At 37.9% G+C, this 119,085-nt stretch overlaps 1 protein-coding gene across 4 annotated transcripts; it reads right to left on the bottom strand.

The window, feature by feature from the left end:
- Window positions 1-12,569: 12,569 nt before the first annotated feature.
- On the bottom strand, window positions 12,570-74,708 carry LOC131986195 (disks large homolog 4). 4 transcript variants are annotated; one of them, XM_059351040.1, is made up of 22 exons: window positions 74,565-74,708; window positions 59,325-59,486; window positions 46,836-46,892; window positions 36,023-36,076; window positions 34,594-34,644; window positions 34,348-34,472; window positions 30,340-30,509; window positions 30,044-30,180; window positions 27,867-28,011; window positions 27,259-27,394; window positions 26,991-27,183; window positions 26,775-26,877; window positions 24,544-24,658; window positions 20,716-20,907; window positions 20,561-20,603; window positions 20,435-20,465; window positions 19,295-19,342; window positions 19,093-19,194; window positions 18,725-18,897; window positions 17,544-17,656; window positions 17,004-17,095; window positions 12,570-15,938 (listed from the first exon to the last, which is right to left on the bottom strand). In XM_059351040.1, the coding sequence occupies exons 1-22, from the start codon at window positions 74,664-74,666 to the stop codon at window positions 15,832-15,834; spliced, it is 2,451 nt and encodes an 816-aa protein (XP_059207023.1). In that variant the 5' UTR covers window positions 74,667-74,708; the 3' UTR covers window positions 12,570-15,831. The 4 variants fall into 4 exon arrangements, with proteins under 4 accessions (XP_059207023.1, XP_059207024.1, XP_059207025.1 ...); XM_059351041.1 differs by having other exon boundaries at window positions 26,991-27,180; window positions 74,565-74,707; XM_059351042.1 differs by having other exon boundaries at window positions 26,991-27,147; window positions 74,565-74,707.
- Window positions 74,709-119,085: the final 44,377 nt, after the last annotated feature.

Genomic DNA, 119,085 nt, shown 5'->3' with positions numbered 1-119,085 from the left:
TGTTTTACTTATGTTCCTGTGCTCTGTTTATGCTGGTCTGTCTGTCTGTCTGTTGGTCTGCCTCTTGCACAAAAAAATAATAAACTTTATACATGCAGCACAATAAAATGTAAGTATTTATACAAGAACAACAAGCCAAATTAAAAGAAACACCCATCTGTACTATATTGATTACACATCGAAACACCCTTCATAGACACCATGCAAAATATCCCTAAGCTGGAGCTAAGCAATTAATCAGAATTGTATTGCAGTCACAATATGGACTTGTGCAATATCCAAATTGCAGGAGGAGCAGTATTTATTAAAGGCAAAATATGTATGAAAATACCATTCTGAATTAAATTATGTGATGATGCAGAGATGTCTGGGCCTGCAGAACGTATTCTACAGACCAAAGAAAAGGCCTTTGTTTATCATAGATCCTCTTTAAAAAAAATCACAACTTCAGAATTGTAAAGCGCTAGCCACAAGCGTGATTGTAACGATAGATATTATCTTAAAGATTAGGAGATGAGTGTGCATTATCCTCATCCGGATAAACCCTGTAGTCATATGACTTCAAGGTGGCTATTCATGCTAGCTCCACTGGTGTACATCTGCTTCTGATTCTTTCATGCATGCACTCATGCACACCACCATAGGAAAATCATTTATCCTGGAACCTGTTTTTATAAAACACCAGCAAGGTGTCTCTATATTTAGGTACTCTTCTGCAGTATGCTTTTGATACAGTTCCACTTTATTTTAGCCCAAGTGGGTTTCAAGTGGGTTATGCTCTTATTTTGACAACAGATTCACACAACTTCCGGTATTATTTAGACAATCACTGAGTGCCTTGACTCCAAAACAACCATTGGGTCTGTCTTATGCACAAGTACTGGCATGCTTTAAAGCTGTCTAGATGAAACCAGCAGGTGGGGGGTACAATCAGAACCAGCCACTCAGAGTTTGGTACATTATTTAGATGTTGACCCAATTCTAGCTCAAGCTTAGCCTGTTTCAAGACTAATTTGTATTAGATTGTGTACTAATTATTTGTGTTGACCAAGATCAAGTCCATCTTTACTAAAATATGTTTGGTAAAACATGCAATGAATCTCCAACTGGGAGCCACAGAGCAGTGAGGAATACAGGCCTTCAAGGACACCTCTGCAGGGCTGATAACTTCTGACACTGGGGGATTTCAACACATGTGGTCTACCGCTGAGGTGAAATAAGTTGAACTCTGCAAAATGCAGATAGACCAACTTAGTACATCATCGGACTCATGATGTAACCCTGCTGCCATAATGCCTTGAGCAGATAAGACTATCTGTTTTTTGCAGTCTAATGAAAAAATATAGATTTTGCATAATTACCTCGGCTAGCATTAGAAACAAGCTTTCATGTTAGTTCCACCTCACTGACCATTTTTCAAACTTGTATGTTTTATGACATCCCTCTTGAATGTGCATGTTTTCCTGCAACTAACCATCTGAACACGGCATATTTTAATGAGAGCCGTAACATTACAGATTCATTACATCAGTGTCACAGCGCAGCTCATTTTCTTATTTAATTAATGGCTGTTTTCCTCAAGGGGAACTCAATGGAATCACTTTTTGAAGACGATCTGGGAGAGACAGCAGCATAAATAAGAGGAAATGCTAATTTTAAGTCTAAATGACAAAATGTAAATAAGATATTAGCAATTCAAGCACACTAACAAGGCCGACCAATGTTTGATTTAGGCAATGCAAGGCCAGTATTTCTTCTTCTCTGGGTTCTGCTTGTGTTGTTTATTTTATTTTAATGTGTTTAAAGCAGAATAATACCCATTCAATTAACCTTTTGACATCACCACAGGCTAGCACATGGTGCAACACTGTATCTCACAGAAATTATGGAAAAAGGACTCTGAAAATGTCAGAATATGGTGAGATCTTGAGCTATATTGTGTTCTTGCAAGTAAAATACAGCTGCATCTCAATAAATTAGAATATCATAGACAGTTTATTTATGTCAGTAATTCAATTTTAAGAAAGTGGAAATAACACATTATATAGATCCATTACACACAGAATGACACATTTCATGTCTTAATTTATTTAAGTTCTCCTAATTATAATGAATATGGCTTACATTTAATGAAGACCTAAAATTCAAAAATGTAATATTACAGAAGATTAATTTTTAAAAGTATGTTTAAAATGGAAATGTTGGCCTTTGAAAAGTATGTCCATCTATATGCACTCAATACTTTGTTGGGGGTATTTGACTTGAACTACTGGAAACAGACTTTTCCATCATATTCTAATTTATTGAGATGCACCTGTAAGTAAGATCAGATTATAGAGTACTAATGCAGTGCCCGTAGGAAGTATGTGTTAATATAGTGGGAGATTAAGTAGATTTTTCAATTACGGCCAAATGAGGTTGTGTGTGAAAGTGATTGTATATTAACACTACGCAAGAGTATTCACTAAGTGTATATTGGGTAATACATGGATGTCCATTGAGATATAAAGAGACACAAATAGTTATTTTAAGAAAAATAAACTTAATTATTCAACATGGTTAGACATATATACAGACACAGATGTAGGAGGGAATAAGTTTACATGCAGCACAAACAGATGGATGTGAATAACAACTGTACTCAAGTGAGTTGAGATCTCTGCTTGCCTAAATACCAACAAAAGATGGTATGAGACTGAAAACACGAGGCTTTGGTTTAGCACTTTCCTAACATGATGTAGTACACAAATGCACTATGAAACTTGTTGATTCTGAGATGTTATGTGATGATCAAAATACATAAATGACTGTAATGACCAAAGTCAGTAATGATTTTTATTATGTGTAATGATATATTACGAAGTTGATGGGATTGAGTGATTTAACTGTTGAGTTAAACTACAATAATGATCAGTGGAAGAGTACGTGCGGTACGTGTGCTATGTGTGATAACTGAAGTGATCATTGTGGTCATGGTCATGTGATGACTATGATATTAATTCTGATAACTGTGTTGAACAGAAGGGAAGTCAGTTAGAAAAAAGGGGAATTAAAAGGAGAGCAGAGTTGAGCCGAGACATGTTGTAACTTGGTGTACGTTCCAAACTGAACGAAGTCGTGAAGTTGGGAGGAACGGACTAAAGGAAATCTGGCCAGCAACAGAAGAATCAGAGTTAGAAAGAGAATTAAACCAATGAGATGACTAGTCCAGAAGTCCCTATTTTCAGGGCATTCTCGGGGATCAAACACAACATTTGTACATTACATGCACACCACTACAACGTCTGCAACTCCATAAAACACTTACTTTTCATAAGGTACGCACACCATCCAGCACATAGACATTGAACAATGATATTCGCTGGAAACTATTTGAATATTGTTGGACAATCGAACCTTGTAGTGCACTTTAAAACTCCTAAAGATAGGTAGGCTAAATAGACTTCCAGATGAGATGAGTCAGGGTGGAAATCCAGAGTGAATTGTGTTACTGAGCAGGTGTAGGCTTATCACACAATGGGGCGGAGCTCCCCTAAAAGGGGGCGGAGCTCCCCTAAAAGGCGTCCAATCAGAAACAGTGCAATGCCGCAACACGTCCTACGTAAATAATGATATTTTGAAAAATGAGTTAAAAAATCTTCAAAATCGAGGATGCACACCTTCGTGCCATTTGCAAGCCACATACGAAATCTGAGGTCAGTCCGACTAACGGTCAGCAAGATATGCCCTAGACACACACACACACACACACACACGCTTCTTGCTTTTATAGATGGCACACATTTGTCTTTGACTTTTGTTTCTAAGATAACCTGTGTTTCTTTGGTTTTCCTATTGTATTTGGGTAATCAACAGCCCTGCAAATTGTAATGCGTTAAAGAAATCAGAATCAGAAATACTTTATTGATCCCTAGACGGAAACTTGGTAAGGTCTATGATTCATCCTGACTCTGTAACGATGCCGGTTGCTCACTCCTGCAACAGCTTCTATTCCTTTCTTTCCCTTTGTTAACACGTTTGTGCGTTATATAAGTGACTAGAAAGTAAAATCGGCAAGCATATTGCTGCTTAGAGGTGTTCAACTCACCAGAGCTGCCGCATTTACTATATGCAGTGCATAAAATTCTCCTTCATAAGCTTTAATCAGATTCTCACTTGCAGCACTGACGAGCTGCAGTGGGAGCTTCAGCAGGAAGTAATTGTGAAACAAACAAGACTGAGCAAAGTCCCCTGGAGGTTTCTTCTTCACACTAAGTCTATGATTTGTAGAATCTCTTGGGGTAAGAATTTGGGGATCAGAGTGACCTACCAAGGGGAGAAAACAAGTCTATTTGTCAGCCATGTGCAGAGCTTTTTGCAGAGGCTTTGTGATCAGAGATCTTCTAGTTTCTAGAACTGATATTAGATGAACTGACATGGCATGTGTTGACGAGTTGTGACTTTGGTGATGCCTCAGCATTTTCTCTGGCCCCATCATCAGGTCAAAATTTTAGTCTGTCCAGTACTTCAGTGTGTCCTTTATGATAATTTACAAAATGTGACATTGTAAAACAGTCACTCTGTCCCTAAATATGTGGCTAATGTTGTGAACTACTAGGCCTACAGGGCTTTGGTTGAAATAAAACTACTTCTGTACCTAACCACTTGACATAGATAGATATGTGACTTTACTTAAAGCGACAACCGTGACTTTTGGTTTCACAAGGGACATGAACAGCCTCCTGGGTGAAAGTTCACCCATCCCAACCTACTCTCTTCGTGGACTTTCTCACTCCTTATACTATGTCACCTGCCTTCCCTCTTTGCCTATTTTTCATAGGTTTAACCCCCTGAAACCTATGTTTTCATTGAACAATTGCCAAAAATACACCTTTTATTGTAGAAACAAACTGTAAAAGCAGGCATTATCGTCAGAATTTGATATTTCTCACAGTCCTTGAATGTACCATAGGCTTAAAAAAAGTTTCTGTTAGAAAAGTAACGAAACAAAAGCATAAGCAAAACAAATCTTAATATTGTGATTTTTCTTTAAAAATCACATGTCTCCTTTAAAATATTGCCAAAAAAATGTTTGGAATAACCAGATCCTGTTAAAAACATTAAATTCTGCAGACAGGAAATCAGAAGAGCCTGCAAAACTAATGACAATCCCCTCAACCTTAGTTGAGATCAAATTATTATATTTTAACACACTAAAATAAGATGGTGAACATGATTATGAAACATCAGCATGTTAGTAATGACATCCACATAGTACAGCCACACAGAGCTATTATCATAACCCTCACTATAGACATACTGTGAGTGTTTTCTTTTCATATTTTCACATGTGCACAGGATGAGGCAGGGATTGAACCACCAATGACCCTGCAAACAATGGCCCAGCCTTCCTGCCCGAGCTACAGCCATCCCAGGTTGAATAATGCTTTGTCCCTGCATTTTTTTACATATTGCGTAAAAAAGGTGTCTCTTTAAAAGTGGCAGGGCAATGAGAAACATGCTATGACCCACACAGCTAAAACATATTTGAAGGTATACGACTTGCAACTGGTAAAATTATATAAAATGTTCTTTTGCAGAATCTGGCATTTACACTGAGACAAAACAGAAGCACCGCCTCCAGCATCCTCCAACATCTCCATGTTTGCATTATTGGCCTTTCCAGCTGCACCTATATCAGGTCAGTATAATTTAATAATTTGAGTTTAATGCTTCTATAAAAGTGTATTTGGTGTATTATTTAAGTTGGTGCATGGATTTGTTAGCCAAAGCACTTTAAAAATACTCCCACTGGCATTTTCTCATGTGCCCTCATCCTAATTTTGGGATCATTTGCCACCATTGCTACTACAAAATGAAAGTGTGCGTTTTGCCCAGGTGACATTATAAGCCTTCAGGGGCTAAGCTGTGCCTTTGCAGATGCAGCTTATGAAATGAAACCAGGCTGTATTTTAAAGTCGCTGTCACTCTCCTGGTTGGAGAAACCTCACTGGGGAAAAAATAAATCTTTGTCACTTGTCATTTTCCATTAAATTCAAGGTTTGTGAATATTAACTGCGGAGGTAATTTCCCTTTGAAGCCAACATGCCATGTTTTAATTAGCAGAATGGGCATAGAGTTGACATTTTTCAGCAGAAGTAAACACGCCCAAACACTTTTCCCCAATTCATTTTATCGTCACATAATTCCAGCATAGAAATATCTTTTGGCTACAGTGTGGTGTTTTTTGAAAAGATTATCATAATAACCCTAATAAGCCTTTAAGAGTCAGGAAAAAAGGCCGGAGAAGCCATTAAGTTTAATCCAACATCAGTCTGAGAGCTCTGGCACACAACCACAGGAGTCAGTATTATCTTGGTCTACAAACTTAAGACGGCAGCTCTTTTCAAACAGCATAAAGCAGCATCTTAATGGCAAAACCTCGCACCACACCCTGCGCACACCAATCTGAGGATGAATCATCTGATCTTTATGCAGTCTGTCTGATACGTGGATGAAGAGCTGTGAAACAGCCAAAGTGACATCATCCGGAGAACATGATGTAAACAGAAATGTTGAACTCATGTTGTCCTACACAAACAGTTTGATGGGTGCCAGCTGGGACCTCATGGGTAGAGAAGGAAAAAAATAGATGGGCGAGTAGAAGACGCAGCAGACCGAAATGAATAATAAAATATGAACATGGAAAGGATCTGTGTTTGATCCCCTACTGCAGGCTGTAGCTGTCATGTTGTAATGAAGGTAACAAATGGTGATGACAACCTCCTGCGTGGAGCCAAAGTGTTTGGGAGACAGATTGAACATCTCGGTGAAGTCTGTGACTAACATCCTGTTGCAGTTTTTGAAACTCCTTTTATAAACACGCCTGATGTATAATCAGCTGGATCTAAGAGGATTACCTTGACCAAAGAATTATATCTGAACGGAAGAAAAAACAGGCACACCCATCTGAAACTGGAGAGATATGGAGACATTTTATAAATGTCTTGAACTAAAACATATGTGGACGTATTCACTAAAAGCTTTCCTCACTATTTATATATACAAGTTTTCATAAGACATTATTTTGATGATGTTGAAGTTTGGGCGTGTGTACGGCAAGTCAGGGCAAAAGATGCTCTCACTACAATGATATGCTGTGTGGACAAGTTGGCTCATTGAATCCACAAGAGTTTCGCCTTTCCAGTTGTGTCCAATTCATGCAATTCAAAGACCACAGTATGCAGAAAGTGGGTACCCCTAGAACCAATTTTCATTTAGATATCTTAAGGTCAGAGGTCAAGGGATGCCTTTGAAAATGGTCGCATCCGTTTTCTAATGGTACCAATGGATTCATTCCGTGAAACTGACACGGATTTCGCTACAATGCAAGTTAATGACATAGTCATATCCAGTGGCTATTCCAACATACAAAGTGATTATGTACATTCACTGAGTGAATATTTAGAAAATAAAACATATATTTCTCGCTACAAATGTGATCAAAATCCATTTTTATGCAGAAACTAAGTCAAAATATTGATTTTTCACTAAAAATGAGAGAACTGTCCGCCATGTTTTTTGTTCTGACCGCTGGGACCTTGAAAGTCACGTGACTTGGAACAAACCAATAGCCACGGGATATGACTGTCATTAACTTGCATTGTAGCGAAATCCGTGTCAGTTTCACGGAAATTTGAGCGATTCCGTGGCTATTCCACGGATTTTGAGTTAAGCGAAATCCGTGGCTATTTCACGGATTTCTGTGAGACCAGGTTGAATTGATTCCTTGGCTGTTTTTGTTTAATATGATATCAACATCTCTAGCATTGAGTCTGCTGCAGGCTCTGAAAGAAAATGTCAGCAGTCGCATCATTCACCTGCAGTCAAAGACTGTGATCAGGCTAATTGTTTGTTAATTTTCTTCTACAGTTTAAACCTGGGGCTGAAAATATATCTTATTTTTCTTATCTTATTTTATGATAAAATGACATATTAGATAAGAAAAATATAATGTCTAAAAGCATTTTGTTACAAATTACAATAACACTTTTCTATCAAGCAAAAAAAGTCATGCTATGGTGACTAACATAGTTGCATATAAATACAATTGGGCTCATTGAATTGAATTCAGATATCTTAAGGTCAAAGGACCCTTTGAAAATGGCCAACATGTTTGTTTGGAGCATTGTCCCGTTTTCTAATGGTACAAAATGGATTCTTTTGATGTTCTGGTTTAATATTATATCAACATCTTCTCTGTGGCATTGACTGCTGCAGCCTCTGGCTAAATGACAGTGAATGATGTGACTGCTGACTTTTTCTTTCAAAGGCTGTGATCAGGCTAATTGTTGTACAATTTTCTTCTACAGTTTAGACCTGGGGATAAAAATGTCTCTCATTGTATCACATAATGGTGTATTAAATAACATAACAAGTATTTTAGATACATAAATACAGTGTCAGCTACAGCTTAATTTTCCTATCAAGCAATAAAATGCTCTTGCTACAATGGGGACTAACACTAACATTGCACATGAATACAATTGGGCTCATTCAAAGACTTGTGGGTAGCCGTAGAACCCATTTTTATTCAGATATCTTCAGGTGAGGTCAAGGAATCCTTTGTAAATGGCTATGTCAGTTTTTCCCCCTCGCTGAAATATTTCCTTAATGTGGAGCGGTACCCCTCTTCATGACACAATGCCATGGTTGGATCTTCTAGTTTAATATATTAGCATCTTCTCTGTTGCATTAGGCCTGAGTCAGCTAATGTCGGCAGTCTCCTTTATACAGTTTATATCTGAGGATAAAAATGTCTCTTATTTTCGAATATAAAATGACATGTTAAATAACACATCTCAAGTATTTCAGATACACAAATACAGTGTCTTGTTACAAGTATTTTGTTACAAATTGCAGCTTATTTCTTTTGTTGAGCAGACAAAAAGTAATTGACTATATATTCTAAAGAAATTACAGTACAGGCCAAAAGTTTGGACACACCTTCTCATTCAATGTTTTTCCTTTATTTTCATGACTATTGACATTTTAAATTCATCAAAACTATTAATGAACACATGTGGAATTATGTACTTAACAAAAAATTGTGAAATAACTGAAAACATCTCTTATATTCTAGTAAGCAAAGGGTGGCTACTTTGAGGAATCTAAAATACAAGACATGTTTTCAGTTATTTCACACTTTTTTTGTTAAGTACATAATTCCATATGTGTTTATTCATAGTTTTGATGCCTTCAGTGAGAATCTATAATGTAAATAGTCATGAAAATAAAGAAAAACGCATTGAATGAGATGGGTGTGTCCAAACTTTTGGCCTGTACTGTATATTGAAATGCAATCTATAAGTGAACTATATGTAAAGGTTCTGGGATGCTTCAGCTGGTGATGCCTTTAAGCTGATATTATTGCCGTTTGAGTCGTGTGATGCTTTCCTGTGCAGATTTGAGGTTGCTACAAATGCTAGAGATATAATTCTGCAGTGACTCTTCTTTCAAACACGCATGTCGGCTGTTCTTTGCTCCAGATCCTGCCCTGTCCCTCCAGCTCTGGACAGGCACACAGAGGCATTGCTCCATTACCTGCCTATTGTGGAACAGACTGGGAATAACTGCAGGGGGTACAGTAATAGGACTGACTTGACATACTAATGAGCCTCACCTTGATCCCACTAAGAGTTGTGAGATCGAACCGTTTGACAGTATCCCGCTAATTTCCTCATTTCATCTCATTTGGAGGGAAGTTTGATTCTAATTACTGTCTTGATTTAATTATTCCATTTGGAAGCATTCATTCCTCCTCGGTTTTTAAATGACTGTCCGGCCTTGCAGTAAAACAGGATGCTGGCAATGGATGAAGCGTACATCTGTGACATACAGGCTTTCAAGATTTCCCAAAATATGAATCACTTTAATGATTACTAAGGACGGTTTTTCCAGTGAGTCAATTTCAAGTTCTTAATATGAAGTAATCACATTACGTAGGCGTTTTTTCTTTTCAATAATCCATCTGTTAGGCATCTGTCTTGCTCTAGGATCCAACTGTGCATTCTCCCAGCAGCTTGTGTGTAGATGTATTACATGCCCTGTACGGAGTGGACACCTGTTAGTGGCCGAAGGGAAGATAACAGAAACATGCGGATGACCCGATGGCTTTAAGGCCTTAGATTCATACCAGATTGCAGGTTTAAATCTTTTTTATGACCTCTGGTGGATGCTCCCCCCCTCTCTGTCAAATCCAGCAGAAAGCAGGCCATGGTCAATCAGGTGATTGATGTCTGAGTTTCAAAAGTGAAATACCTCAGCCTACCAAACCCCGAACAAGTGGTTGAGAAAATGGATAAAAAGATGAGTCATTTAAACCCCTTAACATACACATTTTTACCTCGCATGTGTGGGAAAATAATCACGTTCCACACTGTTTATACATCATATAGCTTCAATGCGGAGCCTAAATAAACTCAAGTTGAGGTTTTTTAAAGTTTCTTATGACCTCATTTTATACATATCCCCCCAAAATTCAGTCTTGACTGCCATATTAGGATTTACAGAGCCTTTTTAAATTAAGTTCTGTGGGTTTGAAAACTCTTTGGAGCTTGTAAAGACTGAACAACAGTCAAGTTTTACAGGTTTTAACAGCTTGTTTGGTTTTCTCAGTGGCATTTCTAGTGTTAAAGTAGGAGTGTTGTAATTCTATGACTCCGTTTGGTGTTTTTTTTCTGCTCCTTAACTAATCCAAGACTGCTCTACCCTGTTATATACAATACAAAAGATACAAAATATATATCAACCTGATAGATTATTGGCTGATAATGCATTCATTTACTTTCCCAGGGCAGCATCTACTTTATGCACCTTTAAAAGAGGCTAATCATGGGACTGAGAGCATATCAACTGCCTGCACAAAGTCCTGAACATGGTAGTGGCTGAGCCTGTGGCTAACGGTGCTAACAGTGCTAAAAATGGCAACAGTGGGGACAGCGCTAACAGTGTAACCTGAGGGGGAACCGGTGGGTAGCTTCTGTCACAACACCGTGGGTCAGGAAGGCATCACCAGCGATTACCACTGTGTGAGAGCAGTGGAGAGCTGCTGCAAGAGGAACACATAGGATGCACTAACATCTATGTGAAGCAATAATTCATTTTTATTTCTTGTAGAATGGACAATCTGGGATTAAAACACACTATCTGGTCAAGACACCATTACTATATCTATAGTAAATAATTGTTTACTGCTATACTAACCTTCTGCACGTTGTGTACAGCCCCGTTAACCTGTGAGCATTCAGCTGACCTGCTTCTTTTGCCATTTTTTCTTTTTCTTTCTAAGGCTGTAGTGGGCTCAATTTGAAGGCTGTAGAGGAACATACAGATATCATATAAAACAATGATCTGAGGAATTCATTGTCATGATATCTTGTCAGGCTGTCTGATTTTGGTGTGTAATTTTATCCACTTTCCTGTCAACAGGCCTACGGATTTTCTCCTTTAGAGGCTTGGATTTTTTTTTAAATGGCCTAATTCAGCATCAAATGTATGTAACAAATAGTATTAACCTGAGCATTGCTGCCAAACATTGATGTTCTGAACCCTTATACACCTTAATAGGTTTACTTAATTGATTAATTACATTTGTTTATTAGTGATTTATGTCCAGATCAACTTGACACACAGTGCTAATCTGCATTTCAAATGAATCAGATCTCCAGCTTACAAATTATGTCAACCACTTCTATGTGGCATTTATTGTTGACCTGCTATCTCCCCATAAAAAATCCCCAGCCCACAACCCCCAATTCTCAATAAAAGGGAGCTGAATTAAGTTAGTTTGTGTTCCAACAATGTACATATATTGAGCTTATTTTGACATGTCTGATTTGACATGTCAAAGCATTTTATTTGATTTATTGGACAAACTGCTCTGTAAAAGTATGTTTGAAGTTTTTTGATGAACATTTGAAGGGTCAGAACTGATGTCAATTAGATTTGGCAATATCAGAGCTATAAACATGAGCCATTGCTGCCTTTTTATCCTCAGGTGTGCATAAAGTACAAGCTAAGAACTTCTTAAAACACAAAAATATGAAATTATCAGTTCAGTGTGTGGGCAACAACAGGTCTAATCTTATATTTTGTGTTTTGAATCAAAAATTGTGCCATTTAAAAACTGTACAGATGACAGAAATACACTGCAAGCTGAGGCGAGCACAGGGACGAATATATGATCATGGCACCCACACACAGTGTGAATGTCTGCCTGTTCACACACGCACACTATAGCATTACGTGCAATCAAAGGGAAGGGTCCTCATTGTGCTTTTCTAAAGAGAAAATGGTTCCCCTGATGAGAGAGGGGGAGGTGGCAGAGCAACCATAAGAGCCCCAGCCAGTGTGTGCAAATGCAGCTGAGAGGAGCTTGTGTAAGCTGCAGAAAATGGAGAGTGAGTGCCCTCCCCTGGTCACACTGACTGCTGCTTTCCTGCAGCATCATGCAACCTGTTGAACTGAGACACCAAATCATTAACACAACACAGACAAGTCAACAAAAAAAAAAAAACAAGGTTGCTGAGTCCACTTTTCAGAAAGCATTTTTAAATTCATTTTATTATTTTATAGCTAATTTACAACAAGCGCTTCACTGAACTGGAACATTTTATTTTGCTTGATATTGTCATTGTTAAATATATTTTTCTGCATCAGTTGACTTTGTTGTAACTTTGTAATCAGTCTTTTCTGTAAAAATTCATATATTTTTATAAGGAATATCACACTATGATACGGATGGCTGAGAGAGATATTAAGAAATACATTGAACCCTCAAATAAAGAAATTGAAAACATATTATTCCATTCATGGATGTGTTGTCATGTGTTGTTTCTCTCGATGTATAAATGTAAATGAATGTGCTGATATATTTGTGTGTGTGTGTGTGTGTGTGTTTGTTGCCCACCCGGAGTGTGCAGATGTTGTTTCTGTGTTGGAGCAGTTTGAACTGGGCTGTGGCTCTGATGGATCCTGTACTCACATCATGTCTGCAGTGTGCACGGCTCAGTGTAAAGCCGCACAGCACTCCCAAAAACTCGATTTTATATATTTACAGCATTTCTGGCCGAGACCCAAACGCTCTCAATGTGGAAAAAAAAAAAGAAATTACAAAAATATACAGACTTGAGATGGAACCTGTGACAGTTCTAAATAAATAATAAACAAAAAAAATCATTCACAAGCTTCAGCTTTTCCACCTTTTGAGTCGAGAGAAGCAAGTGAGCAAAAATAAACAAACAATAAATATGAATGGTCACTTCCATCAATACTTCCACCTTCACTCTTATAATTCAAATTATAAGTAAATACAAACACATGCTCATAAAACCTGGGACTCCACCGCCGTTTTTCTCGCTGTAGCATATAATGCCGTCAGTGCAAACCTTATAAATACTGTTTTAATCATAGACACACGTAAAACCATCTTCATTGCATAACATCATAGCAGTATTGCACTACATCTTCTTGTGCGTGTCTCACTCTCTCGCTCTGGCACACACACATACGCACACCACCCATTAATGTATTATACATTATAACCATCATTGGATGTTATAAAGGATAGATATTCTCATATAGTATAATTTATATTTTTATACACAACTCTCCCACACACACACACACACGCACACACAAGCAGCAAACACACGAATGCACGCAGTCACACATACACACACAGCTGCATTGTACACGTGTTTAAATTAGTTGTTTTTTTTACACAAGAACATGTCAAATATGTCATTTCAAAGCTCTAGTGTGAGGTCTGCTTTACATTGAACGCTTCAGTTATTTCTGTGTAGCTTTTTGCTGCGTTTTACAACAATAAAATGGGAAATGTGAGTAAATTCAACAACCAAACTGCAATATTACCCAAAGGAACCAATGGAATATTGTTTGGAGATGTTGATCTTTACAGACTTAGTCCCGTTAGAAATTGTCATAAAAAAGATATATATATATATATTTATATTCATATTTATATTTATATATATATAGGCCATTTATTTGTTAAACATGACTTAGCTTTAATTTGTGTGGACACAAGAGGGAGAAAGAAGAAGCAGAGAAAAAGTGGAAGAGAGAGAATAAAAGAAGACCTATTCCTCCCACACAGGGGAGTTTCCACACACAGAGACCCACACGCACACACATGAACACACACAGACACACACACACGCCATGGCTTTTTACTGCGGCCACTGGAAACAGTGTGTACGTCTGCGGCTGAGGGGTTCTTTTTTGGAAGAGTGGTCAGTGAGTCGGCTGTGGTGCGATGAAGCTGCTGTTTGTGCCTAGAGAGATAACATTCATCCTGGATTCTGACTAGCAGGTCAGAACAGCCAGTCGCCCTGTAGAGGAGTGTGCTAGGTTACAGCTGAGGTTACAACTCTACGTGTGTGTGTATGTGTGTGTGTGTGTGTGTGGATGGGTGTGAGAGTGTGTGCGTGTTTGTGTGCGTGAATGTGTGTGCGTAAGAGAGCAGAGGCTAAACATAATGTCAGAGCATCTACTGCGCTCAGGTTCGGCCTCTCATGACCATATCTCATGACCGTGTCTCTCTTCTCGTCTTCCTTCATGAGACATGCTAAAAAACTCCCCCACAATAAGGAGGTGGAGAAGGAGAACACACCCTACTTTCTTACTTTCTTTTTATTATTTTTTTCTTGTTTTTTTTAGTCAGATTTTTCTGTTGTTTTTGTCTCCTCTCTCCATTGTCTTTGAGGATGCATGCACAAATTCAGCATATGAGTTTTTATCATTATAATTATTTGAACTGCCTTTAAATAATGCCTCGCAATATTCAACATGAGTGATTGAGCAAATGTCAGTCTTGGTCACTGAGGTGTTATTCTGAGTTCACGCTCAGAACCAAGAGGAGATTCACAAGAAAAAAGGGGACTCTTTTGCAGAGTGAAGACTCTTCGTCAAGAGGGACTCAGCAGGATCTGGGGCGCCCCCGTTCTCAGTCGTCCCCCTTTTCCTGTCCTGACACAAGGCAGAGCTGACAGGAGGAGGAGGAGAGAAAGCCAGGAGGTGATATAAAAAGAGTCTTTTCGCGCACCTCCATCTCAGACATAGGCGTGTGGAGATGCTCGATGGGGGGCGTGAGACTTACTACCTCGGGGTCCGTCCCTGCTGGGTCACCCTCTACTCTCTTTCAGACCTAATGTCCAGATACATCCAGACTGTGTTGAGATCCAGATGGACTGCGGTTCACACCTGGCATCAGAATGCATCTGAAATCAGGTTGTGATTGGATTTCGCTTCACATTTATCTGTTGGGGAAACTGCATCTAAACAGAGAAAACACACATTACACACTAAGTTGTTTGGCAGTGCTAAATCAACTGTGTTCAGGACATTTGCGTCCCCAGTTTTGGGTGCACTCACAGCTGTATTAAGAGCTGTCCACTTGTGGCCAAGATGCATTTTAATGCAGAGTGTGAACGGGGCCTCAAATCTCAATCCTGCCTTTTATTAAAGTGGAATACTGATTAAGTCTTTTCTCTCAGTCTCTTTTAGTCTAATTACACATCGCTGCGTTCACATCTTTCTCAGAGTCTCTTTTTTGGTATCGTTCTTTGCCTCGCTGTGTCACTTCCTGTGTTTGTCTCTGTGTTTGTCTTAGTATGCATTTGTCTCTCTGTGTCATTCTCAGTGATTGCCTAAGCACTGACTTTGCTGGAGGACAGGCAGGCAGGCGAGGCTGGCTTGGCCGTGAGGGTGAAGGGGATGTGTCGGTTGGTGGTTGTGAGAAAGGGCGGGGCGGTTTGGACGGGTGCAGCATCACAGCCTCTCCCGAGTGGGAATCCAGATGTAAGGCCCTGATTGCTCCTCGATCACTGTCTTTACTTTGTGATAGACCTCTTCAAAGCTGTCCCCTTCCACGACAGCTGCAGTGGCACACAGGATGTGTGAGGGGAAGAGAGAAAACAATGAGGGGTGGAGGAGAAAAAATGGCAACCAAAGAGAAAAGGGAGACAGTAAGGAAGCAGGAAAAATGGAGTCATTGGGGAGGAAAGAAAGAGAGGGACAAAGGAAAGGAAGGATGTTTATCATATATGTTTGACAAGACAGTTTATGAATACAACCTTCTGATCTGTGTACAATAAAAGCATTGTTAAAGATGTATTTCTCCCACATTTATTCAGTCTCCTACATATTCTTTCAGTGGCTGATAAAATGTCACACACCACAGCTGTTCATGATTTGTTATAAATTGGAGACGGCACCAGATTTGTCAGGAAACCTAACTTCCATATTCTGGCCACCGCTGTGATTTGCCCTAAATGTGTCTTTGAAATGTTAAAATGCTCTGAGTCCTCCCACAAGCAGTTCATTCTCTCATTTTACTCATTCGGCTCTGCCAGGGACATGTAAAAGTTCATCTCTGTGGAGGAGGCTTGTTTTTTATCATTGGCATTTATTGGCATTAAAAAATCTTAAAAAGTGGTAAAGTGAAATGTGTAGGGCTGTAACCAATGATTATTTTCATTGAAAAATGTGTATCCCAGTCTCTCAAAGTCCAGGGTAATGTCTTTAAATTTCTTGGGTTTTTTTTCAGCCCAAAACTGAAAAATTCTCAGTTTAATATGAAACAGAAAAACAGGAAATCTCCACATTCGAGAGGCTGAAAGGATGGCTTTTTCTGCCATTTTTTTATCATGTACAATTATGATTATCAAAATAGTTGGTGATTACTTTTCAGTCGATTGACTAATCGATTAGTTGACTCATCATCACAGCACTCTATGTGAGTGGCAGCAATACACAGTAAACCTGCTGTTTTAAATTGGAGGATTTGTTTTACCACCACTCAATAGCGCAAACACAGGTGTATTCGCTCACATTTACCATCTGCTGCTGCTATAATCCAAACTAAAATCCACTTGTAAGTAGACAGTACCTGGTATTAGATGTATTAGATGTGTGTTCACATTGTTCTGTATTGCTCTTACCTGAGAAACACTCTAGGAAGTCTTGTTCTAGTTTGAGGGCTCGGTCCATTCCTTTCCTGGCCTGCTCCTCTGTCAGGCGAGTGTTAATCTCTCTGTTAACACAAAACCTTCATTATAAAACATATTTTCATGATGTGCAGCACATTCAGCATCATTTTAAAATGCATTAAAGAGACAGAGTGTAGGCTTTAGTGTCATCTCGTGGTGAGGTTGCACATTGCACTGAATCACCCCTCCCTTTCCAAACATGTCTGAGAATTAAGCTGCCCTTCAGGTAATGTCAAAACATTAAAAGGCCCTCAATACAGCCAGTGCCTGCTTTGTCCATTATGGGCTACTGTAGAAAGATGGCAGTGCGACATGGCAGGGAAGAGGACCCACTCCTTGTGTAGATATAAATGTTTTTTTCTAAGCTAAAAAGACACAACAATTATTAGTTTGTGATTAAACAATGAAATCATAGTTATGAATATCATATCCTGTAAATAGATCCCCCTAAATCCTACACACTGCTCCTTTTAGAGCTTCCGAAGTACATACAGGACGTTCTCCAGTGACTTGGGCCGGACAAAGATGGCGATGGGATGAAGCTGAGCTGCTTGTAGTCTGCGCACAGCATTGGCCGACACATCCAGGATGCAGTGCTTCCCTTGCTGCTCGGGCACATGAGAGAAAGAACAAGGATGAATGAAGACATTGTTATTTTAGTAACGGCTTTTAAATTGCCAATTAAAGTCATGGGAAGAAAAGTCATGAGAGGCTATGGCACTGGTCACTGGTTTAAATCTTATCTGAGGGAGTAAAACATTCTGAATGGAATTAAAAATATTTAAATAACTGATATTCATTTTATTTGAGCAGTGTGGTATAATGTCTGGTATCATTTGTGCCATTTCAACGTTTTACTTACTTAACTGCATATCATAATTTTATCGATTTGTTATATTTATTTATGTCCTGTTGCTTATTGTTGCTCAAAATTGCTTTACTCTGTTTTGTTGTTTTGTGTTGCCTGGATTGCATGTACTTAGTCTTGATCATTGTTGATTGGTTTGTAAAACTGTTGCCAAAGATGTCAGATGAAAACTAGCCAGCTGGCAAACACTGCTGCATTAACAGAGGCGTTGATCAATGTGCAATGTCCTTATAAATAAATATATTGAAATAAATTAAATAGCCGTGCTTCATCTTATACTTCTTGTAAAAAATAATGCTAAAAAGCCTTTTTTTTTAAAAAAATGTCTTATATGTGTCTGCTTTTATTACATAGATGATGGCTGTTTTTTTTTAATTATTCATGTAACTTTTTTTATTTGATCCCTTGATTGTACTGTATTGTTGTTTTTTTTTGTTATTGCTGAGAATATAAGGGAACTTTATTGTTAAATGTTATTTGTAATGGTAAAAAACCCCAATAAAATCTATGTATTAAAAAAAATTTTTTTTCCCTTCTCTTTCTTTTCCTTAATGAAAGAATTCATTGAATAAGCAAACAATTAAAAATGAATATCTTATTTACTTATTTATTTATTCTTTTGGCATTGCCTCTTGTAAAAAATGCATAAATGTGGCAGGATGAATTGAATATGTGATGAAGCTGCTAATATTTGTAATTTCATAACCTGCAATAAAAAAATAAAAAAAATGTATATATTAAAAATTAAATAAAAATGTAATGATTGCTATTTTCTTATTTCCTGGTGCAATGTGTTACTGCCCACCTGCTCAGCCACCTCGCGGACACTCTGGACACTAGTGCCATACAGGTGACTGTTGTACTGGCCCGCCTCGATGAACCGATGGCTCTGGATGTCCTTCTCCATCTGCTCCCGTGAGGACACAAAGTGATAGTCCCGCCCATCCACCTCATACTCCCTCTTGGGCCGTGTGGTGTCTGTCAGGGGGAAAGAAGACAAACCAATGAAAAGCAGCACATCCACTTTGAATCTCAAAATGAAAAGCAATTTCTTCTCTACGAGGGATGCATTATGCAGACATCACCCTAAAATGGCTGCAGGTGGCAGCAGTGACACAAAAATAAAAACCAGAGAGCGAATCAGTCTCTATGACTGACAGCGTAATTACTTACGTGGGACACAAGATCCAAACTTATCAGGGAACTCAGACAACAGGTCATCATTTATCCTGTCTTTCACAGGACCCAGAATGATGATGGGCCTCGCATAATGAACTGAGCATGAGGAGAAAGAGAGAAGGGTTCAGAAAAAGGAAATGCAAACAAAAGTGTAACCTGAAAAAGCTTTAAATAATGAACTTCTGCATGATCTTACCTTCCACTTGGGTGACTGTCTCATAACTGTGTGAGGTTTTATCTCTCCCTGGTGACAGAACACAGACAAAGTATTTTCATAATTATAAATTGCAGTTAATTAATCAATTCTATCATTGACAAGAACAGTAAACATGTGCAATGGTGCTTTAATGTCCCAGGCATCAGAGAACCAGTGACCTCACAAGACTTATAAAGGATATATATAAAATAGAAAATGTTAAAAGATATACATTGTAAGCTCAGGGAAGTCACTAAGTAGTTATGATGATCATTCCCAGGAAAAGATAATGAAATAATGTGTTTATATATGGTATATTTTAATGCTTACACTTGTGCAGCACTGCAGTCGATATGAACTAATTGTGACCTGATATTGCAGCCTATTATTTGTAAGAATGGATGCTAAAGTATTCCTGTAGTCTCATTTTACACTTTTTACACCCACAATCCAAGGTTTTTGTCAGTTATTGTTGCAAATCAACCACCTAAATGCTGGAGGACAATCCAGGAAAAAAAACTTAAAAACTAAAAAAGATTTTGGCCTTCTTGAAGCACTTCTGCAGGTAAGACCATAGCTGGTTTTATACCACTTTTTATAGGATTTTAGTGAAAAAAACTTCTTCTCATGTTGCTGTGCACACAGGCCTTCTTGGCTGATAACCTTGAATTGTGCTGACTTACTGTTCACATGTTGCCTTATATTAATGAGTTAAGGAGGGGACTCCATTCACTATGACGGGGGAATCTGAATTATGATATGCATGATTGCATGGCTTCAAAAACATCTGTAATCTGGTCCAAAATGTGAGTAAAAACTGCTTGAGTCTGTACTTGGCAGTATGTCTGATGTTCACAAATGCCAAGGAGAAGGGCAAAGGGGAAGGGACTGCAGTTTACACATTTACAGGAGGCAATTCACATTCAATTGAGCTATTATCTTGCCCTGGGTATTACAGTGTTTCTGATTGCTATTTACAACTTATGTAAATGAGACAGGAGGATATTGTTTGTGTATGTGTCAGTAAATCTTGTTTCTGTGTTCCTACTCTTTCCTACAGTGTTAACTGTATTCAGTAGCATGTTTAAATGGTTGCTTGCAGGGTCAATACACATGACTTTTATGCTTTATACTAATTACCTTGAGTGCCCAAGCTGTCTCGACCATGGTCCTGCAACAGAAACCAGAGCAGAGATTTACATACTGGGAGGCAGTTTGAGATCACCAGTCACAATTTATTTAAAGAGCTCTGTTGAATGAACTTACCCTCTCTTTGGTGTTGACACGAGACCACTCTTTTCTCTCCACCCTGTAGAGACGGGGATTTTGTCACAGGTCAAAGTCTTTAACTTTAACTAAGGTGTGTAGTAATTTTTGAAGCACAATGAAAAAGATAAACCAGACCTCGCACACTCACTCACAGGGAAATGTCTGACCTGTGCTTGCTCGGGATGAAGCCGACCTCCTCGGCCTCATTCTGGGGGCTGACCTTACGGGCCTGCCACCACTCCTCATCCCCACAGTCCAACACATGCAGCACATCCCCAAACCTGAAGCCCAGTGCCTGACTGAGGAAGCCACAGTCCGCAGTCTTGTCATAGTCAAAAAGAGCCCTGAGTGATGGAAGAATTCAAATCAGTTACTTAATAAAAAATAATTTACATTACCTTTAATAATAATAATCTAAACAGCAGACTAGCTAACATCTTTATACTGCATATTCTGCACTGGAATTCTACTCCTTAATACATACTCCTTCTTTAGACACTTTATTTTTTATTGTATTTTAATATTTTATTGCTTGAAGTATGGGTTGTTCTTATTTAATTGTTATTAATTGTGTTGTGTTGTTATTGTCTCTGTGTGTAATGCTGCTGCTACACTGTAATTTCCCAGCTTGGGATAAATAAAGTCTATCTACCTACCTACCTACCTACCTACCTATCTATCTATCTATCTATCTATCTATCTATCTATCTATCTATCTATCTATCTATCTATCTCTCTCTCTCTCTCTCTCTCTCTCTCTCTCTCTCTCTCTCTCTCTCTCTCTCTCTCTCTCTCTCTCTCTCTCTCTCTCTCTCTCTCTCTCTCTCTCTCTCTCTCTCTCTCTCTCTCTATCTATCTATCTATCTAAAACTGAGAGAAACTACATTTCTCTTATTGCAATATCGTTTCCGTCCACCAGTGGCAGCACTGAGCGCTGTGCTTCTGCGGTAGATCAAAGAGGAAGACATTCTGCGCCATCTTGGTTTCATATCTGTTTAAAAAATTGGATTGACTGTGAATGCTCATGTTTTTAGTTGACAGAAGTCTTGTTGTGATCATTTTACCCGCCCCTAATATGCCGTAAATTCTGCTGAACTGTTGTTGAGAGGTGCCCCATCGCTCTGGTTGCTTCTATTCCAACCTTCAGCTGATTAGCATCGTATTATTAGCATGGAATACCTGCAATGGGTGTTTATGTTAATTAACCGATTCAGGAGCCGATTGGACGGTGACCCGCGAACGCAAGCGACAAATCCACTCACCCGAAGCCGAGCTAACACTTCTGTTCAGCGGAAGATGATTTAAATTAGCCTCGTTGCTTATAAAGTATAAGTGAGACGGAACTTGGCCAGAATGTGGGAGTACGGTGGAAACTGGATGGTTATGGCGCCGGTGTCGTGCCAAAAAGTGATTGCCTGCCAGAATCTGATTTCTGGCCGCGGGAGCGCACACGGCAGCCCGTTGAGCGGTCAGATCTTTACATTATGAAATTCATGAATGAGATCAAGTCATATTTAGGCTGAAATAACCTTTGAGTAACTGTATCTGGCCTTCAATCAATTTTTGGCAGGTGAAAATGCCTATTTTGTGTTGTAATGGTCCTTTAAAGGGATTCCAAGCTGTCCTGTGAGCTCTAGTGTTTACATTATGAAGCTCATGAATGAGATCAAGTCATATTTAGGCTGAAATAACCTCTCAGTAACTATACTATGCCTTCAATCAGTTTTTGCGAGGTGAAAACTAAAATAGACGTGTCTATCACGTAGTTGCCATGTCTGATTTCGCTACAAACTACACTTCTTTTGGCCACAGTTGTAATAATTACGCAACAACAAACGTTAAACTTTCGAAGCCACATGCCTTTGCTATAATTACATTATAATACAGTTGTGTGTATCTGCATATTAAGACCGTTTAATCCAGAGAAAAGCAGACGTGTTTACGCTACCGCTCAACGGGCTGCCGTGCGCGCTCCCGCGGCCAAAAATCAGATTCTGGCAGGCAATCACTTTTTGGCACGACACCGGTGTTACGGAGAAAAATAGTTATCTGGTGACTTGCCATAGTTAGGACAGCCCTTTTACACTTAAAATAAACCAAATGGCTCATTAACATCTTCACTCATCAGAGTTAGGAAAAAAATATTTTACTTTTTAACGTAAAACCAAACAAAGAGGGAGTATTCAACCGCAGCCGTAACTGCGACAATCACAGTCGGATTCGGCTGAAAGTCACCAGATAGCTCGGTCACTCGTTAATCCGTAACACCTCCGTGTCATCGCCACGAAGAAGGAGCGAATTTGGAGAGAAACTAAAATAAAGATGGGAACTAATCATAACAGGATTTTTAAAGGATATTTATTTACCTTCTGGACTGTGTGGATGCACTATGGGCTTTCTGTCGGTATCAAGTCCTACACAGAGCGAATATCGTGACCCAGACTGAACTTTTTTTAACTTTTTTCATCGCCATGGCACTGCTGGTTATGAGTCACCTGGATCTGGTGAGTACTTTTTCATTAGTTTACACAATCAAGCAAGAATTTGTTCTCAAGGTAAGACCAATTTTCCTTTTACCCTGTGCAGCGTGATATGTTTTGCCTTTGTTGGATGTTTGCTCATTGTGGCTATGAGTGCTGTTGATGTTTGAGTGGAGTGACGCTGTTCAGGGTGCTGAAACTGTGTTGAGCTGCACTTTACTGTATCTCACTGTATTTACACAGCTTTGCATGGGATGAAAACTGCAGCCTCCTCTGCATCACATTTGCTTATATAAAGTATAACTTGGCGCATGATGATGTCTTGTTTTGTATGTAAAGTGCAGAAGTTCTTAACTAGTATATACAACACACAAACTATGTGGCTTTATTGGCTGTACACAGGACATCTAAATGAGATGCAGATTGCTGTTATGTGCGGTAAATATTTACTTTAAACTAGCATTTGCAGTAAATCTATTATCGTCAGTACACGTCTTGCATCTGCAAGATACACATAAAGCCTCAGAGAGTGGTATTGTGGTAAATGGTGTCTTCAGTCTTTTTGCCAGACTGGGGAAGTTTAACTATATGCTGATATATCTTTCCTTTGCAGTTTGTACCCTTTTAACGCACACATTTCATAATCCTGTTTTGTGCAGGGCTTGCCCTACTTTGAGTTTTTTAAGCAAGATCTACCAAAGGGGGTTGATGGGGTCTGGTGTTTGGGCTGCAGCATGTGAATGATAAGTAAATGTTCCATTAATTTTCTCTATGGACATTAAAGAAAATCCCTATATTAAAAGCCATTAGCCGGCATTAGCGGAGACCTAAATCTTGACCTATTAAAGAAGCAAAAGAAAGGCCAAAACTGCTCTTATTGGCTTTTAGAGGAGAGTGAACTGCTTTGCTCATTAGTCTTTTTGAATGCCTCCCATTCTACTCACACAGCCAGCCTCAGACAGTATTTACTATCACATACTGTATTTTCAAATGTATTGTGGTTTCTTATACAGACGGTCCCTTGTATTGTGATTTCATCCCTCTGTTCTGGCTCACATTCACACAACTTTGGAGCCTCTCCGATTTATGCAATATAGGATTGGTCTGCATTGTCTACAATTAATAATTTCTTTCCAATAATCAAATTCTCCAGTGACAATGAGTCATATTCTCGCTTTCAAAAGTCAACATTTCATCTCTATAAAGGCCTGGCAGCAACTTCATACATTTAAAAACAACAGTTGGCACCATAACAGCAGCGCCTTGCTGGATTTGCTGAAATTATGACTCAATTTATGACGATGCCACAGAGGATTCAGTTAGAGCAATCCAGTTATGTCACAAGTCCTCTGGTGCTGAAACAGATGCTAGCTAATGAAAGGTTGCCGATTACTTTAACAAAGCATATCACTGACATTTGTCTTGGCTAAATATGCTTAACACACTGTAATGTTGGCTTGCGTGCAAATTTAGATGCATTTGTGTTAATCTGTGTGAGACCTGATGTAGAAGCCTCTCTTTGGGTTGCTCCTTAGCGTCGTGGTTCCAGAGCCCATACTGCTGTTCATCAGCTGTTCCCTCAGGTCATGGATCTTAGCCTCAAAACGGCTGTACTCTGAAACGGAGAAATACAAACTTTAATTTCCTTTTTCACTCCCACGACCAATTGTGATACCTCAATTTAGGCCTAGTCCACACGTGGGTGGGCAATTAGAAACCTGAAAAAAGAACTATTTCCGGAAGGGTACCAGTCTGCAATGGTGAGTGATCACTCTGTACATTTATGTGTACAGTAAACATGTAAAAAGTCTTGTTACCATGTTTAGAACAAGCATTTTGGAAATGTCTGCAATGCACAAAACGTTGCCTCATATGATGCCTCATAGAGGGGATAATGGCGCGCACTTTGACATTACTGTGGCATTATGTCAACACTGAAAGTAGAGTTTCTGAAAGTGGGTGGTTGACGTGAAAAGTGAAAAACAGAATAATTCAAAAAATATATGTCAAATGACATACAATTATATTCCCTTATATGTGAATAACTCAAAACTGAATGTGTCCATTTCTAATTCTTCATATATTTAGCACATTATTAACTTTTTGGTGTGGTAGTCCTAAAATGTGTCCACCGGTGCAACAAAATAAAGAATGTCATTATTTAATTAAGAGAATGTTGGACAGATAAGATAGATAAGCCCAAGGCATATTAGTTATGAATATTTTTATCAATTTACATTATTTTCAATGATCAATCAATGTAAATTGATAAAAATATTCAGATCAATACTTAAACTGCGTTGTACCAAAGGACTACCTTAAGACGACCAGTTCCAACACTGCACGGAAATAGTAATATTATGAAAATATTTGAGACAGAAGTGATCTTGTGTGCAGTCCACCTGCTCCAGAGATGTCTTCTGTCCTTCCTGATTCTGGAAGGACCCCTCTCAGTAATGGGGTGGTCACATTAACGCCTGTTTTATATCGACATCATGGCGTTGCTCCAGGAGGACACCAGTTTTGCGGAAAAAAATGTAATGTGTCATAATAACTCTACATAGGGACCTTAACACTTATATCCTCTAGATTCATTAAGTAAACACTCGTATGACATGCATTCAAGTATTTTAATGTATTTAGATACATTTTTCATTAAATTACAGTTGTTTTAAAATAAGTAATGCTACCTAGGACAGTTGCACCGGTGGACAAATGTCATGTTCAAAACAGAATATTTGCATAATTGAAGAACGATACTCATTGTTTGCAGATGGATTAGATGTAGAAGAATGAACTGCATATTAAAACATTAATTTTAATGAAATATTATCAAATTTTGGTAATATTTGTCACTGGGAACACAAAAGTTGAGCGTCACGTCAACCACCCAAGTGTTTTTACCTTCGACTAGGTTTTTACCAAAGGACGTTGTTTTACGAAAGATCTGCTTTCAGTGGCACAAAACACAGTTTACGTGTGGACGAAATGCTAAAATACATAGACAGTAATGCCAAAATTCATAGAGTGGACAGGGCCTTGGAGTACTGATCTAATACCAGTTGAAATGTTAACCATTTTAAGTTAAAAAATTGTTTTGTAATTTACTTTAAAATTTGTGAAATCTTCAAAATGAGATATCTCATGTCATGTAGGCAGTTGTGGCGTTACCATCAGGTAGGGCTGGGCGATATGGCCCTAAAAGAATATCACGATATTTCAGGCTATTTTTGCGATAACGATATTCTTGACGATATTACCAAATACTTAAAAATATATAGAAAATATGATTTTTTTTTCGTCTGTATAAATAAATAAAAATCTAAATTGTAGTGTGAAGTGCAAATCTCAACAGTTGCCAAATACAAAATAATTTACTCTTGACTCTTGAGTATGAGCAAATAATAAAGATAACCATTTAGGGGTTTCGGGGGCATATTTTAATGACATTTTGTAAAGGAGAATAAAGGTTCTTTTATGTTTTATTTAAGTCATCTGATTTTGACAGTCTTCTTGTAAGTTCTGTGGTGGATTCTGTTAACACACTGTGCTCTTATTTTGAAAGCTGCATGTGTTTAGCGACAGGGAGAAAGTATCTTTTTGTGATTAAAACAACTTTAACCACTACATCAAGAAGTAGGAATGTTACCAATATCATGATATGCATTTTTTTAACCATAAAAAAAATGTACCGGTATTATCGTGAACAATACAATATGGCACACCCCTACCATCAGGTCTGTACTGGGCGATGATGGTCACGGTCTGGCCGGCGTTCTTCAATGCTGCAGCTGCCTGTTCATGTGTGGCCATACGCAGGTCCACACCGTTCACCTGATGCACACACACACACACACACAGCATGACCGTTAACATCCACAGCTGAAAATCACTTAGTTCAAATGCATTTGTGTTTGACAACTTAACGGAGATAAAAGTGTCCTTACACTGAGGATCTGATCGCCCTTGTGCAGCTCTCCGCTGAGGTCAGCTGGCCCCCCTGCCAGGATGAAGGAGATAAAGATCCCCTCGCCGTCCTCTCCTCCGACAATGTTGAATCCCAAACCGGTGGAGCCTCGGTGGATCAAAACTCTGCGAGGCTCCCTGGTCGAGAGTTGGAGGAGGGAGGAAAGTAGACTGCTGTCATGTTATCAATATGCACACTGATACAGCTAATTCTACTGTTGGTGCTTATAATAAATCAGTACTTCTCACCTGGGGATGTCATCATCTCCCATCATCCCATGCAGAACAGGAGAAAACCGACTAGGAGAGGTGGGAGTGAGGGCTTGTGGGTAATCTGACCCGAGATAATTGGGGTGGCTGAGTTCAGTGTCCATATGGGAATATGCTGGGAAAAAGACACACAAAACCACACATAAGAGGTAAAATATATGGCTCTTCCACCAAACAATTCACTTGTGGAATGTGAAATTGTCTTTATGAAAAATTCTCTGTAATAATCTCACGAAAGCCGAGAGCATTACCACTCTTAGATTCTTTTATTACAAGGACTTTCATCAAGAGGCGGGTTCAAGTCAAGGACTTTTTTTGTGTTTTTGTGAGGGAAAAAAGATCGAAAACCCTGAACCTGTAAACCTCAGCTTTGAGTTTTTACAGAACTCCCACAGTCATCTCTGGTGATTTAGAAAGAACAAGTTATTCCCTCTATACTCTACTGCTGTTTCAAGTGTGAAGAAAAATCTCTCATTTTTTGTGGGTGTACATTCTTGGAAATGCATCAGCTCGAAGGCAGGACATTTGGTGATGACGTTTCTCCTGGCCACACTTCACAAGACACAGTTTAGATTATCACAGCTTACTGCTGGTGAGGTCCGGAGGGTTGTAGGAGTTGGTCAAGAACAGGTTGTTGGGCTTGGCCACCCTGAGGTACACCACCTCGGCTGTGTTCTTCAGAGCCCCCACTGCATCCTCATGCATCACGTCCTCAAGACACACGGTGTTTACCTGATTGTTTACAGGGAAACATAATCCATTTTAGATTTTATGGCATGTTGTGGTTAAAATGATCTTCATTTACGTGAATTGCAACCATGCAGTGCCTCATCAACACACTCTTCTATCACACGTAGACTACAGATACTTTGCCAGCATCCATTTTTAGCAGGAATTCAGTTAAATTACAACCCTCTGCACGCACAGGGCATTCTCCATCACATGTGCAGCCCACACTGCTGCCAACACTACTGTCTGAGCCAAAGAATTGCAGGCTTTCGTGTAAGCTATAATAATATTACTGGAGTGAATATGTCTTATTTTCGATGATATTTCAGTCAACCATTAGAGCACTGTGGTCGATGGTTCGATCCCTTGCCCTGGCAGAAGGTTGCAAGAAACTGAACCCTAAATTATTCCCAATGGCTGCATGAATGTGTTTACCTTACTGACAAGCAGCAGTGTATGAATGAATGGGTAAATGCTGGCTTGTAAGTGTAAAAGCGTGTGTTTGGTCATGATAGAAAATCTATAAATGCTGTTCATTTACACCTTCTGAGTTTATGCTACCCAGCTGTTACTGTGTGGGATGTAGGTTGATAGAGCATGCTAATTAAGGAGATGTAATTATCTTTCTATTATGGATCTCTATTATCTCTTTCCAATCATCCTTTATTGTAAAAAAAAAAATTTTGCACACATTTACAGCTCATATTTTCAAAAAATGTCTTTCCCCATGAGTTAACTCACCACATGGCACATTTCACATTGTATATTTTTGACAAATGAATGCATTTATTTGGAAAATTAATGGATTAAGCCTGCTTATATAATCCATTATGATGTGGTAAAAATTAAGATGCTATCTGCATATGACATGGTGATACTGCCTGAGCGAATACGCCCTATATTTCCTTTTTACTCCTGTTAATTTCCATAAATTTATGTTAATTTTCAAGTTTCATGTCGGCCAGTGACCAAACTACTTTTAGGCAATAGTTTTGTGATTTGGACGATGCTTTACATACTGATCTTTGCGTGTGTGTGAGAAATTAGCTTCAATCATGTGGTTATTTCATCACATTTATCCATTAAATTAGCATAAAACATGCTTTTGCGTGATATCGTCATCATGATGTGAAATTACCTATATTAGGGTAGAAGATTCCAGCCATAACCCTGATGGAGCCCCATCCTAAACTGTCATATTTATATTTACAACTTACGATGGTGCTCAAAATTTCTGATTAAACCTCACCAATAGATCAAATGAATTTGTCTAAATCTACATTTCATCATTTTACAGATGACAGTGAAATATATTTTATCATTCTAATGCCCAAACAATAACCTTAAAATGATTTGTTACATCACGGACGTTAAAATAAATCAAACACAAGGTTAAAAGTGCTAAAACTGCTAAATGATTTTGAAATCCCTTCCTTTAGAAGAAAGCCAAAGAAAAGCTAGTGGTCCCCTATAAATTGGGAGTCCTATAGGTAGGCTAATATGCAAATCCCGACGCTTAACTAGCTGGGTGTTAAGGTTTCCAAAAAAGCACATCATTACATTTGACTTAACATAACCACTGATGGTGATGTAATCATAATGAGAAGGAGCATGTTGCCGTGTCTCACTCTGAGGTAAAGCATTTGCTCAGACACCATTTAGTAGAAACCAAGCACCATTTTGAAGCTGCTGGTGCTGTTCTGGCCATCAGCTGCTGTGTCACAGCCTCTCCAGCAGATGGCAGCAATGCTGCTCAAGAGCCATCGTGGCAATACTCCAGTTAAACATTTATCCCATCCTACACAGCTATTAACATATTAATGAAAGTAATTTCAGGCCGTGAAAATTACAGCTGTAATTTATCTTGGCTCTTTATACATCAATGCTGCTTGTATACACAAATGTGTGAGTGTGCATGTGTGTGTGTGTGTGTGTCTGTTTGCTCAAAGGGTAAGACTCTGAGGCTATCAGTGACATGTATATATGTGGGCATATATCTCTCAGTGCTAGTAGGTATTTTATATGAATGACCAACCATTAAGATTTTGTCCCCGATCTGCAGACGGCCATCTTTATGAGCCGCTCCGCCTTCGATGATCTTGGTAACATAGATACTGTTATCTCCTGGTATATGCTGGTTTCCCACCCCTCCAGCAATGCTGAAACCTAATCCTGGGAAAAGGGAGAGAGGCAGAGAGTGAGCAAAGGAGGTATGGGTTAACACAGAGCAGATTTGCTAAATCCAGAGGGCACAGCTTAGCTGGGTATAAAGCATTCTTAAGCCCACACAAAAGCGTTGATGCTGTAACACCAGTCCACACTTCCACATACCTTTAGGCCCTTTGATGAGTTTGATTTCAGTGACTTTCTCTGCTGCTGGTTTCCTGCGGAGAACATAGAGGCGGACGATAGCACCTGCCTCCTTAAGGGCCTCCACAGCTTGGCTGTGTGTCACCTCCCTCACGTCAACATCATTCACAAATAGGATGCAGTCGTTCACACTAAGAAACAGAGAGCGAGGGAAAGGGAGAGAAGGGGAAAATAGTGAATGTTTTGATGAAGAAATGTGGTGTAATCCTCCACCAGACGAGGTCAGGAGCAGTCAATCTCCAGCTATAGCTGTGGAGATCCAGTTTCACCACATACATCTGGCCTTTTACCCCCAACTCTCAGTATCCAAACCCCTTCTGCTATTGATCCAGCACAAAGGTTAGCTGCAGTATAGCTCTCTGCATTCCTGAAAATGATGAGGAGTTAATATGTGAAGTGCGAGTGACAGCCTGTGTGCAGAGGAGAAGCCGACTTTCAAGCATTTTGATGAAATAGCTATTTTCAGGCACACACACATTCTTCCTCCCAGGGCCTAAAAACTCTACTTATCACTATTCCATTCATGTGTTTAAAATTGATTTTTACGGCCATGAAAATTATAGGGTGTAAAATTTTGTAAGACTGAAATAATTCTTGAGGGCTGCAAGAGGTTTAACAAATGAAGCTTAGCGAAAGTTCAATCAGGGAGACTATCTTCATGCCTGCTCTATTTATTTATATTCATTCTCTCTCCCTTTCTTCCTTCTCCCTCTTTACAACTCAAGCTGACTCTTCATGACCACTGTGAGCTGAACATCTTGTTGCTGTCAAACTTTCAAACTGCTCCTTTCGCTGCTGCTGTCAGCTGTCATTTCAGTGTTGAATCAATAAAACCCTCCTCCACCCTGTTCACCTCCAGTTTTCATCACAACCACCACATCCACTGAGCTCATTACAAGTCCCGCTGCACATCACATTCATCTACATTTTCAGACATTGTTCTCCACCATTACCACCGACTCCACCAGGGGAATATTCCTGTCCAGCTAACCTATTCCCGAAACTTCTTAGATTAATCTTTTGTTGCAAGTCTTCTTGTACGTCTAATGTACAATTGGTGGGGCGACCTCATAGTCTCAAGCACTGAAACTATAGTTGTTTGATTCCTTTTTCAGAAAAAGTATTGCATGACTACCCCCCGCCCCCAAATCCCCTCTGAACCCCAACAAGCTGTTTCAGGGCGTTTTTTGCTCTTTTTACATTTTACTCACTGTGTCCTTGTATTTCACTGCAGTATATAAGTCCTGTAGCTCTAAGGAACCAGCATAAACTTTGTTGTTCCCACTTCATGGCTAGAAGTGGGAACAACCCAAAAATGTATTTTGTACAGAATTATAATTAATGACATAAATAATTTCAAAAAAGAATAAAAAAACCGCAAGTTCAATTTTTCTGATAAATTATTTGTTCAAAAATTAAAATAAAATGGAATGTATATCTATATAACTCTTTTCCAAGCATCATGAATATTGGAGAAAAAAAATTGGATTTCAACATGCTATACATATTGAACTGTTTGCATTTTTACAACCCCTCCTTGCAGCCTCTCCTGTCCTCTCCTCTCTGCTCTGTGTAAACAGATTTTCAGTGAATATTTGTCACGTGACCGTTCGTCTCGGCAGCATCAGTCATGGCCTCACAGTGTCACTGAGGAGTTTTTTTTTTTAGCAGAATCTAGTTATTTTAAATGGTTAATTTTTTTTTGCAACTTTTTAAATGAGACATGTAGATTAGTGATTTTGGGTTTTTTGTGACAGAAATATCACAATGTTAATCCTTATTTTGGTTACTTTTTCTAACTATTGTAAGCAATGATCCGTTCAAGGACTCTCTCAAATTTTCGACTATAATGCCGATAAACTTTCCTAATGGTGCACACTCTGTCAAATAAGCCTCAATTTCAATAATGACTCTCCTGATTGAAGTGAGATACATCGCTAAACTCCAAATGGCTGCTGACATCTTCACACAAAGGATTTTACACTGAGCTGCATATTCTTTGTGAGGCTTTGATATACTTTTGCATGTAAAGAAGAGGACATTATTATCAGTTTTTAATGCTGGCAATTCTAGTGCAACTGCGCCATAGAGTATCAATGAATGCTCATAAATGTTTAAATACAACCCGATTGAAGATTTAAAGAAGACTTATGTAAAGACTGTATAATTTTCAATCAATCTCGCTTTCACAAACCTCGGAATGCTTTATACTGATTTTCAAAGATTGTTCAAATAAATCATAAAGCCACTGAGTCACTTATTGTGGAAGAAATAACAGTGTTTTGTGTGAATCATCAAACAGAGACTTCAAACCATCTGACAGCAACATCAATTTGAGACTCCCAAATAGCAGGTTTTGAAAGGTTTTCAAGGAATTTTCTTAAAGATAAGAAGAGCTGTGTTGCTCAGAGCAGACCGGAAAGGCCAAGAAAGAAAAAACTGCATTCAAGCAAATATAAGCGTTCTCTCCAGGCCTGCTTTCCACTCTGAAGTCATTCCAGATGAACGTTTATAGGTCAACTGTAAAGAGAAGGACGAGGACGATGCCTCTGTGCATGATTTGTTTATTGCAGTTGCTGTTTATTGTTATTCCCCTGCCATTCCATATCATGTCCTTAATATAGGATCTCTTTTCAAATATATATTGTTGTGCATGAATGACAAGACTCTTGAATCTCACAAAAAAAGTGGCATTACAATAAGGGATTCATGTGGGGCTGATAAATGATCAGCCAACGATGGCAAATTTTTCGTATTATTTACTGTTTTGCTAATTAAATTAAAGCCAATAAATAGAGCCAAATACCAAGCAAAATATTTTTCATCAGCTTAGCAAGCGCAGCATCTTCACACTCCGATACAGTAGGTGATGGTATTGGTTTGCAATCCGCCAATAAACATAGAGAAAAAGAAAAACAAGTGCAGAACACTGAGTAGAAAGCCAAACACAGTTTTAGAGGAAGACAAAAGCTTTCTATGTGAATTTTTCCTCTAAATTCTCCTTAAAAGCCAAAGTATGTTTGTGAAGTTTTTAATGTACTTTACTGGAAAACAATAAATAGAGACTTTAAGAGTCAGAAGTAGGGATGCACAAAATTTTTGCGAATTAATTAATTAAGTTTGTTATCTGTGTCAATTCTGGCTTTAAAATTAACTATTAGATATTGTCCAACACGCCGATATAATAAACCGATATAATAAACCGATAAAATAATAGGCTGCTGCTTCCTTGATTGGCAGACAACAAGATATATAAGAGTGTGCACCATAATACTGAATGGTAATTCCTCTATAGAGGAGACTCGATCTATTTAGTTCTATAGAATATTTAATCATCCATTGCTGCTCAATACATCTTAGACTTTTTATTCTCTGCTGTGTATAAACTACAAGTTATGAGCTTCTTTTTAAAACACTAGCGGCTATTGTATCAGCCATGAAAAGCAGGTAGTTATCGGTTAACAAATCAAGTGAAAAAACAACAACGACTAAGTCTTTATACTTTTTTAGGCCAAACAGATAAAGTTAAAGCAGGGAAAAGTTTTGAAAGACCTATAAAAGTAGGAGGGAATATTTGTTGGTTAGCGGCATTGAGATGTTGAATTAAAGAGGCAGGCAGGTCTTCTGTGATGTAACTTTGATGCTGAACGGACCCGACAGTCAATAGGCTGTAGTTCTGTGGAACAATACTTTGGACTTAAAACGAAGAGGTGAGCTCCGACTCTGGTTGTTTGTCTGCCCTAAGTGTGTTTGCTGGTAGAAAAGTAACTGGCTGTCTGAATCAGTGAATTCAAAAGAAAAGGTGCAGAGACGAGGCAGGGTAAATGGACGCAGCAGAGCAGCGTTTCTTTCATCTGAAGAGTCGGCACTAATGGGCCCGTGGGCTTTTTTGATTGTTGGATTCCTGTATTTGTGGAATGTGGGAACATGAATGCATTAAGGCTGGTTTTGTGTTTTCTGTGGTTTTACCTCAGCCGCCCGTCCATAGCTGCGGCTCCTCCAGGTATGATTTTGGTGATGAAGATGCTGGGGTCGTCGCCCACATGAGGGTTGTCTGTTCCTCCCGCTATGCTGAAGCCCAGGCCTGAGTTACCCTGCAGGAGCAAATCCAAACAAAAACATGTTATTATTCAAATCAGGGCTTTACAGACTGGAGACAGTCAAACTTTTCTTTTTCCATGTCTGCTGGTATACATGCAAAGTTTTTTGACTCACTCTCTCCAGTGTGATCTCCTCATATTCGATTTCCCCTTCTGTTCCATTCACCTGCAGAAAAGACATGTTAGTATAGTTTAATTTAACGAAAGTTCAAAATTAGCAAGGCTGCTTAATCATGGCATAAATCATTAAAATCTTAATTAATTAAAACGTGATTATTTTGGTCAATATTGAGATCTCAATTATTTTATAAAATAAAAAAGTAAAAAACATAGAAAAAAGATATATTTTCCCACAAAGTTCAACTGAAAGACAAAAATAAAAAGTAAAATAAATGAATATGCAAATATAGTAAAATATACATATATAAAGATGCATGTACATAATAGAAAAATAACTAAATAGAAATCAAAAAGAAAAAGAAATAACTCCTGAAATAATCATATATTCAGAATATAAAAATAATTAATATCAATACATTTTACCAAAATAAAATAGATCCAATATGATGTAGTGCACTAATACAGCCTACTCAAAAATACTGAATATACATACAAAATTTTGGTAAACTAAATTCAACATATTCTAGTCAGTATTCAATGAAAATGGGTGAAAAATTACTGCTGTAATCAATTAATTGTTTTTTTATCTCCATTACTTTGTTTTCATAATCACTGGAAGCCAAAAGCATTAACTGTTTAACTGTTTGTACAACTAAAATATAAGCAAAAATAACAGTTTGAATTCTAAAGTTGGCTTATGTTGATTCATCATTTCCCTCTGGGCTTGATCATCATTTGTTGTTATTCATCAAATGAGAGGGATTTCCCATCAGCATCATCAGCACCAAAATCTAATTATAGCACCTCTTAACTAGAAGTTCTGTCCAGTAATTTAAATCCAGTTTTGTTCCGCTCCTCTTTGACGTACTGTATGTGCACCGGTGCAGTACCTGCTTGAAAACAGCAACGCCATTCTTTTAGTCTAATTCGCCTTCTGGCTGAAAAACTCAGCTACACATCAGCTTTACCTCTGCAATTAAGCAAGTCCCTGAGGAAGAGGGAATTTAAAGAACTTCAGACTTCACTGTTTTTGTGTCTGACCTAGAAAACAACTTTTCTTAGTGCTGTAGTGGTGCAGGGAAAAAGAAAATACTGGTCTGTGTTGAAAGACTTTCCTCTGAAAAGCCTCGTTCTCTAATCCCTCACAATTCATGACAATATGTTCAAGGTGTTTCCACTACTTTCATTTAAGAAAAGACATCATTAAAGAACTTTGAATCACATTAAGTAATGTTTCTAATGTATATCAAACACAGCAACCTCATTTCAATTAAAAAAAGAAGTCAAATTAATTACTTTTATCATTCAGATTAAAACAAAGACCTCCCGAATTAAATGACTGATAATAGACAGTGAATGTGAAGGCAGTAAAGTTGAGCCTAACATAACAATACAATAAAGGGGAGATTAAACATAATCCTTACATATGGGGAGCCATCGAGTGTGTCAGTGTTCACCACCACTGGAGGAGTATTTCCCTGGAGGCAGAGAGAGAAGACACGTTATTAAGAAATAATGGCAGAAGCTCAAAGATGAGGCAGCTCCTGGATGGGCTCTCAGTATATCCCTGAAACCTTCAGCCGAGACTGATGGCCATTTTAGCTCTCAGTGATAACACTATTCTCATTTTGCTATACGGTGTCAGTCTAAAGGCGAGAGAGACATTTGTTACTACCCTCCCTGGATGGACATAGAAATAATTCATGCTAGACCCAATGGTTTTTACAAACTCTTGCTGTTTGGTTTACTTACACTGTTTATTTTACAAGAAATTTAGTGTTATTTCACATGTTTTTTCCCCCTTTTTCCATAAAACAATAAAAAAAAAGCCAAGAAAAAACAAGATATAAATATATATATTTGTTTTTAATGTGCTTTTACATAATATGTCTGTTTTTTCACTGTTACATGCCAATTTAACAACGATAATATACTGTAATTTAGTTATTTTTTTCTTGTAATAAACATAAAAAGACATACAGAACATGCAGAACATAAACCACCCCACCCTCAACAGAATAAGTAGATTTATGGATTAAAAAAATACAAACATTAAAATAAAAGTACAGCAAGAAAGGGCTAGATGCAGCAAATTCAGATAATGCAGTATACCTATCAATCAAGTATCAATAACATATATAGGAAAATATTTTTTTTTTAAAGTAAAAGCAAGAGAAAAAAGTCATATAATAAAATAATAACAGAATAAAACAATAAAAGTAATAATAGTAATAATAATTATTATTCACTAAAATAAAATAAATAATAATAGATTAAAACAATAATAGTAATAATAATAATAATAATAATTATAATTCAATAAAATAAAACAAATAATAATACAGTAAAATTAATTAAATAGAAATAGATGTATGTAATATATTTATTCATATTTACTAGAAACTGTCCTAGTTTAATTCATTAATCTGCTCTGTATTCTTATAATGGTTTATTCCATTTATTTCTGTAGTCTTTCACTGTCATTTGACGAAATGCAAAAATTTTCTGGCAGACTTTCTGCCTTTTTTTTTTTTTTTTTTTTTTTTTTTAACACTGTGCTGTATAGCTTGTGTAACTGATGCTATAACTGGCAAGTGAGTATACTGTGGACATCTGCCTCCCGCCCACCAGTCATTTCAAACAAACCTCTCAAGACAGCAAGTCAATGAGAGGACAGGATTTTTGGCACTGATGTGGTTTGGGTTTACCTGCTGGGACTCTTTCCCGTCAGCTCATCTAAAGTGCGACTGTTAACCTTAACACACTGTTCTCCACCGTCTCCCTTTTAATCTCTTTGTAATGTATTCTCATTTTTTCAAGCTCCTTTCAGGGATTCACTCTCATCATCATGTCGGAAGATGTAAATACACCGTTATGTACAGTACTCTTTGGTCTAAAGCCCCGTGTTTGTTTCTGTCGTTGCTCTGAGCCACGCTGATTAGCATGGAAGAGACGCTGCACATCTGAAGTGCTTACAGAACAGCAAACAGCAGCATAAAATCAGCCCGCTGACCTTCACAGACCTGACAGCTCTGACACACACAAAAGCAACAACACAACCAAACTGAACACTGATTCTCTGCTTTTAAGAACAACAATTTCACATTCGTACCCATTGATCTTTATGTGATGCAATGGGAAGATGTTTTGTTTTCACTGTCTTTTACTTTCTCTTAATGTAAATATCATGGGAGCTTACCACAGCACTGCTTACTGATTTTGCATAGATTATTATTAGTATCATTAGTTTACACACAGCTACCACTATTGCAGTCTAACAGTGCTCGGTCTTAAACTCAGTCTTAAATTAGTGCACTGCACTGTAGCTCTACTAATCAAATTCAAAATTCAAAATAAATGTCATCCGGTTATGAATGAAAATAAATGATATACAGTATATATATAGGTATTTGTGTAGATACTAATATACATATATATCTTCCATATAGTTCAACTGGTAGGCAAAAAGGAAAAAAAGAAAAAATAGATCAATTTATATCAATAATAAATGGCAATATATACATATATAAACATGTTCATAAATTATATAAAAAATAACTAAAACTAATTAAAATAAAATAATTAAATACTTAACATATATTCAGTATGTAAAAATAAAATATATTATTTTATATATATATAAATAACAAAAATATATCATGTTTGCTTTTTCATTTGAGAAATCCCAACAATTCATTCAAAAGCACTAACAAGGCACATTGCTGAAATGAATACATTTAATATGTGTTTTGTTTCTGCATTGATTAGTAGATCAGCTTATCACTAATAAGTCGACTAAACAAATGTCTTCAGGTTATGAATGAAAATTAAATGACTTTTATTGCACTTATTAACAGCATATGTTAATGTCGTGGCATTCCCTGGTGTCGTCTCAGTGAAATACCATAATAAATAAATAATCTGCATCGTCATATTTTAAAATGTCACTAATTGACCAACAGATGAATCGGATCATCACTACCTGCAATAATCCTTGCTGATTTCGGAAATTCTGTTCAATTGTATATTTGTGGTGCAGTTTAATAGTATTGCATTCAACAAACAGGTGTTTCCACCCCCCCCACCCCCCCCCCCCATCATTGTATGCCAAATAACATATACAGCCCTCTATTATTGTTATGTAATAACATCTCATAACTTGCAGTAAAAGCCTTTTTTCTCACAGCACCACTACCCCATACTCCAGCCCCTTTTCCTCATTATCAATCATTTTGAATGATACTAAATATAGCTGCCATTATAAAGAGAGAAACACTCATCCACATGAGGGAAAGACATAACCCGCCCCCCCACAACCCCCAAAATGCCACAGCTTGGCTTTTAACTGCACACTGTTCGATTATAACAGTGCCTGTGCAGAGCTTCCATGTAGCTGTGTCCAACGGGCCGTGCTGCTGAACATTACGTCAAATTCACCCTTATCTAGAGACAGAAATAATGAGTATAGCCAGCAGAAATCTAAGCCCAGTGCAGGCAGTTTCCCTGCAGGGATTTTGACAGAGCCCTCGCTCCCTCGCTCTGCTCTGTCAAGTCGTTCGACGTCGCGGTTGTTAGGATTTACAGTGTTTGGCTGCTCTTGCCCACCTATATTTTAGCAGCACCTATTCAGCTAACCCGTTCTCTGCCATGTCTGTACAGGCAGCACCACCATCCATCCACACTCAGACCTTCACCTCCTGACGGATTTATATGCAGCAGGCTAAGTGCCAGAATATGCATATGCAAAGACAAGTAAAAGTGATTCATTTAGATTTTTCTTGTTACACTGATTGCCAGATTTTTATAGTGTCTTGTGTGATTTAATAAAGGAATATATTTCAGCATTCTAGCATGCACTGTGCTGTGGAAAGAAACGGCAGGAAACGACTGAATCAATTTTCTTTTTCCATTAAGAGTTGAATTAATAGACTTTGTATTTTCAATTAAGCGCTGGAAACCGTAAGACTTTCAGGTGATGTGATCAATCTTTACGTGCACATGTTCCTCTGCAAAATAGTCTGAGGCTCATGACCCATTCTCTGCACGCTCACACCTCTAGTCGCTTTCAGTTTGATGGATATATTTAGTGGAAAGAGCTACAATAGCCAATAATGACAACATTCACCTCTTTAGCTAAGCCTAAGGATATTTAAAACACCAACTGCAGCCTTTCCTGTTGAGATTAAGTGTGCGTGGAATGCTTCAATATCATCAGAGGGGAGGATGTCACGTGTGAGCTGGCACTGGATACAAACCAAAGGTTGCATTATAGAGGCTTTAATGCTGCATGTCCTGCACACCTTGTAGCATTAAACCGGAAAGCCTTTAACACGTAAAAGCTGAACGGTCAATAAGCCAGATAATGACCTCTATTGGAATACGCAATGTCAGGCTATGAATTGGAATAATTAAGCAGGCAATTAAAGAGACTATTGGATGCATCTAAAGTGATGGTCTTCTGTTTAAGAGATACTCCAGACTGACCCTTACTTTAAGTCTGTTAAAGGCTGCTGAGGAAGATTTGTGTGAACTGTTTTGCAGCTGTGTGTCCCGTTGGATTGCTGGCGAATTAGCTGTCTCCGTGCTTGTTTTAGTGCAGGATGAGACAGAGGTTAATTTGGCCATCAAGTTATGCACATGCCGCACTTATTGGCTACTTATTAAATCCCACGTATATCAGAGGAGTGCAGGAAAAGCTGCTAGCAAAGGTGTATGTGGGTTATTGGCTTGTGGAGTTGGCGGTGACCTACAACTCCCTGTTTGTTGGAATATTGATGGAAAAAACTGCACCTTCACACCATTAAAGGACTCACAAACACACACACACACACACACACACACAACCTGAGCAGGATTTGATTACCAGGTTTGATTACCCAGGCTCACTGTGATTAAAATATCTATCATGGACCTTAAGTGCAGCCATAGCCTTGAGTTTTCTATCTGTGCAGATAAACAAAACAAAGCCTTGGTATCATAATAATAATATAATCAAACATACTCTTCAAGCACCACCTCTGAGCCACTTTGCAAAATGGCATTTTCATTAACATTTCCCAAGTATATTGAGGAACAGGCAAAGTATGGCTCATATTTCATATCTAAATAACAATACTTATCATGAGGTGGCATGTTTATAAAAAAATCGTAAAAATGTTGTAAAAAGTCTGTCACCAAAACTTACCAAACATGTACCATCAAATAATGGTAGACAACCGTAAGTTGTTTTACAAATTACTTTAAAACACAGATAATATACAGTAAATATCGGTATTTAAAAACATATATATATATATATATATATATCTGTAGAAAACTTTTTTTTTTTACTTTAATATAACCGTAATTGTTTGTCAACTTTTGTTGCCAGACTTTTTTCTTTACCATTACTTTTAGGTAATTTTTACTGTAAGAAAACAGAGAGTGGCCCTAATTTTACATTCAGCAATATCTGTATTTTTATTTTTTTATCTTTTACCTAGAATTTACTGTAGGTTTAAAAGAGCATTTTATAGACCATTAAGCAATTGAATAATACTATATAAAAAAGAAATCTAAAATGTCACATTATATTAATTTTCAGATTTCAACTTTTATTTTATGGTTAATACTTGTAATAAAAGTTATTTACCTGTTTTATGGCATTTGCACTTAATGTAGAAAAAACAAGGAAACCCCTGTAAAATAATACAGTACATTTCTGTAATATATATATATGTATATATATATATATATATATTTCTTATAGTGTAATTAAATAAATAAAAAGTCTCTATGAAACAGCCTCATAGTGAAGCCTATTTTTGTTACTTAAATATTCCATGTGAGTAAAACAGCGCTTCTATGGTTCACACTGATTTTATACAATATATAAAAATACATACAATGTTTTGGCAATATATATTGTCATATCGCCCAGCCCTTAAGCAGAGTAAAATACAGTAAACATGTTTAAAACATGCCTACCATTTTATGATGTCGATGTTTCTTGGCTTTCCGTACATTGTTGAGGAACCGGCAGCCCATCTTTTTGGCGTACCACACGGACATAAACATTCTGCTTCAGTCCCAAAATGTAAATCGCAGTTGATACTGTGAGCAGACCCTGCTCAACTCCCAAAACCACATACACACCCACCAAGTGTGTGGATGGAGGAGTTTGAGTGCTCTCTATAAGCTTTCAACAGTACCACAGAAGCATTATTGCAAAGCGAGCCATCAGCCACAGGCCCTGCCATTACAGTTGATTAAAAACCACGGAGCTTCCAGATTGCCTCAATTAAGAGATATCTATTTTAAAACACAATAGCAAAGATTGCATGCTTCAGACACAGGATACGCCTTTATACAGTCCCAAATCACATAAAAATCACAGCCAAATTAGTGTCTTCCTCTTGCTGAGACGATGCTGGAGAGTCGATTTGAAGAAGCCCAATAACATCCTCTGAGTTATAAAAATTACTCATCGCTGATAAGGCTCCTTATTATTTGAGTCACGGTTGTCCTGTCTTTAAAAAGTCACCCATCCAGAGTAAAAATGAGCATTAACGAACAGATCCTTCCAGTCTTCTTCCCTCATCCGTGGCAGTGGACTGCGATAGCGGAGCCTCCCTGCTCCTGGTCTGTGCTCAGTGAGAATGCAGTTCATATTTTCTGCTGCTACTGTACTGTACCCCTCCCATCCCCACTGCTCAGGGAAAGAGGAGCGAGCAGGAAAGTTTGATGGCAATTACTTAGCTGTCTCTCTGTATAATGTCGACGCTGGTGATGTGAGAGGGGGAGGAATTATACTTTGGCTGAACTTAGAAGGACAAGCAGCTCAAACTGGCCTGGCACGTCCAAGGGAGCACTTGGAAAAGAGGAGGCTGGAGGCCTGTAAGCCCCGGTTCTACAGCCAGCCAGCCAGTCAGTCAGTCCCAGTAGTGAACAGAGTGGTGGCAGCGAGGGTGGAAAAATGTAGCTTGACATCCCATCATTCTAGTCTGTCCCCTGTGTTTTTACTGTACAGTTCATATGTTTTGTTTTCAGGATCAGAAATAAAATATTTCCCACTGATTTGTCTAAAAAATATGTGTCTATAATGCATATTGCAACAATTTTACTTTGATTTGAACAGACATCATCAGCAATCATCAACTGGCAGAATAGCTGCCTAATGAATTCAGAAAAAAATGCATTTTTGTATTCAGCATATTTACAATGATGCTTCCCTAATCAGTTTTTAACCATCACTCCTCAGTGAAATGCCTCCTTGGCGGAAGTCTCAGAGCATTTTCTAGTCTCTAATTAACATTTTTTAGTCTGTTGACACTGATATAGGCAAATAAAATTGCATGAATTTAGTAAGAAAGTGAAAATATCAAACTATGATCAGGCTAACTAGGAATCGGTACATTGTATTTCATTATTTGAAAGTCCGGCCCCTACAGTGTCTTCGTCTGGCCCTTGAACAAATGTAGCTGATGACCCCTGCTTAAAAGTGTTTCACTGTCCATGGTGCTGAATTAATTGGCAGCGGAAAGGCAGCATGGACAGCGAAACACTTTAAGGAGGGTAAAGAATAGGACAGGATGTTTGAAAGGAAGGAACATGCATGCTTGCCATATTTTTTATTCCTCAAATAAATTATTAAATGGTGGATGTAGCCTTACAAAGGCAGTAAAATTCCCATTTAAACCCACATTCGCTCAAGCTCTCTCTTTCTGAAAGACAGATGAATTGACAGGCGTGTAATAAATATGCACACACACACTAAACAGACTTATGTAAGGACGTGCTGAAGGACAAGCTGTCAGCTGATGCTCTCATTTTGTTAAATAAAATTCCCTCCGTATACCTATCTAATTTTCTCACCCTTCCGATTGCAAGGACCTCTCTATCTGTCTTACTCCGCCATTCAGCGTGAACAGCTCTCTCCTCCTCTTTTTGCATGCATATTTCTTTTCCTCCCGTTCCCTTTCTCTTTCCCCCTCCACTTCCCAAAGGACCTGAGCTGCTGCTGCACTGTAATTACACCCAAGCTGCAGGGACATATTTAAACATTTATTAAAGAAAAGTAAGGAGGACGGAGAAAATGAAGATAGAAACGAGATACCAAGCAGACAAGAGTGCGGAGTAGAAAGGGGGAGGGTGTAATGGGGAGCTCTTGGGGAAACACTACAGAAAACAGTAATTGAATCCTTACATTAAAAACAATTGCCTTTAAGTGTGAAACACCTCTTCGGGGGATGACTGTGTTTGTATAAAGAGGATTTGTGTGAAATGTGTTGTGTATAGGAGCAGTTTTGTGGGAGAGAGGAAGTGGTATTCATCCTTTCTCATGAGAAGAGACAGAGTGTAACATAAACTGGGCAGTGGTGGACTTCACTAAGCATAAATGTGTTGTGGAATGTTTTCAGCTCAAGCAGACCAGTTTCCTTGAGATTATTTTTTGAGACAGATCTCTGTCAGTGAATAAAGCCAAAGGTAGAGTGTTATGAAAAGCGACGGAGAGGAGCTACATCGCTGCCTTCAGGGTAGTTAACGTGTGACTGAACCGCATCCAAAATACAGAGAATGAATGAATTCTAAAGACTGAGATTGGTTTTGGGGGTAATTGTGGTGTATTTTCCTGCTTCATCACACACACACACACACACACACACACACACACACACACAGGGATGCCTTCTTTTATGGGAAGTATCTTCAAAGCTCAGTTCCATAACTACATGCCTGTGGGATTCACTGCAAAGGGAAATACCCATCCTGCCACTTAATGCTCATCAACTTATTCTTAGTTTTTCGAAATAATCCTGATCCCAATTTGTGCCAAATAATCAAAATTTGGAGGCTTACTTCATAAATTTGACATCTAATATATATATATATATATATATATATATAATATATATATATATCTATGTATATATATATATATATATATATATATATTCATTCATTCATTACCATTAACCTCTTATTCGCAATCGGGTCGCGGGGGGCTGGAGCCGATCCCAGCTGTGTGTATATATACACACATGAAAATATTACACAACACATTACACATTTATGCACATTTATATATTAATAATTATCACCCTCTTTAAACCTGTTTAAACCTCTAATTTCTGCACAGTTGCAGATTAATGTTAGGCTACACATTTTGTATTATTATTATTATTTTTATTATTATTATTATTATTATTATTATTATACTATTTGCAGAATTATATTTCAGTGGTGGCTACATTAGATTGTTGTCAACTTGTGATCCAAACATTTTTAAACAGTGTTATCAGGAAAAATCATGTAATTATTTCCTAATCCATTACAGGTTTTCATCTAACAAAATATTCTGCTTTAATCCATTTTTGTTGCTGTTTAACCTTTGAAAAAGATTTTCACTATAGTTTCAGTTACATTTACATATTTGTATCCATTGAATAGGTCTATTCATATTTAGGATAGAAATCCATTATTAAATTTGATTTATAAAGGCATTTATTCTGGCCTTGTGTTGCTGTAAGACGGAACATGAACTTGCAATGTAATCACCGCAGTAAGAAAAACACCCTTCACAAGAATTTATGTGGCCCCATAATAAAACTGGGACACAGTACAGCAGACTTATAGAGTCATATAGAGCTGAAGTAGTAAGAACATCCATTAATATGAGCAGAAATCGATATCAAAAGTTCTGTGCAGGGTAAAAAAAAAATCATTTCTAATTACATTATGCCCCAAGTAAAGAAAAAAAAAAAGAGAAAAAAAGAGATGTCATTGGAAGCTAAAGCACCTCTCCGCTAAATCATGTACATAACCCAAAGACCTCCTCTTACTTTGCCAAACCATTGCAGTGCTTCCAGAGACAATCCTACCCATAAATCAATGGGGCCTGGAGTGGTACTGGCAAAGCCCACACCATTAAAGCAATAAAGAGACAGACTGACGACACCACCTACACATCAATGACAAGCACACGGACTACACCGGCTGCAAAGACACGGACACACACACATACACACACACACACACACACACACAGGCTGCTGCAATGCATCTCACAGACAGAACATAGTGTGGGAAATTGAATGCATGCATGTGCACAATGAAGTGTGTATATATGTTTGAGGGAATGTATACAAACACATTTTTCTTGCTGATTACTTTATGCTGAAGGGTGTGCACTATGCCCCATATGTTAAACAGTTTAATTATGAGAGGGCACTATTACACATAGTGTGCTCAAGGTCAGGGCAAGCAGACAAAGACGAGAAATGATGAATAGTTACAAGACTTGTTCAATGGAGAGAGAGAGACTGATAAGACCAGACTTTGTCCTTTCAAAGATCCCGTCTTTTCCCTTTAAAACTAATTCTATTCGCTTCTAACTAGCTTTGCATTCAGGCTTTCTATCTGGCTTAAATACTATAATATAATTTGCTTGTTGTTTCTTAAGGTGGGAGGGAATAACTAACGGCACTTAGTATGAATTCCTCAGTAATATTTTTCTGCCAGGCAAATTCTTTTGAGCAATTCATGGTGCATGAGGCTAATGCAACCTGTCTGATCATAAAACTGTTTTATTGAGAAAGCAGCATAGCCATGTCCTCAAGGTTATGGAAGTCACTGTGCACAGTCTAACACTGACACCTACAGGTTTCAGTCTGTCCTGCAAACAGATTGCATCTATCTGTCTATTAGACCCTCATGTTATCTGACACCTTCTACCTACCACTGAAGCTTTAACAGTGATACACATTATGATTAGCTTCATCTTTCCTTCTGTCTTGCAGGACTACATGTACTTTTTTTTAAATTCATTTTCATATTTCAGGGTAGGTTTTGTGTGTGCAAAACCCAGCCTGCGATTCTATAAAATATGCTGGAAAAAATGAATATGACAATATTATTACGTGATGGAGGCTCAGTTATGTGATTTCAGGCCCAAAAATAGTCATTGAGTGCAAGAGGAACAAATCTGTCAGACAAAAGAGATATGAATAACAATGAGTATGAACACACTGATATCATCAGAAAACAGATGACCTCATACTACTGGCAGTGCACATAAAATGGCGTTGAACCGGGGCAGCTGTCCGTCTGTCTATCAGACAGCCAAACTGTGAGTGACGGCAAATCCAGCAAAAGACGGGAAATGAGGGCACAAATCAGACTGATGATGACGATGACTGATGGTGATACTGATGGGTAATTTTCATGGTGACGGAGCGGCTCAGGTCGCTGTGCTCTTACCAGTGTGGAAACAGCGGAGGTGTACATTGGAGTGTGTCCTGAAGACATCAACACAGGCTGCAAAACAACAGAAGGGAGAGCATGATTGTGCAGGCCGTGTGGACGGGTACAGGGGAAGAACAGTGCGTACCACGTTGTTTTCACCCCCTTCATTTATCAGAAGGGATGTTGACAGGTTCATATATGACACATTAATGCACACATTCATATCTGTGTTCTCGGGCTGACTCCCACTGCTTGACTGGTCTGGACAAATTGTCATTGGAGAACACGAAATACTGATGTTTTTAAAAAAAAAAAACAATATACAGTACAGGCCAAAAGTTTGGACACACCTTCTCATTCAATGTTTTTCCTTTATTTTCATGACTATTGACATTGTAAATTCATCAAACCTATTAATGAACACATGTGGAATTATGTACTTAACAAAAAAGTGTGAAATAACTGAAAACATGTCTTATATTCTAGTAAGCAAAGGGTGGTTACTTTGAGGAATCTAAAATACAATGTAGACATGTTTTCAGTTATTTCACACTTTTTTTGTTAAGTACACAATTCCATATGTGTTCATTCATAGTTTTGATGCCTTCAGTGAGAATCTACAATGTAAATAGTCATGAAAATAAAGAAAAACGCATTGAATGAGATGGGTGTGTCCAAACTTTTGGCCTGTACTGTATTCTTATTACTCAGTTCTTCATTTCTAGAATTGATAGACAAAGTAATACATTGTATATATATTGCATAGTGAAAGAATGTAAACTTGCACAAGAAAAGGTCTATTTTCATTCAGGGTTGGAAGCTGAAGTCTGTACTTTTAAGGGTACCAATTAAATTAATTCTACTGAGTACAGATTCATGTTAAATCAGTCAGCGCCTAGATTCGGTACCTGAGAGCACATCTGGTTGTGAGGGTAATAGTTTTTATATACAATTATTTGGTCAATGTGATGTGAAATAAACAATGCTGACAGTTTGTTTGTTGTCATTTATGGTTGGCTAACGTCTCTGTCCTCTCCTCGGACACACATGCACGCAGAGTGGACACCATCGAGGCCAAGGAGAAGCCTGTCAAGTAAATCAATAACGAGCCCAAAGTCTGGTTACACTTTCCAAAATTCCACACAGACTGTGCTTGCTGCAATATAATGTAATACAGAATTATTTAAAGCTGAAAGCGGTCACATGTACAACTCCACAGAGAATCCCAGCAGCCTTCTGATGTAGCACACCATGTGCTGGTGATGGACTGACTGACAGGCTGCAAGGAAGCTTTTTTTGTTATTACAGAGAGAGTAAAGCACTGAGAAAAGGTACTGTTGGGTACCGGTACTGAATTCCAGGTACCGGTATCAGTATCTGTTCAAATGTCGATGGTACTCAACCCAAGCCACCATATCTGCTATCGGTATAGGTTATAAAAGAACCCATATATGCCAGGCTAAAATATACACTCCACATGCAAAACACTGGGAACTTTCAGCAGTGTGTCATACAGAAAGCATATATACTGAGTTCTATAAAAACTATATTAAAGAGGACACACTGTGGAAACACAAATACTGATTGTGTATAAGGCTACAAGCATTTTTACAACATACAGCAGACTTAAAGATTTTGTTCTAAAACTGTTCCATAACAATAATACAAACAAAGCACTTGCCTGATGATATTTTGCATTGACGGTTGCATGGTAAGCCACAAATTAAAAAAAAAAAAAAGACCAACGATAGAATTTAAAATACACAACATAACATATGCTTTATGATATAGCAACTCTGTCTCCTCAACAGTCATTGATAACTTATTGATGACTTCATAAAAATAAAAAAACAATAAAAATATGTTAACCGTTAAAGAACAGTGGAATCATTATGCCTGTTGAAGCAAAATGGATTTTCCCCCACACAGTTCAAGCTGCTACTCTAAACAAGTCACCCTGTGCCTATGAATTTTACAAACAGCAGCAGTGCAGCATTTTCACATATCAAGAGACACTTTTCCTCCCACTGGAAAAGTTTTACATTGCAGCAAAGCACGTCATTAAAGTATGAATGTTGGGACAGCTGTATTTGCTGATCCAAGTAAGACTACCTGGGAGGTGGATTCATGCTGATCCTGATATTTACAGGTACATGTGCACCTCTCTTTCCTAATATAGACTTGCCTTCTATAAATGGCTCCACTGGGGACGTTATGGACCGAAGGGCCTCAGTCAATCTCACATCAACACTAGTTTTTTCAGTTTTTAACTAGCACTAATTTATTTAACCTGACTACCTCCATGAAGACTTTGCCTGCAAGTTCAAACAGGCAATCAACTTCCTGCAAGGGATAGTTACAATTTTTATGGCATGCATAGTCAGTGCATTACCCACGGTTGATGCATGCTCCCAGTCTGTAACTAGGGGCAGAAGCAAAATGTGTTTAACCCATTGAAGCCTGGAAAGCGTATACGTCGTTTTGTAGTATTTGTATATGCTCTCAAATACTTTTTGAATTTCATTTCTATCTGCTACAGAGGCTGAAAAATCGATTATTTAGTAGAAGCGTTCACACTTCTGTTAAATTTCCAGAAAAACTTCAGGTTTTAGGGGCTTATTTTAAAATCGCCCAGAGGTTTTACAGGCGTTTCAGGCGTCAATGGGTTAAGACAGAAGCCCACCAAATAATCTATACCAGTTTCAGTATATGCCATATTTAAATGGTTTTCACTGCTTCATCTTTCTGTCAGAGCTTCCTGTTTAAGGTTACATGGGGGGAACTGAAGCTGTTTTATGCTCCTTCCAAAACCACCAGATTCCTTTTGACAATCATTTTTGGTAATTTTACCTTGCATAGCACGGTAGTTTTTGTTCTAATGCTGCCTTGATCAGTAAGTTTGTTTGTGTATTTTTGTGTTTGTGTAGATTGGAGAATCCAAACTAACCTTTTGAAACACCAAAGTCTCACATTATCACAAACAAACAAATCGTCTGTACTAGCGGTAGACCAGCGCCTCTTGTTACTGCAAGTTAAAATTGCTGTTTTTGTCAATGGAGTCTGGTGGCTTTGCCGAGAGCATAGAAGGGCTTCTGTTCTCCCGCTTAAACATTAACAGGGCAGACCGATGTTAAGGTAAAGCTGCGAAAACATTATAACTATAGCATATACTGAGACTTATTGATTTTTTTAAATACGTTTTGCAGCACCCATCCTCATCACTTCTGTGCCCATTTCAAAAGCTATCTGAACTATTCCTTTAAGCTTTCTGCTGCAACACGACACAAGCAGGTAGAAGTGTGAAGGAGGGGGGCTGTTTGGGGTAGAAATTGGAAGGAGAAGCATACAACTAATATGTGAAAGTAAAACATTTTAGGCAGGCCGGGGTATCCACTGACAACATGGTCTCACAGGAATCCGTGAAATAGCCACGGATTTGCTTAACTCAAAATCTGTGGAATAGCCACGGAATCACTCAAATTTCCGTGAAACTGACACGGATTTCGCTACAATGCAAGTTAATGACAGTCATATCCCGTGGCTATTCCAACATACAAAGTGATTATGTACATTCACTGAGTGAATATTTAGAAAATAAAACATATATTTCTGGCTAGAAATGTGATCAAAATCCATTTTTATGTCAAAATATTGATTTTTCACTAAAAATTAGAGAACTGTCCGCCATGTTTTTTGTTCTGACCGCCGGAACCTTGAAAGTCACGTGACTTGGAACAAACCAATAGCCACGGGTGTCAGTTTCACGGAAATTTGAGTTATGCCGTGGCTATTCCACGCATTTTGAGTTAAGCGAATCCGTGGCTATTTCACGGATTCCTGTGAGACCAGGATCCCACTGAAATTACTCATAGTAATGAACAGGGTCACAATCCAAAATGTCAAGACTGAGCCACCGTGAGGTCATCATGACACAGTGTCAGGAAGCAATAGTAGTGCAAGGGGTGACACAAAGTGCAAATAAACCAGCCACCACTGTCATTATCATCATCAAAGTCATCCTCCTTAAAAAAATCATCATCATAAACATCGAAGAGCAAAAAACAACCCTCATTATCTTTATCTTCTACGCTCAGATTTAAAAATCTATTACACTAATGTTATTATCTCTCATCAGGAATAAAATGTCCCTTATGACCTATGAGAATACACAAAAGGCTCATAATAACTGAGAAACAAAATAGCTCCAACAGTGTTTGTCCGCAGCCATCTATCAGCCTGGGATTGAGTTACTTCTTTATACCTGTATTTTTCTTTATTTTTTTTACACCTATTCAAGGATGCAGACCACTGACATTAAATGATGCAAACAATTCACTTTGAACTAAGTGAGGCCAGACCTTTATACTTCACAGTGCATTCACTTCTCCCTGAAGAGAAACGCAAGACTTCATAAATAATAGCAGTATTCCAGAAATAGAAACAGGGCCAATCCTGGTTCCCAAAACATTGTGAACAACATCAACATACTGCCTTTCATGTGATGGAAAAAATATTCTGAAGATGGAATATTCCTGCTGCGTAGGTATCTCAATAACTGTGTTATTATCACTATCATTTTAATTTCAGTTTCACCATTTCACATATTTCAAGTTGATTTTTTAAAGACATTTTTGTGTCTTATGCTGAAGTTTGGATTCAGTATTATCTGCAGACATACTGAGCACCAGAATTTTTGGAGGAAATCTCTAAAGTGTCTGTTAAGAGGGATGGGACTTTATGGTTATAAACCGTTATATACTGACACAAAAGTATTACCTCAAGCGGTTTTATCTGGAGGGACGATATGAAGAAAACGGCCCAGTTTTAAACCACACATTCCTCCAGACAAAAGTGCTTTTGTGGTATAAAGACAACAAGGTAGCGAGGAACCAACCATACTAGACTCTTATAGATCTTCGATCTGTCACTGTCAAAGATGTTTAAGCTTCGTTTGCATTTGGTGTTTCTCTGTGTCACATTAATGGGTTTGTGAATGAATGTAGTGCTTTAGACTCACAGTTGCATATTGTGCGTGCCAAACCGTTAATGTGACATCCAACAAACATCCCCCACTGGAATCAAAACAAGGTCGTTTGTGAACATAAAATGAAATATAGAAGATTATGTCGTCAGCGTGATGAAAACTTCAAAGTGCATTCACGCTCGGCTAGTACAAACAGAAAACACCACTTAATTAAATAGAATTTGAATATTATTGGACCAAACTGTAATTACGTTAGACTAATTACCAAAATATTGGTGTGTAATTATGTTGTATTTTTAATGCAACCTGTTGTTGATAGGTGGGTAAAACAACATCAAGACATCAAGGCTCCTAAGCCCAAGAGAGAAGCATGCAAGAACAAACACTTGAATAATACGGAGCTAATTAAGGGTACAAAGTCACATTATACAAATGCCACTGACGGATGATGAGCAGTCAGAAAGTCGTTTTGCAACCCTTTGCCTTGGCTGCCTTGCAGTGATGACGGTTCTGCTCATCTTTTATCACAGATGGCTCATACAAAAGCACCTATCCAGCAGAATGCACTTTGTCTCCTCATTTTAACACCTTCAAGGCTCTATTGAGAAACCTGATATTTAAAAAATAAAATTAAGCATTTGCTGAGTGAATGCCATTATAATTCTGCTGTCAAATCTAGGTTTTAGTGTTGGTACACATTGGTGTAGCTGTCAGTGGGGGAACTTGGATCCTGTACATACTGAGAAATCTTCTACTTAATTTAGAGTTAAGTGCCTCTTACCAACAAACTTTGATGACTGCTCACGCTTTTATATCCCACACTGAAGGTCGATCTAAATATTATATTCTGACTTAAATAGCCAGTTTAGATTCTTTCACTGGACAACAAATCCATCGAAAAGACCAAAACTGATATTAACTGAATATTAACCCTCTGGATCAGACCTGGGCATTGGGCGGCCCGCGAGCCACATCCGGCCCGTTGGCTGTCCTTGTCCGGCCCGCGTGAGGTTATCCAGAAATCGAAATAGAAATCAATATAACCGCAGTGCTTTTATTTGGAAAAAATTAGCAAACATTAGCACTAGCTAACAACACTTTTACTACAGTTAAGACAACAAATATAGCCACTAATATATATGACAGAATAAAATAAACTTTAACAAACCTTGTGTCCTGTCAGCCGGCCACTATAGAAGCCTTTTTGATACTTTATATCAACTTTATATGAATTACTACGCACTCGTTATTATTTACCGTTCGTTTTTTCATTTAACCGTTCTACCGGTTATTTCCTGTCACTACCTTTCAAAATGAAAGCACCCGTTTCACACTTGACGGCACTTTTTCAAAAATAAAAGCACCTCAACATTGTTAAACACCTTGAAAATGTACAAACATGAAAAACAAGCTATACAATACAAAAACACAAATAGGAAGCTTACCAAAGGACATTTACAGTTGTGTTTAAAATAAATGGACTAGTGATATAGTGATTGGAGTATTTACTACTTTTTACTGCTATATTTGATTTACTCCACATTCAGAGTTCAGAGTTTTGGTCCGGCCCCTGCAACCTTCGTGGTATTGGTCATGTGGCCCCTTGGGAAAATTAATTGCCCACCCCTGCTCTGGAGTCACTGTGATTAAATCACATGACTTCTTCATGACCTTCATCACAACGTAAAGACGAAGCAACACCGAGTCCTGCTGTCAACTTCCCACTAAAGTTCTGGCTTAAAGCTCCATGCCAGTTTTTGTTCAATGATGACGGGCTGAGTAAAACCAGAGTTAAGGTCAAATTTATTTAGTATAAAAATCGAGAACTAGATGTTATCATCATTTTACCTCTTATATGTTATATTTGTATCCTGTGTTCACATTTGCCACATTTAAAATTCTTCATTGAGCATGGTTGTGTTTTTGAAAGTAAAAAAAACATAATTTTCAAAATCCAATTTTAAGTTTTATTGTCTGTCATTGGTTTCAAAATGTTTATCCAGTAAGTCTTTTTAAAGCGTTCAGTAATACATATAATTGTAGCAAACATTACAGAAACAAGACTAAATAGTGCATTTATGGGGGAGTATTTATGGCAATAGGACAGTTGTTGTGGGATTGACAGTGTTTTAAAATAAACTACATCTCCCATGATCATGATAATGAGGAAGCATGTCACCTGGTGCAATGGTGTTGCTTACTGCTGTGTTTTTAACACTTTCTAGACAAGAATGAAGGTCAAGGGCTACGGCACAGGAAATAAACTACACTACACTTTGGCTACTTAGGCAATAGTTGTTCTAGTTTGGACATGATGCATTCATTGTCCATTTTGGTCTTTGAATATGGAAAATAAAGAAAATCACAAGCATTTTCTTTTAATTAAGTACATTCTTGTTACATTTGACTTACAATATAGATAACTTACAATGTTAGAACTCTACATAAAAGATTTCCTGTATGTTAACTCACAGATATACTCACTTTCTGATCCCATGAGCTCTGGGGAATGACTGAATGAGTCATTTAATGGATCTGAAACACTGGAGGGCATACATCACATTTTACATTTTCTCTTAAACAGACTTAAATGATCTCATAATGGTGGATTTTTAGGAAAATTACAACGTCTCGCTCCCCATCACTGTAATAAATGGTGCACCCCATCAGCTATGAATAATTCCTGGTCCCTTGGCATGTGCTGAATGACAAACTCTACTGGGACAAAGGGAATTAATCACACCAGCAAGAAAGGTCAGAAAAGGATAGCACGTTTACCCTTTGTGAAAGTAAACAAGGTTTTTACACCATTTTATTAGTACTTTATCATGATGTTTGTGTAAAAAAACACCCCGACAGTTCCAGTGCACCACCCCTAAAATAACCCAGATGATCCAGTTTAACAGAGACTGACATATTCCACCTTTTTGCTGTCAACCAGCAGCTGCAGTGGCAGCTGGATTCACACTTTGACTTGACAGGAAAGAGTCAGAGACATGCAGAGACTGACAGACAAAACCACTACAACCAAATTATAGACAGTGGCTGTTTCTCTTTGTGTTTATTGCCTTTTATCTCCGTCAGGTATAAGCCAAGAGGGTGTCACATGTTGGGTTGCATCCATGCATCCAGCTTGCACGGTTATGACTATAGCGACTTCTTGTGATTGCATTGATTCACAATTTTTTGAAATTGCTAATTTATTGAATATTTTATATCCTCATTGACTGCTGACTCCTCACTCCTCTGGCCAGTGTTAACAACACCGCCATTAAAGTTACTTTCTTTTTCATCAACCGCGGCCGTAATAACCACTTTTGCTGCTTTGTACCTGGTCCAAACTGCATCAGCATGCAGAATTGTTGCAGAAAAAATGACTAACAAGTAGTTTAAAAGATAAAAAACAATCTTTTTATATTCGTTGACAAAAAAAGAGGAGATCAAATATTTTAGTATTATTTTTTTCTTTTTTAATGCAGCAGTTCTGCTGTCCATATCTGGACCACACCAACACAATGAGCACAGTAAGGAGGACCCAGAGTAACTTGATCATCAGACATTTTTTTAACACGTTCATTTTTGTGTAATTAATTAATCTTAATTAACGCGTTAAAGTCCTGGCCCTAATAAATATATAGTAATGTGTATGTATATGTATGTATATGTATATAATAATAATCCGGTTATGACTATAGCGACTTCTTGTTATTGCATTGATTCACAATTTTTTGAAATTGCTAATTTATTGAATATTTTATATCCTCATTGACTGCTGACTCCTCACTCCTCCGGCCAGTGTTAACAACACCGCCATTAAAGTTACTTTCTTTTCATCAACCGCGGCCATAATAACCACTTTTGCTGCTTTGTACCTGGTCCAAACACATCTTAAAACCAAATGCCATCATGCCTGGATTAATGATATCATCAGGGCATGCACACGGCTAGATTAATTTCATTACATTCTCTAGGAACTGTGCCAGGATGGCTGTTGATACAGCCCTAATACATTGGTATGAATGTAGCCAAAATAAACAGATTTTACTGTCATTTAATTACGATGAATAGATCAAAGGTATTCTGAAATATTGACAAAATAATATGCCTGTAAGACAACAAATAACACAAAAAGTTATTTTTCAAACATTTACTGTATTCATTTACAGTATTTTTCTTGTTTTTTCCCCCTACAAGATAAACCAAGAAAACACATTTTGCCATTAAAAAAAAAGTTAAACTACTTTTATGTCAAATACTAACTATAAAATGGAAGTTGTAATCTTTAAATCAATAGAATGGGACAATATAAATGTTTTGTTTTTCTTACAGTAAAATTGTATATTTTAGAAATCATTAATTTGCCAAATACTTACCATTATATAAAAGTTAAAAAACGAAATCCTTCCCTTTTCAAATACAGCTATTTAATGTATATTATACTTTTTTTTTTAAAGAAATTGTCTGTTAGCCAAAAGTGATTCATTAAATGTAAAATAACTCAGTAAAATAACTAATGTAAGACAACAATGATGTCAGACCAAGGAGTGCATCATACCCTCACTTTTGAGAATCTAGAAATATTACTTTTTATCCATTTTTTTCCCCAAAATAGCTGCAGATTAAATTTCTGTTGATCGTTTCAGCTCTAGTTTGTATTGCTCCGTATGATGGAAGTAACTCTCCAATGCCACTTTATTTTTTAAGCTGAACCTGCATTCAGCCATTGCAAGGAGACATTAGCATGGCCTGCACAGATCATGCTGAACAGGCTTTGTAAGTTTTAAATAGCAGTGTTAAAGCTCAAGAAGTCAGCCTCTCCTCTCCGCTCATTAAAAGAGAGCATTTTTAATGGACATATCTGCTCCTCGGGGACTTCACTGACTCCCATGTGGGAAATAGAGAAACACTCCCCCTCAGAGCAAATAAATACAGGAGCTCTTAAGTCTTAATAGCCAGTGAGCCTGTTAAATAACATGTGTGGGCATATGAGATGGATCGTTATTGAGCGTGCATTACAGTTTACACCTGCTTGCATTTGTAGCGACAGTATGTATTCGTTAATGCACTCCAGGCAGAATGACTCTGCTCATATTCCCACTGATGTCAGCTGTATCCTTTAACTGTGTGACCAGTAGTTCATGTGTTGTCTGTGTCAGCTCTCCTTTCTTCTTCTCTGCATTTCATTTTGTATTTGTGAGACGTGTCTCTTAAATAAGTACTTTTAAAAAAGTAGTTAAGTGTCTAAACTGGGAGCTGCTTTAATTGCATTTTAGATCTACAAAGTTCTGGATTACATTCCTCCACTTTAAAATCCAAAGTCTTATTTCAGTAAATGGAAGATTATTAATCTCATTGGCATTTATTTCTCAACAAAGGCCTACTGCATGACTCACTCAGTTCTTATTGGTTCTGTACCTACAACTCCATGCGACTCATTTCTCCTGTTACACATTATTATCTATCAGGATAAATTGATCTCTGACTCAGTGTTAATTTCATTCATTAAAACTATGACTATATATTCCTGTCAACTGCCTTTTTTTTCCCATGACAAAGGCGAGATGATGACACAGAGTGACACGTCATTACACACCAACTGTGACTGCATCAGCATGCAGCATTGTTGCAGAAAAAAATGACTAACAAGTAGTTTAAAAGATAAAAAAACAATCTTTTTATATTCGTTGACAAAAAAAGAGGAGATCAAATATTTTAGTATTATTTTTTTCTTTTTTAATGCAGCAGTTCTGCTCTCCATATCTGGACCACACCAACAGAATGAGCACAGTAAGGAGGACTCAGAGTAACTTGATCATCAGAGATCATTTTTTAACACGTTCATTTTTGTGTAATTAATTAATCTTAATTAACGCATGTATGAATTATAGCATTTTAAGTAGCCATTTATTTATTTTTATACTTATTTATTACATCACATGTCCTTGTTCTTGTTTTTGTCCTTGTTTAGCTCGGTATTTTTAAAATGTTTTTACTCATGTTGTTTTGTGTTATGATTGTCATAACTATGCACCTTATGCAGTGGTACTTTCAATTTCGTTGTATAGTGAACTATATAATGACAATAAAGACTATTTGATTTGATTTGATTTTGATTTGAAGTCCCAGCCCTAATAAATATATAATAATGTGTATGTATATGTATGTATATGTATATAATAATAATAATCCTGTAATATACAGGATGAGGTTCAATAGACATTACAAACTTACAAAGACAGTTAACGGGACTAAGAAAAATAAAATAGCTGACCATCTGAACACTGCTCTGACTGCAGTCTGAAATGGTTCAGGTGATCTGATTACTGAAGGCATCTTGTGTCCACTTGTGATTAGATTTTCATGCTGATATCAAATTGCCCAATATGAATGTTCATAGGTGTAAAATTGATCTGACACTTAAAGGGGTTAAGAGCCTGGGATTCCTCATAAATACATTATATTCCCATTAGAGTATATATGTTGCACTATTAGAATTAATTTATAAAAGAAAAGACACATCATTTTTCAATGCAGAGTTCTAATTACAATATGATTGAACCAATTGTGTGTGAGCTAAATATAAATCTAATAAGCTTAGTATGTGTTTTATCTTAAAATGTCATAATTAAACACATTACTGTCACAATAAATCAGTCTGGTGATTAAACATTGAATTTCAGACATAGCATTTGTATTAAAAGCAGTTGTAAGTAATTCATTTTTTGTCTAATTTTGCTTGTAACATTATTACTCCTAATTATTTAGTGTACACTTCTACAGTAGCTACACTCATTTCATATCATTTTAGAAGAGTTTTGATCTGCAGCAAAACATGTTATATGACTGAATTATACTGCTGAGTGGCTCACATAATAAAGATTATTTTAGTGCTAATTGTAATAATAATAATAATAATAATAATAATAATAATAATAATACATTAATAAAGGTACTCAAAGTCACTTAACATGACATGTCATTACATGCTGTCTATGCACTTTATGTGTTCTTTATGCACACTGTTCATTGCACCTTATATTGTTTTATAGCACCAACATTTTTATACTGTATATTCATATTTATTCTGCACTGGAATTCTATTCTACTCCTTAATACATACTCCTTCTTTAGACTTTATATTTTATTGTATTTTTATATTTTATTGCTTGAAGTATGCCTAGGTTGTTCTTTTTATTTAATTGTCATTGTCTATGTGTGTAATGCTGCTGCTACACTGTAATTTCCCAGCTTGGGATAAATAAAGTATATCTTTCTATCTATCTATCTATCTATCTATCTATAGGAAATTAGACACACACAAACACAAAATACAGAAGAAAAGAAATAATTGTGACCTATTGGCTGATGACGATGTGTTACAATATGTTCACTTTTGAATGAAGTGTGTGTTTATTGTAACACAGTAACAGGCTCATTCCTGAGTGCTGACAGCTGAGTGAAACTGTTTAGATAGTGTTACGTATCGATCAACAACATAAATGAGAGTGTGTGTGCCCTACCTTGACAGGAGAGATATGTGTGTGTGGAGTGTAGCCATGTATGGCCTCCATGGCAGCAAGGTTCTTGTCACTCATATGAAGCATCTCGGCACTTTTCCCTGGAGCCAGATGTGCTGGACTGTGCTCCAAGGGGGGCGTCTCCTCATCCTGGTACCTGTACTTCTGCAGACACAAACACACAGATACAGATGAGGCCACAGAGTATTTAAAAAAAAGTTTTTTTAAATGATTATTTTTATGGTGGAGTTAAAAGTTTTTTTGTTAAACCTCCCCCCTGAAAGTTGCCTTGATTTAATTTGTATTTTTGTATTTGTACATAGATTTCACTGTAATTTAACATTTAACACCATCAAACAATTGAATAATACTGTAAAAAAAAACAAAAATAAAAAAATCTAACATGCCCGTTTATTTTAATTTACAGATTTCAACTCTCATTTTATGGTTGATATTTTTAATAATGGTTATAGTTAACTTATAGTTATAGTTAAATAATATTTTTGAAGGTATTTGTACATAATTTAGAAAAAAAACAAGAGAACTAGCAATACAGTACATTTATGGAAAAAATATATACATATATGTAGAATTTTATACAAATTACTTTTGATGAATTGAGGAGAATTTTTACGTAAGTAAATGTAAAAAAATGTGTCGTAAAATGAAAACTGAAATGTTATTTGTATGTTTTGTTCCCAGTAGTCCTAAATAAGACATTTTTTTCCCTCTACTGTCTCACTTTAACTGACAAAGACAATCCACTGTCAGCCTCGTTATGGTAACATAATGGTGTAAATGTCAAACTGCCTTCACAGAGCTGTATTTACATCACGGTGGCGTATTTAGCCAAATGTGGGCAATCTATATGCAAATCTCATATATCACATAACATGTGTGACGCCCACGAGTGCAAAGTGAAGACATCACAGAGGTCTCAAAATATTGCCATTGTGCATTGAGCGCTTCGTCCTCCACAACCACATGGAGCAAACAGATCCAGTGACTCATAGCGGCTCCACATTAGCAGATCATGCAGCTTCTTCCTAGTAGCCTCGCTCCCCTACCGATAACCCACACCTGGGCAGCCTGCCAGCAGCCCACTGTGTTAGCCACACATGGTAGGTTTCATTCTAGGCGCGATGACACAAAATCTGCACACAGCGTTTTCCATCAACGACACATCAGAAGGTGGAGAGCATCACTGTGGAGATCTACCTCTCTGTCCTGTGGGTTGTGTTCTTGCTGTACCCTCCTAAAGCCCCCCAGGCTCACAATATGCTCTGCTGCACTGCAGATGTGAAGCAGCCCTCTTTGAAAATGGAGAAATTCAGAGGGATCTTCTGAATGTTGGCTGATGGCCTGATGGCCAGCTCTGCCACTCTCCCCTTTCTCCTTTTTTTTTTTTTTTTGGGAGGCAGACGGAGAGGGAGGTGCATCACCGAGCCCTGTCTCAGACGGGCTGCCTAGCAACTAGAGCAGAGCAGAGATTGCAGTGCCACAGTTGGGGCTGCCAGCATCGGTCCTGGATCACATTACACTGAGACAGCAAGAAAGAGAGGGAGTGAAATAGAGATGAAGATAAAGGAGAAAGTGAAGGGGGATGGGTAAAAATGAAAAAAAAAAAAAGAAGTGAGACCGTCAATAAAGGAAAGGAGAAAACAGCAGCACGGGGGTGGAGCAGAGTGAAGATGAATATCTCTTTAATTATAGGTTGAGAAAGCAGGAAACGATTGATTGTTCTTTATTAAGCACTGCAGAGGCAAACTATATTAATGTAAACGCATAATGCAACCGCCATGCAACTATATACAGAGCAAAACAAAACTGCAGGGTGTTTACTTACTTTGTAGAGTGTATTGCTATAGACAGGATTAAGATTGAGAAATACTCATAGAAGATATTAAGTTAAAAATTAAATATTCGTAAATGACATGAATCAGAGTTCAAAGCAGCCCTGAGCACTTTGTTCTCCGCTGCCTCCCCCTTTCCTGCATGACCAACGTTCATGCTGCCATGTTGCCTTCTGTCCCACTGGTGGGGGATGTGACAGTCCATGCTTACATGTACAAAGTGTCCTTCTGGAGAGCTGCAGCTCCTCCGACCACCCAACTGTTCGATTACTGCCCATATATGTATCACAACATAACTTTCAAAAATACAATTTGTCCAAGATTGAATTATTTAGAGGTAAACAAATACTATGAATAATCCTCTCTAAAATGCTGCATAATTATGATAAATGCAAATGCCAGGGCTGAACAATTAATTTGAATTGTACTGAAATTGCAATATAGACTAATGCAATAGTAATATGAAATTGCAAGAGGCGCATTAATCTTTAAAGATGAAATAAATAAAAAAACTGCTAAATTTATGAGAATTTTAAGGTATGAATGATAGGGAGGAAAGTGAAATTGAAAAAGCTTTCCTATGTGTCTCATTACGTATATATATCTTTTTTTATTGAGCTATTAAATGAAACATACATTGCACATATGCATTAAGTTTGCATTATTATGACCATTAAAAATGTGCATGTGACCCTGGAGTCATTAGGAACTCAAATATTGTAATAGGCACCAAGGTAATACCTAAATAAGGCTATAAAGAAATAAACTGCAACAACATCTAATGCAAAAAATAATAATGACATAAAATTGATAAGAACAATGAAAGGCTGACCAGAATCCCTCATCATCATTCTCCGTAAGTTGTGGCTTCATTTTCATTATGATATGTTCGGAAGAGATTGATTATTAAAGTTTTGAGAAGATATACACTTTATCTGTCAATAATAAATCAATCAAAATTGAAATCTAGACAGGAAGAATGAAAATCCCTCATTTACACTATTTTTTATAAGACCCATGCACTTGATTCTGGTGATATTGTATCATCATTTTGGTCCATGATGATACAATTAGATACATCATAATCTTAATAATAATAATAATTAATATAATGATTAATATAATATAATAATAATAATAATGTACTATGTTAATAAATTTGAGACAATGGATGTAATATGTTCTCATTTATTGTTTGTATAGGATTTCCAGTTTTGCAAGTAAACATTGTGATGATTATCATACTTTATCTTTCTCAGTTCGATGCTATGAATCCCCAAAAGTACTTTATTATTTCAGTTAAAGGCATTAAAAGTATTAGCATATAGTATTAGCATTATAAGCATATAATGCTGTTGCCACTGCACAGCTTGTATTGTTATGATGACATAGAATTAAAGTTTATTTCTTTGATTTTGTAATTACAACTATGTTTTTCATTGAAAAAACTGGTGAAAAGCAATAATCTGTGCCGAGCAGCTATACGAAGATAAGTTGTTAGTTTTTATTTATACAAAGAGATAAGAGTTCTGTTGTACATTATAAAACATAATATGCACTCCCATGTCCACTATTATGTTACGAAAAACTGGATTAATGCATGAAAAACAAACATAATATGAAGCTACATCATATCTGTTTTAATAAGGGTACTGTAATTGGACACGTGTCAAAAGATTTTGTTTTCCTTCCGTTCTTTTCTCCCAAGCAGAGAGAGAGCAAATCGGCTTTATAGCGACGTTCAGCAATTAAAATCTGCGTCTAACAGTACAAACAGCCCTCTAAATTACCACTGCAGCAAAATACCTCTGGGTTTCCTCGGCTTTATTGTATCAGTATATCATGATGGAAGGAATCCAGTACACCTTGGAGGAATTACTCTGCTGTAAAGGTCAATATAAGGACAGTTTCCACAGTTTGCCGATGGATTTCTTGTTCCTTTCTTGTTCGTGCTATTATAAGAACTGCACACTGAAGTGACTGAATAAGCTCTTCCTTTAATGGTTAAACGAGTTAACTTAATGTAGAGCAAATGTCAAATTCTATTTACCATCATCTCAGTTTGTAATTCAAGGACCAAGCTTAAGCTTTTAAATGACTGTGCATTAGGTAATGGAATGAAATTGAACCTCACCTCTCAGACGTATAATTTCAAGAAACTGCAAATGCATGTGACGTGTGAGGTGTCACCGACACCACGAGGAGCTCTCCAGGTGTAAATCAGACGTGCAGACTCTCTACTGCATCTGCACAGAACTTAAGCTTTTGCGAGTTCATCTATTTGCATTTTCTTTAATGATGATTAATCCATTTTTTAAAAATATATTTGGATTAATTTTTAACACATGCTGCTGTGATGAACTCAGAGGGATTTTGTGCTGTGTGCTAAGTCTCTGTGACGCTGCAGAGCGCTGTCAGAATATGCTGGAATTTAGTGTAGCACAATACTCAGTAAATCTGTACAGGTAAATGGGCTTAAAACTAAACCGAATTTAAATCAGTTTTATAAAGAGATGTCCTATGTGTTTAAATGTAACAGCCAGCCAAAGACTATACATGTCTCCCATTCAGACAACCATCTGAGGCCACACATCTTATTTGAATAATGATCTGAATGTCTAAAAAAAACATTACAAAATTTCAGTTTTTCCACAGATACTAATTAGCTGATCTTCTAGTTTAATTTATTGATTGACCTGAATATTTTTTTAACATTCTGCTTTTTGTCTCCAATTTTGTACCTTTTGATTAACCTCTCACTGTCTGTAACTGACACTAAGTAGCGCGCTCAGTCATTATCGCACTGAATCAATCAATCAATTGGCATAATTACCTCCGAGAGGTTCTATTTATGGTTCGGGTTATTTGTCTGTCAGCAGGATTATGGAAAAACTACCTGCCTAATTTTTTTTTAAACGTAGTGGAACGGTGTCGCTTGAGCCAAGGAATAACCAATTGTATTTTGGAGTGGATCTGAATCATGGGGTGGAACTTGACTTATTTTTTACTTTGGTAAACATTGCAAGATAGGGCAAGGCCCTGTTGGTGATCTGAGCTCTCTGAATGCCATTGTAGTTGAAAAAATATATATTTGAAATGTCCCATACTGTCATTTTTTGGTTATTTTTGGCCATTCTAGGTGCTTTATAAATGCTGTGAAAGTATCAAAATGCTCAATTCCAGAGAAACAGACACAACCCATATTCAGAAACTGTGTCTTTAAACAAGCTGTCAGGTCTTCTTGAAGGTTCTGATGTTACAACTATACTATAAATAGGTAGAAAGTGCTTTACAGTAATGTTGCAGTCATTCCCTGGCTGCAATGATGATGCAGAGAAACGGAGAGCGGAGATGCGGAAATCCCAAAAACACTGACTAATCACAGCAGACTTGGGATTTTCCAGGAGGGGGGCTTAAAGAGACAGACGCTAAAACAGAGCGTTTCACAGGGGGAATACAGGTATATTCACACAAGTAGTATTAAAAAAAACATGTTTTTTGGAACAAGCATGTTACTATTCTAGAAAAAAACCCAAAATACAAGAACATGAGCAGAATATGTTCCCTTTTAGTGTATATCACCTGTTTCAGAGCGACCAAGGCTCCAGATTTAGTTCATTCATCACTACGTGGAGAAAATAATTTGCCTCTCTACACATATTCTATGTAGGCCAGAACACCTGCCGAATGTTAGTAGAGCAAACATCACACCCACCCGCTGGAACCTATAAAACCGCCACATTTGTGCTGAATTTGTCAACTTTTTAGTATGCTAAAAATCACACTGACTGAAGAAAAAATGACACATTAGCTCCTGAACATTAACAACTTCGATGGATCGCTGATTGGAAAACAATGTTTGTCTCTGACGGTCATCTGAACTTTGTCTTTCCCACCACATCTCAGTCATTGTTGCCTTCTCAGTTTATTTTCACTCTCAAGTGTCTCCTCAAGTGCCAAACCCCAAACACAGCTTTCATCTCATTTGCATTATCACAGTTGCCGTTGCCAGCCAACACCTACCAGTACAAGTGTTTTTTTTTCTTCATGTACATGTAAGCCTCAGAAGACAGAAAATTCACTCATCTTCTGCCAACGCTAACTTCAGATTATTCTCCAAGGTGTTTCAGCACAACACTTTGACAAGTGTTAGTATCCTGTAGCTATGTATGCTGCAACAACAACAGACTTTACGTTTACCACGGGGCAGAATGCTTAAAGCTGCACCAGGAAAGATTTTTAATGTAAGAATTCCATCCAGCCTGAATCAAAAAGTGGGGCTGCAACAAAGAAGAGCTTCTTATCCCCCCATGGAGTCGCTCTAGATTCACCCACTTCGCCCAAATGTAAGTCTGCTTTTCTCTTTGCAACGCTTCAAATTAATGGCTCCTACCTGAACACGCCAACCACCGAAAGATGGCTTTCTAAGAGTGCAGTTTGTAGAGCACATGGCAAATGACACTAAGACTGAGAGGAGCTAAAAGAATATTTACCCGTTTATGACTTACTTACTTAGTTTCTTGAGACAAATTCCATCAATAGCCGATATAGTGACCGATATGAATGAAAATAGACCCTTTTTTATGTGTGCACTGATTTTTCCCTACTCTGCAAACATACCCAGAAAGCTACTTTCTCAAAAAAATAGTTATTAAATAATATTTAACATTGTTATACATTATTATAAATTATAAAAACATGTTTTACATTGTCAGCCAATTCTATAAATGATAACTTAGAAAATAAAAATAAATAGGAATAAAATAAAAAGCGAAATAAACATGATTACTGTTCAATTTCAATCAGTTGCTGACTATTTAAAAAATGTATATAAAAATCCATATATTTATCAATATTTGTCAACTGATATAGCTGTGAGGCTCTAATTTATGATGTATTTATAAACCAAGCCCTCCAAAAACAGCAGCAGAATATTTGTGCAGGTGGTAACTGAAGGTGTTTCATATTGAGCTTCACCTCGACTGCATCAGCTCATCGTCCCACAGGGAGATAACCATTCTGAACAGAAACACTATTTAAATTGTCCAAATAAAACTTTGATCAGACATGTAAAAATACTTCCAGTGGTGCATGTTTTGAAGCTCATTACTGTTCCAACCAACTTAGGACTTTCTCTAAAAATAATAATACAGTCCCTAAAGTGCTTTTGGGCTTTCTTCGCCACCAGAAGGCTTATGTTCTTGTAGTGAAACAGGAAAAGTCATAAAAAATATATAAAAAGGAACTTTGTTTTTTTACTCCCTGGATACATGCTCAGCACTGTTTCTGAATCTCAACACTTGGTCCTCCTTACATTTCACTTCTTAATTTATTCTCATCTAACCTGAGTTAATTAGATTCTGCATCTCATGTCTGTGGGATGATTCATCATTGATAAGACCCACACAGATGTATCATCCTCAAATTTAATAATCAAATTAGAGTCACAGATACAGTAAATGGTGCCATAGTGCGTGCTTGGCTGCAATGCTTCTGCTAATGATAATGTGGAGGGAGGTTTCATCTTGTCTGGAGCCTGTTTTCACAGGAACTTCATGCTTATTTGTAAGACAAGAAAGGATAACTATTTATATGATATGTAGGATAAATTGCAAAATATGCAAAATAATGTACCTTGTCTTAAGCCTTGTAAAACCAACTCAAATCTACAAATATTGGACAAAAATGAAATTTGTCTGTATGTTGAGAAAGAACAAGGTGTTCCTTTTTTTGAGGATACACTACCATTACAAATCAGCAGAAACAGCAGTGCCATAAACAGGCAAAACACAAATAACATGCAGCTGCACTAAATTAGACAAATACTGTATCATTTAGCAGTTTACAGGTCAGGTGAATCCTTTTCTCCTCCCATACAAAGCTCAGTAATCTTGATCACTTCTTCCCCTCCCCCTCTGCCCACAGAAGCATGCACACACCGTTTTTATGCTGAGTACATACATTTTTATGTATGTTGCACTTGTAGTGGGGGATTGTAGTGTTAACCCTCCCCCAGCCCCAGTTTTCTCCACACAAACACACACACACACACACACACACACACACACACACATGCACGTGGAGGCCATGTTAATATGCCGCTCTGTTAGACTGGTTAATGGTCTCACTGGAAACAAATGTGCTGCAATGGCAGCAGTGGGTATTTCCTTTCATCCTACAACCCCAATCCAAAAAATTTGGGATGAGGTGAAAAACATAATAAAAACAGAATGCAATGATTTGCAATTACTTTGCAACCTACACAGTAAAAACTCAAGCAAAAGTTGCCAAATATTTACTGTCAGATAGCAGTAAACAACCATTATTTTTAGAGATAATTTATTTAAAAATAAAGTTGAATATACAGTAGTTATTTTACATGCTTTGAATACAAATATTTACTGTATATTATCTTTAAAACAATTATTTGCAAAATAACTTAATGGTTACTTTGCTGCCAGTCAGAACAGAAAGATGCCTTAATTTTATATTCAGCAATATGATGGGGTTTTTTTTACATTCAAGCTCAATTAAGCAATACTAATACTGTAAAAAAATATGTCCCATTATATTATTTAAATATTTTAACTTCCATTTAATGGTTAATATTTTTATTAAAAGTAATGTATGCCTTTTTTTAAATGGCAGTACCTTTCTGGAATTTAATGCAATCTTTCTTTTTCTTTTAAAAAAATGTTTTACACTGTTTTTTTGGAATAAGGGTTGTATGATCACGAGTGTAGCTATACAGTAAAAAGAGATGCAGAGACAAAATCATGCATAAAACTTTTCCCACTCTGTCATTTATAAAGAAGGAATGTGCAGTAAGAATGTACACATCTTACACATCCTTAACACCAAGTATACGCATGCTTTTAGCTGAGATAGCTGTGGGTGATAGCAAGGGGAATATAGTAAAACATTTTAAGTTGTGTGCCAAATTTTTTACAATCAAACATGTTTTTTTCATTCTTTGAGTAATCATTTCCATTTATTTCTGACATCTTCCCATTAATGATTGAGTTGTGAGTCAGTTTCAAGTCTGTTTCAACACGAGCATTATGAATGAATCATTGATCGTCCTTCTGACGTTTAATAATGGTGATTGTGATTTTACTGTGATGATGATTTGCAAAAACATGATGAATTAGCATGAGGAGGATGCTACAAATAGCCACAGCCGTGCGTAATGACAGCTGTTCTGGCACCGCTGGAGAGCCTCGCTGATCAGCTTCTTCTTTGCTGTATTTCTCACTGACAGGCCTAATGAGTGGTGGAGTGGAGCACAACTTTCGATTTGCAGATGGAGTTTAAGGACGTTTGTAAATCCATTTATGGCTCACTGTAGGAGTGGAAGACATGCACATGAGTCCAGCTCCACAATGATGAAACAGAATGAGATCTACTTGATTGACAGAAAAAACTCTTCAGTCTCTGTGTGTACACACAGTTTTAGTTATGAATACTACACTGTAAAAAAAGAGAAACAATAGCTACTCAATAAAATTGAGGCAACAGATTGCACGCAATATTATTAACTAAATCTAACTACGTTACAAGTTGAGTTAATAACAACTTAACAGAAGTGCCTGTCAATTCAAAACGGACTAATTCTATTGTGTTGGATTCATTCAAAAAGCTCTTGATTTAGAATTACATCCACATAAAGATTATATTTAATGTGGTGAAATTAAGTAGATTCTATCTCAAACATTTTTATATGAAAGTTATTTAAACAAATGTCTCAAAATCAAGGACGCATTTATATTTAATACATTTTATCAAATATATATTAAGTAAAATGAAATGACTACAGAATAATTTATTACAGTGTAGAATACTGAAGCTGTTGAAATGTCTTGATTATTCTGTATTAAAAATGATGCTGAAAAGTCAGAAGTCAGCAGTGATGAACAAGAAATGTGTTGCTATGAAGTGTTTATGGCATCATACATGCAACCACACTCGCATATATTTTACATGCAAGAGAATATTAAATTAAAGTACATCAAAATGTTTCAGCCTTGCTCCACTGTGCCTTCAAATGTGCACTTTACAACATGTCAGTCTGTTGTGCCTACCCTGTGACCCCCAGTGCCCCTGTCATATTAAACCTGGACCCCCTCTGGCCCCCATAACAAGATCTCAGCCGACATGGCTGTTTTTAAGATCCTGGACCAGGCTGTGTTTTATATTCTTTATTTTTTTTGGCTTTTAACAATATAATTTGAACAAAAATGAGAACATGGGTTGTTTGTTTTTTGATTTAAAAAAATAAATAAAATTATAATAATGTAGACATGCAATCATACCCATACATATATATACTACTAGCATATATATGTAAAAATATTTTTAAAAATTAAGGGCATTTTGGGGAAATTTGCATTTTACATTTCTGCCATATTTGCTTAGATTTGTTGACTTGAAGCTTCAGGGAGAAAGTGATTCTTTACATAAAAGAAGTAGAAAAAAAATCATACCAAGCTTTGTTTTAAAGCTAGACCATGAATAGAACGAAAACATTTTGATGCATCAAGATGCATAATTAATTGTTTTATGATTGCATTGTAGCCCTGTGAATCAGAATGAAACTGTGAGATGCCTAGAGATTCACACCTCTAGAACCAACTCTTTTTTTAATGCCTCTTCCCCCAGATGTTTATCTCCAGCATTAGTGAGTAATGTGTGAGTAATACAAATATTAAAGCCCACTCCTCATATCAAAATTACTGATCTCAGAACTTTCTGTATTGTTTTTTCTCTCACCTCTGTACATCTATGAAAAAATAAGGCCGGGGATAAACGTAACTTCAAGTTGAAAATGTTCAGAATGTGAACACAGACTTTTTTTATTTAATTCTGTAAAGCTTGATGTTGTGGAGGGAAAGTAGTTTGATTCTGTTTGTGTTATTCTGCGGCTGAATTTGGTATCTAGAGTTGATGATGTATACCTGCCAGGTTCTTAGTTCGCTTTCACATATCGTTAGCCTCATAGCATATTTGCCTAAGTCATATTTGAGCGTTTTCGGAAAACAAGAAAAAACAAAATTTTTAGTAAGCCCATTGGTATTTTTAATTGATATTGTAACAGTAAGTTCAAATAGAAGTGTGAACAAATTTGCATAAAAAATTAAACACATTGATTTCATAACAGATAAAAGTCAGAATATGCCCTGACTAAGGCAATTTTTCTCTTACATATAAATAATGTAGTTTGGTTTGTATGTAGCGGCAAAAATGCCTAAGTCAAGGAGATGACAAGGCAGAAAGTGATTTTGGACTGTAACAAGTGTTCTGATAGGTTGAGAACATATGCAATAAGGCAGAAAGATGCAGCAGTGGTAGGAGAGTAAAGTTAGGCAGATATCACAATTTGGCCAAAATATGAATTATGCTATGAGGCTAAGGATATAAAGTCTGGTGGACTCGGTGAGATTCAGTGGGGAGATGCTGCAACATTGTTGCACTTTTCATTTGGTTTGGTTTGCTTCCACGCTGCATTTAAACAAATGTCACACTGTTGATGCCAGCCTTTGTCAGTTGGACACAATATGTGAAGAAAAGAGCTGATGCTTTTTCGAAGCAAGTTGCAGACTTAATGTATTGTTGGCTGAGTTCTTTAAAACTTTTATTGGGAATTGATCCGCTGTGTGGTTGAATCCATTAACCACCATTCTGTTGTTAATAATGAAGATATGGCCACAAGCAACTGTGTCATGTGATCGTCTGACCATATTTTTGATAACGGCCTTTACTTCATCATTAGTCTGTCAACAAGACATTTTTTAAGCCTGCTACAGCAATACATTGATGTTGATTCTCAAATTTCCGGCCAAAGTCGCGTTCACATCAGCAAAAACCAAAATAACCTTTTGTTAGTTTGAGTTTGTTACAAGCTGACAGCTCAGGTATGAAGCCCCCTAAGTGAGAAGGAATTCTATAATATATTATGTTTGATGACTGTCTTACAAGCAAAACAAAATTAAAAGTATTAAAAGTAGTGCTGTGCTGGATATTGGGCCTTTCTTAGTTGTTCCAGTAGTCCGCCTCCAGCGCTGCCGTGCCCACCTCATGGCTGAACCATGTAACTTGGCAACACATCTTGCAATGATATGCAGATTAAATTCCAGTGTTTTGACATGTGTACAGGATCATATGGGCAAGTTTTAATATTTGAGTTCTTTCATAAAAGCCTTTGCGTCACTTGCATAAAACCTGTAATTTCATGCCTTCAGTAAGACACTGTTTACTTTTATGAGAAATATCTACATGTCGTGCTGCTGCTGCTTTGATTATTTTTTGCACGGTGCTCATTAATAGATACAGTAAGGACCATTTCTGTACACAGCTAGTTTTTACGCTCTGCGTGACTGTGCTACTCACGCATACAACCTGCGCATGCATTGCTCACAGAACACCAGCTGCAGTATTTGATAGCAGATAAGCTTCGGAAGAGCAAGTTAGCAAAGGTGGAGGCGACCCTGCCAGCTTCAATCTTAGACCTGAACAGAGAATTAGCAAATATCTGCTGCCATACACTGTTGTTGCCGCATCTCTCCAGGCTTACTGTCAGCGCTGAGACTCAATGCTCTTTATAAAGCAAGATGACACAAACGGCAGGGTAAAGTAGGTCAAATCCATAGGAAGTATGTTCGCAAAGCTATAGAAACGGCTACAGTTAATGGGAAATATAAAACCATGTGCAGGATTCTGCTACGATATCACCTGCTGATATTTTCATTACTCTTGGTCATCTGATTGGTCGGCTGGTAATGAGTGACAGCAGGTCGTGTTCCTGTCCGTTTTCCAGTAAAGACGTCTGAGAATCGATCCTCAGCGTGAGGTGATCATTGATCCTGATATTGAGATGAAGGCGCACTGATCCCTGAGTCGTGAATCATTCATTACAATCATACTCAGTTTCCATTTAAACTCTATATCCTTTGGCTGGTTTACATTATATGGCCTTCGATGAAAGCGCTGCACTGAATTGTGGCTCAAAGACCAACGAGGCAGTGTGTCTTGATGAAATGTTGTGAGGCCATCAATGAGCATTAAGCATAAAAGAGCACATTAAAGCACAGCTCAATGCTTTCAACTACATAAAGACCCTTTTAATTAAGATCCTGAATTAAAGATGACTGAGAGGCTCCGTGCTCGGCTTTGTTTAAGAACTAAGGTTATGCACACAAATAACCTTGGAACATCACCTTGGTAAATGACCAGTCATCTGATCGCTCATATGGCAGTTCTGAAATCAAAGTGGTGAATCTGGGAATGTATTGAAAGATATAGAGGATATAGAGGAGCAGTAAAAGCATATCCCTGCAATAAACGGTACGTCCCAAAAGATCTGGCCAAATAAAATCCCACTGATAACAAACCAACATGAGGCTGCAACAGACTGGATGCAAGCTGTTTGGGGGCTACCCAAACCTGCTGGAAATATGTACAGAGCAGGTTGAAGGGATACTATAACACAAGATAAATTGTCAGTGTCAACATGCTGATTTAATATGAAGTAAAGAGGATGATTAGAATGTTTAACCCTCAGAACCCCACTGAAACTGAAACATATTTACTCTAAAAGATCGCCAAAAATACACCATTTATCACAAAAAGAAACTGTAAAAACAGGCATTAAAAGTTACCAAAACAAGGCTTAAAATTGTGATATTTTTGTCAAAATCACTTTATTCTACGTCTCATTTAAAATGTCCTTGTAAAAATAAATCGTCTGGAATAACTAGATCCAGATAAATAGAGCGAAAAACACCCTGAAACGGTTGGGGTTTAGAGAGTTAACATAGAAGTGCTCAAAAGTAATAGTTAAAGAATAAAGTTTTACATTTAAAGAGGATTAAAGGCTTGTTGTGTGTGTTTAAAGATGAGCTGAACCCCATCATTATGAGCCAGATCTTTATGTACAATCCATTTTAATTGAGTAGTTAATCCCATTTTGAAATCTGCTCTTATTACAGAATAGATGTTTGCTGTGGAGTTACATTTCACTGGTTTGGTCGTCATGACTGTGGAGGCAACTTGAGCCTGTGGGAGGAGAATTTTAATATGTTTTCCACAAGGCATCGAGTCTCAGACGGAGATACAGAGGAAGATATGAGCCAGGAGGGAGAGAGGTGGTGTTGGTGGTGGTGGTGGGGGGGAGGGACACATGGGATTATCTGTGCTAGTAATGCTCCACACTGAGCACAGCAGGACCTCCCTTTCAGGAACCCAGAAAGCAAACACCCACATTAATTTTCCCAGCGGTGTCTCACAAATATAGAAATTGTTCCAGAATAAATGTAAAAATAATTACAATTAATGAAACATAGCAGAGATATCCACCTAGTTTGTGCCTAGGGATATATCATATCTAGCTACAAGGCAGAACACGAACCGCAATGTCGGAACTGAATCAACAAACAAATTATCTGGAGCTCTGTACACATGTACACATCACTTTGGCAGGCGCAGGGACAAAGCCTGGACAGAGAGGACCAGTGTAGTCAGATTTGGCTTGGAGGAGCCAACAGACTGGCCATGTGGAGGGAAACTCTGAGCTAGCTGCCATACTGGAAACACCTGAAGCTGTGAGGGAGGGGCAGCACTGCTGTGATGGTAAATCAGTGAATGAATAACCGTGCATCTCCCACTCAACATTAAACCATACTGCAAACACACAGCCAAGCATAATAGCCTGTTTTCTAGTTGATAATAAGCAGCCTGGGCTCTGATTCATCAGTGGGCTATAGAAAACAGCAGGGGCGCCGTTCATGTTACCTGTTTTCAAGCCTCTCTCTTGCGGTGTGCAGTTCCTCTGATGATGATGGATATTTAAGTGGCCCAGAGCAATAAAGTGCATTTCCCAAGGTCAAAAGCATGCCATGCCGTTTGCTTTGTTGGGATGCAAAGCTGAAAATGAACCAATCTGCAACATAATGCTTAGCCCTAACATGACCTGCCATGCAGCTAAGGAGCAGACATCTGACTGTGATTGATGTTTCATTCATTAAATATCATTTATGGTAAGAAAAAGCAGCTATCACCAAACACAATCAAGCCTGCCAAGGATGCTGCCGCCTGTGTAAATGGAAATCTTCCACCTATGAGCATGAAAAAAGCGATGTACAGGTAATATGGTGTGAATAAGCTGGTACCTACAAGCATATGGACAAGAGAGGAAGCCGTAGGTGAGTGTGATCACGGTACTAATTACTCTAGAGACTGTGGAAAAATGAGAAAAGCGCGCTTCAGATGAACTGGCACAAACCCAAACGCGAAAAAAATCTTACAAAGGTTTTTTTTGGTTACATATCAAGACAAACATAAAAAAAAAACAGTCGCTGCTGCAACAATCGGCTGCTTGCTTTCACCCCAGGCTTACCTTGCACCCGAACATGAGAGACAGGGTCCGGTTGCTGCAGATGACCTTACACTGGCACATGACCGGCGAGAGACACTTTAAATTCCTGACAGGCAGAGACATCAGTCCAGAGCCTCACACCAGACCAGACAGCACAGACCACAGCTCGTCGGTCCGCCGCCACTCACTCACAGCCACGATACAGTTAGAGAGGAGAGCCGCGGAAGCTGAGAAAGGGGGGCGGGGAGAGGGGGTCGCTGCTGCCCCAACAGGCGGGCTTCCCGGTGGAGATGTGACCAATGCAGCGGTGCTCTGCTCCGGTCTTTTAATTCATCATCGGGCATGTTTGGACACGTTTAGGCGTCGGTCTGTCGCTGCCATGTTGTCCAAAGGTTTAACACTGGCATTCATGATTTCTCTCTCTCTCTCTCTCTCTCTCTCTCTCTCTCTCTCTCTCTCTCTCTCTCTCTCTCTCTCTTTGATTGACCGTAAAGTTTGTACTCAATGCGCAGCTGGAATCACAAGAGAAAGCAGCGAGGAGACTGCCTGCATATAGAGATCTATTTTGCCAAGCGGCAGCATGCAAATATAATATTATCAAAGTAAAAACACACTCACACTCTCTCTCTCACTTACACACACATGCACACACATGCTCGTCTCAAGGCAGTGGAAGCTGGGAAATATTAAATGGCCACATCCAACAGCCTGCTTCACCACCACATGTTACAGTGTGATGACTGCTCCCTCTGTTGGAGCTTTAGAAAAATGCTCCAAGGAGCTGTCCAAGGTGCTGAAATGCTTTAAATCAGTGATTGAGCAATTCATCAGCACGCTTGCACGAAGGCTTATTGCCAATATTTGTCATCTTATAGCTTTTTTTTATAAAATTAATAAGCACAAATACCGCAAGTTTGGACCTTTGCCCTCATTTCTCATTAATTCAGAATTCATTTCACAACAAACAAACAGTGGAATGAAGTGAAGTAAAATAACATCACAGTGAAAAGTACAAGTACACCATTATTTTGTATGGTTGATTTGTTCCATATCACTGTAAATGCATTATTTTTTCATCTCAGTTCTATAAAAGCAGAGCCACTTATTATACAGGAGATATTAAAGAAGTTTCACATTCATTTCATTTTGTTTTGTTTTGTATTGTATTTCTTTTTTTCTTAATTCTGTTGTTTGAAAATTGTATTATTATTTTAATTTTTAGTTGCTTAATCAGAGGATTATGTGGTGTTTTTTTATATATATATCTTATTTATCTTGATGTATTGTTTTGATCTTTTATGTTAAGAAAAAAAGCAAACATCACCCTGGTCAGATACATCTCTGAATAATGCTTAAAGTATCTCCACCCACAGCTCTACAACTACATTTGCAAAAGTGCGACTCAAGAGGGGGGTTTAAAGAGACAGGTGCTAAATTGTCTCATTTCAGATAGAAGGTGAATAAATGAATGTTCATACAGACAAAACAAGAAAAACAGTGTGTTTTTTAACATTAACGCCCATAAAAAACATGTTGTAGTAGAAACCTAAAATACAGGTATGAACCTGAAAATTAGCACAATATGTCCACTTTAATACATAAAAGTAAATTTAAACCAAGTACAATTTGGTGTGTTTCTCTGAAAGTTTTCAGTTGAAAGTTGTTTTTTCCCTCATGAAGCTGATCTGGCTCTCAGTTGGCTGTTCAAAACTACAAAAATGTCAAAAACACTGATGAGTGTGATTTTATAAGCAACTTAAACTTTCCTATAATGTGTTTTTTTTCCTTATCTCTGAAAGAAAAATCCAATGACTTGTTACACAACTAAAGTTGCAAAAGAAATAAATACTTAGAAAACTTAGTATTTTGAAACAATATCAAAAATAGGAAACTCCATTTTTTCTTTATTATGTCTTAACAGGCTTTACATCCACAAGATTAATTTCTCATTTAGTTTTCATTTGTGTTTTGTTCCTCTCCACTCCTGTGTGATTGTGCTGACATGCTGAGCCCACAGGGTGGAGTGAGAGAACCAGGTAGGCCAGATTTAAATATTGTGCATTCATCTCAGGACCGACTGCGGCGCAGGGCTCAACGCTCCCGGGTGACGTCAGCGTTAAATCGAACACACAGGCCATTCCAAATACACCAGTATGCTGCTGATCGGTTTTTAAAGAAAAACCTTATAAGCCTCCAAGAGAGTTTTGGGGGGGATATCCTGTCAAATTTGCAATGTGCTAAAGAAATCAGCAGGATTATCACATAGGTAGACAGAGGGAGGTCATGAATTGAGTGACACTTTCTCATGAAAAATTCTGTGAACTCCAGAGAAAACAGCCTAAAGCTATAGATATAGAAAGCACATTTCTCTTTAAATTTGAGTGGCAGAAACGTCGCTTTTGGTAAGCATATTGAGATAGATGTTTTCTATAGGTAAGAGAAATTCTAGGTTAACCATGAAACAACCTTTTAATAGTTACTTATTAACCTAAAGCACAAATACTCTTGTAAATACTTTAAAAAATATATATATCTTGTGTTAGAGCCATAATAAGAACATTTTTAAACCTGGGTAGCCTTCAATCCTGATCACATAATAGACAAATTGTGTGTGTGTGGGCACGGATGGCCTTGGTTACATTCTTCTTTTAGTACTCCAGATCTATGACGTATGAGTCAGTCTAACTTTATACTCCGACTCTCGTCTGTGAACCCTGACAAGACTTTTCATGCCCACAACAGTTTCCATGGATATTGCTTTCTAAAAAAGCAAACTTTGTCCTTGATCGCAGCAATGAATGTATTTTATTGTATGTTGTTTTATTAAGGGACTCTGGCATTGACACTGGAAAAGAAGATTGCAACAATGAGTAACAGATTTGCACTAGGTCCACCTCTTCAAAATCACACATGGGTGGTTCCACACATTCCATCCACACAGTTTCAAAGTCCACTGTGAAAGTAACTGAGTGAGCTCTTGTTACAAGTTCCTGAGGCGTGATTTGAAACAGGAGCAATATCTTATCGTCTCATCAACAATCTGCCACATTGCAAGTAGCTACAGTATCCAAAAAGGAGAAGCCCTTTAAATTGGGTGGTTTAAAGTCAAGGATATTTAAAAAAAAAAAAAAAAACAAGAAAGGAAAGATTTATGACAATCTTAATTACTTAATAATCAGTTGTCCAATTAGATGTTTCATTAAAAAGTAAAAAATAAAAATCTAATTTATTTCAATTATTACATTGGCTTACAGTTATTACAAAACTAAGATAGTGTAGATAAAATGATATTTGTGCTTTTTTCCATTTCACATTGATGCTCTTGTTTTATTCTATATTTTAGATTCAGACTAACCTTTCTTTTACAGTGTTGCACTGAAATATGTTGAATATAGTTTTGGAGTTTTCTGAAGTTGCAATGCACCAGTTGATCTTGTTTGTCCAACTTTTTATTTATTTATATTTTTTAAAATATTGACTTTATGTCATTTTCAGTAGTGTTACAACACAGTTGATATTATTTATTCTAACCAATTTATTTTATGTATTATTTAGGAATATTGAATATATGTTGTTTTCAGTAGGATTACAACACAGTTCATCTTATTTATTCTAACAAATTATTTTTATTTATTATTTTTAAATATTCACTATATGTAGTTGTCAGTACCATTATGACACAATTGATCTTGTTTATTCTTATTAAATTATTTAAAATTATTATTTTTAAATATTGAATATATATAATTGTCAGTAAAGTTACAACACAATTGATCCCATGTATTCTAATCAAATGTATTTATTATTCTTTTCATGTTGAATATATATATATAGTTTTACAACACAATTGATCTTGTTTATTCTAATCACATTTGTATTTAATATTTTTTTTTGATTGATTGATTGAGAATTTATTTGAACACAAAATAAAAATTTTAAATATTGAATATATATATATGTAGTTTTCAAGAGCATCACAACACAGTTAATTATTAACATCTATTTTTTATGCATCATTTTTCAAATATAGAATATATGTGGTTTCCAGTGGTGTGACAACACAGTTGATCTTCTAATCAGTTTTTAAATGTATTATATATATATTATTTATTTAATGTATATAGATTATATTATTTATTTTATTTATCTATTTTTTTGTTTCTTGTGTAGGCTACGTTTAGAGTTCAAGAAAACATTCTTATACAGTATAATCTCAATCAATCAATGAGTAATCCTGTTAAATATTTGTGATCCTAATATCGTCCAAAATAATTCAGGATTATGATTTCTTTTCTCTTTTTGCCATAATAAAGCAGTTCTAGTAGTAACTATATTTATCTGCAGTCATTGGAAATAATTTCCTTGCTGTGGTTCAGCTCGACTTGAAAGAGAGAGAGAAAAAAATGCACAGAAACCTTTTCATTTCTCAGTCCACTGAGCTCTGACATGTATAAGAACAGCAGGAGGGAAATCAAGTCATGTTAGCTTCCTCTCTGTGGTTTCTACATGTCACTGAAAGGCTTTTATGTCCAAGGACCAACCTATCACACTGCACTGTATATGCAACATATGTGTCTTTATACATTAAAGTAGATTTCTTTTGTTTCAAGCTGCTTTTTTAATGCAAGTGTTACATAAAATGGATATGACTAACACCATCCATACCCATCACAGATATGGTGTTCATATACTGTAAATGGCTTCCCCCTTCCACTACAGCATTATGTAAGCGTGGGAGTCACATGGAAACCTGAACTGTGGCGTTCCAGTGTTGAGTGTAGCATTAACATCCTAATGCTGCATTGTGTGTGTGTGTGTGTGTGTGTGTGTGTGTGTGTCTGTGTGTGTGTGTGTGTGTGTGAGAGAGAGAAAGACAACCCCAAAAGAGCCAGTGTTTCCATGACAACATCTGCAGGGGGGTGGCAGATCCCTAACAAATAGTCCACTTTCCAGCAGCATTTCTGGTCACTGTATCTGTAAGATGACTGCTTCTGTCACGGGTGATTGTGCACATAAAGGCAGGTGCCTCATGCTACTACAACATGCGTCACATGCCATGACACATGCAGCGTTTTCTCAAATTCACAGAGAATATAAAGGAGCACTGTGACGCGAAGAACAAGCTGCTAGTGCTGGAATTATTCACCACTGGCTGTTAAAGCAGCTCACTGAGCCTGTGAGTGCCAGAAAATGGTGCTAAGCCTAATACACTGTAGGTTGAGCCAGATGTGCCATGCTTAACAGTTTCTCACATTTTCTCCGAGCCTTGGTAGAATCTTGTTATCACGAGTGGTTGATTTATCTTCACATGAGCGATAAAGAAATAAATGAAATTGTATGCAAACCGAAGTATGTTATCCAGACTCTAAGAAATGCATTTATATCTCTGTATGTCAATCCTTTAAAATAAACGAAATTTGGCATCATTTAGTGTTCATTTTTGTTATCAGACCCCCCACAAATACACGAAAATCGTCACAATAACAATTACAATTCCTTTTCGGAATAGGCACTAAATATGCATTAACGTTTATCCATTGTACCTTTGTTAGATTGGTACTGTACATATTCTTTGTTCTTTATTTATTTGTACTGTTTACACATACAGTGCTGCTACTCTGTGCAATAGCAATGGCACTATTTATTCATTTTGTTCCATATCATCCCACTTTTTGCTAATTTTCTCCTGTAGACTTGAATAACATCCCATAAACTCAAATGAATATCTTTATTCTACATGTCTCATTTAAACTCATTCTCATTAAAACGTTGCAAAATATAAACCATTTGTAATAACCATCCATCCATCCATCCATCCATCCATCCATCCATCCATCCATCCATCCATCCATCCATCCATCCATCCATCCATCCATCCATCCATCCATCCATCCATCCATCCATCCATCCATCCATCCATCCATCCATCCATCCATTCTCGTCCGCTTATAGATTAAAAACATTAAATTCTGCTCCTCAGCGACACTGTGAAGCCATGATTGATTCTGCTGAGATGAACGGCCACTTGACAAATATTCGCTGAAAATCTGTTTACACACAGCTGAGAGGAGAGGACAGGAGAGGTTGTCAGTAGAGGTTGTAAAAAAAATGCAAGTAGTGGAGTGCGGAGACTCAATTTATTTAAAAAAAATTCATGACACTTGTGGGCACTTGGAAAAGTTTTGTATTTATAAATTTAATTTCATCATTCCAAGTAAAAAAAATGACCAGAGAAATTTAGTTTGCTTTTTTATCTTTTTTATGGTGCATATCATTTTAACTGTCAGAGGGCTAAGTTACCATTAACTAGATAAGTCAACTCTCTGCTACCATAACTTACGCTAACATGACTCCTGAATTGTTGTAATGTTTTAACCTTCCTGTACAAATTGGCTTGGTGGCTGGCCTGAGCCACGTTTCATAGCAGCACATCCTAGTATTATTATGTGTTATTAGATAATGACAAGCGAAACAAGCGAACAATGCAAGTACTCTAATCAATCAAATGAAATACTGACATCCAAAACAATTATTCGGGGTATTCATGCCCTCCGTACTACAAAGCACATATTTCTCCACATCCCCCAATATCTCTTAGGAAAAAGCTAGAGATTAATTTTAATTCTGTCATTGATAATAAAGTAAAAGCAGAACAGACTACGTCATTTGAGGGAGTTTTTTATTTTCTGTCTGGACTCTGTCTCTTAGTAATTAATTTACGAAGATGACTGTAATGTTGAATTGATGTGTTTTCACTTTGTAGTCTGTTTTTAATGTCGAAAATTCCAGCTTTCCTCAGAATAACATTTTACAGTGATTGCATTTATAACTACTTTCACGTAAAAAAAAAAAAAAAAAAAAAGCAGGGTATGTAAGTGAATCTAAAGAATAGGTTACCTAACTAACCTGAGTGGAAAGAAATGTGGCTGACTCTTACACAACAAGTATCCATTCTTCAGCCTTCTCTAACCTGCAGCACTCTGCAGCTTTGACACTGAAATAGTCTAACTAAAGTGCAAACACAACTGGGAATCTCCTGAGGCGCTGAGACTGCCTCGGCTCTACTGAGTAGGAAAACACCCAGGGTGAGAATTATAGTATTCACACCCACACAGAACCTGCTATAACGGATTTATCTCGGCTTGAATATCTGATTTCACCTGTTCTTACTAGAAAATACCTTCGAACTGTAAAAAAAAAAAAAAAAAAGAGAGAGAGAGAGAAGGGTAAAGGTAAAAGGTGTCAGTTCGTTAAAATGCATCTGAACAAATAATTCACTCAGGGAAAGCTGGAAAGCTGGACTGGATGAAACCCTTTTCACATTCCCCATAAATTGCACAGGGATTTAGTGAAATAAACGACATAAGGCCAAACCCTGGACACCCTGTGGTAGAGTGTTGCCTCACCTCAGCTGCAGGTGCAACAGCAACCCTCAAACGTTGCTCCACAGGCAAGCTGTAATGTTTCACATCTGATATTCCTGCTTCTGTCTCTTGCAAAACCACCCAGCTGTGTGAATTTTACATGCCAGAATGGAGTCATCACCAACAGTAATAACTCGGAGCAATGCTTTATGCATGAAGTATGGTGTGCATGTTACACCTTCAAAGCCCCCAAAAAATCAATTAGCCCAGGAATGCACGTGTTTCTCTCCTCTCAGTAGCTGCAGACATGCTTCGAGACAGTTATTAAATGGTTAAATTGAGCTCTGGGGGATAATTATCTGCACCGCCCTCGAATTGGGATGAGAACATCTACACCATAATCATGAAAGCCAAACAGATGATCTTCTTCCTGTGACAGGCGAAGAATGTCTCACAGCAACTACTGGTCTAATTCTATACACCATCACCTCACTTCCTCTATCACAGTCTGGTTCTGCTGTGCCTCCTCCCACACTAAAGACGGCAGCAGTGTGCTGTCCACAGCACTGTGCCAGCTGTCCTCCATCTGAGAGTTATACATGTATGTATGATGTAAAAAAATGTGGAAGAGCGATCACTACGGGCTGCCAGCTCCATCTCCAACCTGCACTCAAATCTGTCTATTGTAAACCAGAACCACCCACAAGCTAAAAAGCTTTCTCTCAGCTAAAACAGCCCCCATGTGCCTCTCCTTTGTTTCTCACATCAGAACATGCTGCCACAATGGATGGCTCTGCTGTATATGCCGTAATATAATGCATATTCATTATAACATAAGACTTTTCCTTATTTTTAAACGCAGCTTTTACACAAAATGTCAAACAGAGTCGTATTATTAGAGGTGGGAAAGATTTGAAATTGATACTTTTCCTCTAATTTACATCACAAATCATACACTACATAGTAGATCCTGATTGATGTCCGCCTGTAAAAACCATCTGCTGCTTTATTTTGTCAAATCTAATAACTGGTAACGCACATTACAAGCAATGCTGATATCTTAGCTTTTCAGACAAATGTTTTTTGACAGACCAATGTGCAGGATTTAGAGGGCTCTATCGGCAGGAATTTAATATAATAATCATAACTAGAATGGCACAATGCTAAGGCCAAACCAATGTATTCACATGCTTCTCATGCGGTCCCATTTCCCAAGTTGGGAAGTCATACTTAAGGTTTTTGTGTGTTCATGAGCTAAAAGTCAGAACGTGGAAACAACATGGACACTACACTATTTTATTGCTTAGGGCCTTTAAACAATAGCAGTTTCCAGTATTTCCTTGACACTGAAGAGCATGTGAACCATGAAATATGATCGCAAAATAATTATTTGGATTTTTCCGACACTACATGTTGCATTATTTTGGTTGCAATCTGCATCGTCACTGCTAGATGCCCCCAAATCCAACACAGTACTTTAAAACGAACACTCTTTCCATGTAGTTTTCCATTGTGTAGAGAAGCCTTGCCATGTCTTCTGTAGCAATTTCTTAATATTCTAGTAGCAGTCGATGGTGGTCAGACTATAAGTTTAATATATTTTTTTGGCTTGGGGCGTCAGTACAGCTCAGACTATAAATAGACATGAAATTTCCATTGTGGGATTGTGTATGTTTTCTAGCACCAGCACAGCCAGGACCCAGGTCACTAAGTGGGCAGTTCATTGCTAATCATTACATAATATTTGCTTGTGGGTGCTATATTGCTGAACTTTAGGCGTTAATATACAGCCATGCAGAACCATGTAGCATAAATTGCGAGTTCCATTTACAACACTTAACCATATGAATCAATAGTGAGTACAATAGGAGTGACTGTGCTTCATTAATGAGGACGAGATAGCCAGAAACATTTGGTGGATAAAGCATTGTGTGCCGGAGAAGAGTTTTAATTATAATGGACTTCCATTGAAGCTCGTTCTTGGCTGCACCTCGCTGTGTGTGGCTTCTCAAATTTAGAAATTGCCTTACCCTTTAAAAAAAAAAGTAAAAGTATATTTTTTTGGAGCTATCTCTGTTGAAATTCAACAAAGAGGCTCAGACCACCACTGATTTGGCTCTGCATGTAGGGAGCACAGCAGGGTATCGGTGTGGTCAGCCACAGCACCAACTGTAGCCAAGATGATTAAAAAAAGAGCCACCAAGTGCCAACAGGTAGATAGATACTGGCAGTTTCTTTGCTCCAATTGGCCACCAATTATTGACGACTTACATCAAATTTTGTTCCGAGCAAAAGACTACGAGTGTGTGAAATTTGTGGTTTTGCGTCTGGAGGAAAAAACACTAACAATAGAAAGAAAACTACATTTACTCCATTGTCCCAACTAGAAGTAACTTAAGAACACATACGTAGTAATTAGCAGCTTACCATAATTACACAGTGTGCTAACTAGTAAGACAATGCTTGGTTGAGTATAGGTTGTTACCCACAATTGTAGACAAGAGGACAAGGACCACACAATAAAACTGGAATTATCTGCTTTAAAAATGAGTGTTTTACAATTTCACACATCTTTACATTATGATTCAAGAGAACTCTCTCAAATCTAATAGATTGTGTCTTGTCAGATTTATGACTTTGCATGACAATACTGAAGACATCCTATTGGCTGATTGGGTACAGCAGTTAGATATAGACTTGATCAGACTATGTCCTCCCATCTTCTTCCCTTTTAGTTATTTGACTGATCCTAAGTCCTGCCCCTTTGTTGCTCTGTGCTCCAATGACAGTAGAGCAAGCTTGGTGCCGGCAGAACCTTGGTCAACATTTTCTTCTCCATGTATGTTATTCTAAGATACAGTCGTTGTGTTCCATCAACAAATTTCAATGCACATTTTGAAGATTTGCATGGAAACAGCAAAATTTGATAATGTTATAAAAAATTGTATTAATCTGGGGTTTTTCCAACGTTTTAATCATATTAAGCAAATGTGTCCCTGTCTGCTGCATGTAGAGGCACTGGCTTTGGGTTACATCAGACCAGTTTCAGACAGTGTTTCTGCTAAAAGCTGGCAAGCTAGATAAGGTTCACTATATGTTTAGATAAAGGGAAGTACACATGACAGGGGGAGTCAGACACGGGTCAGACGTATTTCTGCTGACCATACCTTTGATTTTGGGGAACTGAGAATCAGACAGGTCAGCTAGACGTTGGAAAACCTCCCACTATAGGAGTGGTTTTGACTATCATGTGAGCCTTTTTCTCTGTAACCTTACTTGCTGTGTTGCATGATTTAAACGCTCCTCTTGTACAAGACTTTAATTAAATTCAACTTAAACTTTGATACTCTGAATCCAACTGTCTTTATTGAAGGGTCACTCTGAAAAATTCTTATAACAGATAAAACTCTCAAAAATGCTCATAAAAGTTTTTAGGTGTTTTTTTGTAAATAGTTAATGCGCCAAATGGGAGATGGAAATGGTTTTCCTGAATAAGTTCTGACGTAACAAACATTTAACTCACTTGACTGATCAACTGTTTCTGCTCTAACATGAAAGAACAATCATAAGTTGTCTAATTTAATCAAATTGGAATTGACTGGTAAATGGACTGCACTTATATAGCGCTTTTATCCAAAGTGCTTTCCACTACAGACTGCGCTCATTCACCTGTTCACACACACATTCATACTGGTGGCAGAGGCTACCCTAAACGGTGCCACCTGCCACCATTGGGAATTCATTCACACACCGATGAACGCAGCATCGGTGGGCCATTTGGGGTTCAGTATCTTGCTCAAGGATACTTCGACATGTAGGCTGCCATGGTCGGCGATTGAACCACCGACCTTCCGATCAATGGGTGACTGCTCTACCAACTCAGCCACAGCCAAAATTTCTGAAGACTTCTCTGTTTTTCTTTCGTGGGTGGACACAGTTGTCTGATTATTAACCTTTTTTGTTGTTGTTGTTTATTCTGTCTCCCTCAATCTCTCCTTCTTCTACTGTTGACTGACAAATTAGCTTAAAGCAATTCATAACACTGCCATCTTCTGACAAAATTAGCTTTATGCAGCTTTATATATTCATGTCAAAAGACACATTTGAAGAAGGAAACATGGCAGGGGGGTCTTTAAAAGTAACAGTCTATACCCAACTGTGTCAATATTCGCAGAAACATGAAATCGTATATATGTATATCTTAAGTTGGCTAATTTTAGCAAAACACTACCTAATGTATAGCTCAAAGACAGTATAGCCTTCTTGAAAGGGAGTTGGTCTAATGTCAGATCACTAATGTCAACCTGATTTGCTCCCTTCTTATTTTTGTGGTGATGTTCAAGAGATCTAGGAAATGACAGGTTAAATGATAGGTTTATATGTTTTTAAGATGTCATGAAATATTGTTCAGTAAAGATCAAGGCTAACGCCCCTTTAATATCTCTATAAGGCTGCCTGCCACCCACTGCTAACTGTTGGTGTTATTTAATTGGACATACACGCCGCCTAGCATCCCTACAGGGTAAAGTCCTGCAGTCCTTGCTGTCGGCTTCTAAGAATAGCGAGATGTTGAAACATCACTTACAGTCAGCTTGTGATAAGAGAGAGGACAAACAAAAGATAATTGATGCACAAATACATCACAAATTAAATGTATTTTCCAGTTTCCTGTTGTCACTGTGATTCTGAATAATCTTAGAAAGAATATTGGCGCATGATGATCCTTGAAATCACTTTGAGGTTAAACTGCTGACTCTCAGCTATAAAATCAGGGAGTTTACATTCACATTAGATGAACTGTGTAGGAAACGCAGCCCTTTGTATAAAAACTGCCCTCCAATTTAGGGGACCAATTGTAATTGCACAAATTTAACGAACTCCTCATGTGTAGTTGAAATTCCTTCACAGTGAAGACCCACAGACCTCAGAAGACTCTTGGTATTTTCCCCCAGGATGCTCTGACAGTCCTGGACTGCTGCCATCTCTACTTGTTGCTTTTTTTCGCCTTCAGTGTGGTCCTTGGCAAATTAAACAGAGTTGAACTTGAGGTTTGGTGACAGACTCAGAAAATTATACTGTTCAGCCCTACAAAATGTCCTTTGTTGCTTGCTTTGGCTGTATGTTAAAGATAATTTCCCTGCTCATAAAGCACTGTTCAATACATTCATATTCTCACAGTCTAAATGTGTCTGCATTCATCCTGCTGCTGCCATAAGAAGGGAAATTATCAGTCAACTCAAGTGAGATGACTCCACTGGCACCCAGACCATGACATCACCTCCACTTTGTTTGACAAATGAGGTGGCGTGGCTCGGATTATGAACTGTTTCTGTTTTTCACTCTTTGATCTCTCCATCACTCTGACACGGGTCGATCTTTGTCTCGTCTGTCCGTAACACTTTGAGTCAGAACTCTACAGGTTGATGCTGTAACTGGAACCTGGCCTTTCTGAGCTTTGCACCTCGTGGTGAATCTGCTGAAGTTATACACTTGTAGTCTTGTCTGGATGGTAAGAGGCATTCTGGAGTGTCTTCTTTATCTGATGGACAGCTGTTAAAGGCTTTGAACTTCCTGTTCCACTGGTGTTCCCTTATCCAGCAGGTTGTTCACCCTGTGGAGAATTCAACCAGTCCTACCAATGACGTTGAACCATTCCACTGATCTACAGGTGACGGTAATGCAGGATGTAAACAAAGCAGGATTTAAAATACTTAAAGGTTGTCTTTGCATGTTTTATGTGGACAGAAATGCACTAGAGAAGCATGTTTTGTTGAGTAGCACTGAATAGAAACATAACTTATTTTTAGAGCCTGACAGATATATCAGTTGACAGATATTATCGGCCGATATTGGTCTATTAAAGGCATATCGGTATCGGTGTATATGCTGTCCGATATGTGCCATAACGAAAACTTTCTTACACAATATTTAATGAAGAAAATGTTTCTTGTTATTTAGAAGTGGTGTTAGCTATTTAATCCCCCCAAACCGGTCTCAAAAATCTCATATCTATCTGGCTCTTTAACTCTAACTGTTGATTTTGACATCCAGATGTTTTGGCTATAACACTGAGTTTTTCCGTATTTTCAGCCTCACATTGGCCTTCCTCAGTGGCACATCTTTGGTCTTCAGAGACAACAACAGATCCTTAATGCAAATGTCACGACAACTCCAGAGTTTAACCAGCCGTGACAGAGTGTGGCTGGTATTGTTTTCACTGTGTGAGTCTGCGTGTGTGTGTGTGTGTGTGTGTGTCATCACGTCAAAATGTAGTTACTGCAGCATGAAGCTGTTTTTAGTACTTTGCCAGGTTTGTCTATGGTCATATGAAAACATTTTATCAGTGTGATGGCGTCAAACAGTTGCAGTCATGACATTTTGTGTTACTGAGATCAAAATAATGGCGAGTTCAGAGATGGGTGTGGTCTGAGCAAAAGCACCAAAGCAAGAGCTTGTGAATTAAAAAAGTGGCCACTACTAGGTGAGTCTGTGTGTGTGTGTGTGTGTGTCATCATGCATGTCTCCTGAGAGCCAAATCTACCTAGCAACTTGTACATGATCTCCTTTTGATTGGGGAGAAAGTTACCAACATACATAAGAATAAAAGCAGAGAATATTTCAGCCAACACATCTACGTATATTAAACATATTTATCACACTTTTCTGCACCATGCACACCGTTTTGCGTCACAGCTGATGTGATCCTGTTCCAAGGTGATCTCTAATTTGAAATCTAGCCGTTAATATTTGAGTAAATTTGCTACATGCTTCATCAGATGTGAATGCAAATACCCTTAAATTAAAGCACAGCGGCAGGACTTAAAATCCAACATGCTGGTGCACAGAGCCACATCAACACAAATGTGTCGATGTCCTGTATTGACCGCATTGTATACTTCAATTATGAAGTCGATAAAAAATAATGATTCTCTGTCATCAGAGCCGCTTACATTATAAATCTGTTGCTCAATGAACTGCGATCTGAACGGCTGAAGCTCATTTCTGTGTTAACATTTGCAATAACAACTCTAATATAGATAATAACCAGTGCAAAGCTCTGTTAGACCACACACACACACACACACACACACACACACACACTCAAACACTCACACAGTGGTTTCTGGCTGTGGAACTGCATTAAGTGGCATCTTTGTGCCATAACACTCAACCAGCCCAGTACAAGCTCATCATGTCTACTCAGCTAATTAAGGCTGGAGGAGCTCTGGACTTCTCTTGGCTGCTTAGTGTTTTCATTTTCACAACAAAAACAACTGCATATATATATATTTATATACTGTTTTCAACATGTTGGTTTTTGAAAATCCATGCTCTCACCTCTAACCGCTGTCTCCATCCCTAACCCTATCATTTAACCCTAAAAATGACATGACCTCTTTCAAAGTGACGTCATATTTTTTTTGTCAACTGGAGGATTCTTCTCATCTTGTGTCCTCATGTCCTTACAAGGATCGATGTGCACAGAAATATGAATTATAATCACACAGACAGAGCCAAACAGAGAATAACAGCGCTGCATACGTAAATCTATATGATGTCTTAATCAACAAGTCTGCGAGAGTTTTACTCCTACTGCGTGACTAAACATGCTCACTGGCACATACACACCCACATGTGCCAGGCCACGTTCATACGTAATACCCAAAGTGCATGGATAAACCTCACGGAAAGCACACGCACAAGGAGAGCAAAAAAATGTCTCATACACGCATTTCTCATGAATCTATGACAGTAGAGGAGATTGCGAGCATGTTCGATGCAATATGCACAGATGTAGTCGAGACCTCCCCTAAGCCTGCCAGAACGACTAGCAGACTTTCAAGCTAACATGCAAAACAGAGGCAGCAACAGAGAGATGGAAGGAGAAGAACGACACAAACGGAGAGGTGAATTTACCTACCACACACGGGCAGAGGGAAGGGAGCTTAGTGCGGCCCTTCATGAGCGAGAGACAGAGGAAAAACAGCCTCCCAGACACCCGCAGTAGAGGAGGAGAGGGATGGGGAGAAAGAGAGAGAGAGATGGGAGGCTGGGGAAGGGTAAGGGGAAATAAAAAAGAGGGAGGGGGAGAGAGGGAAGGGGAAGGGGGGGTGTCGTAGCAGACGAGGAGAGAGAGTTTTCCTGGAAGCCAGAGTTGTTGGTGTTGGATATATCTTGATGTTAAAGGCAAGGGTCTGAATAGAGAGGACTGGCAGCCTGCTCCAGCCGTGACTCATAAAATATGTTTGTCACTGTCGGTGAGTGAGGGAGGGGAGCGAAGGAGACGTAGAGACAGAGTAAACCTTTTGTATTATTCTTCTTCCTCTCTTTTTATGAAATAAACACGACAGCGGGCTGCCATTACGCTGCTCTCTGCTCCCTCTTTGACACGCCGTCACACACACACGCACACACACACACATATACTTTGCACACATCAAGTCAAGGCTGAATGTTATGGTGATGATTTAAAATGAGGACAATTTTGACACAGATATCTCAGTTATGCAACCATTATATAATTACATATTTATCCCTTTGCAGTGAGTGTTTTAACTATAGCCCTTGTTATTCTGGAGGTTCAAATTCATGTCGTTTCCATATTTTTCTGCAAATTCGGCCGCTCTTACTTAAAGACTGCAAATATAAATGATTAGTGATAAAGGATGCGCCAACGTTCAGATTCCGAAACTTTTGTGCACATGAAATGCTCAAAGGATTAATTTGATGATTAGTTGACAGCAATATTAATTATCAGTCAATCTCTTGTCATTCGTTAAGCAATAATTTGCTCATATGAGCTTCATAAATGCAAGGTTTTGCTTGTTTTCTTAGTTTTATATTCTAAATTTTATACATTTTTGGTTGATCATTTGATAATTTATTGGCTCTGGGAATTTGGGGAATGATTTTTTAAATTTTTTATTTTATGACTATTTTGTGATATTATATTGATTAAATGTTTGTGAGATTTTATCATTTAATCAAAACTCACTATAAAAAAAATAAAGAATAGAAAATATGTACGTAAAAAAAGAGTGTTTGGTCCCCGCTAATACTGTTTATGGCCTGTAAAATACTTAATTTCAACAATGATGACCTGGCGCATTGAGCTGCCTCTGTACTGTATATTGTAGATTTTCAGAACTGCAGCTCTTTCCAAACTTATATTTCATGTCATTGCACCTGCTGTGCTGTCAAACCTTTCCACTTCACATCAGCCAAACACAAGATTAAAAAGCAACAGGTGCTGGAGAAGGATTTTCCGTTTTTACACACGTTTATTTTGTGTTAATATATAAAAACAGAATCTATTTTTTGAATTTAATATTTAGTTTATCAATCAATTTCAAAGGCTAAATATTGTTGTAAAAAGCCTAGAAACCTCTTTAAAAAGTTGTATTACGATAAACATCGACAACCCTGATTCCCAAAAAGTTGGGACTTTGTCTAAAAAAAATAAAATGTTGATGTGCTAATCATTGGTGACATGTTTATTTGATTGAGACAATATTTTTATCTATATTTAACCTCTTAAAATCCACCTGCCTGCCAGCCAGTGTGTAGAGGAGGTAGACAGAAAAACATTTTTTTTTGCTAAACAATTGTAGAAACTATAAGATGCTGCCTTTGAAATGAAGCCTTAAACGTTGATTTTGGACTCACAGTTCTTCTATTTTAAGCTTTGGCTCAACATTTTTTCATCTAATCCTACCTACCTAAACCAAAGAGATAAATTATTTATTTATTAAGTTATTCCAACTTCTTTGGAATCGGGGTTGGATCATTCAGGAACTTTTTGATTCAACTATGATTATCCCGTTTCATTAATTGAGACCGTTATCCTGTATGAAGTAAATATTTTTTACAAATCTCTGGTTATAAATTGTTTTTCTGTATACTCATTACAAAGATACATTCCTCCCTGTTGACAGTCAGAGCAGTGATTTGAGACGAGGTGTTTATTAGATGTTTTATGGTAACTCTTTAGCTAAAGGATTTGAGTTAAATCACTCCTCTGTGGCTGCTCCTGCAGCAAAACAAAAAAGCTTCTGACTGGACTGCGAAAGTCAATTTGCTCATGAAATTTTGATGGCAAATGTCAAAAAATAACATCCATAAATATACAGCAGGAGTATTTTATGAACTGTACAAACATGGATTTTGGGGATGAAGGCATCATTCCATATAAGAGCAGAATATGTTGTTCAACCACACTGTAAGAATTTAAAGTGTCATAGCAGTCGATAAGCAACACATACTTAAGCGTTCTGTGCAACTAGTAGGCCAAATTATAGGAATTTTCTATAATAACCGAGAAACCTATACCTTGAATTAAAATATTTTAAAATGCAGTAATTCTTTGATAAATTGACGTGATTTGAAACCAGATTTTACAGCAAAATTACATGAAAACATCCCGTTATAAACCCTCACACAACTTGTGCAGTATAATAAAGTCTCATTTTTCCATTCGTAAACTTACTAAATCCCAAACATGTATATTTTTCCTGCAAGTCTGTTCCAATCCTGACTGGCATCAGCTCGCCTCAAGCTTGAGACAGTAGTGTTGTTATACTCAATATAAGATTCTGGTAAAAAAGCATTTGTGTGAGAGTTTGTAAATGGATGCTGTTGTCAAATGCAGCCTCCATTTATTTCAATTCTGCAAGGATTTACTCTTTTTTGGATTCTTTGTTTGAAAAGTGTTTTATATAAATTCCAAGTGCCCAATGAATATTGGAAAAAGAAATTGGGTCTCCACATGCTATACATATTGAATTATTTGCATTTTACAACCTCTCCTGTCCTCTCCTCTCTGCTCTGTGTAAACAGCCTGCAGTTCTGTCTGATTTTCAGTGAATATTTGTCATGTGACCGTTCGTCTCAGCAGAATCAATCGTGTCTTCACAGTGTCGCTGAGAAGCAGAATTTAATATTTCTAACAGGGTATGGTTATTCCAAACAGTTTATTTTTGGCAAAGTTTTAAATGTGACATATAGAATAAAGTGATATTCAACAATACCTGTTTTTACATTTTCTTTCTATGATAAAAGCTGTATTTTCTTCTTTCAAAGAAAACAAACATTTCAGCGTCTCCAGCGGGATAGTTGGGTTTAAGTGAACTTAAAGCTTCACTATTCAGCTCGAGGGCGAGTGAGACACTTGATCAATTTTTACAATCATAACATGTCATTTGTTCACACCACTAATTTAATCCTCGCTGTCAGTATTTTGACACTAAATATAATTCTGTGTCCACTCTGATTCATGCAGTAGCCTAATTGGCATCGTAATGGGTGCGTTTGTTTGTAGTTCCTGCTCGTGCCCTCTCCGGCTGCATTCTCTCTGCTGCATGGCTGTATTAAGGGTGAAGCCGAGTTGAGCGAGGGAATAAACAGAGTAAATGCACCATGACCCCATTGGGCTGTTTTACAGTGGACTGCTGTCGGGTGATGGATGGGTTATGACACCTGCGGAGGTTAGGCCCAAAGCCCTCTGGACCCCGGCGACACACTGAGCTGTGGCTTCTGCATCAGCTTCACTGTCTGTGACTAAAGACAACTGGAGCACATCGTGACATTTCCATCTGGAATGAAGCCTGCGCTGTTAGAACAGTGTCAAACGCTGTGTAACCCGCGGATCCAGCCGCATAAAACCAAACATTAATTTTCTATTCTCCGCATTCATGAGCATTCTCTGCTGCCGCCTACACAGAGGTCATCCTCCTACCTGCACACTGTGGGCTCCACATTATCAACACCCTTCAATGGCAGGGCTCTCGCTCTCCCTCTATCTCTCCCTATCTCTCCTTCCCCTCTCCTCTCCTCTCCTCTCCTCTCTCTCCCTCCCCGTCCTCCTTTCATCTCTATTCTCTCCATGATGATACCCCTGCCATGTTGTCATGGCAACAATCGGGCCCTGATTGCTTGGTTGCTAGGCAACTGACATCACCTATAAGAGGAACATGAAGATACAAAAAAAAAGAAGCCAGAGACAAACAAATCACACGGAATATGTGCGCGCTCGTTCATAGCCGCGTCGAGTGCGTTTGCGTCGTGTGTGTTTCTGAACTCTCACGGTGTCATTAGCTCATGTTTTTTTCATTAAAATGTTCAAGTGTTTTTCATCAGCGCTTAAAGCCACACATGTAGGCGGCAAGGTGTATCATTAGAGCTGGAAAGCATATAATTCAAATATGACTGATCCTTCTGCTTTTTGCCAAACAGCAGGTTAAAAACCTTTTGAATCCACGACCTGAATTTCAGACGAGAACATTAGGATGGTCTGTGACAAGGGACAGCTCATGAATAACTGTAACAGAATTCAGCCATTTGGTATTAACTATGAGGAAAAAAGCACAAGGCCTTGACCTCAGTGGCTGCAGACCACGTATAAGAATCATCTGAGCATCCAGCTGCTTGCATGGACCCAGGCAGCTCACATATGACAGCAGGTTGTCATGTTCTCCTGTGCTGCAGTTTACCAACATGCCACAAGGTGTCATCGTGTGCTGTGTTGAAAAATGTGATCACAGCACTGTAAGAAAACCTGATCCCATTTGCAAGGCTAATGCAAGAGCTATTCATATCGATGATATCAGCACTACCATCCTTGTCATTCTTGTTTCCGTCATTTTTCTTCTACTTTCCTTTTCTTGCACTCCCACACATCCCAGTGCACACAAACACAACACTTCACATTGACAAACACACTCTAATTACATAACACATGCTACTTAGTCGACTCGTTTAACTAAAACGCCTGTAATGTGGACATACAGTTTTATTACACAGGCTCTGGTGAGAGGTTGACCCTGCTTGACCTTGAGTTCTCTCTAATGAGGCCCGCAGGACCTCTTCTATTGAATACTCACATCTTTTAAGGCTACATTATCATCGCTATGGATTTAGTCTTTTTCACAGAATCATTTCTTCTTGCATTGTACAGTGTAAAAGCAGAGCAGCAGGCACAGTCCTCCTCCTGGTCCACCATAGCAGGCTCATGTTTCGCTGTTAGCCTTCTCAGTCAATGTGAGACGACACAGTCTCAGCCCAAACAGACCATGATGGATCTAATCTGTCACCTGTCATATGGACAATTTCACGACGGACAGTGATGCTGACAGCCAAAACACTGAAATTAAGCAGCAGCCTGTAAACAGGGTCTGCTGGTGGACAGTAAGAGGGCTGTTTTTTTTATTTGTTTGTTTGTTTTAAATATGATTAAGACCAAAACGAGAGGCTACATTCTCCTTGCTGATTAGAATATTATATATAATTTTACATTACCTGAACAGTTGAACAATGAAATATAAATGTGCCTTTTCATTTCATAGATGCATTAAAACACTAAACGGAAGTAAAGGTACAGGCTGAACCTGTTGTCTTGTCACACTGTGGCATACTGAAATATCCATTAATTGTATCTAAACATCCAAGGTGAGATTCAAAAAGAAATGATTAAGCATTGCTCATCCCCTCGCTGGAGGTAGGTGAAGAGGGAGCTGAAAGAAGAAAAAGACAGCACAGATTGTATTGTGTGCATTTGACAAAGAGAAGCTCTTCTTCTTCAGCAGCCTCCTTTCTGGCTGAGGCCCCGGTGGGGGTGGTGGGCATTATAAACTAGTTGAGACACAAGGTTAGCAATGCATTTGCAACATCTTCTCATATAAAGAGACTGTTAAGTTCAATGTGAAGTCCAGTCGAGGTGATTGATGAGCATATGTGTTAAAAAAAAAACAGCTAATGTGCAGTGATGTAGCAACTGCTTTATAAAAGTTGCACATGATGTTTAATCTCTGCAACATTCACAGTTGCAGCTGCTTGGGTTTAGCACCTGCAGTAAGAATTAGCATCATACAGCAAGCCTTCCACCTCCTGTTTAATTAAACCTGACAAGTTCTTCTAAAGACGTCGTGAACTTGCACCGATTTCTCAGCTCGAGCAAGGCTGCAGCTTCGATTCACAGTGCGGGAGCCACTTGTGCTGCTGGATGCAGGATGCTCTGCAGTTTGTGCGAGTTCTGTCTGATTATGTAGGTGTGTGGCTTTCTTTCGGGAAAGCGGTTGAATGTGTGGGTGAGTGGTGCAATATGCACTCAAAAGACGTAACGGAAGCGTAGCTGACCACTGAAATTTGCAAAATTTCTTCATGACATGAAGCTGTCATTTGAGTCGAGATGATGATGATGAAGACATCAAGAGGGAAAGAAAATGTCTAGAATTACATCTCTACTATCCCCCTGAATCTGCTGTTTTTTTTATTGGACAACAGAGAAGCGGAGAGCTGTGCAGTCGTGGCATCAGACTTGCGCCGGGGCAAGCCCTGCTTCGCTCACTGTGCCCTGGGAGCCACTTGGCAGGATCAGTGTCTCTGTGGCTGCATACAAAGGCCTCATGGAAGCTCGTGCCCTTGAGCGGAGATCATATGAGCTCTCCACTGGATCGCTAATCCGAACCCACAGCACACTGTACTGCGTGTCACACACACGTACAACCACACATCACACGATATGGTGAATGGACACTTGTTAAGATGAGCAGAATGAATACTGCACTGTTTGATTTGTGAGAGGAGGGGGGTTTAGCTTAACTCCATTTTGGAGACTCTTAGGACTGGAGCAAGATGCAGCAGCCATAAGCTTCTCATCCTTGTGCACACACACACACATATGCACAATCTATAAATATTCATATATATTGAAGCGTAAGAGCTGGCAGCACAAAAAATGACAAATGTGAGTGCTGAAGCCCATTCAGGGAAGAAGGTTTCCATGTTAGAGCATGAAGCCTTACATGTTGCCAATAATATGCACACGGAGCTGCTGACTTTGACTACATCTTGTCAAATGTATAATTTATTTGAAGGAGCACTAACTAGGGAAGCCTCGAAAGTGCTGAAGAGGAGGGCAGGAGGTAAGCTAGAGAGTGGAGGGCAAAAAGAGGAGAGTAAGCAAAAGAGTGGGGAAAGGAGGTAAAATGAGATAAAGGAAAGAGGAGGCTGGAAGGGAGGGATTACAGAGGTGAAGGAGGCAAAGAGGACAAAAAATGGTGGAATTGGAAATGTGAGAGCAGAGAAGTGGAACGAGGGTGACAACAGGAAGAAGAGTGATAATCAAAGCAGTGTAAGACAGGAGGAAGGGCAGGAAGAGTTAGCTGAAATATGTGTCCTCCTTTCCACACAGGAGATGCATAATTGATTCTTTATTGCAATCGTTTTCTATCATGACATCGTGATGGCTTTAAGAGAAGTTGCTTTTAAAGCTTAAATCGCTTTTTTCCGTGCACACCATCTTTGTTCTCGCCTCTCAAACATCAAACCGTCCCTCTCTGACTCAGTGCCATACAGGGAGGGAGAGTCAAAGGTATTGTCAGACTCGCTACCAAATATAAATCCTGTGACGTCTCCTCAAGCTGATATGCCCTAATATTCCAGTTCTTAATGTTATGTAATGGCACTTCTGTATGATGCACTGCCATCGTATGTTGCTATTTATTATTTATTTTTTGTGTAGGAAGGAGCAGAAAATTATATAAGTCCCATTCAGCACTCAGGAGACATGGAATATGAGTCTGTTACCTGGCAGGAATGGAAGCTTTGAGTGTTTGTGTCTCTTTTATAAATTAGATGAAAATCAAGGTTGCATTGGAGTAGCTTTTACTCTTTATCAGCCTTGATGTCTAAACAGCACCTCCTCAGTATTTCTTTGAGTGTTTTAGTTTGTCCTAAATGCTGATTTTCAAAGGACTGATGTCATAACAACATGCAGATCATGCTTGATACCGAAATATCCCAGTCCCAAGTAGTATCTAAACGCATGCGAACAATAACTGCAGTTGATCCTTTTTGCACTCAGATGTAGAAGAAAATGACTATTTTTATGGTTATCCTCACAGCTCGTAACCAAAAGCGTTCTGCGATTTATGCCGACCACTTCCGCAGCAGCTACAACCCACACAGTCTGTGGTGTGGTGGAAAAAGTAAATCCTTTGAATACTTCTAAACTAGAGCCCAACAGATGTACCGCTGGACAGATAATATCAGCCGATATCAGCCTATGAAAGGCATATTGGTATTGGTGTATATGCCGTCAGATATGTGCCATTATTTAAATACTTTTTTACACAATATATAATGCAGAAAATGTTGCTTGTTGTGATTTATAAATGGTGCTAGCTACCCCCCCCCCCCCCCCCCCCGACCCCCAAAATAGATTGTATTTTTATTTCAATGGGGAAATTACCCCAAATTTCCAGTATTACAGCAGCAAAGTGGATAGCAAGATAGAGAGGAGCTTCAATAACAATAAATAGTAAACAAGCAGTATAAACTAGAAATATAAAAAAGATATTAGCAATTAAACAAGTAAAAAATAGTCAGCAATGACCTGAAACTGAACAGTACTGATGTTTATTTAGTTTTTATTTTATTTTATTCCTATTTATTCTTTATTTTCTCAGTTGTCATCCATAGAATTGGCTGACAATGTTGGTTCAATGTATTATAATAATAATGATAATAATAATAATAATAATAATAAAATTAATAATAGTACATTGTATTTATAGGTGCCTTTCTTATCACTTAAGGTCACTTTTATAATGTATAACAATGTTAAATATTGTTTGGTAAAGTTTAATGTTTGAGAAAGTAGCTCTCTGGGTACATTTGCAGAGTGGTGAAAAATTGGAGCAAAATCCACATAAAAAATGTTTATTTTCAATCCACCTCAAAAAATTACTTTATCTGTCACCATATCGGTTATCGATTCATTCCCCCCCTCTAAAACCAGTATCGGCATCAGCTCCAGAAAACAAATATTAGTCGGGCTCTATTCTAAACTGAATTCATGTAAAAAATAATTTGGATTGGGAAGAATACTTGTATTGACTTGAAAAGGCTATCCAATAATATTGGCACTGATATTGTAATTTTTCAAACAATACCCAGCCCTAATTCCACATAAGAGTTATTTTAAGAAAAATAGAATAGTTGTTAAGTTTTACTGTATATCCTCAAGGACAACAATCCTTTTTAAATAACTTCCTCTTTGGTACAGAGGTCTGTTTTCAGTGCTTATTTTTTCCTCTTTGTCAAAAGTGGTTTATTTATTACTGTAATTCAAGGTTTTGGTGAATTCCCTGACAAAAACCACAACACAGCGGCTCACTAGGGATGCCATTGAGGGCCACAGAAAAGCTCGTATTGTATTGTTCGAGCTAGGGCTGCTCTATTATGGAAAAAATCATAATCACAGTTGTTGATTTAGTTAATATTAAGATCACAATTATTAAACATGATTAATTATTAGCTTTGAATGACTAAAAATAGATAAATGATTAGACAGAATGTCAAAATAATACATTAAAATAAGTTGCATGTTGTAGTGCATTGCCTAAACCTACTAAAAACACATCAATATATTGGCTTATTTAACATTTTGGTCAACTAAATTCAACTTTTTCCAGTTAGTAACTCTGCGAAAACGGTCAAAAGAGCGACATTGCCAAGAATATAATTTGCTCGATTTATAAAACAAGACAAAAACAAGAGCATCATAACAAATCTCAACACGACAAATTCATTATTTTTCTATTAATTATTATAATAAAGAAGATATTATTTGAGTCATTTTAAAAATATAAACGCATCTTTGGATGTAGATAGGCCCACATACATGTTTTTATTGTGTTTTTAATGCATACACATGTAATCACATAAGGTCACTGATTTTTGTTATTGATTTTAAAAAGAAAAACTTTGTATTATTTTCAACCTGGTCTCACAGAAATCCGTGAAATAGCCACGGATTTCGCTTAACTCAAAATCCGTGGAATAGCCACGGAATCGCTCAAATTTCCGTGAAACTGACATGGATTTCGCTACAATGCAAGTTAATGACAGTCATATCCCGTGGCTATTGGTTTGTTCCAAGTCACGTGACTTTCAAGGTCCCAGCGGTCAGAACAAAAAACATGGCGGACAGTTCTCTCATTTTTAGTGAAAAATCAATATTTTGACTTAGTTTCTGCATAAAAATGGATTTTGATCACATTTCTAGCGAGAAATATATGTTTTATTTTCCAAATATTCACTCAGTGAATGTACATAATCACTTTGTATGTTGGAATAGCCACGGGATATGACTATGTCATTAACTTGCATTGCAGCGAAATCCGTGTCAGTTTCACGGAAATTTGAGTGATTCCGTGGCTATTCCATGGATTTTGAGTTAAGCGAAATCCGTGACTATTTCACGGATTTCTGTGAGACCAGGTTGATTATTTTCTAATCACTTGCAAGGTTTTGGTTTATATTTTGCATAAAAGTTTTTTTTTAACTGGTTTTTCATAATTGTTGTTAGCTAAAATCTTGATGTAAAAAAAAAAACAAGTAATCGTCCAGCCTTAGCTCAAACCACTATATCCCAAACTTCTCATTGGGCTGTACAGTGTTGTCAGATGATTGTCACTCACTCTGCTCACTGTGGCTTCACCCACACAGCAAAACTTTGTTGCACAGGCCCGCACAGGGAAGCAACATTGTTCACATAACCTGTTCTACAGTATGTGGGTGTCAGGGAACAGCTCACCCAGGGAGCTACTCACCCGTCAGCTGCTACATGATGGCAAGCCACACTCCTTACCTGCAATGCAGCCAGCCTCCATTAAAGTTTAATAACACATTTAAAGGAACATACCAAGTTTTCAGCAAAACCATCATTGGGTTAAATTTGCACACTGCTAAGTCGAGGGAAATGAGTTTAAGTGCATGTGTGCATGTGTGGTTGTGGGCAACATAGCCACGGATTCGCTTAACTCAAAATCCGTGGAATAGCCACGGAATCGCTCAAATTTCTGTGAAACTGACACGGATTTCGCTATAATGCAAGTTAATGACAGTCATATCCCGTGGCTATTCCAACATACAAAGTGATTATGTACATTCACTGAGTGAAGATTTAGAAAATAAAACATATATTTCTCGCTACAAATGTGATCAAAATCCATTTTTATGCAGAAACTAAGTCAAAATATTGATTTTTCACTAAAAATGAGAGAACTGTCCGCCATGTTTTTTGTTCTGATCGCTGGGACCTTGAAAGTCACGTGACTTGGAACAAACCAATAGCCACAGGATATGACTGTCATTAACTTGCATTGTAGCGAAATCCGCGTCAGTTTCACGGAAATTTGAGCGATTCCGTGGCTATTCCACGGATTTCTGTGAGACCAGGTTGTTGTGGGAGTAGGTGCACATGTGTGAGTAAGTAAATGTGTATGTGGTGAATATGGCATAGCTTGTCTACCTGCACTCTTCAATTAATTTGTAATTGATTTTTTCTAATTTTTTTTGTGTTTATTTTCTGTTGTCTTGTTTTGTTTTTTAACTGTACTTATGTATATCCATTGTGAAGCACATTGAGTCTGCCTTGTGCATGAAATGCGCTCTATAAATAAAGTTGAATTGAATTGAAAAATGTAATTAATAATGGTGGATATTTTAGGTGGAGCTGATCTGTTGGTTAGCATCTTTAAAAGGACAGTTCACCCCAAAATCTAAAATATTTCCTCTTACCTTTATCACTATTATTCAATCTGGAGACCAGAGCATTCTCTTGAATATAAATTAGCTAGATAGCATTCTGCTTGTTGTGCACATTTGATCCACAGTTGAATCCACGGGCCTTGTTGTGACCAGTTTCATGTGGGAACTATTTTCTTTCCGTCAAACTGCACCCGCCAACCACATCACCGCGCAGAAGGAAGCGGCACTAGTCATGGACGAGAGGCTTGTGCTTGTGACAGCGTGAGATGTAAACATTAATGGCGTCCTCTTTAGCTGAACTATAACACTGGCTGCACTGTAAAAAAAAAATCTGTTAAATTTACGGTAAATTACCGGCAGCTGTGGTTGCCAGAACTTCACCGTAAAAAATACAGTGAGTGAGTTTTCTACTGTAAATTTAAATATCAGCAAAAACTAATTTAGACTGAATATTCTCGTTATTTTTAAGGTAATTGTGTCATTCATTCACACATCATAGCAAATCTCCATTAACTTTACATGAAAATGTTATATTTTTACAGCAAAACTGTGCGTTTCCTACAGTTCATGACAGTAAATGTAAAAATTTTGCTATTCCTTGATTTACGGTAATTAAAAATGCCTACTACGGTGATACACAATTTTTAATTTTACGCCCCATTCCTGATGCAATTTGACAGTGTTTTACTGTAATTTCTACAAACATTTTTTACAGTGTGGCTCACTGGTGTGAGATGAGCTAGCACTACCTGTTATCTGTAGTGAATTGGTGCTGAAGACATACTGTAAATTTACAGTATTTTCAGCTTTGTGTCTGTCAATAAGTGGTGAAAAAAAAAAAAGTAAAAGTTGAAATACCACACTGTCAAAATACACAAAAAATCCCCTACAAGTAAAAGTCCTAAATTAAAAACTTACTTAAGTAAAAGAACAAAAGTATCAGCATCGAAATGTACTTAAAGTTTCAAAAGTAAAAGTACTTATTATGCAAAATGGACCCACTCAGATTGTTTCATATATTCTAAATATATTATTAGATTATTTGTTATAATGCATTTATGTAAACAGCATTTTAATTTTGTATGGATTCAACTCATTATAACTTCTTAATATAGTGTTATGAGATTTAATTTAAAAAAGTGACTAATCACTTTAAACGTATCATGTTTTTTATGTTAAATCTCGACCTGAGAAGTAACTAAAGCTAGCGGCTAAATGAAGTGGAGTAATAAGTACAATATTTGGATCAAAATGTAATGAAGTAGAAGTAGAAAGTTACATAAAATGGAAATACTCAAGTAAAGTACAATAACCTCAAAATTGTACTTGAGTAAATGTACATTCCACCACCATCAGTGGTAGTGAAGATAAACTGTAAATTTACGGATTTACCCGTTATAGGGTTGAAGGAAATATCCGTAAACTTAACAGAAAAGGTAGTGGTGAATTCTGCCAGGACGTTTTTTGTTTTCTACAGATTCTTAACTAAGAGTGTATGAACTTACCTTCAAAACTTAGCTATGTTCCTTGGTGATACGGTTGGCGGGTGTAGTTCGGTGTAAAGAAAATAGTTCTTGCATGAAACTGTTCACAACAAGGTCTGTGGGCTATCTTGACAAACTGGGTCATAACTTCTGGAAAGAGACATTGCTGTTGAGTTTCAAATGTATTTTTTAAAAATACATTTACGTGTTATTAAATTTGAGAAGGCAACATCTCCAACAACTCACATCGAAACAATCTAGATTGATAAACAGCATTGAAGTTAAGTTAAGAGGACAAATATGTATTTTTGCAACCAAACATCATGTTGGTTAATCAAAGAGCTCCATTGCCAATCAGTCAGTTCGTTCCTTTTCGCTCTTTTGTGCACTAACTTTCCCTTTTATAAACTGACCATCTGTCTCACAATCACTTGGCAATGCTGGTGTATTCTTTGCCAGCTTTACAGTAAGTCTTTTCTCACTTTGATAGCGATGCAGGATTCTGGAAGCAGTTTGGTGAAATATCCACAGTTACCAACTGTGGTCTTTCACTTACAGTGTTCTTTTTTCTTCTAGCTAACTCAGTGAGTCACACTCAAGGCGAATAAGATGCATGAGGGACTGATGTTCCAGGCTTATGGAGAGAGATACCTCAACATTTTACATATTTTTTTTCTTCTCACAAGGCATTTGTCACCCTGCATCGTGTTAGGTTACAAAAATAGGCTTGTAGCACCAACAGTCGCCTATCAGCTTGGAAGTTAGCTCATTAGAGGAGAATGTGATTATTTTTTCTATTTTTATATCACATTAACAGATTGATTGTGCTTTAATGTAAACCTCCACAGGGTGAAATTCTGTCTCCCTGCTCATCCGACTGCACCTACCTATCTATGTTTAACTGACCAATAATCTCTGTTGCCAAGGAAACTGAGAGGTTGATAAGCAAATGAATGTAATGTGCCACAGTTAAGCACCAATTTATGTAATACATCTGAAAGGGCCAGCTGCACTCACTTCTGCTCCTCTCACACTTAGTCCAAGTTAAAATTTCAAATGATCCCCACCTTCACACAGCTGTAAGAGTTGCTGTGTGTGTGTGTCTGTGTGTGTGTGTGTGTGTTTCCACTTTTTGTCATCACTTCCTGCCAGAAACTGCATTCAGGTGCAGCTGCTACAGTTTATTGTTCACCTGTTTGTGTATGTCCACAAGGGTTGTTTTTTTTTCTTTAAATCATATTGTAGCCGTCTGAACAAACAGGGTCTGACCCCAGAGTGTGTCTAGATTCAGAGTACATTAAAACTCATTTTATTAGCCAATTTTCATGCTCAGGACTGCCTCCGTGGAGCGACGTGCTGACGCTGAGCACATGTATGATATAACACATCGCTCACATCCTGCGAGTGTGTGAGAGACAGATGTGTGCAGATGCACGGTGGGGTAGAGGGTCTATCGTGCCTCACGGACCAGTCGAGGTTAAGATAAAGCAGCTGAAAATATGAGCAGATTAGCATGCAGGATGCCCTCCCATGGTCTCTCCCTGACATATTCTGCAGCTCCAGCATGACACAAAGCCCCGCAGAAGCAACCCGAGAGCCGGTTCTCTCCCACTTTTACTACATCCACGCAGGTCAGCCAGCCCCCTGTTTATACACTCACAAAGCATGACACAGAGTAGGAGATGCAGAGAGAGTGGGAGAGAGGGTCATCTAGAGAGGGAAATATCAAAGAGTATTCTCTCCATACAACACTCAGGTAGCCCAGCTTTCCCCGACGCTTCATACACAAAACCATGATCACAACGATAGATTTTTACGTCTTACAGAACACTTTTATAATGAAGAGAGGACACAAAGATGAGCTTCCTCGTTCTCTGTGCTCGCATACAGTTGTGGCATCTCTCACTCTTTCTCACACACACACACACACACACACACACACACACACACACGTAGAGCTAAAGTAAGGAACAACAGATAGGCTTACCTTTGTAGTCACAATGCAGAGGCAGTCCATGGTACTTAGAACAAAATATTGGGGTGTATCTCAACCCCCCCAACCCCCCACGACAGAGGGCTGAGACCCCACACCCCTCTCCCCAGCCTGCCCCACTCCTGCGCTCTCACTCTCGTCCTGCCTTTCCCCCCTTTTCTCTCCTTCCGTGAATCTGTTCTTTGACTAACTGAACCAGCGAGGGAAAGAGAGGATGGAGGGAGGGGGAAACATGAAAAGGGAGGGGGAGGGCCACAGGGAAATAGAGAGAGTGAGCGAAGAAAGAGAGAGGAGAGGAGAGAGGGTGGTCTCGGAATTTAGTATGAGAGAGAGAAAGAGAGGAGAAAAGGGAAGGTGAGAGTATATCCGCTTTTTTTTCTTTTTTTTTTTTGGAGGCGAGAGAGAAGCGGCGGAGAAAGAAAGAGAAAAGATGGGGTGAATATGAAAGGAGATGGAGGAAGGGGAGAATGGAGATGGAAAGCAGAGGTGGCGGGGATTAAAAAAAAGGGGGGGGGGCTCACACTGTGAAAAGAAAGGGAAAAAGAGAAACAGAGAATAAGACAGCGAAACAGCAGAGGATGGAGAGGAAGAACTGAGGGAGGGGACAGTGAAGGAGAGAGAAAAGGAAAGGGAGAGTGGGTGAGTGCGTGTGTGTATGTGTGTGTGAAGACAGAAGGAATTAGACCGAAAGAAAATGTGTTGAGGAGGAGAGTGTGAATTACATATGCATCACAGAAAAAGAAAACACGAAGCACCGCGAGAGCGACTTAAAGAAGACCATATCACCAAAAAAACCAAGCATTAACCGGAAGACGTAATGAGATTTAAGATGCACGGAGGTTTTTCTGCTTGTTGTAGCACTCTGCAGCTGTTGCCTTAGCAATGGTGCAGTTGTTGCCATGGCAATAGGGAGGCTTGTTGTCATATGGTCCCCGTTGTAGTGCTGAGTGAGGAAGTCCACACCTGTGCATCAAAACCTGCGTGTGTGTGTCTGTGTGCGTGTGTGTGTGTGTGCGTGTGCATTTAAGTGTCCACTATTTTTTTAACATGAGTAATATAGGGCAGAGAACCATGAAGGACAGTCATATTTAATCACCATAAATGATCCAGTATTTAATTAAATATGCACTATAACATATCCACATGATTCAACATGTTTAAAGATGAAACTCACACATATAATGAATTATTATGGGATTTCTAGTAAGCTTTGTCACCGTGTTAACTGTAATGAGCAGCTTAAATAAAATGGTGTAAAAATATATGCCCTCATCTCAGCTACACACTCTACCTTTAAGACTGTGGACTGTACCACTCCGGGTTGTGTAAAAGGGTGGGGGGATGTATGCTTCAGTGTCTTTGCATCATCAGTTCTATAATTGTACAAATCCACCCCTCACCCCACCTTGTCCCCACTTTCCAGCTTCCCCACAACGCCGGAGCAATGGTGCAGCAATAAAGCAATTCTAAATGATGAACTCACATTTATTCCCCGGGGTGAAGAGTACAGGCTTTGATCGAAACGTACAGTGCGATACAACAAAGAGACACTTCCATCCACAGATGGCCACATCCTACAGATGGCCGCAGTTATAAATACACACACAGTCTTGCTTTCACAAGTTTCAAGCTCTGTAATTAAACGCAGGGACGGTCTACCTTAATTACTCCTTTTCCACTCAATTACATACCTGCTTATCTACGCTCGGTTTTTTTCTGTTCCTCTGACATCTTCTGACTCACGGTGAACTGTTTAAATTAACTTGGTAATGCAGCTCAATGTGACAATGTTAAGAGATATCCAGCAGTGTCCAGCAGAGGTAGTTTAAGCAATATTTTGCTGTGGTCATATAACATATAACAACTCCAACTAGCCCCTGAGTTGTTGTTTTTTTATGAGAAGACTGGTCTTTTAAGAGAGTAATGCTTTTGTCTGCTTTCCAAATTGGAGAGTGAAGATAATGTGAGTATTTATAATGTGGCCTTGTATTGTATTGTATGCAATATATAAGTCCTGCAGCTCCATGGAATCAGCACATTCATGGCTGGAACTTAAAATGGTCTTTTGTACAGTTATAATTACATTAATCATAAAATATTTTAAAAAGTTGAGAGAAAGTTGAATTTCTCTGATAAATTATTTTTTATAAAATGAAATACATTGGAATTTATTTATAAAACACTTTCCCAAGAGCCCACAAGTGTCATGAATATTAGAAAAATGTATTGGGTCTCCACTTGCTATACATATTGAACTATTTGCATCTTTCTTACAACCTCTACTTGCAGCCTCTCCTGTCCTCTCCTCTCTGCTCTGTGTAAACAGATTTTCAGTGAATATTTGTCAAGTGACCATTCGTCTCAGCAGAATCAATCATGGCTTCATAGTGTCGCTGAGGAGCAGAATTTAATGTTTTAAACAGGATCTAGTTATTCCATTTTGCTGACACTTTAAATGAGACATGTAGAAATATGTGATCTTGACAGAAATGTCACAATTTTAAGCTTTGTTTTGGTTACTTTTTCAAACAGAAACTTTCCTAACTAGTTATCTGTTCAAGGACTGAAAGCTCAGATTCTGACAATCATGCTTTGACAGTCTCTTTCTAAGATTAATTGTGCTTTTAAAGAAAACATATAAAAGATAAATAGATGGACATTATAATCAACAACTGAAATTTTACCTTCATTTTCAGTGGAAGTGGGAAAAATGTAACAAGCTATAAATGCATATAAAAACTATACAAACTTTCAGAGATTGCACTTTTGTCTGAAGTGCACTGAGAGAAAAAAAGATTAAATAAGATTTTGATTGTTGTGTTTATTTGCAGTGAACATTCAAAAGTGTGTGTGTGAGTGTGTTTTTGCTTAAATATTTAAAAAAAAGTTGGCTGCCACTGATTAACGATTAACTAATGATTGAGCTAGAAGGATAAATCCACCAATCAGATAGGAGTGTCATGTCCATGTGGTTGACAGTTATGATTTCCACCTATAACTACATGATAAAGCCTATTTTGGTGTACTCCTGTGTAAAAATAGAAGTATTTTCACAGGGATCAGAACCTTAAGGTTTGTCCAAATGATGAAATTATTGCTGTAGCGCAGTTCAGCCACTGTTCTTTCAACATGACTATAAAATGATTGACATTTTTATAATATTTGGCACTGTGTATATATAATGTCATATTGCCCGTCCCTGCCACACATATGTGGTACATTTAAAAAAGCTTTTAAAAAGTGATGGGGACAAAATCAACCATTTTGAAATGTGCAATCCCCAGCACCCTATAGAAGTTTTTGTGCTTAATGAGGAAATTTTTGATTTGTCTAATCGATATTGCTGAATCCTCAAAGTAACTTTGAACAAAGTGTCTTTTTGTCCATTAAAAGCACATTAAAGAGCAATCTCTTCATGGTGGGAATTATTACAGAAAGCAAAAATTGTGTTAATATACGTATGGCCATGTAAATATTGTTTTTCAAGACAGACTTAAAACAAATTCTATCTAAAAAAATAGTTATAAATTCTATACATTTCATGTGTCTAAACTTCCTTTTTTTTCTTTATAAAATCAGTGAATGCAGCTGTAAACAGTGTTCCCTCTGCAGTGACATGATTATGTTCTGCAGCAGGCTCCTGTGTTGTCCTACTCTAGTCTTGAGTAAGTGCCAGCAGAAATGAGTTTACAAAATCACCTGTAAATGTCACAGATAATTAAGTACATCCAATTATCCCATCTGATTCACTTTTTCATTTAGTTGTTCCGTTGTACCGCACCACTTCATGTGCTGTCATCCTTCACATGTGTGGGTGTGTGTGTATATATATATCACAGAATAAAGCAAAATGTAAAGAATCATGAAAGCAAAGTTTCCATATGTGAAGGTGAAAACATTTTCTGTGTAATTCAAGAGCATTTTAAATATTTTATTGGGAAACTGGGAGCTTGTATGCATTAGTAATTAATGTAAATGTGCCAGTATGTGTATGAGGTTACAGTGACAGCTGTTTATGTACATTTTAGGGTAAATATGAGTTTTAATGTGAAAGGAATTGTTTGATTTATGGCCCATATACTGTACGTAGCATATACTTTCTCTCAGAAGAGCATCCTAATATGATGACCTGTATACAAGATTACATAATTCTGCTCTCAAGTGTGCAAGGAGCTCTGCGCTCACATTTCCTTTTTGCCAAAGCTCGAGTATCCTCACAATCCCAAACTTATAATTCTTCACTATGAGTTCTAATAACTGTCCGAAAAAAAATGAGCTACAGGGAAAATGGCATAATTATGAAGATAAAAGTATGTGAAAAACACAAACCTCTACCGCCCCTTCAACACCCACACACAGCCACACACTTACACATGCTGTTAAAAATATATCATGCTAGGAGAGAAAAACCTCTCCCTGTGGACGAGCTCAAACACTGAGAGCATTTCCATTGATGTACATTCAAAAAAAAAACCTCCATTATGATAATCGCTAAAATCTGAAGAGCACTCACCCATAAATATGTTTCCTCCATCCTCCTGTGCTGCTTTCCTGAAACTATAGTCTTTTTGGCTCTATGGTATGCCTCTGACCAAAAAGTAGGCCAAGGACAAATGCTGGTCATCTAAACAGGCTAAACCCATGCAGAACATCCAGATCATGGGGCTGCAGTGTGAAAAGTGACCAGATTTATCTTTAGCAGGGGGCAGTTTTCATTAGAACTGCCTTAATCAAATGACCATGTATTATTAAAGGCATTTGCTGTAATAACTTTTCAATTGAAATAACACTTGAAACTCAGTATATCAAACATTTAAATCAGTTCTTTTCAGCGAAGTGATGCAGGCCATATTCACAATTATTCATATATTAAATCTATTACTGGTCTCGTTAGCGTCTACCTAGCAGAATCTCCCTTTCCCTGGTCCAAAAATATTCAGCTGGCATTAAAACCGAGAGACTGTTTCTGAGTTGTCAAGGCCAAGAGACACCCACAGGTGTCTGCACGCTCGCTCCGAGAAGTGTCACTTTTTTTTCGGAGGAGGGGGTTGTTTTTAGGGGGGAATCATTGTGAGGAAGACTCTGTGGCGGTTGCTCGAGGCCCTTGGTTTTTGCAGCATGGATGTCACTGCAGCTTCCCTGAAGTAAAGTATTCTTAGGTGATGAGTACGATTTGTGAGCTCCTCGAGAAACAACCTGCAGTTTGTATTCTGGGAGTTATGTGAGTCCCAAGGCACACTGTAAAAAATGTTTTGTTTAATTTACGGTGAAATACCGCCAGCTGTGGTTGCCAGAATTTCACCGTAAAAAAAAAAGGGAGTGGGTTTACTACTGTAAATTTAAATGCAAATACGATCAAAAACTGTAATTTAGACTGAATATTTCTGTTGTTTTGTAGGGTAATTGTGTCCTTGTGACATTATGGTATGTCTCCATTAATTTTACATGAATTGTTTTATATTTTTACAGTAAAACTGTGTTTTTAAAAGTTTTGTACTATTCCTTGATTTACGGTAATTTAAATGTGTGTGTCTCTTACGGTGATATGCAATTTTTTATTTTACGCCCTATTTCTCATGCAATTTGACAGTTTTACTGTAATTTCTACAAATATTTTTTACAGTGCAGATGTCCGCTGATTTAAGCTGATGTATGAAACATTTGTTCCTGAGCGACAATAAGGACATATCTCACCAGATTGTTTTTTGTACGCTGCGTACGTGTGTTTGGAAGTTTGGGTTTGTTGGATGCTCGTAGCGGTGGAGCTATACACCTGCTGACCTTCAACAGGAAGTGAGAATGAGAGAAAGTATATAATCATACCCTCAAGGGAATCATACAGCTGTGCATTTTTACCTGATTATGCTTCCTATACTTCCTACTCGCATATCTTTAAAAGCATAATGGACCCTCATTTCTTTGTCTGCTGCTTTTGACATTTTGTAAAAAGGCAAAAAAATGCGTGGGGGATGAATCACACCCCAGATTTGGAGCTTTGGTTAAAGCCCCTGAAAACAAGGTTTCAAGTGTATGAGTTAATAATTTTACATTCAACAATGAATCCGAGCAAGCAGGACTATATATGTGGTGATAGTGCTGGGCCATTATTCTGACATCCCGTTTTTCCGATGGCCTGATAGTCCAAATTGGACAAAATTTGTCCAATGGCCATTTATCCTGAAGACAGAAGCCCACTGCTCCGAAAGTTCTCACTCTCCCTGGAGTTTTATGCCCTAAATATGTGTTGTGCAAATGGATGTACAAGTGATCGTTTTAACCCAAAGCAGGGTCTTTCAAGACCCTCAACAAGTGTTTTATTGTGCCTAAACTTAACCATGCCCTAACCACATTCTTGTCACACCATCAAACATGATTATTTTTAAGAAATACATCAAAATACACTAAAATGTTAAGGGAAAAAATGACCAAAATAGCCTAATAGGAACACCTGAACATGAACAGTGGCAGGACACCATTATTGTCAGCCCGCCTAACACAAAAACAAGACTTTTTCTATACAACAGAGGTCTTCTGCTAAACTTTGCGTCATGGTTACTCAGTAGAACTCAGATTTAATAAATCAGCAGTTATGAAAATGTGTAAACTGCATCATTGCAACGTACTCTCATGAAGGGGTTTGTATGATCTCCTATGAAAACTTTTGCCAGGTAGTTTTTTATGATATCCTACGAAATGTGACATGTTTTCAACACATGACCACAACACATTGTTGCATCATGATGCTCGCTATTGTACCCTATGTCACAATCACTATTTTAAGCATAATCAACCATCATGATAAGGTTTAGGTGCAAAAACCTTATCCTAAGGTTAGGGGAGAAGAATGGTTTTAGCCTCCAGACATAACTTCCATCAACAGGACTTGAACAGCAGTCTTCTGGTGAAAGAGCAGGTTTGACCCATTCCCCATGCCTTCCACAACCAACCTGGTCTCACAGAAATCCGTGAAATAGCCACAGATTTCGCTTAACTCAAAATCCGTGGAATAGCCACGGAATCGCTCAAATTTCCGTGAAACTGACACGGATTTCGCTACAATGCAAGTTAATGACAGTCATATCCCGTGGCTATTGGTTTGTTCCAAGTCACGTGACTTTCAAGGTCCCAGCGGTCAGAACAAAAAACATGTTAAATCATGCTCTCCAAATTAGTAAGTTGTAATAAATCATGTATTCGTTTTCCTCCAACTGTAGGAGACAGTTGAAGACTTTATTTGCCTCGTTGTCACTCATTCAAAATGTAAAATAACATTGATCTTTTCACAATTGTTCTTCTAATAATATTCATCATGTTTCACAAAGTAGACTCTGATTCAATGGAAAGTGAAATTAAAAGCCTTTATTTCGGAGTCATACAAGTCAAACACTATGATTCAAGAGGATGAGCTGTGTGACAAGAAACAAAGATCTGTGAAACTGAGCAGTTTGATACAAAGTCTGGAAAGTAGCAAGGCCGGCTGTCAATGGACTCCACAACTCAACAGTATATTTTCGGAGCAATGGGTTTTTTCTTTCAGGATAATGGGCCATCGAACAAATGGGCTTTTGGTCTGATGGGAACTTTTTCGGTGTCATTTTCATGTCTGTACAATGGGCAGTCTTGATGTGATCAGATTTGACTGCTGGTAGCCTGGCAACCCTCAACTTTCATCACATTTTGATTTAAATAATGCTACATCCTGATTGGTGTATAGAGGAATGCAACACCCCCATATTCAAACTAAGCCCCGCCCACCTCAAGAGCAAATAAAATGAAAAAAGAGGAAAAGTCATATGGCTAATACATACTCTGCAAGAACAAAGAATGATGTCATTCTTTTCTTGCAGTCCTGGAAAAGAGAACAAATTTCTCTGTTCTTGACAAATCATGTGGACAGAACTTTTTGTGGTGTCCGACAACTATTGTGTGACTGGTCAGAAATGTAAATTTAAATTTGACGTGTGCTGCAGTAGGCGGGCCTTATGAGGACTCCCCAGGAGTTCTGCACTTGAGTTTCTTGTAAAGTATGACATGTCCTGGCCAGAACCTCGAGTGGCAAAAACAAATGTCTCTGTTCTTGCAGTATGTATTAGCCTTTATGTGAAATAATCAAAACTATCAACTAATGTTTGCAGATAATGTGATATGTTTTATGTTCTGTGTCCCTGTTGCTCTACAGTAAGACAGAAATTGAGAAGAGAGTGGTCGGCCCTTTAAAGTTGACAATGAAAGGAAAATATTACTAATTATATGCACGGCGTACAGATTGTGCCATTAGTCTCTGCAGTCTATAAAGGGTTCGGTATAACTGCCTCTTTGCTACTCAAGCTGACATAAATTACTGCTCTCAAGCTCAGATAGAGCTGGTCTCACAGTGCCTACATGTACCAGCATGCTTAGCACATTAGTGATGAGTCAGTTGTGAATAATCCAATTCTTTTGAAAGGCTTTTTGGTCGTGATGGAGGAAACCAAGAGCTGCTTAACATTATTCAGGACCTCTCACAAAGTGATAGTGACGTGTGTGCGAACCCAATCACCCAATCACGTGTTGAGCTGGGATCGTGAAAAGCCACTTCATTGTCATCTTGAATTGGTTACTCTGACTAAAGAATAAGTCTTAATCATCATCATCATGGCTAACTTAATGTTGCTTCGGGTGCCAGGTGAGCAGGCTGAGCCTCATCTCCTTTTTGTTGCATTTTCTCAGCTGCTTTGATTCAGACAATGAGTTACACAGTGGAAAATATTCCATAATGTCCCCGGATAAGTTGTGTGACCATCCAGAATGCTACTCTGGAGTCAGACTGAGCTGTGATACCACCAGGCGGAGAGAAAATGAAACTCAAATCCTCCCTGTGGTCCACGATACGTCAGCGGACGGTGGAAGTAGACCAGGCTGCTACAGAGAGCACTGAAGAAGTGTTGTGGGTGTTATACAAATGCCAGCCCCATGACTAATACATGCTGAAAATCACTCAAAGGATCATTTAAGTACCAAGTTCCTTGCTGATTATATCTAGGTGTCAAAACCATCAAATAGGAACAAAAAATGCAAAAACAATTATACATTTATTCACCATTTAAAGCCAGATAGACAGCTCAGTAAACAGACATTTTAACCACCTCACTTGCGCACGATGTATGATTAGCCACCTCACATCCACTTGTCAGTGCACGCTGACAGCCTGGTGAAATGGCATTTTGCAGCAGTGAACAGGGTACTTCCCTGACTAACACTAGCCTGTAGCTTGCTACCTTGCAGTAACCTCTCCCTGCTGATTATTCCCAACAACCCACAGCTTACTAATTAATAAGCAGCTGGGGAATTCCAAGTCTGCTAATGCATTCACTTGTCCACTGCAGCATGTAATGATATAGCTCACATTTATCCTCTTGGCATTTAAGTCTGAGTAACAGAGCTGGTGGTAGGAGTTAGGTTGTTTTTTTCCAGTTCTAAAGCCTTTCATTTGTGCATACTAGTCTGAAAAATACAGCACATTTGGCAATAGAAATCTGAATGGGATTATCTAACCATGTGTAAGTATGTAGGCATTTAAATTGGCGAGGAAAGGTGTGGTGCTGGAAAGCTTTAATTACGCCCACCTAGGTAGGATTAGAGTTGCAAAGGGTTGGAAAATTTCCAGAAATTTTTCAAGGGAAGTTAGGCTTAAGTTAAGCTTAATTTTTGCACAATATTTAATTTTTATATTAAAAAAACACAGTTCATAAATTAAGTTGGCGGGTAAGTTAAAACCCTCTGCATGCAGTCAGTGACGGTGCTAGCCAGAGTCTAAGGGGGCCAGAGTCGGGGTCCAGGCTCCATGTTACAAGGGCAGTGGCCCACACTGACTGACAGCACTTCTGCACTGTCTGCGCCAAAGGGCTGCATACTTTCATGAAGGGTTTGATTATATAACTGCAGCGCATGCATTTTATTTATTTAAATTTGTGTGATATTACAGATAAACTACATAGTTATTAACAACTTCAGCTGTTAACCATGTTGCATGCAACTTGATTGAGTGTGCTAGTTTTAAAGGAGCAGTGTGTGGGATTTAGTGCCATCTAGTGGTGAGGCTGCAGATTTGCAACCAACTGAACACCCCCTCCCTCGCCACCCCTTTTCCCAGCATGCAGCAGGACCTACAGTGGCCTTCACATAATGTAAAACTGGAAAGGTCTGTTCTGGGCTACTGTGGAAACATGGCAGAATTCTTGGAAGAGTAGCCACTCCCTATGTTAATATACGATTCTTAGTTTCAGGTACAGTATTGAGAACATAATGATGAATATTAAAAGTAAATAAATGAAAAAGCAGGATCTTGCTAATCTGTTTTGACATATATTCAATTGAAAACTATGCAAATACTTAAAAATAATCTTTGTTTTAAAAAAAAGTATACACTGAATACACTGAATTCTGAATTTGATGCATTCTGTTTTTATTTACACAGTGTCCCAACCTGTTTGGAGTTGAACTATTTTCTTCATTCTTCATTATTAAAAAAAATGTTTATTTTCTAAATTAGTTGCACACAGTCCGCACTGTCGGCTCATATGATCAAGATTTTTTCCATTAGTTGGCTTACTCACCACAATCATGGCAAATGAATGGATTATGTTGATTATGTTATGTTAATTTCTGCCTGCATATAGCATGGCAATACAGCCTGAGCAGATAACACCTATGTTTCCATTTTATTCCATTTTATTCCCAACCCATTAATCCCATTTGAAAGTTTCCATTGAATATTCCCAGAATTGTGCAGCCTTGGATGAGATGTAAGTGTAAAATACATTTGGCACATACAATGTGACGTTCTCTCAGGTATGTTGATCGATAGACTGATTATTATTGAGGACTGATTATTTAAAAAGTAACAATTTAAAGTTGCTCAGAAATTGGATTATTACTATTAAACATACTGTAAATAGTTCTGATTATCTTTCATGAGGACAAGTGCCAGAAAGAGAGGGCCTTTTACTCCCTGGGTGTTGACTAGAAGGCAGCCGCCTCCTCCTTTAAGTATGCCAACAGTGGGCTAACAGTCTTCACCTTGCCAACCGCACGCCACGTGGCAGAGTGCCTTCCTCAACTCCTCTGCCAAAGAGAAAATGTTACTCTCCCCTCTCCAATAAAAAGTTGTAAATCCGAACATCTTTAATATTTTTATTAATATTGTAAAATTCAACAATAATCACATTGTTGTACTACAGTGCATTCATTGTTATCAAACAAATTATTGTTTTAAATGGAATTCCTGAGTTTCAGGTAATTATACAGTAATGATAACATAATTATAGTATTATATTCCATTTCTGCCAAAAGATTTCCCTAAATCCTACACACTAGTCCTTTTTACAAACCCTGATTTTTTTTTTTTAATGGGGGAAAATGAGAATGTGATACCTTGCTAATACTTTGTGGCATATATTCAACTGAAAACTATACAAAGACTTAAAAATAATCTTTCTTTTTAAAAAATATACACTCTGAATTCTGAATTTGACACATTCTCTTTCATTAGATTGTAACTATTTCCCTTCATTCTTTATTATGAAAATATTTATTTTCTAAGTAAGTTGCACACAATCCACACAAAATGTCTTCAAAGCTCAATGTGAGCACCATTAGGACATTTTTTTCTTAAACTGAATAGCAATGAATTTAAGAAAATACACTATCTAGGAATTCAGCTTGAATGCAGTATCCACTCTATTAAAATATTATTCCTTTTCAACCTTGATACACAAATAAGAGAGAAAGAAGGCTCTTCATGTTACCTGTCTTTGTGCATGTGGTTGATTTAAAGAGAAAGTTGTGTCTTATTTTATGGACTTGTATGCCATCTCCTGGTGGAAGTGCAGACGACAAGGAATCGGCCTGAATTTTCCAAATTGCAAAACCATCATAAATGGTCACACTATTTCAAAATTTCAAACTGTAGCTATTGTTCATGCCCACATAACAACATTACATGTATGGACAAACACACTCTCACTTATTGTGGCATCATCATCATCATCATCATCATCATCAAGGAATAGTCATCATTGGAGACATTTTGATAATCCGCAGCCAGAAAAGCACAGGTGTGATTTTTTTACATGAATGATGGTTCAATTCTGTTTCCCTGCTTCAGTTTCAGGGTCCCTGTATTGTGCATGCTGACTCACAGTCACACTGACATGTCTTACCGGGACACTTCCATTGTTGGATCCATTGTTGATGTGATTATAGGAACACCTGTGCTTTTCAAGTCAAAATGCTTGCTGTAAAAAAGGCGACTTGCACTATAGGCACATCGTCAGTGTGTTTGATACGTTTAAATAAACAAACATTTTCCCTGGAGGTGATGTCCCAGCGATGTTTGGTATGCTTATTTGGGTGTGAACGCTATTTCCTGCTGATGTATGTCAGATAGGTGCTGCCAGCAGTGAACAGGGTGCCTATTATAGAAAGGCTTGTAGCTACAGTGTCTAAACACATTCAAAACAGAGAAATTCAGAAGGGAAAAGGAACAGTAAAAGTGAACGTTTACTGCAGGAAAGACCTGTTTAAAAGCAGCCAGTTGTCTTTCTTTCATTTGCAGAGTATGTTAACTATTTGCTTGTTCAACACCTGCCCTGGCATCACAGATGCCGGTGTTACTCAGCCGCAGGCTATCAGTGCCATTTCAAAATATTCAGCTCTTAAAATGTCTGACAAGTTTCTGGGTGTGAACTGTAACAACTGTGGTGGAGGAGGGCGGGACTCACAATGCACTTAGTGTCTTAAGGGGGAAAAAAGCATTTTATACCTTAATAATTAACACGCACGACTAGGGAGAAGTCGTGTGTGTGGTGTTGATTGTATGTTGGTGTATGTGTAGTTCTTAACAGTGAGGGGTGAAGCCCAAAAATAAAAGGGGATCTCTGGAACAAAGAGAGAGAATGGAATAGGAAATGAATCATTTTATTAAATAATTAACAATAAAAATAAAAATTTAAATTAAAAAATATACTTCTGCTAATAATAATGCTAATCCTGCCATAATAAAAAAATAAAACATTTTTTTAAATGAATAATAAAGTCACTTCTTCCACCATCAGGGAGCTCCAGAACGGGTCTTTCTGACGGATCAATGGGGTTATTGTTTTATTTTTAATGAAATTGGAACTATTGCACTGTTACAACCGTATTTTCCATATTGTTTTGTCTATTGTTATTAAAGCCAGACACAAAGGCTGGCTTTAACTTTCCTATGGTCTTTCCCTCAACCGTGCAACTTTTGTCCTCATGGGTCAAAATTGACCTGGTTTTGTTTCTTTCTTTATAATCAACCAAGCATAAAGTATACATTAACCCAATTCTGTGTTACACCTTCTTATCCAACTTAATTACATCTCATACAGCAAGTTTTAAACTTTTTTTTTTTTTTTTTTTTTTTTGTAGCAGTTAGATAAAAGACACTCAAACGTTTGATATAAAAACATTTGAAACTGGGTCACCCGAGAATAACCGTAAGTGTTTAATAGGGATTAACAATCACTGAAACTAGTAACCAAAAAGGAAAACATGCACATTTGAATCGACTCATATCATCATCATCCCAAAAACGTCTCGTTCCTCCATCAGTCCTGCTTCTCATCCTAATGCATTTTCTTCTTTAAATGGCAACAAGTTATCTTTTTAAACATGGCGTAGATTCATCATTTTACTATTTCTGAGTCGTTTAATTAATTGTGGCAGTGCTTTTGCAAAGATCATTTCCAAATTTTCCAACCAAACTTTTTTTTTTTTCAAAACCTATCATAAAGTCAATCAAAAACTCTGATTTCCAGTGGAAACCGTAAGTGTTTAATAGGGATTAACAATCACTGAAACTAGTAACCAACATGGGTAAAAGGTGCACATGCTGTTGTAAACTCTAGTGCTGCTTAGATTACACTCCATCATCCAGGAGGCATCTCCACTGATTCAGGCCATTAAGTAATATCGAGATGCTAATGGCGGGTTTAACCTTCTACTTCTACCCATATAAAACAATTGCGGTCAGGTTCTGTGGTAGCACCGGTCGTATGCAGTAAATAGAAAGCAGTCTTCCTCTTACAGCCACCAGCAGTTGACAGCAGGACAAATGGGGGGATGTCAAAGTCCAGGCTTTG

This window comes from Centropristis striata, chromosome 15 (assembly GCF_030273125.1).
Source record: "Centropristis striata isolate RG_2023a ecotype Rhode Island chromosome 15, C.striata_1.0, whole genome shotgun sequence".
NCBI classification, from domain to species: Eukaryota; Metazoa; Chordata; class Actinopteri; order Perciformes; family Serranidae; genus Centropristis; species Centropristis striata.
Note: the sequence above shows the minus strand (reverse complement) of the source record. Positions and strands in the feature narration are given on the sequence as shown.

Bases quoted from the DNA above. Each gene is read 5' to 3' on its own strand.
- LOC131986195 (XM_059351040.1), bottom strand. From the start codon at position 74,666: ATGTCTCTGCCTGTCAGGAATTTAAAGTGTCTCTCGCCGGTCATGTGC. The intron at 46,893-59,324 runs GTAGGGCACACA...GTTGTTTTGCAG, and splicing joins CACATATCTCTCCTGTCAAG to CCTGTGTTGATGTCTTCAGG. The intron at 20,466-20,560 runs GTAAGTTCATTC...TTTCTGTTGCAG, and splicing joins GTGTCAACACCAAAGAGAGG to GACCATGGTCGAGACAGCTT.